The 142,840-nt window shown below is 42.8% G+C and overlaps 3 protein-coding genes across 5 annotated transcripts; all 3 read right to left on the bottom strand.

Moving 5' to 3' along the window:
• Window positions 1-91: 91 nt before the first annotated feature.
• Window positions 92-6,312, bottom strand: chia.1 (chitinase, acidic.1; the record flags this gene model as incomplete). The annotated part of the gene is made up of 11 exons (XM_083971279.1): window positions 92-300; window positions 510-636; window positions 1,315-1,431; window positions 1,536-1,718; window positions 2,011-2,134; window positions 2,792-2,916; window positions 3,609-3,774; window positions 3,868-3,924; window positions 4,668-4,872; window positions 4,969-4,998; window positions 6,279-6,312. 11 exons carry the CDS (start codon window positions 6,310-6,312, stop codon window positions 92-94), a joined length of 1,377 nt encoding a protein of 458 aa, XP_083827405.1.
• A 2,978-nt stretch (window positions 6,313-9,290) lies between these two features.
• cntn2 (contactin 2) lies at window positions 9,291-24,822 on the bottom strand (the record flags this gene model as incomplete). Its single annotated transcript, XM_083971121.1, has 22 exons — window positions 9,291-9,470; window positions 10,261-10,429; window positions 10,754-10,866; window positions 12,352-12,538; window positions 13,372-13,487; window positions 14,556-14,793; window positions 14,961-15,031; window positions 15,286-15,435; window positions 15,677-15,835; window positions 15,944-16,064; window positions 17,576-17,751; window positions 18,000-18,127; window positions 18,452-18,602; window positions 18,741-18,870; window positions 19,535-19,671; window positions 19,772-19,953; window positions 20,101-20,203; window positions 21,226-21,438; window positions 21,558-21,653; window positions 21,768-21,943; window positions 22,442-22,583; window positions 24,765-24,822. 22 exons carry the CDS (start codon window positions 24,820-24,822, stop codon window positions 9,361-9,363), a joined length of 3,126 nt encoding a protein of 1,041 aa, XP_083827247.1. The 3' UTR covers window positions 9,291-9,360.
• Window positions 24,823-62,783: 37,961 nt separating this feature from the next.
• nfasca (neurofascin homolog (chicken) a) lies at window positions 62,784-136,444 on the bottom strand. Of its 3 annotated transcripts, none has more exons than XM_083970984.1 (32): window positions 136,205-136,444; window positions 118,595-118,657; window positions 113,424-113,601; window positions 108,837-108,854; window positions 106,618-106,723; window positions 103,542-103,738; window positions 103,221-103,343; window positions 101,345-101,515; window positions 100,989-101,039; window positions 98,879-98,990; window positions 98,523-98,707; window positions 98,300-98,431; window positions 97,646-97,789; window positions 97,444-97,555; window positions 97,196-97,362; window positions 96,280-96,427; window positions 95,767-95,891; window positions 94,476-94,520; window positions 93,958-94,059; window positions 92,702-92,899; window positions 92,440-92,510; window positions 91,109-91,331; window positions 90,902-91,017; window positions 90,597-90,807; window positions 90,165-90,287; window positions 89,591-89,764; window positions 84,595-84,666; window positions 84,007-84,126; window positions 80,095-80,244; window positions 78,638-78,766; window positions 77,215-77,284; window positions 62,784-67,785 (listed from the first exon to the last, which is right to left on the bottom strand). In XM_083970984.1, exons 3-32 carry the CDS (start codon window positions 113,518-113,520, stop codon window positions 67,503-67,505), a joined length of 3,975 nt encoding a protein of 1,324 aa, XP_083827110.1. In that variant the 5' UTR covers window positions 113,521-113,601; window positions 118,595-118,657; window positions 136,205-136,444; the 3' UTR covers window positions 62,784-67,502. The 3 variants fall into 3 exon arrangements, with proteins under 3 accessions (XP_083827110.1, XP_083827111.1, XP_083827112.1); XM_083970986.1 differs by lacking the exon at window positions 62,784-67,785 and adding an exon at window positions 74,608-75,415; XM_083970985.1 differs by lacking the exon at window positions 84,595-84,666.
• Window positions 136,445-142,840: the final 6,396 nt, after the last annotated feature.

Raw genomic sequence — 142,840 nt, 5'->3', positions numbered from 1 at the left:
TGAGCTAACAGTCTGAGAAGACTTTATTGGCATCATTTATTCTCTTTTACATTCATGGACTCAGTAGTGTTGTAGTTCATGTTTGTGTGGTTCAGGGCCAGTTGCAGCACTTGCAGGAGTCCCAGTAGATGAGGCCAGGCTGGCAGCGGTGCAGGTAGGTGTTCCCCTGGAAGCACTGGAAGTAGGTGGTCTTATCAGCCAAGTTGTCATACAGACCGTCAGGGCGGCCACGGCAGAAGTCAGCAATAGGATCTCTGGTTGTGGTGGGACGCGGGGTGGTGGTGGGTTTTTGGGGGAAGCCTTAAAAGTTAACCAAGAGGACAGAATCAACAGAGGCTAACCAGCAGATGACGACACATGAGCAAAATGTAAAGAAACATTAATACATTTGTTTAGGAAACACAACTTTGAAAGTGAGCAACCAATGACATTTTTCAGGCATCTGAGATTAAACAAAGCCATCAGAGTGATCAGATTAGGCTCTGAGTGAGCTGAGCTCCAGTATTTACCCATGGATGTCCTGAGGTGTTCAATGAGAGGATATGGTCCAAGTGAGCAAAAAGATCCACTGAAGTCATCCATGTCCATGGTCCAAACATGAGCACCTCCCAGACCCAGAAGTGTCATAAACTCGACCTGCAGGTGGATCACATCAGGTACAAAGTTCAGGAGAACAGCAGTAACCTTCACACCTTTATAAGGGACCTACTACTACTATTCGTTCACTTCATTGATTCTATAGAGCCAGTGCTGACTGCAACATCCTGGGGTGATTCCAGGGACGAGCAAGTATGCAAAGTGTAGTCAAGTCCCTATTTGCATTTATTATTATTATCGTTCTTATTATTTTTATTATTATTGTTGTTGTTGTTGTTGTTGTTGTTGTTGTTGTTGTTGTTGTTGTTGTTAAAAATAATGATAATAATGTTCACAAATGACCAAATAAAAAAAAAACACAATTAATACATTATACATCATTCATACATACATTGCCTTTAAAAAATATATTCAGTATTGACAGTAAAACTCAAAGCACAATCAAAAAGTGTTCCTAAATATTTAAACTCCTGCACTGCTTCTTCTGATAGCAAACCTTATAATTGTCTTGGATCAACTGTAGACACTAAGTTGCTGTGGGTGTTTTGTTGTGAGGCCTCTGCCCTAACTGTAACCAACAATGTCAGAGCAGAGACATCTACTCAAGTGCCCAAGCAACATAAAAACAAATCAAAACATAAATTGGTGCCAGTGCCCATTGATAACAAGATATAGAGACAGTAAAACAGACAGAGTCAGTGGTTATGGAGCTCCTACCTTGGAAGAAAAGCTCTGCCTGTCGTCATAGCCCAACCAGGCACTACCATGGGTGGCGTATGGAACCGACTGCTCTGCAATCCATTCGACTGTAGCACTGGGGATGAAGTCACAGATCTGGTGGAATAGAAACACAGAGTTAGATCAGATCAGATTGGTCAGGGCAGAGGATAAAATTACACTTTCATTTATAGCAAATTATTATATGAAGTGTGATCTACCTCATAGTAGGCCCAGAATCCAGCGGTGCGAGTGTAAGGGCCGGCATCTGCAGGGCCATTAGATGGTGCTCCAAGGCCAGAAGCGCCAGTGCTCAGGCGGTAAGTACGGCCATAGGTGGGGAAACCCATCAGCAGCTTCTCAGCTGGAGCTCCAAGAACCCGCCATTGGGCCACAGAGTCGTTCTATCAATAAGGACATGACTGTAAACAGACAACCCTGGATCGCTATATTATATACTGTACTTAAAAGTATTATTTCAAGACTCTTTGCCTGGAGGTCTGAAAGACAAGAAAAAAACTGGTAGACTCTGGAAGGCTGGAGCATGCGTATAACAATGAAAAAATAAAAGCTAACGTTTGTGCAAAGTCCAGCCAAAAAGTTTGACACCTAATCTTTTCTAATTTGACAGTAAATACACAGTGAAATTCACAAATAGGCCGATGTGAAAGAGTGTGTTATTTTTGTGCATCTTACCACACTGTGGTAAATGTGTGAGCCAGTGTCAAAACGGCTCGGGAACAGCGGGCTGTTGTGTGCGGTGGCGTCTTCCCAGTGTCCATGGTAGTCGTAGGTCATGATATTAATGAAGTCCAAGTGGCTGTTGGTTTTCAAAGATTTTCTTATTAGGTCAGCAGTAAAAAAAAAATGTCATCACTTGTGAAGGACATAGTATTTCCAACTGAGCTATCCCTTGAGAAGATACTGACACCTGTATGTGTCGTTCATAATAATTAGAGATGGTTTATTTAAAATAACCAGCACTAATTCAACTGATTCAAGCCACCAATTCGGGGGTGAATTCAATATGCTGCAATCAGGGCGCAGATATATGACTGCCATTATGCAAAACACACTGATTTTTTTTCTTGTTTTAATAATTTGTTCCTGCATCCATTAACATTTTTTATAATTCCATGTGATTTGAATTGTTGCTTTGTATTTTTGTGGTTAGCTACTTGTGATGTAGAGTTACTGCTGACTCTATGGGAATCACAAAGACACTTTGAAATGGATTGTTAAATGGTAAATGGACTTGAACTTATATAGTGCTTTTCTAGTCTCTCGGACCACTCAAAGCGTTTTACACCGTTTGTCACTTTCAACCTTTCACACACATTCATACAGCGGTACAGAAAGCTAACCATTCACACACCCAGTTGGGGGGCAAATCTGTGCCCAATGACACTTCGATATTCAGCCATGCTGCTTTTAGGCTGCCTCAGAGTTCAGCTAATTCCTGTGCAATGAAACTTACGGTGAAATCTTGTTGACCTCATAGGCTCTGCTGATGGTGGGAAGGAGAGCAGCAACGTTGGCTGACAGCAGCAGTGGATACTTCCTGTTCTCTTTTGCATCATCCTCAAAGGCAATGGACAGTTCCTGTAAACGGACACACACATCCACATCTCGTTGTTTATGTCTCTCTCACACTAGTACTACACAGAAATCGAAGAGTTAGTTTATCCATCATTGCCCAATATCCACATTTCTTCCTCCATTTCCATTATTATTTTTTACTACAAACAAGACAGTCTGGAGTCTACATATATTTTCTTCTAGTGAGCATGCTAACCACAAAGTTCCAGTCCTGTCTGCCACTAAGAAGTAGCTGCTCAGTGGATGTATGATTCACTGTAAGTGCAAAGATGTCTGAAGCTCTTACAGTAAGTCTGCTTAGTAGCAAGTAAGCAGATGATGTTTTTCAATGTAACTTGTAACACCACCTTTTGTGTATTAGCATTAGTTAACATGCTCATGGGTCCTTAAATGTTATTATTTAAGAAAGGCAATATTTTTGCCATTTTAACTTCTGATGGAGTGTCTTGCCCATCAGAGGGTAGACTTGCCCTCCAGACCTCCAGACCCCAGGCCAGGATACTATGGGAAACTATTACACCTCCATGAAAACTGAGGTTCTTGAATGAAGGTCTAATTTTAAAAAATATATATACTATATATATATATATATATATATATATATATATATATATATATATATATATATATATATATATATATATATATATATATATATATATATATATATATTGAAAATTGGGAGCTATGCTAACCATGACCAGCAGAGTGAACCTCTCCTTGTCCTCTGGTGGGCTGCCATTGTGTCCTGGATATTCCCAGGCCAGGTTCAACCCATCAAAGTTATGGGTGCGCAGGAATTTGATGGCCGACTTGATGAAGGCTGCACGACTCTCGGGCTTGGCGACCATGGCAATGAATCTGGTGGGATGGAGATAACACAAAACTGTGGTGTCCATTCTGGCAAGACATCAGATTACGTATGTGGCAGATTGGCATAGTGTTTGAATTTACGGGCTGATTCCATTGACGGTGCCTCCGACTGACAGCAGAGTCTTCAGGTCAGGGTTACTAGAGGACAGAACAGGCAGAACATTAGAGTTTCCACACAATGGCATACTGATGAAATCACTATGCTTCACTTTTAGTGCACAGTGACATTCAAAGTGGTCATGTCTCCTTGCTCTAAACCAAAGAACTTAAAAGTCAGTAGATAACTCCAGAAACAGAAAAAATAAACACAAAAAAACAGATCTTTTGTTCTATTTTTGTGAATGCAATACACTTCTGTAGATTCCACTTTGAACATTTTATTTGGTTAATTTATTTTTACATTTTCTACATATTAAATAGTTGCATAACATTACTACATTACTACTGCATGTGACAAAACCTTATCTCATGGTTGTACTTTTAGGGGTACTGGTTTACTGTTTCTTTATATCTCATAATATTATCAATCATTAGTGAAATAATTAATCTATATCCTGAACGTCTTTTTTACTCTGCTTGGTTTAATGCTGACAAGACGTTCTTTACCTGGTAAAATGTCTAAAGTTTATTTTATTACCAGCTAATTAAAGATTACAACCATCAGCTGTGTGTCTGCATGTGCTGGCTGCTTGTTGTTCTTAATGGCCCTGTCCTTTTTATTACACTGCCATATTTAGTTTGTTAATATGTGTCATCAACAATTCCAGCTGCAAGTGGTTCCAGGCTACTACAAAGACTATTTGTCTGGTGATGCTCTAACACTGTGTGGTGTGATGTCCATGTAAAGCTGCTGGCTGCCTGCACTGACTGTGTAAACTCACATTTTCTTGAGGTTGCTGAGTTTCTGGTAGTGCTCCACATCATTCCACTCGATGGCACTCAGCTGGTTGAAGCTGTTGATGGTGGCCAGGGAGTAGATGACGTGGGTGCACAGGAAGGGGTCAATGTTGTCTGCTGTGAATTTGCCCACGCTGGGCCTGTACTGGGCCCAGTTGGTCATGTGGCACACCAATTTGTTTGATGAAGCTGTGGGAGGGAGGAGTTACAGCAGAAATTAGGCTCTGAACTATTTGATCTGAGTTTAATAAAGAGTAGAAGTTGTGACGTGAAGCACATACTTACCCATGTGCAGAGCAAGCAAGACACCCAGAGCTGAGAGACGAGAGAAAACACAGGTGACACACTCATCAAACAGACCTCATGTCCAAGAAAACATAGCTCTGCACAGCCAAATACAAATTCAGGACTGCTCAGGCAATAAAGACCTTGTAGTTTGCATAATTAAAATGTATTTATTTATTTACTCTATATTTCTAGGCAGTTTTCTTTTCTTTTTTTATCTGTTGGTTACACTTGCATTCTTTTGATTTTAGTTTAGTTTATTCCAGTTTCTGGTGCAGGTCCAGATACAAGAATGAATTATGTCAGTTATGAATTTACTGTTTTATTTCTTTCTTTCTTTTAATTGATTCAAGTGAGTGAGTGAGTGAATGATTGAATGAATGAATGAATGAATGAATGAATGAATGAATGAATGAATGAATGAATGAATGAATGAATGACGTTTACCTGTGATGAGTCTCGCCATGGTTCCTTCTTGAGATCCAACCAGTTTACTGCTGCAGTGAGGAGCCTCTGAATGATGAGAAAATGTATTAGATGTATCAAATGCTAGAGAACAGGCAGCCACATCCTACCAACTAACTAACTTTTTTTTTTTTTTTTTAGATAACATTAATAATTTTAAGAAGCCGACTGAATTTGATTAATGTTGATGCAACTTGAACTTTTTCTGCCAAGCAGTTTACGGATTGTTACTACGAATAAGTGCTGCAGTCGCTTTGGGTAAGAGCAACTGTCCAGTCAGTAAATGTAAATGTAATAACCCTCTTCCTCTTCTTAAAGTAAAACATCATCACATGCAACAATCTGCAGCTAAATGTAAATATATATGACTTATCCAGACATGTTGATCTCTTTACCTTTCTTCAAGAGGAACAGAAGCAGAGTCTGACACTCAGCGGAGCTCGGTCAGATTTATATTTGAACCATTAATGACTAATACCAGGTGGCAAAGTGCAGCAGATAAGAGCTTGGCATGGTGGGAGTCAAGCTGACATGCCTAATAACTGCACTTTAACTGAGGATTGGGGGAAAGCCCAGGGCTGCTGGGAAACTGACTATCAGCTCAGTGATAACAGCAATCCCTGAACCTTAATGACAGGGAATAATAATCAGTAATGATAAAATAGTGGAGGTGGCTGGTACAGGCTGGACTTCCGGTTGGAACGATCTGGATTTCGGGTTGGATGAATGTCTGGGCCTTTGGGTCTGGACCCTTGTTGAGGGTCTGGACCACTGGGTCTGAAGCTCTGGTTGGATGAAGTTCTGGACCTCTGGGGCAGACCTTTTGTATGGATGAGGGTCTTCACCTCTGGGCGTGGACCTCTGGTTGAGGATGTTCATCTTGTCCAGATTATTTATTTCTCAATGACCACGATTGTTTTTGTAGAGAAGGCACACATTACTGTAATACAATTCCAATGTGTTTATTTTAAATCATATTTACAAGTAGCTCCCCTCCCTTCTTCTCCCCATCCCCTCCCCTACAATGCTGAAAAGGCCTAAAGGCGACAGAAGCTGCTGCGTCTCAGCCCAAACACATGGAGCACAACTCACTGTCCCCATGTGAAGTGATGACACCTGTCAGTCAGTCCTCCAGTAAACCTGGACACAGTGAACCACAGAGGAAAGCACAAAAACACAAAACCTGGACTTCCACAGCTCTTGAAGAAGATGAAGAAGAAGGAAGATGAAGCTGCATGAAAGACAGTGATGCCATTTACATTTAGGTTCAGGAAGTTTTACAGACTAACACCAGTAATGAAGCCGACAGAAAACCTATACAATCAGTGTTTAGAGCATGATGGGGAAAATACTTCGAGCTTGTAGGTCACTGTAGACGGAGACCAAGACTCCAAACATCAGCACACTGAAGATGTGACAAATCAAAGAACATTTGGCAAAAATAAGAACAATAATAATAATAATAATAATAGTGATAATAATAATTACAGTGTAAACAAAAATGATTTTCCTAAAGTTTGTCTAATTCACCGTTTTTACATTAATGTCAGTTCAGTCATTAACAAAGAGCATGTCTGTGTAAAATCTGACAACATTATAATAAAGCACAACATCGTACAATCAGGCGGTCAGTCATTCAAGCACTCACACAGTGAAACATTAATGCTGAGTTACACAACAAGATTCTGGTTGTAAATAATATTTGACAATAAAAACTGAAATCATAATATCGATAGTAAAAGATGGAACGGTCATGTGTGACAGAATAACCTTGTTCACATATGGTTTCTTTTTTTTATAAACATGTTAGTTTCACTGTTCTCTTGTGTGATACTGTGGATTCAGTCTTGTCTGGGAAGCAGGTGCAGGTCTGCAGGAGTCCCTCCTCAGACTGACCTCAAATCAACCTCATGTGACTCTCACAGTGGTGAAATGTGTTGATCTCATTATTATTGTAATGGTTCAGAACAAATCATTTCTCAGAGATGGAAAAATACTGCATTGACAACACCTGATGGAAACATTTCCCTGCTTGTATAAAAACAGCTCAATATACATACAGACACTCTGTTGCTGACTGGGGGACAAGTTAATGTAACATTTATTGTTACTGGTTAAGGGGAATCTCTGATTACCATATTACAGTATATATATGTATATATAACTACTAGGTCATAGTCTATTATAATTATCAATAATTAGCAGCCACAGACAATTAAGTCGATGTGAGGGTCTAAGGGCAGATGATGTTGTTATGATGCCATGTAAAGCCCTTAGAGACAAACTGTTTGTAAAAACGGGCTATACAAATAAAATTGTCTTGCCTTGCCTTAACGTATGCAGTTTCTTTTTGTATTTTATTTAGGGTAAAGTTTGTTTTTTCTTAGATAAAATAAAACATTTTAAGAAGCTGATTCACTTTGATAGAACTTGTTCACAGATTATTACTAGGTACAAGTGCTGCAGTCACTCTGGAAAAAGGCAATTGTCCAATGAGTAAATGTAAATGGAATATATATGTACATGTGTGTGTGTGTATTTTAGTTTCTATGACATCTAACTCCATATAGAAACTTTAGTATGGGCAGTGTGATGTTAAGAGTGCGATCAGTCTGGACCCTAACTGATCAAAAACACAAGTGGACATATGAACTTACAGTTAAATAATCAACATCACTGACACAGAAGGTGACCAACTAAAGGGCACACCAACATCACAGAGTATCTCAGTGAGCTTCACTGCTCCCCAGTTTTGGTGCTGAACTTTGGCAGTGGATGCAAAGCCACCAGTGAACCATACAGAGATAACACACCTCAAACTGGACCAGGTGGTTTTGTTTAGTGTTTCGTTGGCAGTGACAGAAAACCTGGACGAGAGTCTGAACCCACAGCATCATTTCCCTTTCAACTCATTAATCTATAGGCAACAAAATAATTTACAAACAGTAACAAAAAAAAGACAAATTAAAGCACTTGAAGTCTCCTCTGACCTGATCTGGACCAGACACCATGGGCTCAGACCACTGCAGTGGGTCACAGACAGAGTGGGCCAGATGGAGGTCACATCCTTCCTGTAACCTGCAGTATGTTTTACACAGCTGTGGAGCTGATAGACACTGACAGGTTTACAGTGAGGACGCTGCAGATGCCTGCAGCTACACTGACCACGGCCTCTGCACACCTCCGTCAGAATTATTCAAACAATACACAGGCACAACAATGTAAACACAATGTAACACTCCTTGGTCCACCTCGTCTCACTCCTCCACACTCACACGTACAGACATTCATCAGCAGCAGGGACGCAGCTCTGCGGTTTTGCTATAATTTACAGCCGATGGCTAAAACACGAACAAGCGCACAGATGCTCAGGAGCTGAAACCGTGAAAAGATCTGAAGAGGAGGAGGAGGCTGATTCTGTGTTAACACTGTGAGCAACCACTACACCCCCCCTCCCCCTTGGGTCACTCTCAGTGTAAACAGATAGACCACCACCTCACGGTCATGATGTCAGCGGTGACGCACCTGTGATTTACGAGTATTTTTTACACCTGAAGTCAGTCTGGAGGCGCGTCAGCCACAGATGTGATGGTCCCCACCATAAGGCATGGTTTTATTGACACTGGTACACAAACACACAATCAGGCAGGGCTGCCCTGCCCACCCCGCCCCTCCCCTTCTCTCTTACCCTCCCGCGTCAACCCATCCAGATGTTTTCTTTTTCTTAAAAAAAAACAAAAAAAAAACACCCTCTTTGTTTTAAAAAAATTAAACCCCCTCCTCATCACTCTAATCCCTGCATTGCTACAACCCCCACCACCCCCTCCAACCATCAGAACCCCCCCCCACCCCCCCCCCACCCCTGACCCAGAACCAAGGCTGAGACACAGGGGAGCTTCAGTTTTAGAGTCCAGAGATCAGCTGGGATCACAGGCCTGACGAAGACCAGAGAGTGAGGGAGACCAGGGCCACGAGGAGGTGCTGAGAGGACAGGGTGGAGGAGGAGGGGGCCTCGTTCTGGACCATCATACCAGTTCCTGTAAGACACACACAAAGGTCATGTAAACACCCAGTTACACAAGGTGTAGTGCTGCTGGATCAGTAGACAGGTTCAAACGTTGTGACCACACTCTGATGAACGCTGATGAGAAGTCGTTGCACCTTTTGGTCTTGGTTCACACAGGTGTTTTCTAAATAAAAGACCTCTCTTCAACAAGCGGCTAGTTTAAATCCAGTGCATTTCTTTGCTCTGCACCGAAGGTCTGTCACAGGCTCTGAATGAGCACAGGTGATGGTAACCATGGAAACATTAACAGGAAGTGAACTCAATCTATGCAACTCACATACAGTCCTGTTTGACCTTTACTCCTTTGCTCTATCACCACAGAGCTTTAAATATCAAACTGTCACTCTACCATGTTTGTTGTAGATACCGCTGACATGTTTATGATCAACATAACAGATATTGTCACGTCCGTATCTGTCAGATAACAAACACGGCCTTGAAACAAGTCAGTCTCTGTAGAGGGGTTACTCTGTTTCAAAGCACCAGCTATAACCTATACAGTAACTGAAGAAGTGTTACAATTCACCTCACTACTTCATCACCGATATCCCAACTTAAGCCTACAGAGCTTTACAATCATGTCACAAATTTACTGACCAGACAATTAATTTTGTTAATGAAAGATGTTCCCTGTGTATGAAACCTGACTCTGCTACATCAGCTGTTCATTAGAAACGTCCTGTTTGTTTGTGTTGGTGTTAAAGCAGAAGAAGAAGCTGACTCAGACACAGATGTGTACGTGTGTCTTCTGGCCTTCTCACCTGAGTCCCGGGATACTATGATCTCATGTGCTGGCCCGTCCCCACCGTCTCCCCAGGACCGAATCTCCAATACGACGTAACCGTTGTCTTTTGGCAACGGCAGATTGACAGACGTCTTTGCCTTGTCCAGAACCTTCAGTGCCGTCTGACCCTCATGTTTGTACAGGACCTGATTCATACACAGAGACAATTAAATCATCTACTGAACATATATCATTCAAAGAAGGTGAAATGTTTATGGGTGTATGGAAAATATCTAATGTTTTGTGATGCATGTACTGTGGTGTTGTTGTTTGTGCTTACACAGCACTACTGTTACAGCAGTTATCTGGGGATGATAAGTTGCTTTCGGGTTTATAAATGTGGTCTTTGATTTTGTTCAACAGCAATTTTACAGCTGCTTATATCACACCTGGAGAGGACATTCAACTCTCCAGTAAACTGAAGCCTTAGTACACTTATGCACACACACCTTCAGTCAGGCAGTACTCACTTTGTAGCCCTGCACAGCCGACTCATTGTGCATGGCCTTCACATGGTCCCACCGCACCATTACCAATGAACCATCGGTCTTCCATGACACGTTACCCGGAGGACGATTAGGAGCTGGAACAGAAACACAGACCTGTTTTAAATACGACATCTTTGAAATCAGTAAAAGTTAAATGGACATTTAAGATCAGAGTCGTATTTGTCTGAGGATTATATGAATACTACACATGGTATATAAGCACACACTAGTCTTTCATTCACACATTTCAAACTCTCACTCGTACTATGTTGCACAAAGAGGACAATCCTTAATTAAAACAAGCTCTTCATTAAAACGGTGTGTGTCGACTTTCAACACCCACACGTAAGCTGACTGTCTGGCTAAACATCATACAACAATACAGTAACTAAGATTAGTGATACGTTGGCTGTGTGTTGACAGGTTAATGTGCTAACATGTCTCCAGGCAGAGGAGGAGCCGCTGCTCTCAGACAATGATCGGGTCTAATCCTCCTGCTGAATCCAGACTGAGCCTCGGGCCCAGACGCAGCCTCCTGCTCTGCTACTGTGAAGGGCGGTGTGTCGACTACGTGGGTCATGTAACCTACTGTGTTACTCACAGGAACATGAGGACACGTCCGGCCTGAGGGGGCGAGGCCTGCGTGTCTGAGTGTGTTGTTGGTAACGGCTACGGCAATCGTATACACTCGTAGACATTGCCATTGTTGTGGAAATTTAAGAATACTAAGCAAAACTTTAACTCAAACAGTTCTTCACTTCTTTAAACTAAGGTCGCATTTTAAAATTTGTTAAAACTTGTCAGTCTGTTACTTCAGCATCATCATAAAACTGTTTACAAAATTATACAAAAACATGTTTATAAAAAATATGAGGATGAGGAAAAGTAAGTTGGAGAGTGAAATATTATTTCGACTGCAAAGGGTTAGGTGATTATAAAACTAAGAGAGAGTTCATATTTAGTTTACTGTATTCTGTTTGGCTTTGAATATGGAATGATGGAGTGGTGAATAAGGGGCTCGGCTTCCTCCTGCTCCTTTTCGGGCATATGTTGTTTATTGATTTGAATATTTGTCTTCTTTGTATTTTGGGACACTATAACGCGTGTTATTTATGTTATGTGTCTTTTCTTTTTCTTTTTTCAATATGTTTGAAATAAAGAATAATCAATCAATTAATCATGATCTATGATACTGTCCATCACGAATAAGACAGACAGCTCCCAACATTATCACTCTGAGTGAGTATCACTGTTGGTGAATCACTGCTCTGTTCACAGTTCTGATTAAATAAAGTTTTATTGATTTGAAACAGTAAAATAACTTCATGAACTTCATTCATAAAGAAGACGTCAGTAGGCTAGCTTGTCTCTGTTGCTGCACCACTGTCCATCTATATGTGCTCCATTATTAAATAGATCACTTGAAAGAAAGTGGACTTGAGTGTATTTCATGTTAGAGTTTGATGAAACTGACCACCTGGATCTGTCTCTCTTGTGTACAACTGAACACAAAATACACCAGGATGTTGTCTGTGTGAGAGTGAGTGCTCATGTTGAGTCTGAGTGTTTTGCTGTCGTACGTGGTTTCCTGGTGGTGACGGTGGTGCGTGGTGAGGGAGGCCCGGTGCCGGCGCTGTTGTACGCCAGCACTGCAACATGGTATCGAGTGCTGGGTCGAAGTCCAGACACCCTGGCTGTCGTCTCTAGTCCCGCCGTCCTCACTCGGTCTGCCGCCGCCTCGCGCTCGTGCTGCCGCCAGTACCGGATCTGAGCACAGCACAGGAGGCCAAACACACATTTACAAACCTGAGCTGAGACACATGAGCCTCTAACAAGGCAAGGCAAGGCAATTTTATTTGTATAGCCCGTTTTTACAAACAGTTTGTTTCAAAGGGCTTTACATGGCATCGTAACAACATCCTCTGTCCTTAGACCCTCACATCCACTGAGGAAAAACTCCATGGAAAACCCTTTTAACAGGGAAAAATCGGAGAAACCTCAGGGTGAGCAACAGAGGAGGGATCCCTCACCCAGGACGGGCAGACGTGCAATAGATGTTGTTACAGACAAGAAAACAGTTTACAGTTTATGTCACAGAATGTGCGAAAATAACAGTTTCTTCTTCTTATGCAACATCCATCCTCATCAGAAAGCGAAAATGAGAATGATTTTGCTGATGTCAGCAATAAACCCTGAAAACACGAAGCCTTTGCTATGAGGCTGACAACAGATAAGCTTGAATAAAGATAAACGGGGATGGAAATCTATAAGCTATGCTTCGTCCATCCCCCTTTCAGGCCAGGTGTTGTTGTTTTCTGTGTTGTTGCTGTTTTGGTACGTTGATGTGTGAGTTTGTTTTGTCTGGTTACTGTGGACTGGTGTGAAATAAACACTTATAAAAAAAACAAAAAAACTTGAGTTTGGACTATGGCAAAAATAAAACGACCAGAGGTTTTTTAATAATTCTCAGGAAAAAGTCATGTCTCTTAAACCAAATAAGATCCTCTCAGGCTGTTGTAGGTCGTTGCAGGAAAAGTCAAGAGTTCAATACAAACTCTGATACTACAGGTGATCGATGACATCATGAGTGGTGTGTTCACCTCGTATCCTCTGAGGATGCCGTTGGCGCTGAGCTGCTGGACGGGCTCCCACGAAACCTGGATATCAAAGGCGGTCAGTACTGTGGCGTTGATCCTCGACGGTCCCACTGTTGGCTCTGAGAGGAGGTCAGAGGTCAGAACAGATCATACAGAGACACTGTTTCAGCACGTCAGGAACCGTGGAATCAACTGATGTTCACTGACTCTTCAGTGTTTTTAACTGTTGTTAATTCTGCATGAGTGCGTATGTGTGTGTGCATGCAAGTATGTGTGGGAGAAGGGGGGATATTTTCTTTGTATCTACAGTTTTATGTAAAGCACTTTTCTGTGCATGAAAAGTGCTGTTTAAATAAAGTTTGACTGATTGATTGACTGACTGCTGAAAGCTTATGTCATCCTCTAATGGCTACAAATAGTACTGCAAGTGGAAGCAGCTCATGTCTGTGCATTACAGTTGTCATTTGTCTTCACCTGTGTCACTACAATGACAATAATATTCCATTGTTTTGGTGGGGCAGATACACAAACCAATAGTTTATTTCTTCATTATAATCATATACACCTTTGCCAAAAGTGCATTCATGTCGTATTAAAGTTACATGTAGCACATCAGTGAGCACGAAGCTAGCATGAAGCTAGTGCTAGTTTAGTTTGGACAATACTCATTAGTCCGTGAGGCTCTGATTGGTGCCAGAGGTCCCAGCCGAAGTGGTTCCAAAATAATAAAATAAACGTTTTATTTTATTCAGCAAATTTATAACACCTTCCATAAACAAGCTCATCTGCTGACACCAAACTCTTGTGCTATGTAATTTAAAAATGGTGCAAATAATAGTAAAATCAAACATGAGACAGGTGTTTGTAGGTTCACTGTATAAAATGATGAGTTCACTATAGGGATAAATTATAGGACAATATTTATATAAATATAAAAATGTGTAATGTGGTTTTGGTTTCAAAGGACTGGTTTGCAGAGCTACTTCTGAGGATGTCTTTTCTTTTTGTTGGGCAGCTTAAATCAATAGGGACTTTGACAGACTGTTGTCGACTTTGTTTTTTTTTTGTTTTTATATTCATTGTATTATGTGTCATTAATAAATATGAAATTCTCCAACTTCAACTTCGAGGTGCATTTGCTGTATGGACCTTGGTGAGACTGTGGGGTGCAGGGGTCATTCACTCACCTTCCTCTGCAGAGTGAACCACAGCGATCTGGCTGAAGGGACCTTCTCCTCTGCGGTTGTAAGCTTTGATCTTCACCTCGAAGGGAGTGTACGGCGTCAGGCTCTCGTTGTAATAAACGTAGCGAGACGACTCCACGTGGGGAATCCGCACCACCATCCACTGTGATCCACTGTCTTTCCTCCTAAAGGACAGGACATAGCCAAAGCTGTCCCCGTTCTGGTACTCTCTGGCCATGGGCTGAGGGATCCAGAAAAGAAATGAATGAGAACTTCTACACAGACAAATAGGAGCAAAACCTTCCTAAGCTAATGGTTACTGTAGCTTCATCTCCTGGGACTGAGCTAAATGTCAGCAGTTATTAGCCTGTTAACTATCAAAACACTGACACTGTGTAATCCACTCACCGTCCAGGTGACAATGAGCTCATTGCGGTCTCCTCCTCCTCCTCCAAGTCCACTGGGGGCCACTGTAGGAGCTGACAGCCACACATAGTACAAGACACAAGATGATACATAAAACTGCCTTATAGGTGGAAAATAAATGGTGTTGGTCACCACGTCTGTTCCAGGATGGTCAATTTAGATGAACATGGATTACCTCTTTCTTTACTCCTCTCTCAAATCATCTTCTCTAGCTGCAGTCAAAGGAAACTTAAGACTAATTGTGAAATGTTTTCTAATGACTTCCTGCTGGTTTTCTAGTAGAGTGTGCGATCCCGAGGCCCCTCACCTGCTTGCTGTGTGCGGATGGTGTGTGAGGGCATGCTGGGCTCTCCACTGCCCAGGATGTTGCTGGCGATAACCTGGAATTCATAATCCATCCAGGGCATCAGTCCCATCACACGAGCCGACTCTGCATTCCCCTCGATGTTCACTGGGTCTAAGGCGGTGAGGAGATGGGAGGAGGGGAGACATCCAGATCAAAACTAACCCATGACAATATGGTCTCATTAGGGGGAGTCCAAGGTCACTTTCCCATGTTCAAACGTCTTATTTGAAGTGTAAATACGTAATATACAGAGGTAGAACAAACTGTGCTCTCATATTTTGATAGTTACATAAAAAGGTAGGTACCCTAAGTTTATTGTGGTAAATTAGTCTAACCACACACACACACACACCTGTCATCATCCTCTTCCACTGTGACGACAGCGGTGATCGGCCCATGATGATATATTTGCCGATGGGACTGTGATTATCGTAGCCTCGGCTCCACCTGAGCTCCACTGACGTCTCAGCGACGTTCTTCACCAGTAAACCACCAGGAGGTCCCGGGGGTCCTGGTCACAAGAAAAAGAAAAAAAAAACATTAATCAAACAGAAGTTTTCAAAAGTTTTAATGCACTCTTCCAGCGCAGGCAGCCTGAGGCTTTGTCTCTAATAGTTACCTCGGACCACCAGTTTAGCCGAGGCCGAGGCGCTGTCCACCACAGTCTGAGCCGTGCAGACGTAGACTCCTGCCTGACTCAGCTGAGCGTTCACAATCAGCAGATCACCGATGTTCTCCTTCTGTAACAGATCACAAAGAGGAACCTGACATCAACTGATCAGATCACGGAGCCACAATCACCTCCAGCTGACAGGGACTCACACAGTGTTGATTCAGGTCACAGTAAACATCCTAAGGCACTGTCTAAGTAATGTCTAAACAACAATGTTGCTAAATGCATCTTTTAAAATGGCCTGAGAGAACTTGATATTTGCTTTTTTCTGTTGTACTTTGTAGTTTGGCCTTGGTGTCTCGCACTCTCTCTGTGTTTCCGCAGATCCACCGGAGCTCCATCTCTCTGCAGCCTCGTGCATCGCCCCCCACTCCCGCCCTTTCCCCCCCTGCTGTTAGACCAGCCTGCCCTCCCTTCCCATGAACCAGTCTGTCATCCAGTCCTCCCATTAAGCTGGCCAACCCCCCCCCACCAGAAGCTGCCTTCATCTACTCTTGTTAACATTTCCATGTTTCCCACATTCTGTGTCATAAACTGTAAACTGTTTTCTTGTCTGTAACAACATCTATTGCACGTCTGTCCGTCCTGGGTGAGGGATCCCTCCTCTGTTGCTCACCCTGAGGTTTCTCCAATTTTTCCCTGTTAAAAGGGTTTTCCATGGAGTTTTTCCTCAGTCGATGTGAGGGTCTAAGGACAGAGGATGTTGTTATGATGCCATGTAAAGCCCTTTGAGACATACTGTTTGTAAAAATAGGCTATACAAATAAAATTGCCTTGCCTTTAGGGGCATGTAAATATCAGTATAAATCTGTGACTTCAGCACCATGGACAGAGTCACAGTTTTACCAACACACAGCTGTGGCTGGAGGAGGATGCCAGGTTTATAAGTTGAAGAGTTGAAATATCTATGAATAAACAGCAAAAATAATTTAATTGTTTTGGTAATAAATAATTTCTTATACATTTTACCTTCATATGCTCTAACACAAGAACAAAACCTATAACAAAACTATTATATCCTTACTGTAGCTTTGTGAACATGTACCTGAAGTGACCTCAGCAGCTTTCTTTTGTCCAAGTAAACATTTAAAGCTCAAAGTACCTTGTATTTACAGATTTACTTTTCACTGAAACTATATCTAGCTACCAGCTAAGTCACCATAAAATGATGGTTAGCCCCAATGGACAAGCAGGGTGTAGAAAACACAGGTAAAGATTTACAGAGCCATGAACCCTAGAAACAGTGTCTATATCAGAAAACAGTTACCTGACTGCAGGCGTTTTGAAGTTGAACCTTTGATAGTCTTTTATTATTCTATATTCATGCATATTTTCATCAAACCTGCACTGACTGTCTCAACTAGCAATAACTGTGATGTCTTTGATTCCTCACACCATCCTGCTGCCTCAGATACTTACCGCAACACTAAATGTAGATGAATCCACTGCTGAGAATAGGCACCAACAAAAGCACTCCTCCTCTATTTGTGTGGTGAAGATGTTTACATCTTCATTTCACCAAACACACTGTGGCAGAAACAATGACTCGTCCCAACCAACGTGCATCACTGGACTCACCCCATCCACCCGATGGTACGGCCCGGCAGAGTCCTCAACTTCCAGAAGAACCCCGTTGAGGACCCAGGTGAAGGTCAGGTCCATGGTGGGGTCATGGGAGGCGTGGCACTGCAGCGTCACATTCTCACCCTGATTGATGTCGGCGTTGGAGGGAGCCAGTGTGATCTTAGTGGCATCTGAAAAAACAGAACCGGGTCAGATGAAAATCCAGCAGCTGCCTGTCTTTACTAAATGTCACTGGATAATAAATCAAAGGAGGGACGAAGGGAGAAGAGACACAATCAGGCTGTGTGTGTGTGTGTGTGTGTGTGTGTGTGTGTGTGTGTGTGTGTGTGTGTGTGTGTGTGTGTGTGTGTGTGTGTGTGTGTGTGTGTGTGTGTGTGTGTGTGTGTGTGTGTGTGTGTGTGTGTGTGTGTGTGTTCACCTCTGACAGACACGTGTCCAGTGCTGTTGGCCTTGCCCAGGTAGTTTTCAGCGAAGCAGGTGTATTTGCCTTCATCTGCCCGGCTGATGTTGTAGATCCATAAGACTCCATCTGAGGTCACGGTGACTCTGAGGAGACACAGGTGGGTCAACAGCGCCTCCAGCTGGCTGCATACAGTACTGCTACCAGTCCCATAACAACTGAGGCGATGCAGTCCAATTACAGTTTCACTATAACTTATTTCATTAGGTTTACGGTGACATCTTGTTTTTGGCTCCTGTTTGATTGAAGTGATATCAATATAAAAATCTGCCTCCGTACTATGAAGCAGGTTCCACGGATTCAGGATAACCTTTCATTATGTGGTTTACAGTAACTGAACACTGTCCATCTGGATGACCTGTACAACTTCACTGTGAATGAAAACCAGATTGACTCAGTTACTGCTCTACCTGCTGCTGTTGGTGAGCAGCTCAGTCCCACGGCTCCAGAACAGGCTGGGCTTCGGGGCGGCGCGGGGGCGACACTCGATCTTCACCTGGCCTCCTCTGGCGGCCGGGATTAGCTTCCTCACAGGATTCAGTCTGAAGTCTGGTGCCTGAACTGGAGGAACAGGAAGCAAGATGGAGAGACGATTGGATACGATGAGAGTCAGATGAAAGGAAACTGTGTCAAACTTCAGTTTGCATGAAGGAAAGTTGTCAAAGCGTCAGTCACAGAGACAGTGGAGACTCCTCCTACCTTGGACTCTTAGCTCAGCGCTGGAGTAGATGGTGCCGTGTTTGTTTTCAGCCACGCACTGGTACATCCCAGAATCCTCCAGGGCCAGGTTACTGATCTTCAGACGCACTCCATTCACCTCCACCCGGTCCTGACAGAAGAAAGAGAGAACAAGGCTGGTGAGTGTTTATGCAACTTCGTTACAACAGTCATAGATAAATCAGATGGATGGATGGATGGATGGATGGATGGATGGATGGATGGATGGATGGATGGATGGATGGATGGATGGATGGATGGATGGATGGATGGATGGATGGATGGATGGATAGATGGATAGATAGATAGATAGATAGATAGATAGATAGATAGATAGATAGATAGATAGATAGATAGATAGATAGATAGATAGATAGATAGATAGATAGATAGATAGATAGATAGAGTGATAGATAGAGTGATAGATAGAGTGATAGATAGAGTGATAGAATGCATGACAGATAGATATACAGACACATCAACACTTCCTCTTCTTCTCCATGGACACATTATAATTATTATTATAGCTAATTTCCTTTGTGTCCATACTCCATATAATTCAGTAGAAAGGCAACAGACTCTACCTGTCTTGGGTTTAATGCACTGTTTAATTTAAAAGGGTGGAAGTATGAAAGGTTTACTGACCATTAGTGGAGGAAGAGGAAGCTACAGCTAAGAGTGCAGTGCTGGGATGAGTGTGTTCACATAGCTCAGTGTGTGGAGGTGCTGTGTAGACACTTCAGTGTGACAGTGCTGTGTTTGTGTGTGTGTCTCACCTGCGTGCTGAGTGGCTGTCCGTTGCGTAGCCAGCGTACGGAGGGCCGTGGTTTACCAGCAGCGATACAGCTCCAGTGCAGCTCGGAGCTGATCTCCACCTCCGAGTCACTCATCACCTGTAGCCACTCGGGCTGAGCTGGAGGGCGGAGAAGAACGAACAGCAGGAAACAGTGAAGTGAATATGCACTGACGGACAGAGATGTGAAACCTGATGACAACAAACGTCTGTTCTCCACCTTGCACACTGATGCGTCCCTGGTATGTGTCACTTCCTTCGGAGTTGTAGGCTTCACATTCGTAAACACCCTCATCGTCAAAGGAGAGGAACGGCAGGGTGAGGGTGGGGCTCTCAGCAGAGGAGCCCGCCTTGGACGGCATCAGTCCATCCACCTTCCTCCATCGCAGTTTAGGAATTGGGCTGTTGGAGAAGGAGTGGAGGGAGAGAGGGAGGGAGGGAGGGAGGAGGAGAAGTAGAGGGAGAGGGGAGGAGAGTGGGATAACAGTGTTTTATTTTGCCAGTCTCAACACTTGAAGGAGTCAGGTGATGTCAGAGGTGAGGTCTTACTTTCCATAGGCGAAGCACTCTAACTGAGCAGTGTGTCCTGCCAGGGCATAGGTCTCTGCCGGGAAGCGCACTTTAATGCTCGGAGCCGACTTCCTGGGATTGGCTGAAACAGAATAAATGGGAACCATTCAGATTAAATCACATTCATAAATCTGATCTCTGAACCTGCTGCTGCTTAAACAAGGTTAACAAGAGCAAAGACAACGTAGGTTGTTGTGTTCCAAAAGGAAGGGTGCTCTTGCGCTTCAGCCAGGTAAATCGGTGCTCTCAGACAGGACCAGTAGGTAGGAAGGTGCAATTGGGTCACTTCACGAGGACTAAACCCAGGTAGGTTGTTGTGTGTTTGTTTTTCGTTACATTATGAATGTCTTTTTGCAAAGTTTTGAAAAACAATAATTTCTGAATCAGTGTCTCAATACCAATAATCAATAACCCCAAGGCTGTTAAAGTCGATTATTCTTAAAGGGATAGTTCACCCAAAATTCAAATTTCACTCATTATCTACTCACCCTCATGCCGACTAAGAGCTGTGAGAATTTTCAGAGTCCTCCGTGCCTTCTCTGAGTTACGGGGGGGGTCCGCGCAGCTGTATTTGTCCATATAATGGTTGTGAATGGTGCTCACTTTTCTTCGTCCAAAAAGACACGCCAAAAAACATCCAAATACCTCCATACTGCTCGTCTGTAATGTCCCTCTTGTATTGAAGCCCCGACATGAGAAATTGTTCCGAAAAAAATTAAATAAGTCTATATTTTAAGCTTTGTAGCGGAAGCTCCCAGTGTCTCAGTTCACTGCTCTTCCTGTGTCAGTGCAAATCACGCCGGCGGAACAATTTCTCATGTTGGGGCTTCAATACAAGAGGGACATTACAGACGAGCACTATGGAGGTATTTGGATGTTTTTTGGCGTGTCTTTTTGGACGAAGAAAAGTGAGCACCATTCACAACCATTATATGGACAAATACTGCTGCGCGGACCCCCTCGTAACTCAGAGAAGGCACGGAGGACTCTGAAAATTCTCACAGTTCTTAGTTGACATGAGGGTGAAATTTGAATTTTGGGTGAACTATCCCTTTAACAGTCAGCGTCCCGCAGCCCTGCATGGTGATAGCTTCATCCTCCTACCATCAGGCAGCACCGTGAGCTGGTTGCCTTTGCTGAAGGTGCTCTTGGTGCTGATGTCCAGGCTGATGGTGGTGAAGCAGAAGTAGTTCCCCGTGTCGTTGGGCTCTGCTTTAGCCACGTACAGGTTCCCCGTCACCTGCGACACAAACATACGCCCGTCCGTTCTCTGGATGAAGTTGGGGAACTCATTGAGCAGCCAGCGGTAGGACAGAGCTGCAGAGAAGAGACAAGGACAAATCACACACACATCAGGAATCCAGGTAGAGCAGATGAAAGGTTGTTGTTGACTAGATTTCCCAGCAACAGTATGAATCCTGAAGTAGAGGGGATACCTGGGTAATGTGGAGGCGGCTGGCAGGCCACGAAAGTTCCTAAGCCCTCGTACGCTGTCTGAGGATTTCTGCTGTCTGAGGGGAAGTCGTGGAGATCTGTGGAAAGAGAGGGAGAGGGTTTCTACCACATAATCAGGCAGAAGAAAGAGAAGCAGTAAGACAGAGAGTCCAGAGCTACTTGTAGAGGCTTTAACCCCTCTGCTCTCTTACAGCCAAACTTGAGGTTCGCTGCTCTGCTGATGACGGTCCCGCAGCGGTTGATGGCCAGGCACTGGTACGAGCCTGGGTCACGGTTAGAGTCAGGACTGCTGATCACCAGGTTGCCAGCCACCAGGGTGTAACGGCCGTCCAACACGATTGGGACTTCAGTGCCGTTCACGAGCCACCTGCAAGACAAAGAGCAGGGCACACAAGTGAGACATAATATGATATAATATGATATCATATGTCCCAATATCAAAAGTGAGGTGTCCATATATGTCAACGTCAACTATATTATTATCTTACATATAGATTATCTCAATATATGATGATATAAGGCTACAATATATAAAATACCTATATGAAAATTCATATCATTTGAATCATCATTTGAAAACTGGAGCAATGACTTGCTGGCTTTTTTTCAGTTATTGGGGAACTTACTGAATTGACTGATATTATGAGTTATATGTTTTAGCAATGTAAAGCTGTATTTCAAAAACAAAGAAATAAGGCTTGATGCCTCTTTTCTTATGTAATTTGTCTTTAAGAATTTCAAATGACAGGTGACACTGCGAATCCTGTGTTATTGGTTGTATTATGGGATTGCATGGTTTATGAGCTATTTATTTAAACATAATGATAACAATATTCTTTTGTGCGGATGTGTGTGTGTTACCCACCTGTAGGAGGCAGCTGGACTGGCTCTGGCCTGACAGCTGAGGGTCACCTTGCCTTCACTGAGGCCCTCTGGGTAAATTGTGCCACTTGGCTGTTCTTCAAACACCGGTCCGCTGTCATGACCCGCCACACACACATCTCCCCCTGAAAACAACACACAAATAACACAATAAACCCTGAGCCAAACGTTTCCTGATGGTGAGGACCTTCAGTTTTGTCCTGGGCACTTTCTGACAGCCACAACTTCTAGCCTGTTGTCCTTGGTCCAAGTTTTACGAACAAGTTTAAGAACAGGTTTTTAAAAGAGGAGAGTCTGCTGTCTGCCCAGAAAAAAACTATGGGTCATAAAATTAGTGTAATAACTCATCTATCAGACGATGTAGCCCAAACTTTGTGCAAAATTATATTTTCGACTAAATCCGGGATGAAAGTGGGGTATTTTTTTTTCGCATTGGATAATGCAGGCACACGAATTATACGTCACGTTGCTCACGATTCATCAGCCACTGATATTGGATCCATCATCCGCCAATCAAACGTCTGAGACACACACACACCCAGCTCGGTCTCGCCCCAAACATTGAATATCCCGCCCGCTCGATAACGACCAATCAAATTCATTTTCCTTACTCGGGTAAACTCATGCGGCAACTCGTGACAACTCGTAGAAGGAGGCGCGACAAACAGGACAAACGGACATTTCTGAACATCTTTAAACAATTTGAATTTGCTGTTGATTGTATATATTATATTCTGTGAAGAAGAAAAAAGCAATTAATTACAGCAAATGTGTGGGATTAATGAAAAGTCCTACTTTATAATACAAGCATTTTACACAACTTCAGTAGTTATGTCTTTAGGGCAGACTGAACACTGAGACAGAAAGTAACGAGTGGCTAGAGTTTTTCTTCAAAAGAAGAAAAGACTCGAAGGAAACAAGAGTTTCCATTACTTACTGTATTGACTTTCTTATACAGTATATCAGACAAGATGTTGTTTTTCATACCTTCACATTGTATTCTTCCGTCTTACTCACAACAATATCTTGTTTGATATATAAGAAAGCCAATAAGTATTGCAATTCATAGACATAATGAACCCTATCGAGCTAAGAGTTTCCATTGTTCATCAGTGTGGACACTAACATTGTTATCATTAACAGTTTCCGTGTCTGATCGGGGGAGACGTAGGTCCTGGAGGCTGCTGGTGAATTCACACCTTAAAGATGATCTTTCTACAAACAGAGCTACAGTCCGTGACAGAGTGCAGCCGGAGGTGTGTTTTCAATAATTCACACAGGTAAAGATGCCTTCTGAATGAAATATCCTTCATCATGCAGATGATCTTGGAGCATACTGAGCTCAGCTGAGTTCACTCATGCTGCTTTCAGACGGACACGCTTCTGGCTCCGTTCTGATGTCCCAGAACCTTGGTGTTTTTTGGCGAACCAGCAGCACTCGCGCCAGTTTTAAGCGGAACCAAAGTGGTCATATGTTACTCTGCATTACTCAGGAGGACCTAAACACAACAGTGGCAACATTTTTGCTGTTCTCAGTAATCCTTCTTCAGTTTTGTAAATTAATGTATTATTGAGTGAACCCAGACCTGGCCATCTCTTCCACAAGTTCAAAGATAAGAACTGCTCTGTTTTATAAAGCCTCAAAGGGAAATTCATACAACTTGTTCTTTCTTGTTCTGCTTTCTAGCTTTTCTTGAAATTTTGTATTTGCCCAAACCCCCAACAAACATTTTGTTTCTTTAGCAGACCAGGTTGTCAGTCGCTACCCTTTCCTCCTTACTGACTGACTTCACAGCCTAGACAAGACAATACGACACGCCCACTGTTGATGTCACGGTTCACAGCGAAGAACCAACTATTTTTGGTTCCCTTGAGAACCGACTTTTCAGGTTCCCAACCTGTTATTTTTTTGGTCTGAACGCTAGCCGGTTCAAAATTGGGACCTTTTAAAAGCAAATACACAGAGGGCAAGATGGCATTCTGATTGGTTTATCACGTTATGAGATGAAGCACAAACCTTTAGAAACAGGTGCAGTGAGATGAAAACGCCCTTAATGTATCTGCACCATGTGCTTCAGGCCATGTGCTTTGGATTTTAAAAATCAGCCCCAATGCCATGCTGAGGTGTGGCTCTGATACCAGAAAACACACATTGACATTGTGTGTGTGTGTGTGTGTGTGTGTGTGTGTGTGTGTGTGTGTGTGTGTGTGTGTGTGTGTGTGTGTGTGTGTGTGTGTGTGTGTGTGTGTGTGTGTGTGTGTGTGTGTGTGTGTGTGTGTGTGTGTGTGTGTGTGTGTGAACTTACCAGCAGCTTCCCTCAGAGCCACTGAGCTGAGGAGCAGCAGACACAGCAGGACTTCCATAATCTGGATCTGGATCCAGCCGGATGTGGAGGAGCAGGATCACAAAGACACCTGTTGACCTTGTCTCACAGGAAGAGGAGACTCACAGTTTGGGTCTGTGCAGAAAAACAGAGGGAGATAACATTCATGAGGAACTCTCCCTGCCAAACAAAAAATAAAAGTATTTCATACGTCAGATAATAGAAAAGTACAGAACGGTTCTTCTAAATTACCAATAAAAAATTTTTATTGATTGATTGTTTTTTTTGTGTAACTTTGTGTTACTCAAACTTTATTAATAGATATCAGAATTTGTATTCCACTTACTTTATTTGAGGTTACTTAAGTATGCTTGCAATCTAACTAAATGTCTAGAGCAAATTCAACCATCAAGCACATTAGACGTATTAAAAAAGCTAATAAGTGGACCATGAGTTTCCGATTTTTGGCAAATTGTTTCAAAGGTCAACACTGACATTCAAATTAAATTATCTTTCATTAAAAATAATACATCAAAGGGGCGGCGTTAAGTTCACTTGGTAGAGCTGCCGCCCCAACACGTCAAAACTAAACATGTGGCCATGTTGTAGGGCTACTTTGCATTCAGGCTAGGCTAGTCAGCGCTGTACCTCTTTGTTTTTTGTTTTTTTGAGCATCTGAGCAGGTGCAGGTGAACTGTCTACAGCAGGACTAAAATAGTTTGTTAGCCACACAGCAGGCGGTGAACATCTCCAAATAGAAACTGGCTGTGTCAGTGCTTTTTGAAAAAACAGTGGCCGATTGGAAACTTCTTACTCTTGACTTTCCACAAACAAATTCATCATTGACTTGCTGATTGTTTATAACTAGATGCATTTAAATAAAACTGAGACGAGTTGTTTTTCAAGGGCCTTTCATTTGTCTGTATATCCCTAAGCACATCCATCCATCCTACTTTATCAAATTCAGATTCACTCAGGGTAGGATTACAACCCTCCATGGATCATTAGGCCTAAATGACTTCATTGAGTCAGACACACGCACGCATCACTGTTGGCCTGCACTCTCACACAAACTGCTGAGGGTGAAGGCAAGGCCACAGCATGGGAGAGTGAAACAGGCAGGACGGAGCAACAGGGGAATCAAAAGCACAAGAAAGAATAAAGAAGAGAAGGTGTTGAAGCAGAAGTGACAGACTGACGAGGATGGAGGAGATGAAATGAAACAGAGAGGCAGCCAGACAGAGGCCATGGAATCAGTTTATGGTGTGATGGAGGAGGAGGAAGAAGGCAGAACTCCGAATGACCCCTCACTGTCTGTGTATCAGTCTGGGTATATTCAGCTCAGAGCTCCTCACAGGCAGAAGAAGGTGTGTCACACCAGCCTATTGTTAGTATCAGCTGTTAAATGCTGTGTGTGGACATTTTTCCATGAGCAGGGACACATTTATATGACACTATAACATCACAACCGTTTTTATCTCAGTGCGTAACTCTGGGCTAAATCACATCACAGCAGCCATCGTGTTTTCGTTTGCACAGAGCCATCACTGGGCCATTACAAGAAGTTTCTGGTCTATAATGGAGAAATGTTGAGGATCCTGATGATGATGTGCTGATGAGCCAAAAGATGAAGTATCTCCTAAAGCAAAGTAGAAATTAATAGGATACACTAATTTTACCTGACATTGGCCCTTCAAACTTCATCAGTATAAAGTAAGCATTTTAATTGTTAAATGTTGAGCAAATATTAAAGCTCAAATGCAAATGCCAATGGTGAAATTGTTTCCTATTCCTAAATCCATGGAGTGTGGAATATCTCAGTAACTGCTGGACATGATATAAACTTTGGCAGTAATAATAGTAGTATTATAGTAATATTTTACTCAACCCTAACCCTTCTGGAACAGCGCACCAATAATTCCCATAATTCCCATGGAAAGTTTCCAATTTGGAATATTTCCAAAATTCCCCAGCTGGAAATTTCCCGCCCCTTTACAACCCTAGTGGAGACAGACCACCAGTTGAATCTTAAATCTATCGCAGAGTGTCTTCCTGAATTCTACAATAAATATGACCAACAGAACCCCAGCAGAGCAGACAGAGCCGGTGAATGGTTTTTGTGTCTCCATTTTGCATTGTTAAACATAATGTGTTGCTTCTGGGCCAAAAGTGGGCGTTTAATCCTCTGAAGTGGCTGTGCATTCACAGCTGTGGCACACACTCTGCATCTGTCCTCGGCCACAATGCTTCTCTCTCACCTTCATGCTCCATGAAGGAGTAGGACCGCCCCAGGACACAGAGCTTTTAGGGCTGTGTGGACATCTGCTGATGGGACGCACACTCCCCCCTGAAGGACCACACACGCAAACACACATAATGTGACTTGAATAGAGGTAAAGGGGATGCAAAGGGGTGTTTAGCTCAGTTGGTGGAGCACCCGCCCCATGTGTTGAGGCTGTAGTCCTCACTTCAGGCAACCCCGGTTTGAATCCCGCACCGAGTGGCCCTATCCTGCGTGTCATTTCCCCTCTCTGCCTCCCATTTCCTGTCTCTCTCTTGACTCTCCTGTACATTAAAGGTGCAATATGTAAGAATGTGGCCAAAAACGGTTAATGCAGTCAAATTCAAAACACAGCGATCTCATTTTTTCTCCCAGCCGTAGCGGCAGCTCAGTGGACCAGACTGGAGGCTGAAATGCCACTGACACCACCCTGACTGGGAGAGAGGGCTAGGTGGCGCAACATGTAAACACGTAAATTCAAAACATAAACATGATTTGCAGTCTGCAAAAAAAGATTTTTAATGCGAATACTCTGGCTGTGCTATTGTTGTTGGTGAGTTCATCATGTTATATGAACATTATTCCTGAGTCTCTGTGACATATTAGGAGGATTTTATGGCCAGTTGCTTTAGATTTCTTACATACTGTACCTTTAAAGGCAAAAAAGCCCCAAAAATATACTTTTAAAAAAAGGGGGGGGAGCAAAGGCTGGAGATAGCAGAGAAGTTATAGACGTGTTCTGCAAAGAAACCAGGCACAGTGGGGAGTGTGTGTGTGGGAGGGGGGTTTCAGCATGTCCTGTATCTCCACAGACTGAAACTAAATGGTAAATATAAATTCATTAATTATAAATCTGTTGGTATGAGACTCAAATTGTATATTTAATGATTTATGACATCTTATTCAATCTTTTCATGTAAGAGATTGAACAGTACAATGACAAACTGTTGTGTGTAACAGAAAAATAAAAGTTGATATTAAAGAATCTGACGTCCTCTGATCACATTAATGACTCAATTGGTCATTAAATTGTGATCAGAACAGACAAGCCTGCTGCACAAAGTGAAAATGAAATGTATTTTACTTTATCATTTAGTAAGGTAGTAAGTATCACAATCAGAACAACTCTTGATGCATCCTAGATAAAAACGGAGCAATCAAAGATTCCTTGAGACAGAAGTTACTGACTGCGACTGTGTTATTTTGCCCAGTATCCACCAGTATTTGTCTCCAATGAAGAGACTGGGAGTGGGAACAGTGGTGTGGGTATGTGAGGAGGGCCCAATTGTGCGGCTCTCCTTTCTCTCGCTGCCATGTATGAAACAGCGGAGCAACCAGCAGACCTCCACCAAGGAGCTCCTCCTTCTCTGACACACGACTGCCAGTCAGTGAGATGTTGAGGTGTGTCTTTGGGAGGCACACTGTGTCTAAGTATCTCCTGTTGCCCCTTAGAGAAACAGAAATGAAATGTGACCTTTGTAAAAAGGTGACAGAGTTATTGTTCTGCGGTTTAACTGATCACGTGACCCCACACTGTTGCTCTCTGTCTTTGTGAGAATTCTTTAATGTCGCTGCAAATGTCATTTGGAGCCTGATCTGTGCTGCGTATGTTTCCGTCTTCCATACAGATCTGTACCGGTGTTATATGTCTTTGTTAGAAGTCGCCTCTACACTTCTTCCCCCACCTCTGTTTAAAGTATTACTGTAAAGCCTGGAGACAGAGAGAGAGAGGATTCCTTTGTTGTTGTGTAAAAACTGAGACGAGTCTGGCTGCCACACCGCTCAGAGCTGCTTAACACTGTCCTTTACATCTCAGTCTTTTTCACACATAGTGACTCACAAACACCAGATTTCATGTTGCTCCGTCCGTCTGCGTTTTGTATTTTGTATTTTATAGCTTGGTCTGTGAGTGAGAGGAGTCACATCAGCTGTAACATCAACCACCACCACCACTCCAGTTTAGACTCAGTCCTCCTCATTTCATGCTGCTCTGCGGAGAAGACCAGACTGAGAGATGTACTGTGGAGTGGAGTCGCATGGCACTGAGCCTACCTTGTTCTGGACCTTCTAATCTATTATTGATAGGTGCTGCTGAGTCAAGAGGGGGCTGAGTATCAGCACAGTGCTGCTTGACCTGAGTCTGACCTTCAGCTCTTTCTGACTGATCCAGTTCAGACGGTGGTGAGACCCTGTAGAAATGTCTGTGGGTATCATCACACACCTGAATTTTTAGTTGTGGGTTGTGAGGCTCAGAAGAAAACTCTCAAAAAATGATTTTCTCCTTGACTTCACCTGAGCCAGCGACCAGAAACCTCAGCTTCACCTCTGATCCAGAATTCAACTGTAAGGAGTTCCTCCATCTTACACCTGGAGCAAAGTAGACGACAAGTGTCCTTACTAGTTTCATACTGTCAGTTTTGCTGTCTAGTGCCACCATTGTTTCAAAAGCCAATATAAGTCCAGACAGACAGACAGACAGACAGACAGTAGATTGATCGATTGATAGAATGCATTACAAATATACCAATACCGACATTTAGACCCTCTAACCAACATAATCGTACTCATGTCATGTCGGTTATTTCAGTTATTACTTTCCCTGTGCTGTCCCCTTGGAAATAAATAAATAAAAAATATGCCGTGTAAGTCACGTGACTCCGCCCCCTGTGTTCACTTAAAGCAAAGCCATGAGTGAAGCTGATGCTGCCGACATGGAGGAGACGAGCACAAACACTGAGCCAACCAATCAACTCAAGCAGCTAGACACAAACGAATTTTAGCCATTAAAAAATATCGAACGCGGTGCACTTGGCCAATTAAGTTCATTAAAAACTCTCAAACAAAAAGAACTAGATCCATACATGAATCATAGAAAACAAAATAAGTCTAGACCAACAGGCCAATCAAGCAGCTAATTAGCACCCCAGGCTAAGTCTACACCTCTGTGTTCTGTGTTCACCATGTAACTGCTGCCACTGACCTAAGCAAGAGTTCAGGAAGAAAAACACAATTACTGTGGCTGGAGAATATTTGAGATCACATATTTATGGAGGATATGGGGCAGGATGGTGAGTCCTGAGCCAGGACCTCCAGGACCTAGACCCCGGCCCCGGGGACAGATAAAGATCTGCACCCTCGACCAGCCATTAGTGTCTCCTCCACTAACGAGAGGGGACGGACAGCAGGATGACTTCATGCACACTGTGTCTGACTTCATCACCACACAAACACATCCATTCTCTGTGCGTGCATCTGTGCGCATGTGTGTGTGTTTGATCATTAGGGAACAATAGTGGGCTTATGAGTCCCTCTTTCACTTCTCGCCCTGTTAAACAGAGGACCATTTACATCAAGTGACTGCTGTAACACTCATACACCCACTCTGATCCGTCACATGAGTGCAGACCTGAGCTGACACATGACAACAGGTTCGTCTCTCCCTCAACTCCACCTGTATCTGTAAAGGCCATTATGATCAGAGCTGATCCTCTCCATCACTAGATACTGTAGATTGTACTGAATATATGTTGAATTTACTCTACTACAGAAATGTAATCAGTCACTGTTTTTACCTGCTTCAAGTATGATTTGACCAATTATTTGATAATCAAGCAATAATGTGCTCTTGGAAGAGTTATAATAACAGCCATGTCTGCTTACTTGGCCCCCTTGGGTGAAAGGGATAAAAGTAGGGTCGGCGAGACTGGAAATAGAGTGTTGGTGTGAAGAGACGCAGCATGGCGGCAAGCACTGGTGCATCAACCTTTGTGTGGGGTTCGGCACAAGAAATAATGGGAATGGCTGTTTTGACGGATGGCATTCAGCCCTGGTGTGTGTTGCAGCTCTGGACTTGATCCGGACCGGGTCTACAGCTGTGTTGTGAGTTGGTTTTCGTAGCCTTGTAATTATTCTTTTATATATACATATAGCAGGGGTCTTGCTTTAGAGAGTGTCACCATCTTGCGCCGCCATATTTAAATAAACCAACAAAGAAGGCAGCGTAAGGAAAGAAGGAGAAGGATACAGCAGAGAGAGTGAGTTAGTAGCTAGTCGGCAGAGAATAGTGACAAGTTAAATCTGAAAGTTTGCGAATGGATCATCAACGCACAAGTTTTTTTTGTCCTCTGAGGCCACCGTCACTTTGCTGACGGGAGGGGTGAGCACGAGCAAGCGCTGCAATCTAGAATGTGAACGGTAGACGTCACAGGTTTTTCCCCCATTTTACACACCCCTAACCCTAACCTTTAAGATCAGAAAGCATGTTAAGTAGAGTAAGAAAGTGATCCAGTGCTGACTCTCAGTAGTGATCAGCGTCTCTTCTAACTTCCTGTCCTGGCAGCAGACAGGGTTGATTTATAGCCGACCTCAGGCCACAGAGGGCTGCTGGGTAGGATGAGGTCAGGGTGCACCCTGGACCACAAATCAACAGCTTCTTCAGAGGCCACCATGTTCACTCCTTCCTTCAAGGCTTCATTCATCAAGTGTCCCAGAGAAGAGATCAGTTCAGAGAGTGGCCCAGCACTCTGTCCGACACAAACCCCACTTCCTTGACCGCCTCGTCCTTCCCTCCTTACCTCACATCCACCCAATCAGAAAAAACAACTCTGAAAACAAGAAAACAGAGGACATTTGACAAGAGTGTCTGTGTTTATCAATAAGTCACTGTCTGCGCATTGCTCACCAATGTCAACGTCCATTGGCACAAACCAAAATACCAACCTGATAACCTTAACACTCTCAACAGAGAACGATCACAGAAAAAATGGAGTAAATCACCCACAGCTATCCCTGGAAGTCATCTGTGAACTTCCTCTACCTATGCTGTATCTTCTGGACAAGTACTCTCGGCTCTGATGAGGGTAGGAAAGCGATCCTTGTTAGTTTTCCACTACTCCAGTGGCTACGCACTCCAAGAGACGAGTGGTTCTGAGAGGTGGATAATCATTTCCGATGGTCACCATTGCCCTTCTCTGCTGGTTCGCCTGTATCATCGGCTCCAGGTTCTTGGTTGGGGGAGGCGAAAATGCGAAATCAGGCTTAAAATCGTCTTAAAAGTCCAACTGTGGCATTAGTCGTGCATATCAGGATCTGTTGCAACACATTTGCCCAGGAGATGTTTTAAAGCCATCACAGGAGGTATGACATCAGCAGCAGATGCAGAGGATGAGCATATTTCCTTTGTCAGCTTGGCAATTGGTTCCAGCAGTGATAGCATGTTTTCAACCAGACCTCACTGGCTGATCAATGATCACTTTTTTTTTGCTCAGGATGACTGTGGAGCCTGTTATAGGTGCTGAAGCCTTTTAATGGTTTGGTCAAGTTGTCTCTGCACACTCCGAATAAGATACTGGACGTGTTTGGAGATGCTTGGATTTCCACATTGTGTTTCCCTGTAGCTATAATGTCTGTTTATACCAGCTGAAGTATTTGGGCCACACATCCCAGATTTGGTAATCCTGCATCTTGCATGCTGCAGGCTTAACAAAGTCACCAATGCTCTGCTGTGTGGCTCCTCTTCAAATATGGCATTAAATTAGTTGTGTCGAAGCTTTTCAAAATACTTCGCATTTTATGGTGTCATGTATCGGCCTCCTTATATCAATCTCACGCACTTTGTAAAAGTTCCAACACAGTCTCCGACCACCTGGTTGTAATCACACACTGCCTGTTGTTTGTAGAGGCTGTGAGTTAGAGATCAACATACAGATAGAACATGTCACTCAGTTCAGTTTCATGTCCTGTTGTTGTTTATGGTGGTAAATACGACTTTTGGAGAGTCATCGAGAGACACATTATTCATGATGACAACTTTTGTTAACGTAGCCAAGCCATAAAATATACTGTCATTCACTCTGGTTATCCAAGAGAGAGAGTGAGGCAAGTAAAATGGGACACTTGCCTTTTTTGTCCATTTTTGTTTCACTTTGTTTCTCATTCTTACCGTAATGTAACGTTTGTGCGTGTGTTACTGGAGGATTATAGTTAATATTGAGCAAGTCTAGTCGGTGAGTGTTCTGCTTCAATCTGGCTCAGAGCCTGTGTGTTGTGGCTCACTGCCTGGTTCCCACAGTGTAGGTGGTTATATTTACACAGAGTGGGGTTATTACAGATTTGAGGTCAGACAGTATTGGAGTTCAATCATTCTGTGTGTGATGACACTGACAGACCCAGCTGTGAGAAGCTGTAGGACATGTCCCTTTCACGTTTCAAGACATTGTCTTTTAGGATTTAAGTTCGATTCAGCTTCATCACAGTGTTGAACAGTGTCATTGTACATCAGACATTTTGCTGATATTGTGCATGCCTAATATTAATGTAAAATATGTCTACAACATAATGATACAGACATAAACATACACATAAGCATTTCATATGGGAATCCAGTGTATGTGTATCACATTCACATGCTACTGAAAGAGACCCAGGTGATGGAGATACATTTTCCCCTCAATATCAGCCTTCATTTATGCAGAGATCAGACTATAGAGACAGACTATTTGTGCTGACTGAAGAGGATAAAAATGGATGTTTAAGTTACTTTATCCCCCCAGGACTGAACGTGCACCGTATCTTCACTCGTATTACCCCTACCTTGTGGTAAACTGAGACACAGCAGCAGCTTTTAGAGTCAGCATCCACAAACTGTAGCATGAAAAAGCTTCGATTCCACTGAACCAAATTTATAGGAATGACTGTTGCAGATTAATTTTGTGACTCTGGTATTCATTTCTCTCTATTTGCATTTTAAACCTGACATTTGAAATAAGGCCCCACCAGTACAGCAAGACTACAACAGTGTGGCGAGCCCTTTAAACACAACTGACTGAGTGACAGAATTACGCCACTGGTCGGCCATCCACCATTCAGCACATTATATTAAATTCTATTGTTCTATTACAACTTGGTTGTATTCACATATTAACATAATATTTCCTGAACTGCTGGCGATTTCTTACAAAAGACTGAAAGATCAAACAATATGATGAACTGGGCTGACCTGACGGCTGGCTGCTCTGTGTATTTCCTGCCGGCTTCTTCTGTCTATTTCAGATTAAGGCATGAAATGGTCAAAAAAATGACTTTAACAAGACCAGGTAAAAACCTATTATGTGGCTGCACCGCCAATGGTCAAGTCCTGATTTTATTATTGCAACATCACATAGAAAAGACAGAGCTGTGATTTCAACTGCAGCTGGTTAAAAAGACTGACTCACTCAGGAGTATTGTATGATTGTAAGATAAAGGACATTACAACCACCCTCTCTCCACATCACTGTGGCAGGTCAGAGAAGCAGCTACAGCCGCAAACGTCTCACTGACACTGCCAACACCTCAGCCAAAGACAGAAGCGCTCTACCAGGTGAACAACTGTGACACCTGAGACAATCTTTTTTTTAGTTTACCTCTTGCCATATATACTGTAACCTTAACAATGAGACAGACGGACAACTGGAGACAGTTTGCCTTCAGCTGCGACTGTCACCACAGAGGCATAAAAAAAAGCTGCAGAAATTTCCCTTTACAGACGTGGTCTGGATCAGCTGTCAGCACCAGCTCCATATCTCCACATCCATCTGACTGTCAGAGGTCCAGCAGTCATGACAGGATGCTGAGGCTCATATCTGTCTCTGATGGAAACACTGACCTCTCTGATCTCTCCCCTTATTAGAAGACAAAGAGCTGTTGAGCCAGCTTGGCACGCATTTTCTCTGAGTGAAGAAGGTCTGAGTGAAAGCTTTACTGTTCCCCTTCACCTCAAAGCATGTTTGAAGCATGGATGGAGTCTGCTGGAGGATCAACAGCAGCAATGGTATGGAGACAGAGAGCAGCCGAGGAGCAGATTGTGTGGCTGTAAGACTGAGGAACAAATCTTCTCTTTAACCTCATTATTTTAAGCTCATGACTTAAAGTCACAATACAGTGTATGTGACTTTTTCCTAAACATTGGCTCATGTGGAGAGGTGCCATCAGAGGCTCCTAGGACCCAGACTCAGTGAGCCAGAAAGCATTTCACACATATATTCTCCAAAAGGCGACAGTACTGACTCTCAGCTTGTTAGCATTAGCTGCTGGAGGGAACCACTCATGCTGACTCACAGGTCTGAGAATACTGTGTATTCTGCATTAGCTGAATACACAGTTAAGGTAAAGGTGAGGGCGGGAGGGGTGGGAGGAGCATTTGAGCTTGTGCTCCAGAAATTGCATACAGTATGTGTGTGTGTAAATCCATGAAATAATTAATAATAACAGAAATAACATACAATAATAACATATCCAGTTATGGATGTAAAGCATGTCACTATTAGTCACCAGTTTGTCAATCAGAAAGCACTGACAAGTTTAATTTTGTATTTGCTCTCATGTGTTTATGTTACACACAGCACATATTAAAGACAACATATTGTTATGAAATATAAACTCATCCAAAAATCAGGAAACCAGTATTGATGCTGGGGTCCCTCCTTCACTCACACTCTCTTTGAAATGTCAAATATCATTATCAGCACTGGCCTCGAAATCCAATATTATTCATGATTGCATTATGTCAGAGTTACATCAGAACAGGCTTATGGACTCCATGCCCTTCCCAAACGGGTTTCATCACAAAGTCACTCCTCTCAGCCTCAAGGGAGACGGACATCCCGGAGGAGAGCAGAGGAGGAGCAGGAGCCAGGAGGACGAAGGCCCACCATTATTACCACCATTTGTTATGATGAAATGACTCTGTCCTGAGACAACATCATCATCGAGCTGAGAAACAAGATGACAGACACACACAGCTGAGTTCAGATACCATGTGACTTCAGCTAAGTAAGACTCATTCTCTTATTTGCCTCCAAATGGTCCTTTGGCAGTTCATTACATCACTCCAGTGTTCATTCATTTTTCATTCCATTCATATTTAGTTTAACATAAAAAGATTTTTTTTTTAAAGTTTGTCTCCTCTGACTTCCTGATTGAGACACCCAGGTCAAACCTCGAGCCCCGCCCACCGCCTGCCGGCTCCAGGTGAAAGAGCAGAGAGCATGAAGATGGTCACAGGAGGGAACAACAGAGACTCAGCCAGACCCAGACTCAGAGGAGGAGACTGGTGAGACCACAACCAGACACCAGCAGACGGATCAGAACATTTAGCATGGTCAGCGATTTTTTATTGTTTACATTTTTTTTGCTTGTAACTGACAGTTGCTGACAGTTTTAGTTACTGTGCTAATGTGCTCACAACATTTCAGATTTGCTTGTGGTGTACGGTATGTTAACAACGTAGCATAGATAAGCGTGCATCCTCCTCAACAGTGTCCATTCAGAAATGTTCTGTATCATTAAGCCACCTTTTAATCTTTTAATTTCCTTAGAATGAGTTAATGACCAGAAAGTGGCAACTAAACTTTACTAAAAATATTGAGTTTTCAGTATGTTGGTCCACTGCACTATGCATTACAAATTCCATCAATCGATCCATTGGCTAAGACCGGGGGCAATCCCAGCTTCTTAATGAATAACATGCTAAAATGAATAATCATTTCATTTCAATATTGATTCCAAAAAAAATTAATTTTGATTTTTGCAATAATCGCATTGCCCTGCAAATATGGAACTAAATATAATCATCTATTTGTTTCTTTTATTATTTTATCTCTGTGAAGCACTGTGTAATCTCTGATTTGCAAAGTGCCAGACAAATAAACTTTATCATTATTATCATTAACATAGTAAAATTAATGTTTCTATCATATTCCATTGGTATTGCTAATTAAAGTTTACATAAGTGATAACATCGGGTGATAGGTTCAACAGAGTACTGCACTATAGAAGAGATATCACAGTACGAGAGGAGTCTACATGATCTCACCACCACAGCGCGGCACTGAAGAAGATGTGATGACCCCTTAACTACATCTTTAATAACTCCAAACAGACCCCGGCAGACCCAATGTAGTCATCAGAGGCCGTATAAAAACTGATGGAGAGGCCACAGCACAGATACATTATTATTATTAGTGTCAGTTATCGCCATAATACAGATGCAGTGGGCGCCAAAAGTGGAATAAATTCAAAATCACATCACAGTAACAGACAATACTGACATCCTCGCATGCTGAGCCTCTAATTGGGCTGAAATTCATTACTAGCAATTTATCTTTGGTCCCTCTCATCCAACAGGACCTTAAGGCTGTGAAACATCAGCACCACCACCTACCCCCACCTCAAAGGCCCTGATTCACGGCCCCAGATGAGCCTCAGCATCAACATGATGAGAAACCTGAGCCTCCAGCAGAGTTCACAGGCTCCACGCTGACTCCAGCAGAGTATCCCGAGATGCTCTCAGCAGTAAACACATTAACATGACTCTGTTAGGAACAGAGTTCCACACACACACAATATGCACAAAAAATTGGCTTATTATACAAGAAACACATGTAATTCAATAAACTAACAGTTCTTCATGCTGCAGTGTGTTTTACACAGTGAGTAAAAAAAAAAAACACCCCAGCTGAAATGTAGGCTAGTCTATATAAATATGAATGTGAATTATTAAAGCCGTCGTGAAGTCATGGGCTAAGGTGTGTGTGTGTGTGTGTGTGTGTGTGTGTGTGTGTGTGTGTGTGTGTGTGTGTGTGTGTGTGTGTGTGTGTGTGTGTGTGTGTGTGTGTGTGTGTGTGTGTGTGTGTGTGTCACTTTTTTTTTTTTAAATGTCATAATTTGAATGAAGTTTGGAGTAGCCTACGAAGGGAGACAAGTTGTTTCATAACGGCACCGGACCGTGAGCCCACTGTGGCTCCGTCCGAGCCCACGCTCACGCTACTGCGTCAAAAACACTAGTAAAGCGGGATCCCCATTCAGGGCGCAGGAGCCCGGTGAGCAGGTCTCAACAACACCCCCCGAAAACCCGCATCCTCCCGCCGCGATAGTTATGTAAGGAGGGACGGGAGACCGACACCGAGCCGAGTGAGGTGGTGTAAATATCCATGTCCGCTGAGAGGTGTGGGTTTGTTTACCTTTGCTGAAATGCGGTAGGTAGGTATACGTCTCCTCCGCGGGGCAGTGGCAATGCGGAGCCGCGGAGCGATGCGCAGGAGGCGGGGTGATGCTGCTGGAGCCGTCGGTGAAACCAACGCCGTGATTCAGTTGCTGGTTGAAGCTCTGCCTCTCTCTTCTGTCTCCCTGTGTTTCGTCCTCTCTTCTTCTCCTTCTTCTCCTCCTCTCTGCTGTGTTGTTTAATTCAAGGAGCCTCTCTCTCTCTCTCTCTCTCTCTCTCTCTCTCTCTCTCTCTCTCTCTCTCTCTCTCTCTCTCTCTCTCTCTCTCTCTCTCTCTAATGTCTTCCTCTCCTCCGCCGCATCCCTCCTTTCTTTTCGATTACCTTCTGCTCCCCTCTTACCATTGTCAATGGCAATACAACACAAGCGGTGCACTTCCGGTCTGGATATTACAAAATTAAATGTGTTATTCACAACCAGGTAACTGAACTGTTTTTAAACATTTATTAGGCTATATTTTAATGTTTTTAATCACAACATCAAAAATATGAAGAAGAAGAGTGAGAATACACAATTATCACCGAACTTAATTTAGTATAACGCATGGAGGAAAATGACTCTTTACCCAACCACAAGACCAAAGCAATGTTGAAATTACTAACATATTAATGGAGGGGGGGGGGGGGGGGGGGGGGGGGGGGGGATCAACAACAACATACAACAAAAAACACAATGCTGACATGATCAACTGTGTTGATGATGATGATGATGATGATGATGATGATGATGATGATGATGATGATGATAATATTGTTCATTATGCAGTAGGCCTATAGGATACAAATATAAAACAACTGCTGTGTTGTTATCTTAAAGCACAATAGAGCACCGTGCTTATTATAAAGGGTTAGGGTGACCGCATTATCTCAAAGTCTTCCTTGTTTCAGCAGCATCAAGGTGGTCCTGAAAAATGATACCGAGCAAATGAGTCGAACACTTCTGACACAAGTTGTGGCAACAAACCCAGAGCTAAAAGGAGAGCTGGTGGCCTCAATGTGTGTGTGTGTGTGTGTGTGTGTGTGTGTGTGTGTGTGTGTGTGTGTGTGTGTGTGTGTGTGTGTGTGTGTGTGTGTAGGTGTGTGTGTAGGTGTGTGTAGGTGTGTGTGTGTTGTCACACAACTCCTCTACATACCACCTTAAAGTAATCTTCAATCAACAGCCCAGTCACTGCAATCAGTAATATCACACCAGGAAGCCCCACTCTGCTATCAAGGTAAATGTCAGTATCATGATTACATGGAGTGGAGTCATCCAACCGACACAACCAGATAAAATGAGATGCTGTAATTGGCAAGACTGAAGATCATCTGAACATGTGTTTACATTTAAAAAATAAAATAAAAATGAACCTTTATTTAACCAGGAAAGTCAATTGAGAACCAGTTCTCATTTGCAACCTGGGTCAGAGGCAACAGTAATAACACATATCAAGCATGAAGCAAATTTGCACAAATTTCATATCAAAATATTGTAAAAAAAAAAAAAAAAAAAAAAAAAAAAATGAATGTATAGGCCTAGTATGTACATCCATTCTGACAACTAGTAGCAGGAGTAATGCTCCCGGACAATTGTTTGCAACAAGTTTGTTAAGGATGAGGAGTTTCTGTTGCAACTGGTTCCAGTGAGAAGCTGCTAACTGAAATAAGAAACAGCCAAAGGAAGTGTGGACTCTTGGGATGAGCTAGTTAATGTAGTTACTGGAGTGTAAGTTGCGGTCATTGTTATGGATGTTGAGTAGAGATCAACAGGGATTTTAATTAATAAAATATTAATAATACGTAGATGGCATAATGGGATTAATATTAATTTAAAACAGGGTTTTCAATCATGGTTTTGTAAATAAACTGAGATGAGTAAATCAATCTGCGAGAGTGGCGTAATGGCCAGTTGACATGAGTAGGCTACAGATTGCAGTGTGGGTGCGGATGGCAGATGGCCAGGCTTGTGGAGCCGTTATGTTGCATAAACATGCAGGGAATACAATTTAGTTGCCTAGTTAAATTGCACAACTATTTTTTTTTCTGTGGGAGGAAACAAAGGCAGTCCCATTAGCTGCATGGGTTATGCACCTTGCCAAGTTTGCGCCACAATTTTAACCCATCGAATTAGAATCTTTTATTTTGAAAGCAAAATTGGTGATTTCCGGTTATTTCCCCGCCCCCCACTGCGAGCTTGACACAGCATCTCCGCCGTCAGATGGAGCGGCGGCAGGTTCCTTTTGTTGTGGGCGCTCGGCTGCCGAGGAGAGAAGCAGTGAGGCGGCAGGTGCTGCCTCCCCGCCCCCTCCACACTCCTGCTCCCCGGGGAGGACAGAGAGAGACCCTCCAATTAAACACTGCGGACTGATGACTGATTCACTCATATAGCCTACCCCTAATTTACAGTATACTTTTGACGTATGTTTAATTTAATCAAATTAATTTTTTATTAGGGAAAATTAACTGAGAAAAAAAAAGAAAAGAAGTGATAAATGATATCATGAAGACATTTTAGTGGTCTATATTCATATAACTAACAAAATAAAGTGCAGTTTGAGTGATGTCAGGTACATTTTTTAAGGCCTTGAACTTCTAAAGCATTTACATTTATTATGTTATTTTTATTATTTATATTTCATGAAAAATTAAAATTAAAATGGGAGCTGTCATAAAAATCCTCAAAGACTGAGCTTTTTGTGTATATAAAACTAGCTATGTTTGTTTGTTAGTTTTGCATTATTTAAAAAAAAAAATGTTTTTTTTTAATAAAAAGAAGGCCAAAAATGCAAAGCTTTGTTTTCCCTGTGAGCAACTGTGCAGTAATAATATCAAAAGAGGAAACTGAGAAATTACAAGTTTGACATAGCCTATGTAAAGACCCAGATTTATTGAGATTTTGTTTCTTCATCACTGCAACAGGAATGAGTCAACACTGAACCTGATCATTCACAGGAGAAAAAAATTATTGAAAAAGCTCCTGTGTTGTGACAGTAATGGATTTTTGTGTGAATAATGAGCTCTGATGCAGTTTTATAATTTCATATTTTACCCTCAGGGTCATTAGAGCAGAACAGACAACATACAGTGTCACCAATTAGACAGGCAGGGTCACCTAATGACAATACACAGGAACAGACGGCATGCAGAGCCAGCATCATCAAATCCTGGCTAATTGGTAATTTCTCAAGTCACAGAGCCTTAAGACAGACTGATATGTGCTTAATTAATGAGCAACAGTTCATGCTTTTATTTTGGATGGTAAATGATGAGCCTTCCTGTATCCACAGCTCTGGGCTGATGAGCACTGAAACTAAACAGCTCAGTAATAGAGCTGAACCGAGGAGGAAAGCAATAAAAATGCAGATTTGTTTCAAACTAATTCAGTGTGTCAGCTCAGATAGTCTGAGTTTATGTTGTAGTGGATGCAGTAAACAGGGATCTCACTGTTTTAAATGAGGAAAGGAGAATAAATTAGAAAAAAACTTCACAAAATGACAGGACGTTCCTCTGCTAATTGGTATAGGGGCTCTCTCATTGAATAGTAGGTCTACGTTGAATATTAATACTGAGAAAGTATCAAAGCAAAGAACTACACTTTTTCAGAATTTGACCCTTAAAACCAGTCATTAGCCGTTATGTTACGTTGTGATGTCACAAGTTACTGAACAGTCCCCGCCCTCAGTCCCACCCAGCTGGACCTGCAATCGAGCCTTGCAAGATTTGGTTCCTCTGGATCACTCAGAAAACATTGAGCCAATCACAAAAGAAGCTCAGATCATCCTTTCTTCTGATTGGCTGACACAATCCTGTTGTTAATAGAGCTCCAGAGAAGGATGCTCAGTGGTCCAGTCGTTATAACCCAACTGTGCCGATCTGTACTGTGTGTCATTCTCCCAGTCTCTCTCCACTTTCCTGTCAAATGAAAAAATGTATTTGCAGTTGCCAACATAACATCGTTAAAGGTGTTCATTTGAAGCCTTCATTGTTTTGTTGACCTTTTTGTTGAGTATTTAAAACAACATTTAGAAAGCGACATTGGTCCATGCTTACCATGGATGTCATAAATGTAATATTAATCTTCAGTAATAGTGCACGCAGCAGGGAAGACTAGAACATCAGAGACTGTTGCTGTTTGAAAAAGCTGTCCAGAGAGACAGACCTGTCTCCAAACAGCCTCTGTCGGTGCCAGCTCTTTAAACGAGGAGGGAGATGACATCAAATGCACTGAGTGGCTGCCATGAAAGGTTTCACATTAATTTATTTGGTCTTGTTCCAGGGACTTTGGCCACTTCTCCTTTGACTCTGCTGTTTGATGTGAGTGTCAGATTTCTTCTTATGAGCCAATCAGCTCTCGGCTCAGAGATCTACTGACTCGTCTCACCGTCCCAAATCCTGACGAACCTGCCATCATGAGGTCACACAGCTGCAGCCAGGTCTTCCTAATGACAACCCTTATCCTAACTGAATACAGATTATTTGGTAACACTTTTACTTGAAGGTATCGTCATAAGAGTGACATGACACTGTCATAACCCTACAAAAACCCAATGACTGTGATTAGGTCTCATCAGCCTTGACTACCAGTGTCGAATGGAAAATATATCACAAGTGTTACTGACCTAGTTGTCTGCTATAGCAGCTGCCTTTTGGTTAAAGCAGAGGTGTCAAACTCATTTTAGTTCGGGGGCCAAATTAAGTGTAATTTGATCTCAATTGGGCCAGACTAAATAATAGCATAATATCCTATAAATAATAAGAACTCTAAACTTTTCTCTTTGTTTTAGTGCAAAGAAGCGCATAAGGAACTATCCTATAACAAAACATACTATGACCAACCTGAAATTTATTGAGAAAAATACATGCAATTTCAACCACATAATGCCTCTTCTGTCTTCTACGTAATTTTTACATCTGGTAAATTCATCCCGCGGGCCGGATTGGACCCTCTGGGGGGCCGGTTTTGGCCTCCGGGGCACATGTTTGACACCCCTGGGTTAAAGCATGTATATTCAGAATGGGATACACAGTGTTTTCTGGTTTGATAACATGGACAGAGATTATTTCTGGAAAAAACAACAACAAAAAAAACACCTGGTCCTCAGGGTACAGACCCTGGTCACAGTGTCACAGTCCTGAGATGTGTGTATGTGGCCGTAATAAAGGCAGTGACCATGTTTCCTGTGGCCTCTTCATGCTGTGGCTGTGTTATGTTGCTCTTTCCTACTAACCACTCACAATAAAATCATGCACACTGTACTTTCCCCTTATTGCTTCCTCCTCCTCCTCCTCCTCTGGGTATCTGTGCGCCCCTGACTCTCACCCACCTCACCTGTCTATGTTTTAAGGAACCTTCTCCACACAAACACCACTGTCTGCCCTCTGCGCTCCCTGCAGCCCCATTTGTTTTAATTTGGGATCTGTGTCAAACAGCAGCGTCCACAAATCATCCACCGACTGTCACACGTCATCTTCCCTCTGTGTGTGTGTGTGGTGTCAGGCTTATTAAATGAGGTTTACCAAGAGTGATGTGCCGCAAGAGCAAATGAATTCAATATGTCACCTAATGAAATACCCCAGTGACAAATGTATCAGGCCGACATGATGAAATGAGGCCTTCAGCTTTTCGTCATTGGACAGTGAGAGACAGTAAACCAATGTAACTTGCCTGGTATGTCCTCTGGTTCCCCACTACAGCCTGACATCTACCAGAGACCTCAACTCCATCTGCTCAACTTCATGTTTTCAGTGACAACTATTTTATTTCATTTTTATCGTATTTCAGTATTTAGTTAAAAAAAAGTTTACCTCTAGACATGTTTTAAAATTCTGTTATCATTAATATTCTCATTTTAACTTGTGAAAACCCAAAACGCTAAATCAAAAACTGCATGACACTGTATCTGAAAACTCTGGGCTGAATTTGTTTTAATGTCCTCATAGTTATACTGTAGGCTATCTTTGGTATCATCAAATGTCCTGTATGATATGAATGGATGTCTGAGGAAAACTGAAAAAAAGCTCTGGATGATTTATACAGATATAAATATTTTACTATGTGTCTGAACACAAAAGTATTCCAACTTTATGGACAACTGTATTTGATAGCCAATAACCCTCACTAGTGCACTGTAAATAGCGCCCTCTATGTCAGATAGAAAAGAACCCAACATTTATGCTGCATAATATTAGCTGGTGCTGCCTGTTTGAGGCAGTGTACAATGACAACATAATTGGAGCCATGTTTAATGGACACCTTAAGTTTTCTAACACAAATGTTGCTCCCGTTTGAGACATCATAATGTTATTTTTCAACGTTGTGCAAAACCCTTACATAATTGGTGCTTAGGTGTGAGGCATCTTAATATTATTAATAGTATTATCATTTATAGTTGTGCCAGAGCACAACATAATTGGTGCCCTATGCGACGGGCACTGTACAAATTCCCTACATCAGCATCTGTTATCCCATCTTCACATGAACTATCACCACCATTGACATCTTATATTGATTCTCCCAATCCACCAGTGATCCTGTTTTACAGTATATCAGACTTTGGATGGTGGATGACAGACAAGGCCAGACTCTTCTCTCCCCTAAGGCCGAGTCCATCTGTTGCTCAGACCAGCAAGATCAATACTGCTGATGTTAATGACGCCTAAAAGCCTGCTGAGTAACCTGAGAAGCTTTTTTAGCCCAAAGCCAGAGACCCTGGTGGAGTATCAGTCCTCAAACTGGTCCACTGAAGACGGATTCAGCTGACACAAGAAGGGTCATGGTGAACATCAGTGCTGGCTGAGATTTAGCTCCAGTTTGTTCCTTTCATTAATTTCTTATATTTGAAGTTTGAAAAAAAAAAGCCAACCTGCTTTACCCCAAAGTTCCCCATTTGGGGGACTGGCAGACATACAGAACAATCACAGAGCCTCTACTGCACTAATTATGAAAGAATATAGTCATATTTTACATCAAATTAAACAGCAGAAGCTGGTCTACAACATGTAAAAACCATGTTTATATGACCTAAACACAGCCCAAACACTACTCAAATAAACAACTAAACATCAAACTTCATGAAGCACCTTTGTGTGGACCCAGTCGCCACATTTCTGGCTCCTATACTACTGTACATTAACACATCAGCTACGCTCATCTGAAAGAGCCGACTACAAAGATTGGGACCAGATTGGGACCAAGGGGGCAGTTGTCGGTCTGAGAAGTGAAGCTCACTTCCACGTTCAAAAAACTGCAATCCCCCCGGCTTCCTCTGGGGGCTGGTGTCAGAAGGGAGCATTCCCCATAGACCCCCATGTTAAAATCGCCGATTTTACATCCTCAATAAACATGTTAAAAGCCTGGTGTCAGAACGTTTTTTTTTCTCAATCGATAGTTTCTACCCCCGCACACACTCTGAGGGGGGTGAATTTTTTTTTAACTCTACCGTTTTACTGTTATTAGGTTAAAACTCTGGCCAATTAGGGCGCGGAAACGTTGAGTGACAGGTCCGTGGACAGCTGCTTCGAGGCCAGTGGGCGGGTTCTCGGCCGGCCAATCCAACATGGCGCTGTCCAGGCCGCCATATTTGAGTCACAAAAACGACTCCCCAAAACCAATGGGTGACGTCACAGGCAACGTTAACGCTGACGTTACATAGCAACCGCGGCTAACACAGAAGCTACACAGAAGCACGGCAGAGAGAGAAGCCAAAAACCAGCAAAGTCGAGCAAACACAGACACTGCTTGACCAAAACATGGTTGTAAATTTCCTCTTACCTTTGCTGTTTTGCCGTGAAAAGTTTGTTTTATGGGTGAATCCCATGGTAAATCCCATAGACTATAAGGTAAATCCATTTATTTCCATTTATTTTTTTGAACTTTGACCGGTGTTACATCTAAATCGGTCCGGCCGGGCTTTAGGAGCCGGGGGAACCCTGCATGTCACACATTTCAGGATTCTCCTGATTCTGATTGGCTGCCAGTACTGTCAATCACATCAACATGGGTTCGAATGGTTCGAATGAGCTACTGTATCAATCACTCAAATCAACCAATCTGCTGCAAATGCACCCAAAGAAGCTGCTCTCAGTGCAGCTTTACACAGAGGGACACAGAGCTGGGCCATTTAGTCCAGGTTGATTCTTTTTCAGTTAGTTTATGCAAATTGTGTGAACATAAAGATTAAACAATGGTTTATAGTGGCAGGTGGCTCCAAGCTGTGCCAAAAATGGACATTTTGGAAAGCTCGCCTGAATATTTTGTAGTAAAATCTCAATCATTTTGTACTGCTTCACTTTATCGGAATCAACCACTGCAGAGATAATGTTCATACATTGTACAATCATTTGATAGAGGTTTTGAGCGCAGCATCAGTCTGAAGGACACTCATCTAAAATATGATTTTTTGGGGGGGGCGAATATTAATTTTATACATTTTTTTCTGTGTGCCATCTTCATTTACTCTTCACCAGTAACACATATACCTACTGAAATTTACACATCTCTGCAATTTCTAATTTTTTTCCCTTAAAGTAGGCCTATTCAAATAGACCTTGTGGTTGCAGAGATATACTCATTTTATTATGGATATGCAATTTCGAGAAAAGGCCTAGAAAATAGGCTTGGTTTTTAACACATGAGCCACACATGCTTCTGAAATTAAATGTGATAGTTTCTCCCTTTTCATATTGTCTTAACTTTAGTCAAGAAATTTAGACACAGACATTTGTGTCAGATGTCAACACATTTGTGAGAAACAACATCCTTGTGCTCATTTTCAGATGTTATATTTTATTTGTTAGTCATGTGATACATTTGTGACAAATTCCTCTTCGTACACAAACACTGGAGGGGTTGAAAATGAGGCAGCAGCCACACTGCACCGTGGAGATTTCCTGCAGGCTGACTCAGACTTAGTATGCCCATGATGTTTTATGAATGTATGAGATTAATCTCCTTTCTAATGTAACACCTTTCCAGTCTCTTTTTAAAACAAAAATCTGACAGACTTTAGTCTGGTTCGCACTATAATAGGATTCTTCTTGCTGCCTGTTGATGGCATGTTGCTACGTATCCTGGTACAGTATGTTTAGAAACCTGCCTTGGGACTGCGGCTAAAATTTAGCAGTTGTGCTAAGTCCGGCACATTTACACTGGTACTTAATGCGTCAGTGTTGATGAATGTGCACTGTCCCAATTCAATAAATAAAGAAATGAAAATGAAATGAAATGTTACTGCCAGCAGCCTCCTCTCAGTTGAATAAGATGACATCATCACATCACTTTGGCACTAGGACTTCGGTCCAATGTGTTTTCCAAACACCCTGATATGGTCCTCCTGCTCAGGACCGTCAGCTGCTCATTGCTGTGGGAGAAAGGTCCGCCATAGAACAGAGGTGTGGAAATTCAACACACTTCATCATTGCACCACAACCTCTGATACTGAGCCAGAATCCTAAGGTGAACTGATTACACGGCTGCATGCTCTATCAGGGCTCTCTACAAAGTGAAATCCTCAACTCCCACTGCTGGAGATGGCAACAGAATATTAAGCTCAGTAAATGTTTCCCATTGATACACATCACTGGGAACTCTCACATTTTGTCCACAGGCCTATACTTTTTATATTTTTGACTCTCTTTAATCAAAGAGCTGGATGTTTTCTGAAACAGCTGATACATATAGGACATTTTTATACCCATCACGCCATGGAAGTGCCTCAAATATCAGTCACCTTATGTTGTCTATTGCAGACCATGTGGTGTAGACTTGGTGCAGCAACGACCCTGAATCTTTCAGATCTGTTAACATATGCCGTTTCCACACCTCCACCTTTCCACCCACCTCTCTTTTCTCACTGCTACCTTGCTGTGTTGTAGAAAATGACACACAGCAACATCTACATTAATACAGCTTCTCCAAGCCCCAGAAGCATTCAGCACTTCATCATCATTGGCTTCTCAGCATGCTGTTGATTCACAGCTGTGGTAAAACAAACACAGTGTTTATGACACAGGTTTATCATAGGTGGAAAAGGAGCATTGTCACAAAGACATTTCAGAGCTTCTCTTCCTGCTTATCTGGAAAACGAAGGTAAGACTCTGTAAGATGATTTTCTGACTTTTTGTTCTGAATTTCTTTTATTAAATCCTCTCATTGTACTTGAATGTGAAAATGTATTTCTGTTTTATGTCTCTCTTTATTTTTTGTATGAGAAACTCAGAAGCTAACTTATCTTCCTTTATCTTTTTTTAAAACACATGCAAGCAGAAAAAACACAATCACATTCAGAAAACAACTTCATCAAAGTGACAGCACACGTTCTGCAAATACTCTGTGTGTTTCCAGGAGAGACTAAAATATGATGTACCTTGCTTGGATGGATCTATCCATTAGCTATACACTTTATCTGTATGGGGCTTTGTGTTGCATTTTTCTGTTGCGGTGTGCTGAGGTTCTAGGAACCAGTTAGGCTTCTGCTACCAGGAAACATGAAAACACCAAGACATATGGGTTTTTATTCTGTGAATAGGCCTACATTCATCATATGAGCTGTGGAAATGTCAGGCGCTGGTCTTCTCTATGTGATTCACAATTCAGTTTGCCTGTCAATGTGACAAAAAGAAGCAACACAACAAGAAAAGAAAAAACACCAATATGCTGACACACACGTAACAATAAGTCATTCAACCTTGTGTCTCTTGTCTCTCTGTTATGATCCAAAGGAGCATCTCCATTATGATGACAGGGGTACCAAATTGTCATGTTGTCATGGTGATACATTGGTACAGTACATGACCTGTGTGGATAGATAGCAAAACATCTGAGAATGCATTTTGCACTGAACATGAACAATAACAACAACAACAAAGTGTTTCGAGCCAAGTAAAAATAAAAAATTCCCTGGGCTCTTCACCCATGAAGGCTTCTCATGGTAGAGATCCCGTCACTTCGTCTGACATCATGTTCACAGACTTTTGTTTTTCTTTCTTTTTCATCTTATTGTGTATAAACAACAGGTTCTTCTAAACACCATTCATTTGTTTTATTCTGATTTGTTTTGTTTAAAAAAGTAGACTCACTGCTACTCAGCAGTTTCCAGCCCCTCCCTGGTTAGTCAGGGATCTTGTGCTGTGAGTGAGATGATGGCAGGTTTGTTTGCAGTAGTTGTCCTCTTTTTCTGCCTCTGAAGCTCTTTGTCTGTGCTGAAGATTGGAAAAACACACAAACATGTAATTTTCTCTGCAGGACAGAAAGACCAAACCCCGATGAAAACGTACACACATACAGAGATCACTGCGGTTTTCCTTAGTGCTGTGATCATCTCAAATGAATTAGCATTTAGATGTGCTGCATCCTCTGGTCCAGTTAACGACCCCTCCCACACACACACACACACACACACACACACACACACACACACACACACACACACACACACACACATACACACACACACACACACACACACACACACACACACACACACACACACACACACACACACACACACACACACTCATAGGTGTCCAGCACCCAGCACAGCAGGTGTCAAATCCTCTACTGACCATCACCATCATTGTGCAGGTGCAACTGTAAATAACACTTACATGCATTTTAATTTGCTCTTCTTTCACTGCAGTGAATTTGAATTCAATTGCGAAGTGTCTTCACTTTTTTTTCTTCTTGTTGTCTCCTTTTGAATAAAGCACAGTAAGTGTTCAAGGCTTTCAAGGTTTCAGCTGCAGCTCATTCAAATGTTAAAAGGCGCTGTGGGAACGTGTGTGTGTACACAGTTGTCCATAAAGTTGGAATAATTTTGTCCCACATATAAAGGTTAATTGTAATTTAATTTTCACTGTGACGTTTGGAAGAGATTGATCAATAAAGTTTTTACACGCACATACTATATATACCGTATATATATATATTCCAAATGTGTAGGCAACAGGGTATATACATACAGTACATACACACATATATATAATCATTTTGAATGGGGCAATAGTCAAATCATGAGCCTGAGAGTCAAAATTGAATGGATAGTGACATTTTCAGTGGGAGCCTGGACCAGATCCTCGGCCCTCCCACCATCTGGAGATACAGCCCCACCTGCTTCACAGGTCTCAGTCTCACCACCTGCCTCATTTCTTTGCAATCACACTGATTCATTTTTTTTGCCTTTTTTCATTTTCCAAATGGTTTCTGGGCTTCTGCTCCTCATCTCCACCTCTGACAGTAATGAGATATTCGGCCTCTTCAGATAACAGTTCAATCCACTTTGGCTCAGCCTCCACTCTCTCAAGTAGTTTTCTGGCTTTGCTTTACAATCAGGTTAAGTGGGTATTTGTGTTTCTAAAAAGCAGTGACAGAGCAGAGAGTGTCTCAGTGGTTCACAGTGGAGGCTGCCTGAACAGATTTACTGTATGTGGATGTAATGTGGTGTTAGTGAACACAAACCTAGAGTGAAACTCCTTTTCAACCAACCCCCTCATCAAGGCCGGGTTATGAAGGGCCACGGCTGGCTTTTGTTCTGCCTCTTGCTAGTTCCTGTCAATTGTGGCTAGCGCTGGGTGCAGGTGAGTGGTAAAAACCACCATTTTTACCAAAGGTCCCCTTTTGAGTGAAATTTCTATTGCAGCTTATGCTCAACCAAACAAAAACAGAAGTGCGCTACAAGATGCTGCTCTTGGTCGATAGGCCCACTCATGTCTCCAATTTTTGAATCTGCCACTAAAAATTCACCACCACTAAATTCAACATTATTGTTTTGTTCAGAAACAGGAAGTGAAGGGAAGGAATATAGAGTGATATTGAATGTCTCAAGCCGATATGCAACATGTTTTTCTTGATACATGCTGAAAAATACCAACAAATACTTTTGATTGAGATTCTGTTTCTGTCTGAAATCCTGACAGAGGTCTATTGAGTTTAGGTGAGTTGTGGTGCTGTGTTGTAGGACAGAGGACACCCAGTCTGTCCACACAGCTCATTGTCTTCCTGAACAGTAACCGAGACGGAGACCTATGGGTCAGATCTGGTCCAGGTGCAGATGGTCCGCAGTGTCCCATCCCTCTAATTAATACAGCGGTGTGGCCCTGTCAATCAAATATTCTGATTACATTATGACACTGAATGCAGAAGACCACCCCCCCTCTCCACCGCCCCCCATTCCCAGAACCACACCCATCACATCACATACTAAATAGGTCCCATGGGACGAGCCCCATTAGCCTCCATTATCTGGACAGAGAGAGGATGAGGAACAGTGGCATTGATCTGTCACAGTGGACACATCTTCCAGTCCCTGATCTAATGGCCTGAAAACCAGTGACTCATGCTCCAGTCACATGTCTGTACTTCTGTAATAAGCCCCTCACCTGCCTCAGACAATCTGTACTAGATCCAGAACACAAGACCTTAGTTCACCTGGTCTCTGAAGCTTTTATTTCAATTTTTAGTTGCCTAGTTACAACTGTAATAAGTTTTGTGAACTTACACAGAGCCTTTTAAAAGTCTTATCGACCACGCAGAGTGCTTCATACTAGTGACCACACATTCATACTGTGCTTTTCTGTCGCACACATTCACACACTGTTGATAAATCTTTCAGTTCGGGTTCTTGCCAAGAGCAGCTTTGACTATTGGAAAGGAATTGAACCTCCAACCTAGTGTACGACCTGCTCCACCTGCCGAGTCTGGTGCCTCCTTGGACATCCAGACTGTCACAACTCACTCGTCCTCCAAAAAAACTTCCTCCAAAGACTTGGAGAAAACAAACTTGATTCACAGAATATTTACTAAATTTATTGAATTATTTTATGTTTTCATGTTTCTATATGTGACATCATGTTGTGCTCCCAGTCTCTTTTTTGTTTATTTATTAATATTTTGTTTCTTTATTTACTATCTAAGTTATCAGTATAATCCCTTTGGTAACTAAAGCAATGAACCAAACCAGATAAAGGCTCGGACAAAGTATTAAATGTCTCCTCTAAAGTGCTTCAGGTACTGTACCAAGCTGTGTCCTCAAGGTCACTACAGGTTTATTCAGTCCAATCCTTTTACTCTGAAAGCTCCTTTAAAAAGATCAGGGACCTTCAGTCTTTGTCTAAATCTTGAGTCAGTGCAAAAGAAATAAAATAAAAGTCTCTTCAGTTCAATCCTCAGTGAAAGCATCCTCACATCAGTGTCCAGATGAGATAAGGAGTCCACAGAGAGTGATTTTATCCAGGAATTTACATAACAATTCTACCACACTTCACAGTGCAAACAGCAGCTTTAACACAAAACACATCCACAAATCATGAGCTGTGAACGTAGCACTTAGTTTTGCTTCTAGGCTACAATCAAGTTGACAGAAATCCTCACTTATCCTCTCCACAACCTTCCCCGAGGAAGCATAACACACAGCCAGAACTAAAATGTAATGCTCGTCAGTGAACCCACTAGGATAATCCAGGTAAGTGGGGAAAACTGCCTGACAGAGATAACTTCCCTCCTTGAAATCAAACTATACAAGTTATTTTACCTCTCAGACCTCATAGAGCGTCTGTCACACATCTCCAAACTAGCTGAGAGGGGTTTAGGGGGGAAAAAAACCTCATGGTTGCTTAAAAAGCGCCTGCTCAGAGAAAACACCACACCAGCACAGTGTTGTTTAGTGAATGACTCTATGTCAGTAATTAAACGTGCAGCCAGACTGATGATGAGACTGTGACGTCTCAGGGTTGACGATTGTATTCAGATGATTAGATGATTTATATGTTATGTTAACGTTTTCTCTCTTTCCTGCATCCTGGTGCACATTGGAAAACTTTGGTTTAAATCAGGTAAAAACAGGTTTGTCCTGCCAGCTACCAGTATACCATGACGTGTGCTGTGTATATTCAGTATATTCAGAGTCTCCTGAGGCTGAAAACGTCTGGAAAAGTCCAGTTACAGTCTGGATACACATTGATGCGAAGAAATCTACCAGTGTTATGTTATACCTGACTTCACGTCCTCGGTCTTTGCCTCCAAGGACCTCAGCTCCCATGTGAAACTAGTGAATGACAGACAGAGAGCAGACAGCCAAGCATGTGTGAAGGAGCAGAGAAAATAAGTGAGAGAAGTCATACAGGAAGGAAACTTTATGAAAGTGGAAGACTATCAGCTGGTCCTATCAAGGTCACGATATAGACAGGGTGGTACTGGATTATATTTTCTTCTGTGAAAGGGATGTTTGTCAGTTTAAAACAGACCTGTACAAGACCTGTGAAGTTGCACAGTCAATGGAGTTGGTTGAGTTATGTGAAGAAATGTATCCACGTCTACGTTTTTACTATCACTGATCTCCAGAGGGCCAAGACCACCACAGTCCTCCTTTGTTTAAATCTCCACATTTCTATTTATGTAGAATTTTTTGGACCATCTTCCGTCTGACATCTTATGTCATCATCACCAAAGGAAAAAAAAAAGTATTTACTGTAGATACTATTGCTTAAAGGCAATAGCAGTGGTAAGATACTGATCTAAAATCACCTGCAACTTTCACATATAGGTATCTGAACTTTCCTTCATGATGTCACCAAAGCTGTCCTTTTTAATTGTTTTGATAAGAGGCCTAATAACAGATATACTACACATTTTAATCAACTAGTGTAACATCGGTCCCAAAATATAACTTCCCTGTTCCTCTCTGGCCCACCCCTCATCCCTCCACCACGTTTGGTGTATAATTGTTCAGTAACAGACTCTGGTGGAGGTAACTGTGGTTTGCAGGCTTTAGAAACAGAACTGTAAACAACAACTGATGGTCATAGTCATGGACGTTAATTAACACGCCCCCCTCTGCTCTCCCACGAGGTTCAAACCAAAACCTAACAAGTCGGCCGCTGTAAAGAAACATACCATTTGACTGATTAATAAGATCCCTTAAAGGTTCCTCCCAATTAATAAAAGATGTGGTTGTTATAACCTCCACCTCTACCCCCTGTTATGCCGCTTCTCCTGCAGCTCCTCCATCCTGTCCCGGCCAGACAGCCAGTGCACGTCCAAATTCCCAGCTGGGACTTAGTGTTTGGGCTGAGTGTCTGCTCAGTGAAGCACTACCAGCCATGCAGCACTAAGGACGCTGACGAGGACTGGGGGGACCGCAGAGAGGGGTGGGATGACAGGAGGGAAAAGAGGGAGGGGGGGGGGGGGGGGTTCAGACCCTTTCAGACTCCTTTGTCCTTTACAGACTGTGTAGATGGATAGATACGGCAGTTTGAAGACAATAAAGTGAAGGAGCCGGAGCTACTGTAATCCACATTTAGTGGCAGCAGGAGAGTGTGTGTCAATAAAAACTACAGTGTGTGTGTGTGTGTGTGCTGATGAAGGAACATGTGACCAGTGCAACAGTGTGACTCCCTGATGTAATGTGTAAGTGGTTTGTGGACAACAACAGTGTGCAATGGTTCAGAGCAACACAATACACAATAGCTACTTTAGATACACCTTACCGTGTTTGAGCATTCTTAAATGTATTTATACTGTATGCACAGTCCTTGTTGTTGTTTTTACATGCAAAAAAACCCAGTTGTAAATGAAATTGTACTGTATGTACTCTACACTACAGTGTATAAATATCTGACGTGTCTGAATGGCCAGTGAACACTAATGCATTACACTCCAGATGAATAAAAGTATGCTAAAACTTAATTATTTATAATGTCTTTACTTATTCATCACGCCCCTGGAAACGCCTCCAGGGCCACTGTGGGTCCACTGAGGCTACTTTATGTCCCACTGGATCAGGCCTGTTTGTTTGTTTCAGTCTGGATCGATTTTAGTTTGTATTTACCTTTTAATCTCACCTTAAAACCTCATGAGGACATAAAACATCACAGGAAGTCAAACTGAACTGATGAAAACTGAGCAGCATGGTTTCCTGCAGAGTTTAACAAAACTTATTCTTCCTCCACCACCACATCTTCAAAACATTTGAAAAGAACTTGATAGTTTCTTACGTGGTCTGTTATATGTGAAGAACACTGAAAGTATACATCAAAATATTGCAGGGGCGTCTCAAAGCTGGATATGTCTGTGAACGTAGAAGAGAGCATCGTCCTGGTGGGACAGATGCTGGTGCTGCTAAGTTATGCATCACATCTCTGAACCCTAAAAGCATCACACACTGGTGTCAATATGGAGGTTCAGTGTAAACCAGAAAAGGCGACATAATGATAATGAGGGGTCGTCTCAACAGCTCTTAACAGGATCTGAGTGTAAAAGGGGTCCAAAGGAGGAGACAGTGTGTGTGTGTGTGTGTGTGTGTGTGTGTGTGTGTGTGTGTGTGTGTGTGTGTGTGTGTGTGTGTGTGTGTGTGTGTGTGTGTGTGTGTGTGTGTGTGTGTGTGTGTGTGTGTGTGTGTGTGTGTGTGTGTGTGTGTGTGTGTGTGTGGGCCTGTTGAGGAGGGGAGGGGAGGGGTGTCTCTGTGACATGAGCTAATGGCTCTCCACTGGCATCTGGCTACTGTGTGTACACGCAGCTCATTAAGCAGTCACTGTGTAACCTCGGGGGACGTCCAAAGGGAGGACACGGGGGGAGGAATGGGGTAAGTGAGAGGGAGGGGTGAGGTGTGATGCAGGGTGAGCGTGTGAGGCGTCACTACATCAGCAGCTTCACCTCAGCTCCATGTTGCTCTATGGAGATGTAGATTGACATTGGTTTGCTGCCTTTGCTCCACCTGCACTCTGTGGATGTAATCAATATTCTATAATCAATGAGATTAGTGTCGTGCCTAAGGTCTATGAAAGTCAAGTGCTGTTATGACAAACAGTTTGAATTTAAGTGTGAACAAAAATATATAAAATTTAGAAATTAATTTAATTTATTACCATAACACATGTACATTTTAACTTTTAAGACACTTTAATTAAATGGAATAAAATACCAAAACAAAAGAAGAAAAAGAAAAATTACACATATAATTTGATGTTTTTTAATATACATGTATATAAGTATGTATGTATATACAGTATATATATATATATATATATATATATATATATATATATATATATATATATATATATATATATATATATATATATATATATTTGAAACTTTCATCATCACAGTATACATTTTAAATGGATGAAACTCTTCAATATGGCCAAGTGGAATCATATTTTAAGTATATTTATGTTAAATAGGTGCAAGTAAAGAAGTTACTTAATGGAGAAGTACAAGTTGTGACCATCACTATTTGATAGAAAAATCAACAGTAAATCATTACTAATTATTTCGACTCATCAGTGCTAACTGATTTTTATCACTGTTTCACACGGCACTTGACTAACAAACATTAAAAACAGTTTTATATTTTGTGCCACTTCATCATTGTACTCACTGGGAGCAAATTAATTGGGGTATGAATTTTTAATTATGATAAATAAAGTTAAATGTATGATTTGAAGCGCCTGCTTGTTGAATACCAGGCCCTGGGAGGTGTGTGTCAGTGCATGTTGGTGAGATGTTGGCTGTACTTTTGCTGTATGATTCTATATGATGATTGTATGTTTCTGGGGCAGAGGGAGGATTGTGGCTTGTAAGACATTAGCATGGTGTATGTAGGAGGGGAGAACCGGGACAGATGGTGACTGCCTGGAGAGGACAACAGGAGGAAGGTCTAGAGGATGGCATGATTACATGGAGGTCGAAGTGATGAGAAGACGGTGAGAGAGAGATGGATGAGAGCGAGGGCGGAGGTGCTAACGTCACCCATGATACATTGAGTCTCACCAGGGACGAAACATGTTGACAGATGATGAAGTGGTTTACATTTCAGATGCTCCAAAGGTTTCTGGATTCACATCTCCACCAAATTTCGCTGGTGCCAGATCTTCATCAACGTGTATATTAATGAATATTCAGTAAATATCGAGATGAAATAACAGTTGTTTGCCTACAGGAGTACAGATGGCTCCATCTACTACACACCTGCTACATGTGTCTGCTCTTGGTGGGGCTGATTACAGACAACACGGAGGCGGCCTACTGAAGTGGGGTGGAGCTGTCCACATGATGCTGGAGAAATAACAATGTGGACCTGAATGTCTCCAGAACAAATGAAATGTTAGTAGATGTCTTTGTTCAGCTTATGAATCATGTTCAGGTTGAAGCAACATGAAGCCTCTCAAGCTTTACCACGATGTGTTCAAATGGGTGACAGGCTACTTTATGGTGGGCAATCCTCTGTGAAGGAGAGAGCAGAAAAATGAGCGTCTCGCTCTATCTTTGTCTCACTGAGTGACGACAGTAAGATAATAAACCTCACCATCGTCATCATAAATGATACAAAGCAGCAGGACAAGACACCAAACTACATGTTCTGTCTGGCAAATAAAAACAAATCGAAATGGACAAAGTCGTCACATTGACATTGAAGCTGTAATAATTGATATCCAAATGTCAAATCATGCACTGAGTAACAAATATTCCACATTAAAAGTGTCCGGTGTCTGCACAGTGAATGAAATCGTTAATTAGTAAAGATGAAGCGTCTTTCTCTATTTGTGTTGCCTTTATTTGCCTGTCAAGCTCAACTGAGTGGATGTTTCCATTGTGGCTTCATTTGCTCAACACAAGTGAGTAAATAAAATCATTCAAAACAAAAACTCCTTTTGTACATTCAGCTGCAGCTTAATGCGACACTAATTACAACCTGCTACATCCACAGTCTGCTCTAATGACACTGAGCCGTTTGGATGCTGTTATTATTTATTTTTAACATGTAGCCGAGTGTTGTCATGAGCTTTACTAAAGTAAAGGAGCAGGGTGTGAGTGTGTGTGTACATGCGTCCACCACCTCGCCACCCTCTGTCGTTAGTTTATTTAAAACCAGCAAAGTGTCACATGACATCCATTGTCATCGTCATATAATATCAATCCATGTGTGATCAGGTGCAGGTCTTTAAACCTGGAACATCATTTAGTTCAGGTGGATTATTAGCTGTAGGTTATAAATGGTTTGGAATGACACAGGATCATCAGGTTTGGAAAACAGGCAGAAACATGTTACTTAAATGGGCGACACATTGGTACAGTGGTGAGCACTGTTGCCTCTCAACAAGACGGCTCTGGGTTAGATTTCCTGTGCCTGTGTGGGTTCCAAACACATGAACAATAGGTGGATTGGAGACTCTAAATTGCCCAGAAGTGTGAATGTGAGTGTGTGAGTTTGCTTGGATCCATCCAGCTGGTGGACCGATTCTTTACAGGACATGAGGTGAAATGTGTCTTCATCTTCTGATTTCAACTGAAATGTAACAGAAACGTCTATGTGTGCCTCCGTCCAGGCCTCTGTCACTTTATACCGTCACATAACAACTCCCCCGCCCTTACTCCACCAGCTTTAAATCTGCACAAGTACAGTACAACAAGTTTTCCCGCATGGCCCGTCTCACCTCTCTCCCTCCGTCTGCAACCAGACGTCTAAGCGACATGAATAATTTAGCCCTGACGGATCGAGCCTGTGGCGGTTTAGTGCTTTTTAAGCCACCACACCACCTTTAAATAGCCCCCACCTCAATGACAAATGAACATTAATGGCATTACACGCTGTGCTGCGAGACGTTTTATTTTTCTCCCTGTGACTAATGAACAACACCTGACAAATAACACAGATTGATTGCTTAAAGGCAGCCACATGCATTCATAACCAGGAAGGCGGTAGAGTCTATAATCAGGTTTCCCCCACAGTGGATGAAGTGTCTCACCGGACGAGGAGGGACGGAGATGCGGCGGACTTTAAACAAATGGAGGACCCAACTTAATTGACTGAGAGAAACTAAATACAGATGAATGATCTGCAGAGTGGACGTAGATTAATAGGAACATTTCACTGATTAAAAAACAATCAGAGCTGATGGCAGAAAGAGAGACAGAGGGAGAGGAAGGAGGAATCACACAATCACATCACCGGCTTCAGACACTTCAGACCACAAAGACACAGACGACGCTGGTTGGTTAACAGGGAGCTGAATAAATCATTACAAAGCAGACATAAACATGTTTTATGTTGTCACCATGGTGCTGGTTTTGCAGCATAGCGGAGCATCCATTTCTCCTTACCCACTTAAATCCATCAACATTGAGCGCCGCCACGGAAACTGTTCCCAGGATAGTAAGACTGACTGAAGAGTGATGTGGATTCAGACTGCAGGTCCTGTCTGAGTGCAGCCTTCACTGTCTGAATCACATTATTGATGACTGTGTCTGTGAGAGAATAAAAGTAACTGCGCTGTATGGATTTCTTTTCCAAAGACTTGTTCACTCTGTTTCCTGTCGTTGAGAAGGAGCTGCAGGCTTCATTCACTGTCAATGAGAATTTCAACCCTTTAAGAAACTTCATTCCTACAGTGTCTATAAAAGTGTAAAGGACATCACCCTATAATCTTCCTGTCCACGTAGCGCTGCCGGAGCTCACCTGCACGACACTCCACCACATTTTCCCCCCAGTTGATAAAATAAAATATTCACAGTCCACACAGTCTGGTTGAGTTGCATACATATTTTTGCACAGTGACCCAAAAGCCGAGTGGTCACTCTCCATACCACATGAGCAATGAGTCACTGGTTCACTTTCTGATGGCCATAAAGCTCATTTTGCTACGTTTCATAGCTTCACTACTGTTCACCTAGCTTGCACTGCAGCTTCTCCTCTGAACTGATGTTTCTACTGTGGTTGTTTGAAGTATTCGAAAACTCAGATTGCAGCCAAACACACTCTATTTATTCACAAGGGGAAAGTTTGGCTGACTGTTGTGTTGTCAACGTGATAAAAAGAAAAAGGAACATTGCTAAAGAACATTTCCTCTGCAATATGTTCAATGTGTACGTACTGTACAATGTTTTAATGACTGAACTCATCTCAATAAACTGTATGCAGTGCCACAGTCTCTTACAGTCTACTAGCACATGTGGACGCACATTTCCTCTTGAGCATGTAAATGGCACAATAAATATAAATGTAGCTACAATACCGGTACAACCGTTTAGGGAATAAAGCTAAGATCCATCAGTCACATGATTGTCCCGGACATGGTGGTGAAAAAAGGTTGAATTTATCACAATGAAATAGAGAGGGGTGAGTAATTCTGTTGATCAGCCCGGTGTATGAATCAGGATGTTGAGATAATCAGAGACAGATGCTACTTAAGCAACATATATTCTACACGTAGAGTCTGTGCTGTAAACAGAGCAGGCTGGGGCCTCGTAGTAAATCAGGCGTCTCAGCAGGATTCCTACATGTCATTTGTCTTTTTAGAGATTGTCTGGCTGAGACGTTTGGCTTCCAGACAATGGCCAGTGGAGAAGAAACACTAAATGTGATTTTCACCTCCCCACGGGAAGTCCATTCAATCTGGTGACAATGAAGAGCGTGAGGCTATTGGCTGCGAGTACGTTCCCCAGTTTTGGGAAATGTTCGGTGCATTTGCAAATGATCAGGTCAGGGAATAAATAATATCTTTTAGGACGGGAGGAGGAAGCACTGGCTGTGACCTCTCCTCTCAAACCAATGACTCAGACAAGATTCATATTCAGAGAGGAACTGGGGAGTCGACCTTAGCACTTCACTAGATTAAATTTGAGGTCCCACTGGTTGTGTGTGTGTGTTTGAGTGTGAATATGTGTGAGTCTGGTCCCAGGGCAGGTAGCTGATCTGATTGGGTGACAGGTGTGAGACTCGTGCTGACTGCAGAGCATCTGTCATTGTTTATGCTAACATTTCCCAATGGAGACTCCGCAGCATCTGTGACCACACAGACAGACATGAGACTGTTGAACACACCTTGTATCACAATGTGACAGAAGTCTATATCTATATCTATATCTATATCTATATACGTATATGTACCACAACAAGCAATGGACTGCAGCTTTTCATTCATTCATTTCTGGAGACCAAGAGGACGAATCAAAATCTGTTTCACTTTGACCTTTACTCTGAATTTCATTAATGCAATGAATATGTGTCATTTTATTAAACATCACAGATGTGCCCATTGTCCACAGTCAGCTCAGATCACAGAGTAGTCTGCATTTATTTTATGGACCTTTGACCCCAGTCTCTCATTCAGAGGAAGACGTAATAATTAGCCAACACTTCCTCTGAGACGCCGCGCCACAGCTCCCTTCACTCCGGCCCTATCTGCCATCCATGTATTGAGTTGCTAATGGCTTTTTACCCACTGATGTACGAGATGGCGGGGAATGGCCGAGACATTAATATTTACCGACCTCGAGGAGTTTCAAGGCAGAATGGATCAGAGCATCTTCAATAAAACATGTCACCACCAAAGCGACCGCTCTGCTGAGCATCGTCTCCACCTCTGTCATACCCACACAACTAGATTTACAGCCAGACTGTGATGTATTAATCTTTGAGCTGGTTTTATATGCGTTGTCTATGTAAAATGAGCCGAGCGGTGGTGGTAGGTTAATGGGAATGGTGTAATCCACTTTATCCCAGGGTCCAGGGGATAAATCAATAGGCCATAAAGTTGTGGTTTGGTTATATAGTGGGCTAAAACATGACTGTAAAAATGACCAGTGTGTAAAAGCTTTTACCTGCGCACCTCTGCGTACCTGTCGTCATGCAGGTTCACAGAAAATACATGGAGGGGTTACAGTATAGCGGGTCTGCAGGTACTTGGCACCAGACAGATGGAAGTGCTCACTATTATCTAAATGTGATGCACAGATACTTCTCATCCAGTAGGACATGGAGGCATTATCATTGATTGATTTGTCCTGGAGATGATGTATAATGTAACAGGATCTGGTTTAGAGAGGGGCTGAGACACATGCAGCAGACCAGCAAGTAGTATTTATGAGATCATCCACCGTGCTTTAATAAAGCCCAGAGTTATACTGCTTCATGCAGTCGAATTACAAGTTAAGACTGTGCCTTCACACGTCTTTTCCGGGACGTGCTGTAATCATAATGTCTGTCCTGGGATTCTCTAGAAGTTCCTACCCCCTCCTTTTACCAGGAACTCCTGCAGTGGAAACGCAGCTTATCATACTCTCTCATTTCTATCATTATCCCTATCAATTGAACCCTACTAACCCCAATACAAACCTAAACCCACGCCTTTGACTAACTGAACCAAAAATCTAAGCCTGAGTGAACCCTGAGTTTAGACCTGAGCTTAACTCAACCCTAAGTCTAAACCTAACCAAACCCTAAACCCAAGCCTGAGCCAAATCTCCACAATGGGGAAAGAGGAAACATCATCTCCAAAAGCTTGAAGCCTGGGACATTATTATAAATATTAGATGTCTATAGCGAAATGTAATTGATTAAGAAATTGTTGTAAAAGATGATACATATATGAAGAGTTAACAAGCTAATTAATTAACTATTAACAAATCGTTTAAATTAGTCATTTTTAATGTAAAGTGGTGCCTTTAAGGACAACAGCCCTGCAACACAATCAGCTGTTCACATACAGTACTATAATGACGTTAACCAAGACAGGAACTGAGTTCTGCTGTTTAAATCATCTCCGTTCCTCAAGGTCGGAGAGAAAACATAGTTTGGTTTGTGAGTGTGTGTGTGTTTTCTTCTTCTTTGAAACCACAATAAAATGTTGAATGTTGAGTCCGTCTGGGAGAAAACAGTGAAGAGATGAAGAGAGACGAGCAGCCAGGAGGTAGAGAAAAGGAGATAGCTTTACTATAAAGAAGGCGTCGCTAGCAGAAGTTGCAACATCTCATCATACACGCATACATGGTGAATATATTTATGCCACTTTCTGTTGAGTAGATGTACCTTACAAAAGCTGTTATTCTGCATGTTGAAGCGAGACTTTGCTGCTCTGATACACATGATAAAAACAAGATGCTAATATGAGAATTCATTGAAAAAAAAAAAAAGCCGTACAGCATGTGATCAATCATTTAAAAAATGTGCACCAGTAAAATTCTAGGCTTTGCAGCATTTTGAAAATAATAACAATAATAAAAAAAATAACACACACAAAGCTGTAAAACTGCACATTGAGATTTTCCCCGTGAAAGGTGAGCGGAGACGATACAGACAGTAAAAACAGACGCTCGGCTCTGAGCACCTCCAATCAACGTGCACAAACAAAAGGACGAGAAAAATAGCACTGTGTATCAGCAAATATGCATAATCCTCTTTTTCTTTGTTACATTACAACATTTTTCCACTCTGATACACCCGGGGGACAAAAAGAAGGCCATGAGGCAGGAGGAGGAGGAGAAGGAGGAGGAAGGTGCAGGTTTCCAGACCAGACTTTGAAAAAACTCTTCCAATGAGTCCAGAAAAAAAGATCTCTGAGTGCTCTAACTTCCTGTTTTCTTCCACTTCAGCACCACACTCCTCTCTATCAAGATGCTCAGATTAACATCCCTCTGTGCTCATGCCGAGGTCAGAGTGAACACACTGTGATTCACAGATAACACCCGAGGACACGTCCTTGGTGATGCTGCTGCTGAATTTGTCAGGTGTTTTGAGGTTTTTCATCGTCCGACACCCTCGCTCAGGCTACCCAGCCGCCTGAGCAAAGGTGTGTTGACGTGAACACACTGTAGGACAATGGCATCAGAGAAACAAAAACACACAACTAAAAAAAAAACTCAAGAGGATATTGCTTTGAGGTTTTTGCAGCGAGACGGACGGACGGGAACGTGAGCCTCTGGGAGACAGAAGACAAATAGAAAGGTTACATTTTTTGGAGAATCAGAATCAGTCGCTGTTTGTGGAAGGGGTCAGAACTGTTTTCAAAATGGCTGCCTGTCAACCGAGACGTATGCTGTGCTCCACTTAGGAGGGGCCTCTTTGCAGATTGAAAATGTCATAATAGCTTCACACTGCATGAGAAAGATGATCCAAAAAATGATGCAAAGATTAAGTGCATGGAGAGTATTCATGGGGTGGGGGGGGGACTACCTAGTGGTTTGATGCCATCTTGGCAGAGCAGTCTGACCAGTGCTACCTACTGGTCTAGAACCAAAGAGTCACAGGAAAGGTTCAAGTTATGGGAAGATTGTTAAGGCCCAGTAGAGTTTGAACTTTGTGGCTGTCATCTTTGAAATACAGTAGGCTATGCAATCGTCAAGTTGATGCTAACCTTGAAGGAGCCGTCTGTAAGCTTCCTCTGCTGCAAAAAATGGTCTCCTGCCAAGAACTTCAGCCACCGTTGTCTCTATAATACAAGAGGTTATAACACATCCTCTTAGCAGCTTCTTAATAATCAGAGAGTGACAATTAGCTAGCTGTTAGCATGCTAACTTCAGTAGAAACAAGATATGATAGAAACAATAGTTTACACCGGTATTTGTTTACACCTCTGGAGACTGGTGAATAAACAGCTGTGAATGCTAATATTAGCAACAGCTAAACTTACACACAGCACCTTTAATTCAGGATTCAGAGATGTGGAGGGAACAGCAGACTGGACGGTGGACATGCACACATTTCTGTATATAGTAGGCTACACAAGGCTCCTGTGTTGGTGGACATGTTCACACGTGCACTGGTGTGTCTTTGTGTGAATTAAATCTAGGCTGCACACACACATGAGCAGGTGGCTAAAGTGACATCACATGGACTTTCTCACACACTAATACTAATCTCAGTTTGTGACTTTTAGGCCGTATGAAGCATGACATTCTCAACCTGTATCCCTCTGAGGTGACACCTTAATGGGACACAGCTATGCACCAATATGCACGTTGGGTGAAAGGCATCATGGGAAGAAAGAGTAGACACAGTCTCAGGAAGAACAGTGTAAGGGAGGGGGGTTTATGTTCCAATACCTCAGTGGATGCATGTGTTTTTAGGCTTACTAGCAGTCTGAGTGTGACAAATGCTACAAACGGGAAACTGCAGGACTTATTTACATCAATATAACATATTCCTCTTTCACAATATAGAATCCAAACCATCATTAAGAAAGTGACTGCAGCCACTACCATATATTACAATGTCAAAGCAAAGGGCAACACAGAGTGAAGGATGATTCTCGTAACTTCAGAGTGCAAATGTTAGTCAAAGCTACATCACAGAGGTGCGTGACAGGACGCATCTGCTTTGTGGGTGCTAATTTCTAAATCTTTGTTTTCCTCAATAAAGCCTTTTTTTTAGAGGGGGGAGGAATCAACTATGACGTATTTACAAAGATAAGAGACCTACATGTACAGAATATATGTCAAATAAATAATAATAAGCAACGATATTAATTTTCTGTGTGGTGGAAATGTTACGTTACATAAATCTGAAGAACAACACGGAGCAACAGTAACACAACATGAGCATGAGAAGAGCAGCACAACGGACAGAGAGACATGGGAGACAGGTGTTTGCTTTTTGTTTTGTTCACAGCAGTCAATCCAGCTGCTACAGAAACATCTGGAACATAGTGCTTATTTGATCGCCTCTCGTGGTGAGCGGTATCAGATTTGTTTATTTTGGCCATTTCCTGGTGTGAAACAACAGAACGTGTATTTAATAATCATTAAATAAAGAACTAATCAATATATTAATACTATCCACATAATGTAATAAATAGAAATATAAAATAAATATTTAAAATACAATGTGTCACTAACTGCAGTTAATATCTATGTGATTTAGCATTGGAGGATTTAATAAGTAGCTACAGTCCAACTGACCAATGAGCGCATCACTGACTGTCAGTCCATCAGTCTACAACTACATGACACACATGACAGGTGAAATACTGAGCGCACACTCGTCTTCGAACTTCTTCTGCCACTCAATCATTTTTCTTTTTTCTTTCTCCCTCTGCAAAAACTAAAAAAAAATAAGCTTCATCTCAAAGCTGGCTGTGAATTTAATGTCTATATTTTCATGCTGTAAATATTGTCTTTTCTTTTTTAAAGTATTCTACACGGCCCTAATGCAGTCTTTTTTTTCCCTTTTTGTTTTGTAATGCTCCATAAATCGATTGTGTTTATATAAAAAAAAAAAAACAAGAAAGGGATGAGGAGCAGATCCCTCTGCTAGCTCACAGCTAACGTCTGTAACACCAGCTGTTTGGGACAAATAAGACCAGTCCAGTGGCTGTATTTGTGTGCATAACACAAAGCAGGAAATTAGGCCTTGAACGCACCTCAAGGATCCCAGCTTGTCATGCTGCATTCATGTCCCAGATGAGAGAGAGACCGTAGCACAACACACCTCAGCCCACAAGAGCTAGCAGCTAACTGGGAGCTCTGATGTTAGTAAATACATGTAGGTTCAGGTGTAGAAAAATATCTTAACTTTTAAACCTTTTTTTTTTTTCTTCAATCATAATCAGTCATAACTGTTTTAGTTTGGTTTGGTATAAAACACTTGACTTTCCCACATGACATGAATGCAGCATTAGCCTGCATGTTACCCAGGATTCAGTGGGTCAGTGTTGATCTGCTGCTGTTTCACAAGCAAAACTAACTTTTCCTCTCCGCTGCCTCAGACCATGAGGGAATCCACTCACAGCCGATTGTAGCAGAGTCTGCTGCTTGGCGGTGGGCGTTGGCCGTTCTCATGGCAGCCATTTTGAACGTCTGCACTACAACATTGGATTAGAGGTAACATGTCTACCACATTGTACAAGGCAAAGTGAGTGAAAGCGTGAGTTAAGCCCGCAGGTGGTTTTTAAAAAGAAAAAAAGAAAGAAAAAGGAAGTGAACATGAACTTGTACTAACCAGATGAAACCAATGAAGGTACCGAGGAGGTGACAGTGCATAGTTTTGCAGGGCACTAAAATGTGTGCCAGGACTGTACACAGCATTCATTAGGATTCAATGACTCGTCTACCAGCTGTGGAGAAACTAAAATCTTTCACTGCGTAAATATCAATATGATAAACATATCTGCCAGCATCCTGTTGAGATCGATGGTTAGAAGCTGATATGTTACAGTATGGGGCAAGTGTGTGTGTGTGTGTGTGTGTGTGTGTGTGTGTGTGTGTGTGTGTGTGTGCGTGCGTATATGTGTGTGTATTATCAAGGAGGAGAGCAGTGAGACTGAAAACGTTAGGAGCAGAAAGGAACCAAAGGAAAGAAATCTCTAAACGACGCTTTTGATGCCTCCTGATGCTGAACGCCGCCCAGAAGGCACACTCCGAGTCTGTGCGAGTGACGGGCCGAGCAGAGCAGAGGAAAAACAAGCCCTGTGCCCACTAGTGTCCAAACGTCCCTCAGACGGGGCCGTCCTCTCAGAGCTGGAAACGTAAAGTAAAGGCTTGTGGTCTGGTTCCACTCCGTGCTCCTCCACTTCCTGCAGAGGAAAGTCTGTACAGTCTCCACACAGACCCTAATGCACTTCCTGTTTACCGTGTTCCATATAGTACTATATTCATGTGTGTGTGTTTGTGTCTGGTGTGTGGGACTTGTGGTGCGTCGTATAGCGCCCTTCCGATCAAAGGGAAAGTGGGGGGTGGTTGCCTCCGAGCCCCCCGTGTGCTGCTGGGGGGGACACGCCGGGGAGCAGGTAGTTGACGGGCGAGGTGGCCTCGGAGCTCTCGTTGCCCTCGGTCTCGTCCTTGTCCTTCTTCACCGTGTACTGGCCGATGAAGGAGCCGTCCTCGTTGAACTGCCCGTCCCCTCCCTCGCCGTAGTCCACCAGGCTGTCGTCGCTTTCCTTCACGTTGCCGTCCATCGAGGTCTGGCTGCCCGGCAGAGACTTGTTGTCCTCGTCGCTGCTGCAGAGGCAGATGAAGAGGAGGGTCAGAGGTCAGGAGAGGAGCAGCGTGTTGTTAACAGAGTTAGAGTTCAGGACCAAGCCGTGGGCTCAGGTTAGGGGAAGGTTAAAGGGACTGCAGCTAAAGACATGACATGAATCCTCTGTGTCAGCTTCTCTATGGACAAGTCTGAAGAGACTGAACGTTCAGGTAATCTCATGACTCATTTCTTTTTTTCTTAAAGGACTGTTTGAATATTTTCAACTCTATAATCTATATATCGTTGATAAATTAATTCAATTATTATCAAAATGTTAAGTGTTTCTAACTTTGCCTGTCTTTACCACTCAGCCAATCACTGACTCCAGTCAGTTAGTTAGTAAGGTAGCCTACACACACAGACGAGAGACAACATTGGAAAAATAAGTGGGATACACGAGGGAAAGGAGGTGTTAAAGCTGTTTGGTGATTGTAGAATATTTGAGACTGCTCAGATGTGAAGTGGGAAGAATAAGAAGAAGGGAAACTCAAGCTACACTTTTAATCTTGTTTTTTATCAAATTAAGCAGTAAAACTTTAAGCTGTATCTAAATTTTTCAGAGGATCCCTGTTCCTGTTGTGTTGTAATTACAGTTCTTATCATCCTTGTAATGATCAGTCTTGGACATCAGACCTGGTGTTTTTAAGATAGAAAGACTGAGATTGTTTGACTTATAGGTGGATTGTTCTCTGGTCAACGACAGACTTTTGTTCCACATATTTTATTTTCAAATTGTACTCGTGGGACGTGACCTCCGGTCTCTGGGTGTCTCAGCCCCGGTCTGCAAACAAATCAGCAGTGAAAACAGTCGATGCACAATTAACATTTCCCTAAAAGAAATTTGGCAAAGCAGCTAAATAATCCAGCAGCATGTTGTAAGAGACAGGCGGAGGGGGGGAGAGGGTGGGGGGGGATTAAAGGACAAACTATCCTGAATACATTTGCATACACATGCTGAGTTGTGTCCATATTCTGACTTGAGATCTGAGCCAGAAAACTCTCAAGGTGGAGTTGAGCTTGGTCTCAGTTCAGAGCATGGCTGCATGTCACCTGACTCTGGTTTCAGGGGGGGAAGAAGTTCATGCACAGGGGACAAAGAGCTCTAGACTAGCATGAGCTTCCTCGTGTCAGACCAAGCCGGCAGCATCACAGAGGACAATGCGTTTGACGGATGCAAGACTGAGATATTTATCTGCGTAGTATCTCTTCTCCTTCTCTGCTCATGTCAGTGCATTTAAATCTCAAGGTGACCGTACATCCTATAGTCAGTGGCCCTGGAGATGGCACACTCTGTACTGCAGCTGCTCAGACTCATCATGCTCCATGCTGAACCACACGCAGTCCGTAAAACCACACACTTTAGTAATCAGAAGTTCAGAAAAAGGACCAAGACGGATGCAGCAAATCCAGCGCTGACGCAACCGAAGGTTCAGTGTTTATTTCATCTGTATCTGCTGCTTCACAGCAGGAGACAGTGAGGCGAGCTTCAGAGACACACGCTGACATGTGATGAAAAGATGTTTGACTATGTGTGAAGTGTGTATGAGCTGAGTGGGAAGTGGATGAACGTGGGAGAGAGAGAGATGGTGATCCTGAGAGACGATTCACTGTGTGTGATGAGGCCAGTGAATCGGATTTAAAACTAAAAGATAACAGTGGTTTTCAACGGGTGGATGCCCTTCAGTGATGATGAAAAGGAGAGTTCATCAACGCATTTCTTTTGTTTATTATTTGGTCACCTGAATGTCCTCGGAGGTTTTCACTTCCTTTCTTCTTTTCTAACAAATATGAACAGACTTTACTGTCAAGTTATGTTGTTTCTAGTTGTCTGTTTTTTTGTTTGGTTACTTATTCTACAAGGTGAGAGGAAAAAACACTGTCCTGTCCTTTCACTGTCAGGTTTGTTGGGGCAAAGCTCCTCAGTGTGCCGTTATACAAGAGATTAACACTGTCATACATGTAGTTGTTGAGACAGAGCAGAAACCAGAGTCCTACTGTATGAGCTGTGGGTTCAGCTGCTGCAGTCAGAGACGCACTATTATTCAACCAGCTTCAACATGTCCTCTGAATGAAACAGGGCAGAGGCAGGGAGGATTCAATGATCTGATTAGCTGATGTTTTAGAGTTGATGAGCAGAGGTGGAAGAAGTAAGCTAGAGGACCTGAACCTGACACAGATGAACACCACTCTACTTGATGTTGTGTTTGTTACTGGATTACAATGCGCTGCAGATGAGCAGTAGAAAAACAGCAGGATTAGAGGGACTGTGATGATGATGGTGATACGGGAGACGCTTCACCGTTCATACCTTTCCAGAGACTGTTTACTGTAACCAGTGAGGAAAACAAATCCAAAAAAACAGAGACAGAGACACAGACATGAGGCGGAGGTGGGTAGAACAGAAAAACAGTCATGAGACAGACAGACAGGCATGCAAACAAACAGACAGTAAAGAGGACGTCTGACAGTGTCGATGCAGGGACATGACGAACAGTTCCATTTCACACACCATAATCCTAATGACATGAAACACGTGAAGTAGCCATTTGATCAGTTACAACAGTGAAGTCACCAGCTGCTGCTGAGACACTGTAGCTGTGTCCAAACCCAGGGGACGCATCCTTCAGAGGCTACATCTGCAGAAGACCAACTGAGTGAAATGTGTACTTTTATTCCTAGAAATAAAAGTAAAAAACAGCACGTACATCCTAATAGCCCAATGTTGGGTGGGTGCTGGACCAAAACAAAACGTGACATGAGGGTAAAGAAAAGTCTGCAACATCAAAAGAGCTCCAATGCAAAAATAAATTTATTAAAGCTACATGACGTTTTGAGTACCACAGGCTCTTCTTCAGATGTTAGAACAACATCTAACATCTGAAGTAGCTTTAATAAATGTATTTTTGCATTGGAGCTCCTTTGGTGTTGCAGACTTTTCTTTACCCTTTTATTCCTAGACAATGACGGTGGATTCTTAATGACCCAACCTACCCCAAGAGTCCAAGAGTCATCCCAGCGGGCCGCCGACATTATTACAGTAAATGTGTATACTGTATATGTGACATAGCGGGACTAAAATCACAATTATCTGTGACCTACCATAAAATATCTACAACAATAGTTGCCGTTGATATCTTGTTGAATTTAAGCTGTTTCGATAACTAACTAAAATCCAGTGTCTGCTAAATGCATTATTTACATTAACCTAACCTAATGCTGACATTAGTTTTGACTAAAACCTAACATCTGCTAAATGCCACAGTGTCTCCACAATGTAAAATCCTAATGTCAATAAACGTTGATTTTTTTTTGAGTTTCAAGTTGTGTTGATAACTTATCAAAATCTAACATCTGTCCAACGTTGAGCCAAAGTTGGGGTTTGACATAAGCCTAGTTTTCAAGTCCAACTAAAACCTAATGTCTGTCCATGTCCAATGTCTTCCTGATGGTGCATGGATGTTGACTGCCAGCTGGGACTGTATGGCAGTAATGAAAATAATGTCGGCAAACAACGGCAACAGAGAGTCAGAGGATTTCAGTGTTAGAGGTGAGTACTGGCTTTCTGCTGAAAGTGCAACACAAGATCTTTAAAATTGAAGTGATTGTGTGAAAAGAACTCAACACTTTGTCGCACAGCGGGAATCCTCCATAAACCAGACCGTTCTGGTTTTGGCTTGTATTTCCTCTGAAGGATGTGGCCCTTTGGATGGGGACACAGCTTGTGTGTCATCATGTGTTTGATGGAGCAGGAACCAGGAGCAGTCAGACAGTCAAACAGGTTATAACAGCCCGGGGTCCTCATGACTGGACCAGCACCACTGTTATTACACAGGAGGACAATGGTCACACAGCTACAGGAAGAAGCTGGGTTGTGAACTGCGAATGACACTTTAGGTCTTAAATTCGCCTTTGTTTTGTCTTCCTTGTAAACCTGTGAACGTCTGAGTGCTTGTGCTTCTTGACCCATCGGACCTCGTCAAAGCAGCGGCGCCTCATTCTCAGAACTCAGCTCTTAACCTGGTTTTACAACGCTGATAGCAAACTATGGAGATAAAGCTGTTACCCAGGTTACAATAAAATCCCATGCAGAGAAGAGGACGTTTGAATCTTGTTCTGAAACTAAACCAAAACTATAAAAGATCCTGCTGAGAAAAAAAGACACAACAAGCTGGAGAAAACTGGAGGTGCTTGTACTCTGAAGGGCCGTTCAGAGACTTGAGGAAACAACTTGTTTGTCTGGATGTTTGAAGTGTTTGTTCTGTCTCTTGTCCTCTAAATGTTCTCCAGTTGTTTGTTGCTTGAATCAGTTCCTTCGGGGTGTCAAAGTGTCCTACACCGCTCCCCACCCACCCCTCCTCTACTGCACTACAACCCAAATTGATTTCCCTCGCCAACTCTGTCCCCGTGCAGCTGCCAGCAGAGGCTTTTTAAATGTCAGACGACGGAGGGAAAACAATGCAATTAACCTCCAGGACGGTGAAGAACATGTTGGTGCCTGAGCAACAAGGGGAAGGTGTGAGACCTCCCACACTGTTGCTGCAATGACGGGTCGAGGCGTTTTATATTTTATATTTAAGAATGTTTTCATATTTAAGAGTTTGAAACTATGTCTTTGGGTAACAAACTCAACACAGTCACATTATAATCAGACCAGTGGAGCTGAGGCATTACTGCTCTCAGCTCATGAAGAGCAGCTTCGGGGCTTTGCAGTAAAACTCAGGTGGCCGTGAACTGAGTTAAAGCAATACTTACCTTTCTGGAACTTTTGCACATTTCTTTGTCTAAGTTAAAATGCTATTAATAATCTGATGATACATTAAAATGTAAGAGAAACCCAACAGGATTAAAAACTCATCATTTTTTCATTCTCATATAATTCTGAGAAAAGTCTGACCAATAATATTATTCGGTCCGATTAATAAGATTTGACGAGCGACCGAACCTACTTAATATGTAATCACTTTGTGCACCCCTCTCCTCCTCTCCCCCCTCCCGACCAGGAAGAACGCTTATTGACAGAGCAGTAGCAGGACATGAGCAGAGGAGACTAGAGTCACAACACACACTAGAAAGAAGGTTTTTGGAAATAAATAGTTTTTTTAAAAGACCAATAACTGCAGCCGCAGCTGGTCGCGGAGTTTAATGTCTGATATTGTAACGTTGATAGTGATCAGCCCCGAGTGATACGTAAACACAGGAAGTCAAAAGCATCCAGTGCTAACGGCTAGGCTACTGTTAGCTCCCTTAGCTCTGTGAGTTCTCAGCAGTCCGGACCCGGTTGAACTCCGGACCGGCGCGGCTCGACTCGGCTCGGTCTGGATTTATTTTCGCCCTGAACCAGCGCATCAGGTGGCGCTGGTCCGGCCGCCAGCCCGGCTCGTTGAGAACTGTAATCTGTAACAATCACTTCCCCTGCGTCTCCAGTAGCAGTAGGCTAACAACAGTTTATTATAAAACTCATCAGTCATCATCACTGAGTCCGTTTATACGGTTTAAAACTCCGGTGTTGTGTTTGTTTGTGTTGTTCCCGTTTCACTCGCGTTCCTGTTCTGTTTACCGTTGCCATGCCAACGCATGCAGCAGGGAGGGAGGGGGCTCGTGGAGATGCGGGAGGAGGGAGAGGTGGGTGGGACTTGTGAGGGAGGTGGAGCTGTTGATTTTCAAATGTTTGTGCTGTGCTGAGTGAAATGCCAGATCGGTAAGTATTGCTTTAAACCACAGGTCTGAAGAATAATGTGACTCTTTATTTGTGACTGAACCAGAGGGGGATTTTATATTTGGTCCTGAATCTTTACAAAGACGTGAAAATACTCTGCAGCTTATTTCCCTCCACTGTGAATTAATGAGTAATCAAGTCAGATGAACAGTGTACGAACCGTACAAAAATTAATGTTTTACCCACAGGACTGCTCTGGGATTCAATTATTATAGACTACGGTGTGTCTAAAATTATTTACCTCACCAGAAAAATACTCTGGATATGATAAAAAAGCTCTTTACTAGTTTTAAGTCTTACATGTAGCTGACTATGACTACAAGCAGGACGAAAATATGGAACAAATATAAAAATAAATCTAAACCTGACTGAATCAGGTGTAGTGTACAGTGGCCCTGAGAGCTCAACATTCTTCAATCTAGAAAAACACGTGCAAACTGTTTTCATCTGCAAGCTACAGTAGCTGTTGTCAAGGCTGATATCTATCTTCTCATATGTCACCGTCCCAGACTGGTGAACTGGTGGCTCACACCGGTTTAGACTGTGATCACAGTGTGTGTGTCCTCACTGTTGCCTAACCAATGTGTTCATTGTGTTTAATAAACCTCACTGTTATTTGAATGAAATGTATTTGGTGAAACTAGTCACACTGAGTAAGACCTGGCAATCTGGTTTCACGAGTCTTCTCATGTGGAGATCAGGTTTTGATACAGAGACAGTTTGACACCCCTGAGGAGCTGAAGCCCAGCACTCAGCTACTTCCTGTTCATTTCTCCGTCAATCACACCTCATAGCTATGATGCTATGATGATGTCACCTGTCTATCAAAGCTTTAAAAGCTGAAGCAGGCCGGCTACACTGATATTACTGATATGATGAATGAAAACCGTTCATTCTCTATACACTGACAGCCAAACTATGCAGATTGGCCGTTTGATCCCCGACCCCCCACCACACACACACAAGCTACACCTCCAACCCCCCACCCACCCCCCCCTCTTCTCCCCAGCTCAGGGGAAACTTCTGCTCCATCTGACATGCGCAGGCTAAGCAGAGGTGCCGTGCCGAAACCAAAGTACCTGTGTTCGTTCTCATTCCTGTCAGGGACAGATGACCCATTTCAGCGTGGGGGAGAGAGAGGAGCGAGATGTGAAGAAACAGGGGAGACAGCAGGAGAGAGAGAGAGAGAGGAAGAGGAAGGAGGACAGAGAAGCGCCACATGATACATGCATGGACATCCTGACATGCACAAACACACAAACACACACATATACACACAGACACGCACACACACACACACACACACACACACACACACATAGAGCTGAGTGAAGGTGATGGATTAGCACCAGAGTCTGGCTCAGTGACCTTGAAAGTGAGAGGTGGCCCGGGTGTTAACGTTAGACTCATTATTGATTAACAAACAAAAGCAGATCTCACACACTGGAGACGGATCAATCACAGTGTTAAGCACAAACAGCAAAGCACCACATGTGTGACAATCTATCTGCTGAATCCTGATGCCCTCAGAGGCTCAAAGTTCTCGTTCACACTTGTGGCAGAAGCATTTTCAGCAATGCATGACCGTGAGATAAAATATGTACTATATAGATAAATGTCAATATGTACTATATACTGTATGTATAACAAAGACGGGATCCTGTCACTGTATGTGTATAATATGCAGACATTTACAGTAGCTACTGCTGTCTTTTCATCAGTAGGATCCAGGGTTAGCAACAGAAGAGCTTCACTGTCACTCTCACACACAGTTAGAACAGCTACAGATTTAGGAAGCAGGTTAAACGCCATGTGTTTTTAGTCAGAGTGGACAAAGAGAGAAAATGACTCATTCTCCAAAAAAAAAAGAATGAGGTCACAGACGTCAGTGGGACCTGGAAGGAGCAAAAAACATCACCCATCAACTACAGTATCTGCAGCATACACAGACAGTTCACCCTGACAGTACAGACAGAATACGCTCTCGTAGTTTTCTATATAAAAGGCTCCTGCACTCTACAGGATCAGATCAGATCTACAGAGGTGGCATGTGAACACTTACATATGAAAACAGTTTTGATGTTTAGGGCTGTGTTTGGATTGTCCACTTGTTCACTCACTATATCATGTGTGCTATGTGAAAGAGTACATTTTAAAACAGCAGTTTGAGCGGTCCAGATAAGTGTTTTAGCTCTAAATCAGAAACTGTCCATCTGCGTCCAGACTATTGCACCTGAATACCCACACGTGTGTGAGCCGATGCGACTGCGGTCGTCTAAGTCATCATTCACAAAGGTTTTTCCAAAATTCAGTTTTTGGTGCTCCAGAGTTGTAAAACTCTTGAGTTGTGTGGACAGGAGTTTTAATTGCAATTTGCAGAAATTAAAGCAGATATCAGTGGAATGTTTTTGTTAATATAAGTCCTAAATAGTCCTATTTTCCGTCAGCAATCACTTACATGAAGTATTTCAGCCTAAACACGAGTCTCTCCGTCACTCTGCTCTGCTGTAACCCGAGGAGAAAATTTTCCTTGTGGGATACAAGTGTTATCCAATGAGGAGAGAGAACGGCATGAAGGGCTGTGTGTGCAGCCAAGGGATGCGCGTGAATGTGGTGACGTAGCACGAGGACCAATTGATGCCTGACAAGGGCGGGGGCTGCTAACTCATGGTGCGTTCAAAGAAACTCGTACTTTGTGTTTTTCCTTCCTGTGAAGTCATACCAGTTCGATCTGGTACGAGTTCACGGGTCGGAAGTTACGAGTGGCCGTTATAGGGAACTTTCACAGACAACAGGATGGTAAAAACACGAGCTACGGGTTACCTGCAACGCTACCAAGTCGTAGTTGTGACTTGAAGCTGTAACTTACGGTTTCAAAAGCCTGCCTTGAACGCAGCATTAGCCGAAACGGCCGTGAAGCTGATATCTGCTTTAATGTTACTTTAAAAAAATATTTTTTTATTACCGTACAACAGACTTTTTAAATTATATATTAACATTATTTTTAACAAAATTGCACAGTTTGGTGAATGAGTTATCAGTCCTCTTGCAATACCTTTGTGGCCCACAGGTGGGGGAACCACAGTTGATACATTACAACACTTTCATGAGACAGGCCGCAATACATGATGGCCTCATGTAATGTAAATCTTCTCTACACAATTTATGGTGCATTATAGGTTCAATACATTTTACAGTTGAAAAATGGAGCGGCGCTAGAGAGCAGGTAATTTACTACAGAGTGAGTGAGTAGATGCTCTGAACAGAGCCTCGGTGTGACCAGGTATCAAACGTTGAGCCGACCGCCGGTGAAAAGCTTCCTGCTGACTGAAGCTAACAGTCATCATTACTGTGTTAACTGGCAGGTGTGTCAAAGACGACACCCGTGACTTCTCTTGGGTTCAGTCCATTAATTCGGTTGAGCCATATTAGTTGTGGGAGGACGACCTGCTCTCCATGAGAGATTAAAACCAGGAGGACTAACAACTGTCTCATCTGATTCTGCATGAACAAACAGTCTCATAAACGCTGCGATGGACAAGAGGACGCTGGGAAATGACCCTAAACCATTTACCGCTCAATCCCTCGACAAATTAACGCTTTGAAATGAGCTGCGCATCATTTGAGAAACACAGATGATGTCGGTGGTGCGGCTGTGACACTGGCGGTGAGCAGCTCGTATGATTATACTTACTGGTAGTCAAAGGATCCGTCCTGGTCTTTCTGGTCCACAAGGTCTAAAGGGAGATCTTTTTTGTCACGCACTGAAGAGACAAGAACAAGCAGCTCAGTTTTCTGCTGATGTCATGACACAGAAAACCACACATGACTTTTCATTAATCCATCTGTGTAACACTGTGTCCCAGCTCCATACTTCTCCCCTGACACTGTGTCATGTCAATACTGTGTGTACAAGACATGCATTGCATTGAGATGACATGATACTCAGCAGCTGCCAGTTTATAACTACAAATAGTGTTAATTAAAGATTTGTGTTACTATTACCACAGTAGTCCATGTAAATAAATGTAAATAAACTGCAGTATGCATTTGGAACACAGTGAACTTGTCTTAGTACAGTTGTATAACACCAGGTTGTTGCTGTCAAAAGAACCGTTAATATTGATTAAAGAAAACAACAATAGGAATAAAAGATTAATCAATCAATTAATTAATTAATTAATTAATTAATTACACTCTTTGATGACTCCTGACACTAGACTGGATGTGGACACTTCTATCTACAGTACCTACCTGTGTCTGGTCTGTTACTTTACATCAAAATGACAGAAGGTCGTTCATTTTGATCTGGTATGTGCTGCTGATACTTTAATAACATCTGTTCCAGTGGAGGAGAGACTGATAAAAAGTTAGTTTACAACACTCAGCATCCCCAGCACACTAGCTCGCTGCATCTATTTGGTCAAATTTCACCCAAATCTTTGATGAGGTGGACAGAACAAATTCTTTCTCTCTCTCTCCACTTTCCGTCTGAACGTACAGTAACTAAGAACTCGCTGCAAAGCTGTTGATTTAGGTGACAGCAGCGACCTCTCTGTCCAACAGGGACTCATGACTTGTAGAGACAAGAACATTATACTGCTCTGCTCTCAGTGTGGACAAACTACCTCAACAGTAAACTCAAGACCTTAGACATGCCAGTTTAAGATTAATGAATTAATCAGACACAAAACATGTAAACAATCAGATTAATTTTCAAATCCAAGAATCAGACGTGGTTGATCACAGGGTGTTAGCTGTTAGCTCCAGTTCAGCACCGCCACCTACCGAGACTCTTTGTGAGCCAAGTCACACAGCTTCCACCTACACATCATAGAAACTGCAAAACATTAACACGACTCTAACTTAAACGATCACAGACTGTAGATCAGAGCCAAAGCATGAAACATGTCTTCTCAGTGACAGACTCCAACAGCTGCCAGGACGTGAGCAGTCTCAATAACTTCCCGTTACCTACCTCAGAGTCTGAACATTTTGAATACATCTAACAACATGAATCCACTCACTTTTAACTTGTGCAGCTACTTTTTGAACAGTTGATTTGCAGCAGTAAGATTATTTAGTCCTGATCACAGTGACACAGCAAACAGCCTTACCTGGGTATTTGCCGCCGCGACTCCTCTTGATGAAGCAGACGATGAGGAGGATGAGTATGATGAGGGCGATGGCACACATCAAGCCGATGAACCAGCCCTGAGTGGCGATGTCTACCTGGTCTATGTAGGCTGGACAGGGACGGACACACACACACACAAACAAGCACAGGGCAGGGCAGAGGAAGAGAGAGAGAGAGGAGTAGAAACAATGTGAGTGTTACAGTCAGAGCTAACACACCAGACAGGTGCTGGTTCCCATTCTATGCGCACACACACACACATACAGAATTAGTGCCTTGTTATATCCAGGACAATGCTCATCCATAACAATGAGGTTTTTCTTCTCCATCACAGAGAGGTGAGAGGTAAAGGGGGAGCGAATTAGAGTTTGTGGAGGAAAAACGATGTTGATGTTACATTCAATTCACCTGGATTCACCAGGTTTCAGTACATCCTGAAATAACACAACTCCTCTGACAGCTGCCAGAAATGTTACACACATCAGTGCTGGAACTCCACAAAATGAAGACATTAATATTTACAGACAATTTCTTCTTTCTTAAAGGAGTTTTGCGTTTATATAAAACAAGAGGTTGTAATACGTCCTCTGAGCAACAGCAGTGATTCACTGTAGGGCCCAGGGCTAGATGTTCAGCATGCTAACTTTCCACCACAGCTGTTGATGAATAAAAGGAATAAAGGAAGTTTGATGATGAATTCACAGTATAACTATTAGCCACTATTTACCGGTACTTACCTTTAGAACAAAACTGGTACTGTAATTAAATAGCGGCTAATGTCTTACCATACTTACGTGGTAAATGCTAAACTTACACTAGTTCCTTTAAGAATCACTATCATATCAAGGTAAACACCCATTAGTGACTACCTTTGCTCTGAAGCTTTGGTAAGACAATCATCCTTTCATATGTAATTATAAATATATCTAATAAAAAGTGTTTTTTTTTAGCTGGTATCAGCTCATTTCAATGTTGTAGCTTGTCCCTGCACATTAGCCGAACATTACCAGTCTGCTTTGCTTTGGTTTCATGCTACAGGTCTTTGCAGCCAAGTTGGCAACACCAGAAACTAATGACAGGAAACATCTTGAAAACCTTCAGCAGCAAACAAACCACCCGAATCACCAGAATGTAGACGCCATTGTCAATTGTGAACAACCTGTGAGCATGGCTTTGTCAGAAGAGATCTCTTTTTTTACAAACTCATGCTCATGAAGTGCAGAGGCAGCTGGTAGAGATAAACCACGGTGTCGTGTGATGGCGTCCAGACTGAGGAGGTGAAGCATCTCATCCTGACTGGATGGCCGTTGCCTTTTCGAAGGAACATGCATGAACCATAAAGACTCACCCAGCTTTGACTGAGCCGCCGCAGACACTACCAGTGAGTGACAGACTCAGCCCCGCCGGCTGGAGCCACCTAGCCTGGTGTGGTCTCACCTGCTTTGGTCTCAAAGGTGACGGGTTTGCTGCTGACGCTGTTGAGCTCATGGGAGTAAACTCTCAGATGGTACTTGGCACCTGCGATAAGATCCGCCACAGCAATGGGGGGCTGTTGATTCACTGGCACAACTTTCACCGTCTTGTCGCCTTGGAGACACAAGAAAGGGGGCCAATCACACTCCAGAGGGGTGTGTTTGTTTGTGTGTGTGTGTGTGTTTGAGTGTGAGCGTGGCCTTCGTTCCACAGTCGAGCCTGTGCTTAGACTTGCAAAGGTCACAGCATCACAATGCTTTGCAGGGCGACTGATAGCAGGGTTACTGAAGTGAATTGAGACTGATAACAATGCAGTGCACATCCCCATCACAAAGACTCACTGACTGGTGTACACAGATTTTGATACATCTGTGAAGCTTGACTTTATTTCTTTGTATTTTCGAGACCACATTTTCTCTATGTCTCTGTCTCGCACTGCGCTGCCAAAGGGCCGCTCTGCGTCACGTTTGGACGCGATGGTGGAACTAAACCTGACCGCTGCAGAAGTTACGTCCTCTGGTCTCATCAGGGGCTGAGGGCGGCAAAGCATTGTTGGTCTCAATCATTCACAGGCCAACACAGCGACGACAACAACAACCTGCGTCTTTCCAGTAAAAAAAAAAGACGCATCGGCCGAGCTTGATGACATGAGCGTGACTCGGGGGGTGGCGGTAAGAAGAAGTAGGCAGCGCGAGGTGGTGACGTCATGCACCATGCTACACATCAACCACTGATCTCATCCAGCGGTGCTCATTCCAAAGCCATGCCGTTTATTTCCTGCCGCTAAACCAGCCAAACAAAACAACATCCGCTGCGGAAACAGGAGAAGACATGCCAGAGCCTTTTACTCAGTTAGTCAGTGAGTGCGAAGACAAAGTCCAAGCCGGTTATTAGGTATAAGAAGTACAACATAGAGAATTTTATGGTTTAATACAAGAAACATTGCAATAAACTTAAATTACTGAGACTCCTAGAAATCCTTCGACTGTTCAGACTTGGTGTGGTCTTTGTTTGGTCCTGTCTCATTACTTCTACTCAGCATTGTCTTTGCACAAGGCTCAGGGACGCGATGGGTCGGGACCTCTGTATCTGTGTATTCTTTTGTTTTCATCGTTAGTAAAATAACTTGAAATTATTCAGAGATTAATTTGTTCATGATCCTACAAGAGATGGGTGCACGTTGTTGGCATGATTGGCAGGTGGACAATACAGCCAAAGCATCATAGTCAATATAATAATTCAATATTATATTTAATATTATATTGAAGAGTCCATCTCCTTATGTTTCAATGATTCAAAGATTTTTATTGTCAATTCTCTCAATGTCTAGGACACACAGAAGAATCACAAAGTTGTTTCTCTCTGACCTAAAATAAATATCACAGATGTAAATTAAAATATAAACTAGTATAAAATAGAATATAATATATGTAAAATCACCTATGTAGAGGCAGGGTTCAGCAACCTGACAGCCTAGTGGAAAAAAGCTTGTTTGACAGTCTTGTGGAGACTTGTTGGACTTATTGAGACTTTGTGGAGAATCACTTCATGTTTCAAGAAAAATCTATTTCCCGGTGAGCAAATTGATTTCTCCAGATTTATGTACGTGGTGAACACGGTCACTTCTCAAAGAACTGCCACAAGTGAAAGAGCCGCATGATCAATTCAGTATAATGTAGATTTTTCCCAGCAGTCATGTCCACTGTTTTTCTAACTCTCTCCATTCTTCTCCTCTCAGTGACACTCACCACTGTCTGATGTTTGACAGGACCAGTCGGTTCATCTGTCAGTTTGATGACAGCTTAAAGGCAAAGTATGACATGACTGTTGTGCTGTGGAAATGTCCTTTATCTGGAATTTATCAGACAACCTGAAGTGAATTAAATATAGATGTAATGGTAAGACGGAGGAGCCTCACTAAAATATATTGGTGTCATTATAGAAAAATTGAAATGAAGGTATAAAGGCCTGTTTCAAGTAGCAGCTTGGTTAGAGATAATTAATGCTGGGGCAATATAGGTGATATGAAGATAATGTTACTCCAATAAGTGTGTGAAAACTGGATAATAGTCTGATCATTTGAGAAAGTTAGGAGCCAAATCTGAGATGCTGTTCCCCCAGTTTTTATTTTGAAGCATCAATAATTTGAAAACAGGCTGGAATATTAATAACGTATGTGTCTGTGTGTTCAAATTGTAGCACTCATGCCCACACACTGACAGCTATTCCCATTGTCTTCCCTTCTGATGAGATTTCTTGCTTTTCCATGACATCTGGTCCCACTTTCCTCATGTGCATCACAGAGGAGGAATGACGGGATGATGGTGGTGGGGGGGTGAGAAAGGGGCAGGGGCTCCGTGTCTTTCCCCAAGAGTCAAAGCTTTCAGACCCGACCTTGAACAACGGGGGGTGGGTGGAGACCATTAGATCAGTCTCATCGCACCCCTCCGCTCTCCCCCCCTCCATCCATCCACTTACATTCAGACATCATTAAGAATTTAAACCAATGTCCAAGTACATTAAAAAGACATCCTGCCTCCTCTCTGTCCTCGATCACAGGTCAGACTGTTCAGTTAAGCTGAGTTAGTGGAAAGGGTCAGAGACTCTGCGAGCAACGGGCTCAGGGAAAGGAGGGACGATGTGTTTTAGCGGAGTGCTTCACACTCAATTCAAAAAACCAAAAGCAAGTGAACATGGAAGTAAGTGTGGGCGGCGTAAAAGAAGTGAGACATTCAGAAAGCGAGAGGGGGGAGAGAAGCCCCTCCACACACAGTGCCGGTCAGACAAGAGCCATTCAAAGCCAAGCAGAGAAACCATCGTGATGGTGGACGACACAGGCGACATCATCATGATCAACATTTCCCAACATAATGACCAAAGAAGGACAGAGAGAGAGAGAGAGAGAGAGAGAGAGAGTGAGTGAGAGAGAGAGAGAGAGAGAGAGAGAGAGAGAGAGAGAGAGAGAGAGTGGTGTGTTGTACCTTCAACCTTTCAGTGCTAATTTAACGAGCACATCAACAGAGCAGCTGCTGCTGTAGGAGGAGGTGATCTTTCCTTTCTTTCTTCTTCTGCTTCAGCCCTGAGAATAATTTTTCTTTTCTATTTCTTTACTTGTCTTGTTCTTGCAGGTTTCCTACTAGAGCTCCGCAGAGAGGAACAAGGACATGAACCTCCCACTGAGGTCTAACTAAAGTCTGCTAATTATCTGAAAATCAAACTTGACCATGGCAAACTGAGGTGGCTCCACTGTGTTAATTATTTAGACCCGACGACGATTTTCTGACGACCATCATCGTTGTCCTGCCACAGTGCTCCAGGATTAATTATTTTGAGTTGTTTTTCAAATGATGACCTCATGGTGAGTGAATTTGAATAAGCCACAGGCGAAACCAGCTCTCAATAAATAACATAATGAAGTCATCATCGTGTGCAATGGTCAAGATTTATTTAGATGTTCGTGCAACCAACTAGCAACTGATTGCAAATGTGTTGGCTGTGCATGTTCTTTCTCTTAGTTTAGGAGGTTAACCATCCCTCAGATCCTGCTGCTGAAAGGACTGAATCTCAGTCCAGATGCAGGGAAAACATAACTACTCTAACTCAACTACTCTCTTTACAATCTCAGGTCTGTAAAGCTGCTGATTTGCAGTCAGGAGCAACACTGCTATGGAGACAGTGTTGATGGACAGTAACTCTGAGGGGAGACAATCTCAGGTCTGTTCATTTCATCATCTATTCTGCCTGCTCTCCTCTGTCTGCTGCTACTGCTGCTTCACCACTCTGGTCGGATTTTCTCTCACTCCTCATTTAGGTCAGATCAAGCTCTGTTTTTTGTTTTTTTTGGTAGCTCAGACTGGGCTCGGTCTGGTTTCTTACTGTCCAGTGTGAACTCTAGCACAAACTCGCTGCTGCGGGCTGGGAAGTTGTGTCTCCAGTTGATGTTAGTGAAGTTACTGTTTGGCTCTGCCGTCACATCCCAGATATCCCGTGGGGACACTACACAAGGAGGGTAGAGGGTTAAAGGTCAGAGGCAAAGGGCCACACACAGGGATTGATCAGGATTGATCATCGCTCATTACAGTCCGCTCAAAACCAGAAGTAAAATTTGGAGGAAAGCTTTTTTTTTTTTTTTACTTCTGGTTTCAAGTGAACAATGTTATGAATCGTAACCAGACTCATGACTACAGAGCGTAAAGGACAAGAGCATTACAGTAGAATATTACAGAACATAACAGTTGATTATAACTATGTTTAGATTCTCACTTCCTGACCAGGAGGAAGCTGCTGGCTGCATCCCGATACTCTGAAGTAATTCCCCACTTTTAGTACAGCAGGTACAGCACAGTCTATCAAGATGCAGCCCTGATGAAGTTTCCTGTTTCGTCAGGTGGTGGAAGGCTATCGAGTTTTACCGACCAAACACTACAAAGACAATAGGAAGCAAAACGGGGCGACAGCACGTACCCAACACGTTCTGATCTGTGAGCCTGGGGGTGACGGGCGTGGGAGGCTTGAGGGGAGTGGTCGCCTCAGTAACTGTGGTGGTGGTGGTAGGAGAAGGAGTAGTAGTTGTGGTTGTTGTACTAGTAGTAGTAGGAGGAGGAAGAGTAGTAGTAGTAGTAGTAGTAGTAGTAGTAGAAGTTGTAGTTGGAGGAGTGGAGGTAGTTGAGGTACTAATGGTTGTAGGAGCGAAGGTAGTAGGAGGAAGAGTAGCGAGAGGAGGAGGAGTAGGAGTAAGAGGTGAGGCCACAGGGGCGTTGGTAACCTCGACTACAAAGGAGGAGGGGGAGAGAGCAGAGGTTTAGACAAGGCAACAAGATCATCAAACATACAGCAGACACACACACACACACACACACACACACACACACACAGACACACTCCAACAGGCCCAAACACACAAGATCCTGCAGCTCTCATCACCACACACACCTCACACCTGACACATCTCATCATCAGTCAGTGTGTTCAGTTCACTCGAGTGTTTTTTTTTACACCCGACCTCCGCCAAGATCCACACTCACTCACTTCATCGCCACCGTCACTAAGCAGAAAACATTAAGCTGCCGCTGCCACCGAGGGGACAGACGCTGACATTACACATCTGTCACACTGTCCCTGCAAAGAGGGATCCAGATGTAGAAGACCCCAGACTGGTTACCTAATGTTATACACAGTGTGTTGCATCACAAAGGCTCCGCTCAGTCGGCTCTGGAGGAAGCACAGGAAACTGACTGGACTCTGAAAGTATGAGAGAGCGACCCCTTATGGCATCATCAAGAGGTACCTTGGTGGTGGTGATGATGATGTCACCAAAGGTTCGTTTGGCTTCAAGTTAGAAACCATAGCAGTGTCTCAAATCAAAGGGTTTCAGCCCTCAGATGCTGCATGTAAAGACCGGCCTGAGCTTTCTGCGTCCCAACGTATCCCAAGATTCATTGCGCACCTGGAGATGTGTGATAGCATAAAATGGACTCTGCAAATAAAACAGCAGCTGAGGACAAATCCAACTGTCTCGTTTGGGCCTATGCAGTCTTCAACGGGCCACGCCTTTGTAAACCAGGTCCTCCACAGGACGTGGCGCCGTGAGTTAGGATACACTGCGAAGCTTTATTACAAAAACTTGGTGGTTTAAACTGTGGAGTCAAAGAACAATGAGGATCCAGTATTTTTCCAACATGACCCACAACTAAGAACTAAATGTCACAAACTGTGCAGCTTCCCACACAACTTTATGAACATGTGGACCTAATTTATCTGCTCCTTTAAGTTCTGTCCATGTTTGGTACTGGGCTAAGGGACCTCGTGTGTTCCAGTTGACAGATGATATCCCACTAGATAACATGCCCCATTTCATCCAATGTCAGTCATTGATGTCTAATACTCGTCTCGTCCTCTTTCAGGGTGTCCAATAAACCACTGGTTCTCAGAGTGAGATCCCCTCAAGGGTTCTTTGGGTGGTCTGCAGCAAAAAGGGGAATAAATTACTTTGACTCTAACTCCATCCAAGTAAAAATCTAATCACACTGGGTCTGTGGTTGAATCACCAGGTCTTGTTTTAAGCATGGAGGTCTTATTTTCCACCATGTTCTTTTTAGACGACATTTAACTGAGAAGTTTTTAGACAAACAAAAACTTTGTCCTCGATATTGTCTCTGTTTTTTGACCTCAGGACCGTCCTCAGGTCAGGAACCTGTACTTTCTTTTCCACAAACGTCCACTGCAAATGCTCTTCAGTCTTACTGTACCTGAGAGTTGAGGTCATCCCCAGCCAGTGAAGGATCCCACTACTGATGCCCCGGCCCAAACATTTCCCTCATACAGCCCCCACCCCCTCCCCCAGGGCAGCATGCTTGTATCACCAGGCTGAAGGCAAAGCATGCGCTCAGACCACGGTGCAGGGAACAAATAAAAAGGAGAGGGATGATGGAGCCATTAAAGCCCAGTGAGGTCTGCCACATCCGCCCAAAGACTCAAGCAAATTACCTGTAACTCCCGGTATGAACGACTTACTGAGTGAACAAGTGATGGGTAAAGATGGCGGAGTGACATGACTGAAAAAGCTCAGAAGCAACGTGATGGAGGCAGTGAATGAGCAGGCAGAGCACCGTCTGTTTGTCCTCATCAGGCCGTACCATTCAGCAGTTCATCAGCTCATCTCCTCCATCACACAAACACTCGCCGCAGCGTCGGCACGACAGCTTGGCCGGTTAGTCGCTACACAAGACAGACTTGTGTCTCATAACAGACAGGAAGTGAGTTTGTGAGAGTGTATCATCAGGGACTGGTGCCGAAATCAATGGTTAAAGGTAAAGAGAAAGGAAAAGTATCTAAAACACAGTAAATGTCCTGCTGCAGTCAGAGTCAACTGATCATGTGCTGGATATTTTCTAATGAATAAAAAAAAACTGACCAAGCTGAGGCCAAACTTACTTGCCGACCACTGATTTAAAATGTGAGATGTGTAATGTCTTATACTATGTCTTATGTCTTATTATCTACAGTGGCTGAAAGGTTTACTCAATCCCTGACAACACACATGAACAGACAAACAGCAGTTCAACACAAAGAGGAGAGATGGATGGATGAGGAGAAGCAGACGAATGGATGAAAAAAGGAAGGGAAAAAAGGAAAAACAGTGTAGATGGCAACAGCAGTTTCAGTTCAGCAGCAGGAGCACAGTCACAGCTTCAGACCTGTTGTCTGGTTGATGTAATGATGTGGGCTCATTAAGACTGTAATGGGGATTTACTGATTGACTCTATACATTTCAAGTACTGAATGTTTTGATATTAACATCAAATAAATAAATACATACATACAGCTGAATAATAAATCATGAATTATATGAATTAGGTCATAATCTGTAACGTATCTGTAATTGCTCGCTCAAGATAACTGTTTTTAACTCTTGTTTTTAACCTTTTTCTTTTTTTTGGTTGCTGTTGTAGCATTTTGAGATTTTTTGGTAAATATAAAGTGTGTTACAAATAAAACGTATTATTATTATTAGATGTAATAATCTAATGTAAGAGCTGAAAATAAAGGAAACTAGGAAATAAATAAATAGATAAATGTGGAATTATACAATACAAATAGGTATTTATTTATTAACTAATTTATAAATCTGCCATTATAGAACGCTACTTATTTATTTATTGTCCTACTTACATATTCATACTCATGTTTATTCATATTTATTTAATAGCTAGCAAAATGATTTATCTATTCATGTATTTTTAATATTGATTGAAATAGCAGCAAGGGACATGTGCTGCACCAGCTGAGCTTTTGACTGTATCAAACAGTTTTCATCAGAGAGTAGGGCTCCCTCAGCTGTTCCCTGACATTGTTTAATAAAATATAATATCGACAACAAACTAATGAAATTCAGTCCACTGATGCAGTACTTTGAGAAATGGCTGAAAGCTACAGAAAAAGACAGTAAGCTGACATTGAGTTGATGTCAGAGATCATTGTAACTGGATTCTGTCATGATTGTTGTGGTGTTTACACTAATATTCAGTTAGTGATAACAGGATCTGGATCTGAATCCTTTTTTTAGTGTCAGTGTGAAGTTGGTGATTGAGCCACAGCTCTGCAAAACTGTATGAAAGTTGAATATCAATATTCATATTTACATACTCAGGTCTTGTTCACACTGCATCTAAAGTGAGACTGTAAAATACAACAACAGGAGGAATATCCATGTTTTCTTGGGGTTAAAACAGATTCAGCAGCTCCCTCTGCTGGCTGCCAGTAGAGGCTGCAGGGCTGTGTAAATGAAGGTGAACTGTGCTGCTGCTTTGCGTTTAGATGGACACATACAGAGGCAGAGGATGGGGGAGAAGGGCAGACACGCTGAGTTTCTCATTCCCATTTACCTAGATCTGTGGTGTTACTAAAGATTTCTGCCAACAGAGAGAAGAAGAGAGACAGGAGAGAAGGGGGGCGGGTGAGAGGGACACAGGAGGACAAGAGGAACTGGACCATCAGTTCAAGACTCTGTATCTCAACACTGAAGGGATCATTCGTTCTGTGTTTAGTACACTATCAAACCATGCGGGATAAAATTGCTCAAGACAATTTAAAGGTCCGACTCCTGGTCAATGAGTCAGAAATTAAACTGTTGAACTCTTGGATTACATGTTTGTACAAGTTTACTTTACCTTTAGTGCAAGGCCCAATATTGTGTATGTATGCATTTACTATTTTCATAAAGCCAGTATAGCAGCCATCAATAAAATGACTCACAAATATCTTGTTTTTCCTTTTTTTTTCTCATTGTCTTCAGTTTCATCAAGCATCATTCAGAAAGAAATAGTTCATTTGGTGGATTAACCCACATGTGTTGCTTTGGTGAGTATTTCCAGACTGTGTGTGTGTGTGTGTGTGTGTGTGTGTGTGTGTGTGTGTGTGTGTGTGTGTGTGTGTGTGTGTGTGTGTGTGTGTGTGTGTGTGTGTGTGTGTGTGTGTGTGTGTGTGTGTGTGTGTGTGTGTGTGTGTAAAATGAGTCAGAATAAACCACAGTGTGTTTGCTGTTGATGGTGGTGAAGGAGCTTGTTTGAGACTCACTGATGTGTTTAATAGTTTGTGGGGCTCTGAGGCACAGAAGAGACAGCAGGCAGTAGTCAGGAGTCCATTCAGAGGTAATCATGGTTTGTAGAAAATGCTGCAGTGTACTGCATGGTACACTGCAGACACTCAGCTGTCAGTTTATTAGGAACACCAACATAGCTAAAACTGCTGCAGCCTAATGCATTAAACACATCTGTGTTTCTTTTATACATCTATCTACATACTACATACATACATCTACAGAAGCACAAAGCCTCTCTCTAGTCATACAGTCACTCCATGACAAGCAGATGAAACCATATTGTCAGTCACTACATATTCTGTTTTATGGAAACGTCCTGGACATGAGATTTTCGGGGTAACAGGTGTAGCGAACACTCACCCTCGTTGGTGAAATGTGGCGACTCCTCAGCAAAGACCTCTCCTCCTCCCACCTGTGTGAGCGCCGACAGGGAGAACTTGTATCGCACGGATCGGTTCGGCAGGCGAAGGGTGAAATCTGTCACATTAGGAGGAAACGTCTCCACCTGTTGTTGACCCATCCTGGAGCCATTGACTACACACACACACACACACACACACACACAACACACACGTTTGCTGTCAGAAATACGGTATTTCCCCAAACATAACGTTATGTTTTACGTTATTATGTTTTATATTAGGTTAATATAATCATATCTACTACATTATTATAATGTAATAATATATTTGAATCATCACCACAATATACAAACAATACATATTTCTGTCATAATATCACAGTTTTATTCTTACATCAAATATAAGATATATCAGTATTACTTTGACAATAATCTCAAACTGTATAAGGTGAAAATCAGCATCCTAACCTCCAATAAATAGTTACACAAAAGTTAAAGATGCTGCTTGTGTGAATGTGCAGATGTTTGTCTAATATGAATACGTGGGATTTGACCGTTCAGGGGGCAGCTCACCTGTTTGATATATGAGCCTGTATCCGATCAGGATGCCGTTGGGCTCCAGAGGTTTGTCCCACTCCAGGTAGAGGTTGTCGAAACTTCTTCGGTTGATCCTGAAAAACCTTGGCGCATCGGGAACTACATAAACACACACACACACACACACACACACACACACACACACACACACACACACACACACACACACACACACACACACACACATGTCACTGACTGGACATTGACATCCTCTCCAGTTGTTCCAAAATATTTCTCAAGATGCAAAGTCAATATTTTTTTATTCCCCATCAGGACATTTTTGTCTCAATGACACATTTTTACTTTACATGAGTGTCCTGTTGACAACATTACGGTTCAACATTACAGAGAACTTGTGTATCCCATTATACTCCGCCCAGCTTTTACACTCCTTCCCTCCGTCCTCACCTCCCTCCTTGGTGGTGAACTCCCACGTGTTGCTGGGCGGACCCTCAAAGCGGCTGTTGGCCGCAACCATAAACATCTTGTATTTGGAGTAGGGCACCAGGTCACTGAGAATGGCGGACGGCTCGGCCAAGGTGCTGTAGAAACCTTTGGTCTTCTTCTCCTTGCTGACCAACAGACCTGGGACCAAACTGGACTCACGCCAGTAGTACAGCTGGATGGGAGGAGAAGAAAAAAAGGAGTTGATTGGGAAGTGGAGGAGATTAAAGAAGAGAGAGCAGAGTAGAGGAGAAGCACACGAGACCCACTTTGTACTCTTTGAACTCTCCCTGGACGGAGGCGGGGTCCACAGCTTTCCAGTGGATGGTCGCTTTGATGCTTTCGACGTTTGTCGCCCGCAGGTCAGTGGGAGCGTCGGTGGGATCTGAACTCATGGAAAGAGACAGAGAGGATGTGAGAAGTCAGAAAGCTTTCACATCTTTCAGAAACACACGACCTGGTGTGAATCCACTCACTGTCTTCTCCTGAGAACCCGACGACCAGATTCGACTCGGGTCCTGATCCAAACTCATTCCTGGCCTGGATCTTGATCTCATAGGGCACATAGGTGTCTGTGTCACGGACGGTGTATTTGGACTCCAGCGTCGTCACGTTACTCCACTCTTCCCCCGCGTCCTTCCGTCTCCACCACACGTTGTAGTGCAGGTTTGGGCCATTTCTCTCCAGGTCAAGCAGAGGCTGAAGGGCAAAGACAAGACACTCACTGTGAGCTCACATTAACTGACCCAGAGAAGGTGATCCTTCATTCTGATTCTCCGTACATGTCCTCAAATGAAGATATACAGTTAGAAAGACTTTATAGGAATGGAGATACCACATTTTTTTTCACATTGCATCTTATCTACTGGATACTTTTCTGAATGAAGAGTAAATAATATCTTACATCAGAGGTAATTAAACAGCATCATTACAAAATAAACTTCTAATGTCATATTGAATATACAATTTGCGGTCTCATTAAAAGTTTTATTTATTTTTTGATCATAAATTTGTTTTAGAGGTACGAAATTATTCGTGTCTGAACCTGGCAAAATTTTAAGATACACAAGAGGCAAATTTTAGAGTACTGGTTTGATTGTTTTTCATAAATATATTATTCCACATATGATTTTTCTAATTACAGTAAAGAGAAGTGGAATAAGATTGATATATTGTAAAGGATTCATACCTTTTAGTAGTTGTAAGAACAGTGTTTATGTCAAGGGGATATCTAACATGGCTCCATTTTGTAAAGATAATGGTAATAGACTGCACTTTCCGAGACTTGTCGGTTACTGACTACAAATGTTTTGCAATGGAAGCTACATTCAACCTTTTCACACACATTCATAGCGCTTTATTACCACACACACATTCAGACAGGAATCAAACTGCTACCGGCAACCTGCTTTATGTTGTCTGGTAAGATGCCTTCTCTTGCAGATCCTTCCATTTCTATAGTGGTTATGTACAGCAACGTGAAGCACAGAGGAGATTTCTACAGATCTACTTCTCGATAAATAGTGGCACCGTAACTGCTCTGTATCATAACTTCAGGTGTGGGAGTGTGTGGCTGAGTATCATGACACAGTGGCTCCAGATCTCTTTAATCTCAATAGATTATTTGAAGAAGTGAGAAGTAACACTGGCTACATGACTCAACCATGTTATAATGATTGTGATACTCATTTACACTTTGTTCAGAGATCTTTTCTAGTAAAATCTTTATCTCAGTGATTATATTCAGGCTATGGAATTTATTTATTTATTTTATCTGGTAACAGAATCATGCCCTTCCTCATCTTACCTCCCAGGTGATCTCCATGTTGTCCTTCTTGGAGCCCCACCCCCGCAGACCTCTGGGAATGGCATCTGGGGCTATTTAAACAAAACAAAATCCACTGACATCAAACGCCAACTCCCGACAACAACAAGTCCACAGGAGCAGATTTAAGACCTGGAGCTTTCTGACTTGAATCTGCCACAAGCAGCAGGTCCAGTATAGGTAAATTCACTACAGATGGACTGCATCCGCACGGCTTCAGGCAAGTATTTGTGGTGCTCCTCACCTGCTCCGCTTGTCTTGTATCGTGGTGACGGGCGGCTGGGCTCACTCTGGCCCACTGAGTTGATGGCGATGACCCTGAACTGGTAGTTTACAAAGGGGGCGAGCTGCAGCACGACAGAGTTGAGGTCTCCTGGGTAAGAGGACAGGTTCTGCCACCTGCCTGGTTCCCATCGGTCCTCTTCAAACTGGACCAGAAACTCTGTAGAGACACACATCAGGCTTCAAAACAGTGGCCCTCACCTTGTGTTTATCTTAGCTTATGGCTAAATAAACATGCCAAGACTTACAGAAAAGCCATTTGTGCCCATTATCGAAACCCAACAGGAATTTTGAACTTACATTTTGAATTTTGACAGTGTTTTTGTGTTAAAGTCATTGTACTTCAGGCTTGTGCTGATCGGCAATCCAATCACCATCGCCGGCTGAGAGGACGATGGACAATATTTTTTTTCTTACCGCTGTTAGCAATCACATACAGTACACACGCACACTGCTACAGCTGTGCGGCGCCACGTCCATTCAGATAGCGGTTAGATCTCCCAATTTTGAACTCTATTTATACATACAAAGCGCAGCCAAACACCAGGCTAAAGAGAGAGGAACAGCAGAGCGCTCCTCTGACAGATCGTCTGTTCAAGCTGCAGGTGAGCTGGCCTTTTCTTTTGTTTTTTTCCTCACACAGATGTCCTTGTAAATTTGTCGTCTTGTCATTTTTGTCTTTTATGGGGTCCATCATGGGGGTCAATGGGGTCATCACAAGTTATACACTGTGTTATATAATGTACCTATCATGCTGTTCTATTTATCTGTGTGCTTTATATATAAATAAATGTGTTTAGCATTTTTTTTAATGAAAGTAAATCATTTTGACCTGGTCATCTTAAAAACAACTCACAAGCTGAAAAAGTGTGGGCACCCCTGTCCTGGAGAATTAATCAGATTGACATCATATGTCTCTAAATCTAGGCTCATCTTAAGACCTTTGTAATATTATTGTTAAATTTTACATTGTTTTATAATGTCCATACTTAACCAAACTTTACGTGTGTGATAAGAGTCCTGGCCCCAGAATTATTATACTGTAAATATAACATTGATTAAAAATGTATCTCATGTCTCTTCCTAATTCAGCATCAATAGGCCATACCTGCTACCACTTCGCCTGTTTACAGCCTTCACTCACATACTGCGCCTACATGATGAACCTTCATAGGGCATCATATACGGCAAGGGCATTGTTTGTGTGTGCATGCTGACCTTTGATGGGGCTCCTGTGGTCATTTCCAGGGATCCAGGTGAGGCGGACGCTGCGGGCAGCTGGGTCCGACAAGTCCAAATCCATGGGAGGGTCTGGCCGGTCTGCAGAGAGACGGGGATTGACCTGACCTTAGACAGGGTATACGCTTAAAGGCATACACACACATGCATGCATTTGTGTGTGCATTCTGCAAAAACTCTTGTCAGTCATGCTGCACAGTGTCATTTAATTAACATAACATACACGACACATACGTTATATTAGACATTTTCAGATTTAACATGAGATGAAATGATTTGACAGGATGAATTTGGGGGCATGCACACAGAAATCCAATTTTCCACACATGGAGAAAAATAATCACTGGCACGTACTGTAATAAAATAAAATCCATTGAAAACATAAAATGTATAATATAAAAGAGGCACAAGTTAAGACAGAAAAAAATGAGACCATAAGAAGAGAAAATAAACAGAGGAGGAGAGAGAAAAAGATTTCCACCCATGATATGTGTTACCTGGAGGGAAGGCACTAGAGATTGAGGGGTTGAGGGAGGCTTCCTCTGTGGGACGTGGTCAAGGACCGGGAAGTGGGTATAAAGGTTAGAGTCTGCAGGTTAGTCCACTAGTCAACAGCAAGGGAGCACAAATGTTAACATGTCATTTAGATCACACTGTCACTTCATCATGCAGCCATCGTTGTCACAGCTAAGACGTGTGAGTCACAGATGTAAAGACCAGCACTTTCCTTTATGAATTCTTTAGGTGGACAGTGACACAGGCGTGAGAAACTCTCAGGCTGTGTTACTATCTCTTAACGGAAATGAGAAGTTTGATTAACAGCAGAGTCCGAAGAATTATCTTTTTGATTTAGATTTTTTTTTTTTTTTTTTACCTCTGTGACTCACTGTCATCAGTGCAAAAGTACCACATGATCACACAGGGTGTTCAGACTGAGTCTACAGTACAACTTCATTATGACACTTTCCCACACACAGCACTACAGCTAAAGTTAAGATAGGTGAGTAAACAAGAGTAACAACAATGAAACATGCTTGATTTCCACCTGAAGGCACAGAGTTGAAAAACAGTGTCAAGCGAAAAGAGAAAAAAACTTTCTCCAGCAGAAAAACTCTCTAAACATCTTGACATGGAAACACATGCAGAATGCTCACTGAGGAAGTGACTCTTTTTCCTTGGAAGTTCACTTAAATCTAGTCTTTTTTCCCCATTATACTTAAAATGGGAATATTATTATTATTATCTGTAAGACAATTCTGGCTTCAGAACATGTTAAATTCTACATACAAATTATTTTGTAGATTCAGTCTTAATCTGTTTGGAGGCAGGCCCCTCAACAATGTGGGCTTGTATTTCATTGTACTGTACCACAGTCTAGTTTAGGATAATAATAAAGATAATAACTCAAGTGTTTTTTGTGCAACTGGTGGATTTAGATGTTTATCTCAAGACTTACATTTGTTACACCTCATTTCTATTGATCTTTATGTTCATATCTTGATTCGTCCATCTAACAGCCTACCTACCTATTTACTGTATCCATGAACACTGATAGTAATACTGTACAGTAGGTGGGGCCACTGAGGCCCTGATGGACTAGAATGGTAATCATATCTGCTTCATAATGAAGTCATGTTTGCAGTATGTGAGTGTGTAGATCATTGTTGAGGATAATATTAGAACACAGAGGGACTGATGCCACAACATTAAACATTATTTTTAGGTCTGAAGTCTCAGGACTACTCTGAGCGGTTGTAATGGGAAGAAGCGCCTCTGCTCTGTCTGTACCTAACACAGTGAGGCGGGCTGAGGCTGAGTCCTGGTCTATTTCAGATGTAGCAGTGCAGGTGTATGTTCCCTCATCACCCTCGTTCACATTGGGGATGGTGAGCGACCCCTCGTCCTTCTTCAACCTGGGGGATAAAAGAGGAGACAGAGGAGTGGATGTTACAGTAGCAGCATCCTCCAGACTTTCCAGTTTAATGTCTACAATAAATGATTGAGTTAAGGAGTTAATAACTGTTTTTACCTCAGCTTAGAAACAACAGAAACATCAACAGACTCAGATATTTGTTGTGGAAGAAAACCAGTTTGTGTTCTTCTAGAGTCCAGATTGTAGAAACAGAAACAGATTTTCTGTTTCCACTTTGTCATTATGGAGGATTGAGTGCAATGACAAACCAGAGACCTCTGACTCTTAAATGTTGATTGTCTTAAATTATTTACAGAGAAAACTAGAGGAGTAGAAAAAATTGTTTTTTTTTACATTAACTAGTAGTCTGGATAAGTTCAGGCTATTACCTCCATCCCAGATGGAGAGGCTTGTCGTCCTTGGTCCAGACCACGGAGACGGGCAGGCTGGGATCAGACTTCACCTTACAAGCAAAACGAGCCACGGTTCCCCTGACGATCGTCTGGTGCTCGGGGACTTCAACTATACGAATTGGCTCTGAGGTAGGGGAGTTGGTGAGGATGAGGATGAAGATGAAGATGAACACACACACACACACACACGCACACTATATTAACTCACACATTTTGATGCACAGAGGAAACTCACAGATGTTGACTGTAAATGACAGGGAGGATTTGGACTGTACATTTATTATAAAAGCTTGGTGATGTGAAGCTGCCGCCAGGTGAGGAAACTTCAAATCACATCCGTATGGAGGACACAACAGGTTCTGCACATTTTCTAGGACTTTTCCAGGATGAACAAGCTCATATATCCACTGTAATTGTTCCAGTCTGTTGTAGACTGATTCTAAACAAGTGCGGTCTATACTTATATATGAAATCATTTCTTATGCACTTGATTTATTATGAAATTATGATAAATTGATCACAATATGACTTTTGAAGTTAGAAGCTTGGAAGAGCAAGTGTATGTGAATGTACAATATAAGTATTATAACACATGCAAGTCCATCACAGTCGGGTTCATCACTTTTTTTGTGTGTTTTTTGTGTTGTCAGTAACCGCAGCTCATGTGTTGACAATCCCTTTAATAAAAGGCACTGAGGGTCTGTTCAGGCTGTTTGGCACATGGGAAGGAAACTGTTTAATGTCAAGGAGTAGACAAATATTTAAACAGTGATCAGCCTGCAGGAGCTGATCATTGCACGTCAACTGTTTGTGAATTCACATTGCTTGGTTAAAGAGTGACTGAAACTGTAGCGATCATGATGATGAGTAGAGCAGTCATGTGATGTCTTACCTTTGACCTCCAGGCGGACCTCTTTGCTGGCTCTGCCGAGGATGTTTTGGGCCAAGCACGTGTAGGTTCCCTCGTCCTCCGCTCGGGCTCTTTTGATCTCCAGGGTGCCGTTGATGTACACGCGGTAGTGACCGCCGTCCAGCCCGCTGCCCAGTCCGTTCTTAAACCTGCACACAGAGAAAAACACACAGACATGAGAACAGGAACAAACTTATGAACTAGATGATTCACATGGAGACGTCACTCACCAGCGGAGCTCAGGCAGAGGAGAACCAAAGAACGGGCAATCCAGGAATGTGCGGTTGTTTTGGACGACTTTGATCAGATGGGTTTTAGGGCCCAGCATCCTCGGAGCCATGTCTACAGGGCGGAGGGACAGAGGATTACACCTTCACCTCTTCATCGGATCACAGGATTTTTCACATACATATGCTGATGTCTGTGTCTCACCAAGAACGCTGACGAAAGCGTTGGCCAGCAGATAGCCGTGCTGGTTGGAGGCGTTGCACTGGTACACAGCGCTGCCTCCCATCTGCACCGAATGGAAGATGATGGTGTCACCCAACACCTGTCTGCTGAGGTTAGGCGGGGCACCTGTGGTGGGGGTGGGATTATTAGTTTATTATAGATCCCCATTAGCCACTGCCTCAGCAGCGACTCTTCTTCCTGGGGTCGACAGTCACAATACTCAATCTGAACACATATACATATAAATATACACATACTTGCATACATGTTCAAATATTTAACAAAGACAATAATCCTGAACCAAGCAAGCCAATTGGGTCACACGTTAATAAAGCAACAACAACCACAAACAACACACCAAACTAAACTTGGAAGAAAAGAAGAAAAAATAAAAATAAAATACACAAAAGGAAATAAATAAAGCAAACATATCATAACATAGAGGAATAGAGGGACAGTTAAGGGTGTTAGAGAAGGAGTGATGGAGCTGAAGGACAGCTGTGAGCCACTGAGGCTACTCACACCTAAAAAATGTATTATTATTATTGTTACCCCTGCAATTAGAGGAATACAGGAAAGTCAGAGACTACTGTATCAGTGTATGAAACTGTCACCAGTCCAGACAGATCCACCTACTTTCTAGAGGCTGTCCGTTGAGCAGCCACTGGATGTTGGGTTTAGGGTTTCCATTTGCCCGACAAACCAGGCGCCCGTTCTCGTCCGGGGCCAGGACCAGGTCTGTGGGTTTGTCCAGCCAGTAAGGAGCGGCTGTGGAACAAAGGAGGGGGGGGGAGGTCAGCGCACAGGTTCACTCACAGCTTCATGTGTCTTTACCAACACAGAGTCGGGACCTCCTCACCTTTCACCTGGACAGTGATGGAGTGGCGTATGCTGCCTACATGATTGTTAGCCAGGCACACGTACTCCCCAGCATCCTCCTCCGACACACTGACGATCTTCAGCGTCTTGTTGAAGTTCTCGAACTTGACCTTTTGCGCAGGCAGGTCCCCGCCCTTCTTAAACCACTTTATGGTAGGCGTCGGTCTGGAGGTGGGACAGAAAACTTAGATGAAGTGAACAGATCTGTCCCTCTTATCTCAGTGGTGTGTGTATGTGTGTGTGCTGAGACAGGAAGTCAGTAAAGCATCCCAGTGAGGTTGTATTTGCGCATATGTGTGTGTGTGTGTGTGAGAGAGAGAGAGAGAGAGAGCTTACATTCCAGCAGCGATACACTCCAGCAGCAGCTTCTCGTCTCTTAGCACCATCTTTGAGCTCTCTGTGCCTGACGGCGAGAGAAAGGTCGGCATGGTCTCGGCTATTTTTCGGCCTGCAAACAAGGAGTGAGGGTGGGGAATGGGAGGGGGTCAGTATACACAAATACATTCAATCTAATCCAGCAGCACATTAGTTTATCTTTGTACCACTCACTTCCTAAACGTCTACTCTGTGTGGGCGCTGTCACATACAAACCTAACACTATTATTCTGGTCGTTTCCCTGTGGCTGTGCTCCATCTGCTCTGATCTCGGGCTCTCTCTTTCTCTCTGGAGTCTGTAGTGAGTCCAAAACGTCCAGTAAACCTGTCTAACACTCTCTGGCTTCTCTCACAGGAAGTCATTAAGAGATGCAGAAACAACAGCAGGGTCATTGATCCTGCTTTATGTTTGCCAGAGGAGCAGAGATGGAGAGACCGGCCATTAAAAGCATAAATAAAGCAGCTGGTACGACATGCCCAGACTCTCTGCTGTAATGAGATTATTTCAACATCAGACTCAAGTTTGTGTGGGGTCATGGAGTTGATGCATTAGGCTTCAACCCCATGTTAAGTTTCCCACAGGGCTCGGCCGCAGAGTTAAGCCTCAGTAGCAACAGAGAACCTTTGGACCAGACCCTTGCTTTTTTTTTTATAAACCACAAAGATCACACAATGATGAAGGAAGGGTAACACAGAGCTACAAGCACATTTACTGAAAGAGCACAGTGTTAGTTTAGCTACAGCTGGTTTTGAAGAAAGAAAGGAGAACATGAACATTCGAGCAGGACATTTCCTGTCTGTGGACACCGAATCCAGTCAGCGGTGAGCTGCAGCCTGCAGAGAAATGTGTGGGATTAAATTAGCATTAGCCTCCTTTGTGATGCAGATCTGTGTGGGATTAAAGCATCTGTTAGAGGTTAGCTTCTCCGGAGGCTGGCAAACAGACAGCAGTGGGTGAGGATCTGTGGTTGTTAGTGAGAAGAAGACAAAACGAACGAGGAAGAAACACTGTGAGGTAACACAGTCACTACAGTGGGTTGCTACAGCGACGCAGTGAGCGCCGTAGAAACGTGGCAGACAGCCTGCCGGTGACGCTGAGAGGGGCTCAGGATGCCGTGGAGCCTTCAACCCCCTCCCATCCACAAAAAAAGGACAGAGCTGTGGTCTTTGCTTGTGTGTGCTGAGAGGAGATTAGTAGCAAAGCGAGCGCGTGTGCCGGTGTGTGTGTGTGTGTGTGTGTGTGTGTGTGTGCCTGAGTGGCGGTGTGTGAGTGTCTCGACAGCTGTCCCCATCACTTCCCCACACTCCCAGAAATGGCAAAACCTTATTTCCATACATATTTGACTATTAATGATCGCAGCATGAATCCAGACTGAATATTCATCATGTGACCTAATCCTCCTCAGCAGGATCCCCAGTCCCTGTGGGCCTCGCGCCTGGTCTGTGACAGGGCGCATCCTTACCCCCTAGGGACGTATCCCATCGACCACTGCTGCATATGCTGCCACTTTAGCTGATCTGTCCCCTGCAGCTATGGGCTCATACAATTCTCTATTTGCCGTAAACCCGAACTGAGGCTAATCTTCGTGTTAATTAAAATACGTTTATTCATTCCGTGTGATCGTTTAACACTGACCGAGGTGGAATAAACAGATTAAACCTGATGAACATGTATATTTCCTCTGTGTGTGTGTGTGTGTGTGTGGACGTCAGGGTCAGAGAGAAACTAATTTGCCATTCATTCGAATTCAAATGGTCCTATTGATGACTGCTTTGTTGTGATATCACAAAGTTACATACACAGTTTTCTGAATCCAGGTTGTGTGCATTTCTCTGTGGACTGCGTCTTTGACACTTTTTCAAGGTATTAATATAGAACCTAGACCTGCTTTATAATCACACCACAAATGGACATCTACCTTTATACTGAAAGACAACCATTCTCACAGATTGTGTGTCGTAAATCAGTGTCCGACATCAGTCTGAAGTCAGCAGCTTCACTGAGCCAGCAGGTTAGTGTTTCTAAGCAGATGCACAGGAAGTAGAGCTGTCCTAACAGGAAGTGACTCACCACCACCAAAGGGGTCAGAGGCATTGTAAGATGTGTCATTATATGACTCCTCTGAAAAAAAGAAATCAGTCCACACACAGATCAATACACAGAGCATAATGGTGGTGTTGAAGTTACATGAGCAGATTTCACATTATATCAAGAAAACCACAACATTTCTGAGGCTACCTGAGAGATCTCATGTAGCTCATCATGTGTCATGTCATTAACTTTCCTCTAGATGGAGAAGTGGACCACAGAGTTCATATGTGGTTACTGAAGTGAAATGTTCAATATTTAATAAACAAATTAAAATATTGGTTATTTCAGGGCATAGAAATAAGTTTGTGTGTGTTTTTGTGAGTGGTTCTACTCACTGGTCTGGACTTTGAGTGTGAAGGGGTTCTTCTGCTGGATGGTGTGTGTGAAGAGGAAGCGAGCGTTGCAGCTATAGTCTATCTGAGAATCTTGGCCAATGACGTTGGAGAAGTACAGGTCTCCATTCAAACCCATGGAAACTCTCTTATCCTGACGGATAGGAATCATAACTGGAAGACAGGAGGGAGGAGGAGAGAGGAGGAGGAGGGGTGGACAATTGCATTAATTAGCAGATGTACACGTTCTTACCGTACTGATTATCTATGATTCCAACCACAAACACAGTGATGATGAACTGTATCTGAGCGGGCTGACTGAACTCTCACATCAGAAGTGTGAAAGGCTTAGATATAATAATACCATATGGAAGTAAATGGCCCTTTAATGCCAACCACTAACTTGTAGATTGTGTAGATTCTCATATACAGCTGCTACTGTAGCTCATGTGTCCTCCTACAGTGACTACAGGCTGTAGTGTTAATGTGCACTTAAATCCATACAGACGTCCAGACAGACCCTCACACACTCTGTCACTGCACAAACCGACGTGAGCCTTATGGTCGTCAAGACAGCGCCCCAGGACCAATCAGCAGCCGGCCAGCAGTGCTCATCATGCGTTGGCGTGTTACACTGTCTGGGCTATATGACAAGCTAATGTGGTGTGTGGTTGATCTGAGCGTATAAGACTGTGTGTGTGTCACACAGGCTGTTCACAGAGTGGGGAAATGATGCATAAGGACCATGTTGATATTCTCTGCCGACAGCTGATGAGGGCGAAGTCTGTGCTCCAATGAAAACAGATCCAGTTTTTTATCAGCCTGATTTAACTTTAGTGTCTTTTACAGTTTCTCTCTGTGGCTGTAAAATGGCGTCTGGCCGGACATGAGGTCTGCCCTGCAGATCTATGCAGCACGCACACACACACATTTGAAAACACACACACACACACACTGGCTCAGCAGTACTGCAGCACACAGCCTTCATTGGAAAACAACACAGTGTGAAGGAGGGAGGTGAAGAAAAGATGCCAGGGTGGCTGAAGAAGTCATTGATTGATTTGATGCCGAAATAAATGACTTGACAATATGATAAGTAAAAAAACAAAACAGAAAATGAAACAAGAGACACGAAAATCATGTATTCACACATTTAAGATCAATAAAAAATGACATATTCTAAGATGCAGTCTCTTATCATGTATAAATTATTAACAAGAATCTATAAATAGACCATGCAGTCTATTTAGCCAGGAAGGTGGAGACAGACTGAGAGGAAATTATCTGACAGACTTCTGCACTAAAATACAACAATGGAGACAATTCGTCAGCATCTGGACTGTCTGTGGCTGATGTTGACTGACTTTTGTTGACATAGCAGTGCAGCTGATCAGTTTTCATCAAACTCATCAAATACACAATCCAACAACTCCAAGACGCTCTTGTGGACAAGTTGTGACCTGCACATTCACCACGTTATGAGATAATAATGGAGCGTTACGAGACGGCGTTGTTTTCGAGGTTGTCTGTCTCGTAACGTTCTGTTATTATCTCATAGCGTGGTGAATGTGCAGGTCACAACTTGTCCACAAGAGCGTCTTGGAGTTGTTGGATTGTGTATTTGATGAGACTGATGAGGGAAACCAAGAAATCCCATGAGCCTCCATAGCGTAGCTCTGAGCAGCTCGCGGCTCTGCTCTGCCGTTCTAAAAGTAGCTCGCACTGACAATTAAAGGTAACAAACCTACTCCTAAAACTAGAGGGATTATGGCAATGGGCCAATGTGCCAAAATGTTGAACTATCCCTTTAAGTATATAACAGTCACTAGAAGAAGAGAAATAAAGCATTTGTGTGTCTGTGTGTGTTAACAATGCTCACAGCTGTTCATCCAGAAGGTGAACGGGGGAGGAAGGCCTGGTGGGGGGTTGCAGGGTAGAACCAGCGGGGAGCCTTCAGTCACCACCACGGGCTCCAGCACCTCCTTCGGCCACAGAGGAGCCTCTGGAGGACGGAGAGGAGGGAACGGCTGATCAGTATTGAGCTGGTCATTATTGTTCTTCACAGCTGATTGGTCAGGTTGATAACAAGTGAGAAACAGACTTTTCCTGCGAGACTTTTCTTTGTTTTTCCTCTGTCAGTGTACAATGTTTGCAGAGATCTTCTGTGTTGTGTAACGTGTGTGTGTGTGTGTGTTCTTACTTGAGACTCGAAGGAGGATTTTGTTGGACAGAGCGACTCCAAAGTCATTGGTGGCAAAGCATTGGTATTCTCCTTCATAGTCCTCCGGTCGTCCTCCACTACGGAAACCGATCTCCAGGGTTCCCGACCGTTTCCGCATCGTCACCCTGGGATCTTTCCCGATGTTGAAAAACTTGCCGTTCCTTCGCCATGAAAACCTGATACAGAGAAGAAAGAGCCAAAGAAGGGTGAGGATTAGTCTTCATCTGCAGTCATTGTGCTGAGCTCTCGGGGGCTCACTGGTGGTGTTTATTTAAAAACCATTCATTCTGTTTGTTTATAGCATTTCAAATCGAATTTGTTTGCCTGTATTTGCTTTAACAATATCCCATCATGTTGTGTATCTCCCTGTTTTCTGACCTCGTCTTGTTTTCAGAGTCATGTCGTACTCCTATCTCTCACTGCTCTGCTCCTCTGCGCTTCTCTCATTTCACATTAAAAGCCTCACAGCAGCTAATTCCTGAAGGGATTTTAATTCCAAACATCTGCAGGCAAAAGCTTTATCTAAGGTAAAGTGGTTGAAATGAATTCGTGTAGAAGCCATAATCACCTACTGTACTTGTGCTGTCTACCTTTAACTACCATCCAATCTAATCAATTCGGCCTTATGGGAAGTGAAGTTTTTACCAAAAGAAAAAAAATCGAAGAGGACCTGGAAACAATATGTTTCTGGCTCTGACTGTCAGCAGCACAGAGGGATAAAACACAAACACAAAGCACAGAACACAATACATATGGGTTTATCATGATGGAAACAATGAATGTGAGAAAAACTGTGTGGGAGGAACCACCCACTGGGCCATCAGAGTGTTAATATGAACTCTTAATTGTTTCAGCAAGTGGAAAACCTGCTCCTTTGCTTGTCATGTGGTTGTCATCTTCCCTTCCCCTACTGGCACATGACATGACAGCAAAGCAAAAATCCTGCACACCAAAACACTCGGCATGTTACAGTGCTGCAGCTTAATCCCGTTCCATGTGGCGCTCCCTGATTAGTGGAAAACACTCACTGTCTTACATAACACGCCTCTATTTTTAGTGCCGAGAGTGGATTCACGGAAGATGCTTCCTGTCACTTTTAGGCCAGTTCCCGTGGATCTGGTTCAGGGGCTCAGCTCTGATCCTGAACAAAAGGGCCTCTGTTGCAGCACTGTAGACCAGGGTCTGCGTTGTGGTGTGTGTGTCGTAGTGACAGGCTGATTGTGAGTGAATAAGTGAACGATCCCTTTCGCTGAATGTTTCATGAGCATGAATAGTCAACCGAGTGCATTACTGGAGCACAATGCCCGTCCTGGGAAGAAGAGAGCCAGGATGTGTGCATGGGAGAGTGACTGTGAGTGCCTTGTTGTGTGGTTGTATGTCTGTGTGTGTGTGCAGGAATCTGGGTGAGCGTGCATGTGTATGTATATGTGTATGTGTGTGTGTGCGGTGTGTGTGCGTCTTACGTAAAGCCAATCTGTCTCCAAATAAACAATGTACCACTGTCCTGAGCTGGTCATACCCCCACTGACGTAACCACTGGAGACCAAGTGTGTGTGTGTGTGTGTGTGTGTGTGTGTGTGTGTGTGTGTGTGTGTGTGTAGGCCCTTTCCTGAGTGTAAATTGTGTGAATATTTCAGTGTGTATAATTGATGTACATCCATGAGGGTCTGTGTGTGAATACAGTTTTGTGTGGAGAACAAAAGAAAGGAGGAAGATGAGGAAGACAGAAGATCAGTCCACCAGCTTATTTAAGTGAATGACTCGGTTTAGTTTCACTGACAGTGACAATGCAGATGTTTGGATTGGAAAAAGCCACATTAACCACATCTGACAATGACAGATGTGAAACTACTGTCTGCAGTAATCAGCTCCATTTAAACACAATTTTAAAAAAATGTTTCATTATAAAATGTTCTATGTAATTTTGGTCTTTTATTACTAATTTAATGCGTTTCTTTAAGCATGTAGAAGGCTGTGTGTTTGTGAAAGGTGCAGAGGGAGAAAGAGAGAGAGAGAGAGAGAGAGAGAGAGAGAGAGAGAGAGAGAGAGAGAGAGAGAGAGAGAGAGAGAGAGAGAGAGAGAGAGAGCAGTCAAAAGCACAGCAGACCACTTGTCAGGCTGAGGCTGTGAAGGGGAGGTGGACAAGTGTCACACTGAGTTTATAGGTTTGTTAGAGGGCAGCAGAGCAGCAGCTTTGGGGCAACACACCGTCCCTCTTAACGGGTAGGAAGTGCGGGGGTGGTGGGGGGGGGGGTGGTGGTGACAGAGGACGAGGAGAGGGTGACTCAGACGAAAATGTGTTACTGTACTGTGGTTGAGGGAAAGACGGACAGAGGAGGGCAGAGTGGCAGGACAGCACATCTGAATGGCACTGTCACTCTTCATAACTGTCACTGTGGGAGAGGAGGCGGGGGGACGGGCGGGCAAGGACACAGTGAGGGCTGACAGAGCGGGGGGTGGGGTGGGGGGACAGAGGGCAGCAGAGGACGGATATAAACACAGAGGTAGACAACAGGAGCTGAGTGTGGAAGGAGCGAGGGAGACGTGTTGTCTCATGATTCGTGCCTGGACGCCTGCTCCCTCAGCTGTGCTGCATTTCCTTGATTAAACTCCAGCTGCGTCTGATTGGTGCCGACCGTCTGCGGCCCGTCGGTCGATCACATCGGTCTCACGCTGCTCTGAATCAACCGCGACCGTCTTCGAAATTTCTGATTCACTTTCAAGCATTTCCACTTTTTTAGTTCAACCACTTCCACTAAAGGTGCACACAGTTTGTACACAGTTAACAGTTAACACCGGAGGCTGCATTACAGAAAATGTACGATCCAGCATTTTATCAAAGGTTTAAAACGGTTTCAGCATCAGTTCGGACATTTAGGGACATTGAGGGTAACTCGTTTATCCACATTATACGTATATTATACATAACATCATTTACCTAGCTACCCATGATGGTATCTATTATCTTTTTTCCTTAAAACTCAAATAATGAACAGGCGACAGATATGTGCATTGTGAGGGAATGTGTGCAAGTGCGTGTGTGCGTGTTGCTTACAAAGGCTGTGGGTTGCCCTTGGCCTCACACTCGATGATGATGTTATCTCTGGGGTCGACAATGTAGTCCTTCACTGACTGCTTGACGATGGTGGGGGGCTGCTTCACTGTGGGGGTTACAGAGATGAGGTTATGTACAGATAATGAACACACACACACACACACACACACACACAGATACACACACATATAGACACACACACAGTGCCGTTTCAATGCTCTACTTTCAGTAGCTCAGTGTAGAGATTAAAGATCATAAACTGATAAAAGTGAAGAAGATTCACCAGAGGAAAGACAGAAAGAGGAGTCATCAAGCTGAGTGCTGAACTGATTAAACTGGTTATCAAACTCTTGTTAAATATCATTTGGTCGACACATTCTATTAGCTTTACTGCTGACACGTGCAGGTGGTGTTGTACGGGGACATTGGAGACAATCCCTGCTGACACAGGGGGAAGGTGGGCTAACACCCTGGGCAGGTCTTTGGTGTGTCACAGGGCTGACATATACGTAGAGACAAACGACCTCACCTCACACACAAACATTCACAACTGGCTCAGGAAAGTATTCACCGAGGCATGAACACGGTCACAATTAGATCAAAAGGACCATGACAAAGAAAATAAATCAATGTTTTGTGCTAACAGCTAATTCCTCTCTACAGTTCTTGGGCAGATTGAAAATACACACATACAAGAGAAACACAAAACATCCTACACATTTGCATTTAGACCAGAACCAGCTGCTAAAAATTATTTAAAAAATGTAATTTTCAGCCATATTTGCTTCATATCCTGGAATTTCCTCTGAATTTCCTTTGTGTCAGGATGGAAAGCTGAAGCTGCTGTTATTCTGTATTTACAGTACACATAGTATTCAACCTTATTCTCAAATCAGCTATTCTATCCATTATATTCTCTCTCATTCAAGTCAAGTATGTTTTGAAAAAGGAGGAATTAGTGCATCTGTTGGGGACTATTTTTGATGTATCCATATCTGGTACTGTTTTGTGTATTTGGCTCAGCAGCATGTGTGTGTGTGGGAATGCGTCTTAATAAACAACCGTGTGTGTGTGTGATGAAGGAACATATGTGTGTCTCTCTGATGTGTTGTTTGGAAACAGTGGATCTCTGAGGCTTAGAGGCATCAGGCTGTGATACTGATATTTTTATTATTGATTTTAGAATATAATACATCTTAATAAAATATTTTCAGCGTAACAAATTAACCTTATATGAACCTGCTCTGGATCCAGATGAAAGAAACAATTGCATCGCAGCATCCTGACTGTTCACTCCATCCATACCCCCTCAGCTCTGCAGACACACCACACAGACCACATCCCCCCTGCCCTTTTCTACCCCATTGAGCACAGACACACACACACACACACACACACACACGCACACAACGCAAGATAACGGGTGCTTCACAGGATCGGCCGCCCGACACATTAAAGCAGGAACTCTGGACTGTGAGAGGGAGCTCCGGCTCAGCTCAGAGGACAGAGATGAAAGAACAGTTTCCTTCTGCCACTGAAGCTCTTCCAGCTAATCTTATCCACCACTGAAATAGCACTGCATTATACATATCCCTTATGTTGCTATGGCAACCATAAGAATGTTTTTATAGCATGCTTGTTTGTGATAAAAGCTTGCCACAAGAGCTGTCGTATGGAGAATCATCTTTTGATTGCACGTCCTTACCAGGGCTTACATCCTTTAGACTTACATTACATTTCGTGGAAGTGTAGCCTACATTTCAAAATTACCCAGATTACAAAATGTGTGATCCCTACAGCAAACTGGTGGGGTGACATGTGTCCAGCAGAGTGAGCTGCATAAACAAGGTTTAAATAAATGAAACAGAAGGAAACCTCTATTTTCTTTATTATTACCATTATTATGATTATTTCTCTATATTTTTATACTGGTTGACTGCGGAGCCAGCACTGGTCTGGTTTACTGAGAGAAGAAACCTACGAGCTGATAACAGGTCCAGGTCCAGTTTGACCCAGAACCTCTACATGTCACACATTTGATGTTACATTTGTGTGTTTATCAGTGACAGCTACAGTACATCGCGTTGACTAAGAACGTGAAGAGCAGGTGAGTCGAGGGAGAAGAACCATTAATGTTGTGTCACTGCAGCATCAAAATCTAAGAGCTGTAAAAATGAGACAGAAACATCAGGAGTGACATGTTGAGCGGAAACACTTACGGTCTGCCAGGACCTTTGCTGTTAATCCAACGTAAAGCCAAAGAGAGACAAAGAGACACATGGACAAATGATGATGTGATTGTTAATCATATTAAATACATAAAAAACATTTATAAGTCATATAAAGTTTTCATGTTTTAGCTAAAGTGGTTCCCAACTGGTGGGGTCCATTTTTTCAGAGGGTTGCTAACAGATGGGGAAAACACATTCATCTGAAATGTAGCTCATGTCTAGAGCAGAGCTACTCTTCCATCCTCCTGTTAAAGTGTGTTCATCTTACTATGAAGCAGCAACAGTAACTACTGTAAAAATGCTGCTTTTGAGTTTTGATCACATTGTGTTTCATAGAGATTTAAGCCCCAGTTGTATTGAGGTTATTATTTCAGTGCTCATGTTGGGATGGGGTCAACACGGAGGTCAAGATCGTCTCCTTATAGTGACAGTCAGAATTGATGGTCTAAGTTTAGTAGACTTTGACTTGATTTGTAAAAAGTGAATCTGGAGTCAGATGCCGGACCAGCTGAGAACCACTGTTTATGTCTGCATTAGTTGTTTTAAGTGAAAGAGTGAACTTTGATCTACAGAACGAAGCAACAACTCACCTGTAAGGAGTTCATCGTCAGCAAGGGAGAGAAAGACAACACACAGGTTAGTTTTTATTTGTGTAAAATGTTTCTTCTGTGCATGATTCATGTGTTTATGTGACAGTGCAGTGTAGTAACTGTGGTGTAGCTTGTTATCATGGTGCCAGTGTCCAATCCCTCTTTAATGCATCTTCAGTATGATTAGACATGCTTCTGTTTGGTTGTGTCAGTGTGGACAAAAAGAGATCTGGCAAGGACGTATGTGAGATGACACATCTACAGCACATATGTAAAGTGTTAGCGTGTTCTTTGTGTGTGCTGTCCTGTATCCTGAATACGTAACACATGTATGTGAATGTAAAGTGTGTCACCGCCAGTATAAATTAGGCACTGCGACACTGCAGCCTCATGTTCTATGTATATGGGAACACGACTGATACACAGACCATCTTATCATCTTCATCTTCATCATAATAATTATCGTGTTTATATTTGTATGCACTAAAACAAGAAGACATTAAAAATTACCATTAACTTAAGTCACACACATCCAAATCCGTCAAAGATAATCACGGTATGATTTTTATTGTGTATTGCTCAGCCTTAACATTCACAAAGCTTGACCTTGTGTTTGTCTGTGTAGCAGTTACAGATTAGCCTTGATGTAAGATGTGTACACACTCCGACATCCAAGTCAGCTACAAGACCTATTCACTGAATTTAAATAGCATTTATCATATGCCCTGCAGACATTATAATGTAGAGTTGAGGTGTGTGAATGAGTGTGTGCGCGTGTTCTGTGGGGATGTGTGGATAGCTCTCATCAATAAAGGTCAGGAGAGCAGTTTGCTGTGAAGCAGATTAGACATAAAGAAAAGAGGGGGATGGGTTTTCTCCTCCTGAACGAACCATCAGCTTCGGAGCATGTGGAGCCGTTCTCAGCTCTGACACGGGACTTCAGGAGGGGGGGTTGGGCTAATATGTCATATAGCATAAAGCTGTGATACAAAAATGTGATCATGTGAAGAATGGGTCATTGTTGGCTGTGTGATGTTCACTTCATACCCAGTTGTCCAATTAAAAATCCTTCATTAAAATGGTTCTTTGAACTGAGAACTGCTGGAAATGAATTAAACATCTTTGATGCACAAACATATTTTGTCTGGTTGTGATTGCAATTTTAAAGCTTGTTGACCAGAAAAGAAAAATCCATATCCGCAATGACGGAAGTATGTTATTCCAATCAATTTCAGAGGGTTAGGGTTAGGGATAGGGAAGGGGATTGTACTAATATTTTTTTTAATATAATTTTTAATGTAATTTATTATTATTACTTATTACTATACTATATACAAATATGTAGCTTTTTTATGTTTTTCCTCACTTCTTGTGTGCATTGATCTACAAATGCTTCATGGTTAAGGGTATCACAAAAAGGTTACTACAAAATAACTACAGTATTTCTTAAGTATTACTATGATATTACTACAGTATCATTCAATATTATATGAGAACTCACTACTTATCTGTAAACTCTGTCCTCATTTTTTCAACTACACCTAGTACACCCCCGTAAAATTTATTGACTGTATCCTGCAGGCTGTGACACTATGAAGGTGACTAACAAAATATAATCATTGATAATAATGATACTAAAAATATAACACAGTAACAATGCAAAGTGCCTCACTAAAGTATTAAATAAACAAAAAAAGGACCTATTCAGGTTCTGTGAGCAACCAGCAGGACACTATCAGCTGATCCAAGATCCCCTCCTCCTACAATGTCAGTAAACTATTGATGTACGAGAGGTCTGGGTGGAGTGGAGTCTTAAAGTCAACAATAAGATTTTTAAATCAATATATGTATATGATATACAAGATACAATATGATCAGAAAGCTAAGGCAGGAGAGCCATACACACACACACACACACTGTTATAGTTGGTAATTATTGACTGGTGTATTGATTAATCAGCTGATTTTGAAGCTTCTTTTAGAGACACGACAAAGAGACCGAGCCAAAGAGGAGAGAACTGATCTGAAATGTGAGTCCTTGTGTCCTGTGTGTGTCCTCTTGAACTATGAGCTGAGCTTTCAAGAAGTGACCGATTGATTTTCATGAAACTTTCTCAGGAATAAATAAAATCCAATCAGATGATCATGGTGGGTGTGGAGACCCCATCAGGAAGAGGTCACTGGGTTATAAGGGTATAACACAAAAGGTCTGTTAGGAAAAGTGTGTGTGTGTGTGTGTGCGTGTGTGTGTGTCAGATCAATAGAGTATCAGAAGTGCAGGGGTGAAAGGTCGAGCTTATAAAAATGAGGCAGAGAGACAGAGGACAGAGCAGCTGCAAGTGTGTGTGCTCGCGTTTGTGTGTGAGAGCCAGGTGTCCTTGCTCTCTCTGTCTCAATTCTTTTTTTTTTTTTACAATGCAGAAACATTCATCTTTGCCGTGTCTGTGTGTATATCTGCTGCCCAGAGATATGGACCAGTCTGTTCTGATGGGTAAATGTGACTAATGTGATCAGCTCCAGCTGCACACTCATGGTCTCAGCTCGAAAACTCATTAAAGCTTCAACTGCTCTGAAACCTGCATCATCTTTTAACTGTGTGATAACAAGTTTAAAACTAGCTTAAGACTGAGTTAAGATTTAATTATTTTTGTTTACTTGATTTTTGTTTCCTGAAATCAGTAACTAGGTCTTGAAGCAACAGCAGCAATATTGCAGAGCTTGTTCATGATTCTAAGTTTAAAGGAGTTCAAAGTTAAAAGGTTAAAAGTACATCGAAATTTAACAGATCTCAAATGTGGACTTTTCCAATGATGATGGTGACCGCCAACAAGTTCAAATACTTCATCCAGCCTCCACCTCCTCCACCATGTTGCCCTCCATTTAACAGAACAGCTGTAGTAAATGGTGAGTGTGTGTGTGTGTGAAATGTGCTAAAATAAAAACAATCTGCACAATAACCAAACTTCAGTCATGTGCAGATTAAATGATATGATTGTGACCGGGCTGTGGTTTGAGTTTTTTTTTTTTAAGATTTAAAGAATAAGACTTCTTTCACCATGTGGTCTTGTCAAAATAAAGGTCAGGACCAATGTTGGAAAACATGTACAGAGATGATTATGTACTGTAACATACAGCAGTGTACATGCTGATGGTTTTACAGTCGGGCCAAGGACCTTTGTTATCCATCAGAGGCTTCTGTCTCCACCATGTTTCCTGTCTGTACCTCACAGAAACAATCTAATGGACTTTAAAAGCACGTTTCACTTGTCATAAATTCTATAATTGTCTGGCCTTTTGCTGAAAGGCAAGAAGCATCAGCTTTTAACTTGATGAGGCAGACTGGAGCAGCCTCTGTGTCAGCGGCAGACAGTTGAATGAGTTTGTGCGAATGTGAGCTAAAACACGGATACAGGCTGAGCTCAAATTCAGACACTTCATCCTTCTGAGACCGAGTGTGTCACAGCAGCAGTGTGACTGCCTGATGCGTTTTGAAGGCTCTCTCATAGGACAACGTGTGCAGCCTTTATTTCAGCTCTGCTTTCTCTGTGCAGGGCTCCAGACGGCCCCTAAATGGGGGCAACCAGTACATTGTAGTTTTTGTTTTGTTTTGTTTTGTAACACTTTTGGAAGGGACGACTCGGAGAATCTGCAATCTGTCATTACAAGTGGCAGGGCAATGTGTGTGAGGATCATGAATGGAAAGGAAATGTGAATATTTGGTTTGCAAGTTGATTTTACGGTGTGCGCCCATAAATTTTCTGCTTGTGCCCCTACATTTTTAAGTTAGGGGCCACTGTGCTCCTTGTAAAAAAAAAAAAAGCCCTGCTGCGGCTAACAGACCACACCGTCATAGATCTGAAGGATGCTGCCCATGGACGGTGACACAGCACCAGCCTGACGCCACATGGAAATCTAATAATTAGCCTCCTGCATGTGCTGTAACATACTGAGTTAGTTTGTGTGGGTTGATTGACAGCTGACTCACAGTCTTGTGGGACTTCGATGGGTGTCGCTTTGTGCCACAGCAGCAGCAGCAGTAATGACACGAGAGTCAGGGCCGCATGCCCGCCCTGCCCCAACATCTCTCCCCCTTCGATTAGCTCGCCTCTCCCCTCGCCTCTCCCGATTGGCTAGACGGTTCTCCTGACAGCTGCGCCGACGACCTGTGAGCGCAGAAGCGGAGACAGATGGTTAGGATGGACACACAGCACAGTGCACCATACAGTATACACAACGTGTACAGTAGAAAGCGTCTGTGTGCGTGTTGAGTGTGTAGCTGTGTATAAGTGTTCTGGCACGAGAGAGTGTGTTGACTATGGCCTACATTCACAGCTGAGTCCCTGTGGCTCCCCAGAGAGAGCAGCCTGGAAACAAAGCCAGAGAAGCTCTGATTCTTAAAGTGGATCACGCTCCAGTCACAGGAAAACACAGACCGTCAGAAATGTGGAGCACAAACTGGGATGGAGAATTTCCAGTTCACCAGTCTGTAATCCCTCCTGTGCCTTTGGTTCAGGGCAAAATCTAAAAGACCCCCTGGCTCACAGGTGTTATCTTTGTGTAGATTAAATAACTGGAAATATCTTTTAACGAAATGATGGTCCTGTTTCTCTCCCCTCTCTCTCTTTTCCCCCTTTCAACAGGAATCAGCTCCTCTGATTCAGCTGAGCAGCGACCGTCGTCCCGGCTGCTCTGCTGACTGTTCGTTTTTAGAAAAGCTGACGCAATAAGATTTAAAGAGCTGTAACACTGGACAAAAATATACAATAAAGTAGAATAAAATACAAACACTAAGCACATCAACTGATACACACGTTTTTAACACTGTGAAACTTTTCAAATCTCAAGACTTGATCTGTCTCTGCACTGTCCCACCTGATGAATCCACTTATGGACTTTCTAATGCTGAGAGGTCAAAATGAAAGGAACTGTTTTCCAAATGTTTTGTTTGATCCAACAAACAGAAAAAAAACACTATCTATGATTTGTTGTTATTCCCATTAACATTATGATATTTTACATCTCAGCTGTGTTTTGGTAGGTCACACCTGTGACACAGTTACTATGTCATTTCAGAGCTAAATGTTTTCTGTTATTGAGAAAATGAAGAACTGATCCCAGGTCACTGCTCTGAGGTTTTTCGTTCATTCCCCTGCATTCACATCCAGGGTGGTTAAAACTACACAACCAACCACCTGAGTAAAAGCTCCCTTCCTGCACATGACCGATCTTTGATCACATCTGAATTGTTTGGCAGCAAAAATGAAGGCTACAGTACGTTCAGTTGGTCGACTCTCTCTTGAGAGAGAGCGTGTAAATGCTTGAGCTACAAGCCAAGAGTTTTCTAATTTACCCCCCACCTTCTCCACATGACAGCAACCACACCAGCACCACCTGCCCACTGTTAATCCTCTACTTTTTTTTTCTTCTGTCACACTGTGATTTGAGCACTTGTATCATTTGCACTCTCTAAGGTATTGCTGAGTTGTCTTTTAAACATCCTGCCATAAATAGAATAATCTGTCTTTAACCTACTGCTAATTTTTATTTACTGATTCTTCTATTTTCTGACCGTCATCATGAAAAAACAATAACCAACAAATAAACCAAACTCAACACGCCTTTGAAAACATATAATCAATAAACTTTCTTCTGATCATTATTACCAGATGCTCTGCTGTGTAATGACTGTGACTGTGTGATAACGACACAAAATGTTTCTCTCATACTGAAACACAACAGGAATGGGTCATAAACGCAGTTTAGTTTGATGTTGTCTCTTTAACTAAAGCGGTGCAACAACACAACAGCGGGGACACAACAGCTTTTTGGCCCGAGGGCAGTTGTCATCACCCAAAAACCTGCAAACACCTACCACACACACACATTATGCACAAACCATCTGGTGGCACGTCGATCCCACTGTATTCAACTAAACAGCTAATCTGCCCCTGGGGAGCCGCGGCCCCCACATGGGCCGGAATGAGGAGCCAATCACACACACACACACGCACACAACAACATGAATGGATGCAGATCAAGAGGGAGGTACAGTACATAGTTACACATGGATGAAGACACACCCCGACACACCCTCATCTCACTCACACACACACATTTCTCTGCATCCCAGCTGTTGCGAAACCTGACCGGTATCACCCTATCGCTGTTAATTACTGACTTCTTGTAACACACACACACACACACACACACACACACACACACACACACACACACACACACACACACACACACACACACACACACACACACACACACACCAGAGCCACTCAAGAAGAACAGTTGAAAAAAAATAAGAAGAGGAGCACACCAATCAGTCCGATGTAAGCCTTTAGAGAGAAACCTGATTTAAATTGCAGATCTACACCCCGCAGAAAAAAAACATAGAAAGAGAGAGAGAGAGAGAGAGAGAGAGAGAGAGAGAGAGAGAGAGAGAGAGAGAGAGAGAGAGAGAGAAAGAGGGAGACAGAGAGAGATGAGCAGTGAAAGCTCTGAAATAGGTCAACAGCTTCTCTCCACATGTGGAGGCCTCGACACCCTGCAGTACGAGAGCTCTTAGTGAGGCACCGAGACACTGTTTATTATACAGTGTAGATAAAGCTAAACCAGGGCTCAGACTGTGAATACTGTGGACTCGGCTCAGTTTAGGGGAGGGTTTCACAGCTACAGCGGCTCAAGGAAGCTGATTTCAGGCAGCCTGCCGGAGATTTGAAGGAATTGTGGGAGTTATGTGAACACTGAGGAGAGAGACATGTTGTGAAATGGGGTCAAGGTCTGTAGATTTATTGATTATGATAGAAGCTCTGAGGTCCATTCCTGCTCCAGGTGGTTTAGATACAGGCCAGCCTCGCTTCTTTCTTATTTAACTCATTCATTGTTTAGGCAGCGACCGGCAACCACCTCGCCAACAGCACCAGAGCATAAATAAATGATGTCAAACTAGGTGAGAAGTGACAAACTCTGAGTCAGTCGTCCTCTGCTGTGCACAGGACAAAACGAGGACTGGTGGTCGTGTCAGTTGTCCTCTAACCCTGTGTTAGTCAGCTGCGGGGTTGTTTCACATTTTTTAGTTGCCCTGACTTTGTTTTGCTGCTCATGTTGGGACACAAGGTGACCTAGGTTAGAGTTAGCTAAGGTTCACAACCTCAGGCTCGTATTAGCATCACACACTTATAGAAAGATACAAATGTTAACCTACTTGTAGAAACTGCAGGGAATTTACATATATTTGCTAAATTAAACATTTTTTTCTTCACTGTAGATGACTTATTTCAATAAGAGGAACTAACATTAATGGCATTAACAAGACTACAGACATTTTAAAGTCTGTTGGGGTAAATTACATTTTTTGGTCTTGTCTGGCCGACTGCAGAATAAATCAATTAATCTTTAAACCCTGTTTCTTATCTCAGCCCTGACAGGTTTCATATTTCTGAGGAGAGGCCACTTAAAATTCCTCCTCCTCTGTGAGCAGTGAAGAAAAAGCCACGATTAGTATGATTGAAGCTCGATTATTACAGCTGCAAACTCGACTCAACCAATCAGCTGCCGAGGGTTTTCATTTCGGATTATTTCATCGATTCAAAGGCTTGAAAGGAACAAACCACGAACAATAACTGGATCTCCAGTTTCATTAGAAAAATAAAAGGATCTGCTCTCTGACTGTAGACCACTTTTACTGCAGACACAAGACGCACTGGAAATGTGGAGTTCCTGTGTGAACAACAGCAGGGATGTGTCTTTTATTTACTATTACGCCTTTTGCCTTTTTTCTTTAACCTTCTGCAATTACATGAAGTTCATTGTTGTGCTTCCTCTTTGTCCCTCCAGAAAGAGCATTCATATTCAGTTATGCCCATCCCCACATGTATGTGAGTGTGTCTGAATGTGTGCTCACTGCTCACACACACACACTCACACACACACACTCACGCAGCATTAGTACCAGCTGCGAGTGTTTCATTGTTCCCAGCACAGGGAGATTCCATTAGAGTCTCTCTGGATGTTGCTGAGTGCTGCTGCACGTCAGGGACAAAACACAGAGGATACAGTGATGAGGAGGTGAAGTCATGTTGGCTTACATGTACATTTTCACTCTGTGTTTTATTGTGTAGTGTGTGTGTGTGTGTGTGTGTGTGTGTGTGTGTGTGTGTGTGTGTGTGTGTGTGTGTGTGTGTGTGTGTGTGTGTGTGTGTGTGTGTGTGTGTGTGTGTGTGTGTGTGTAAACACGCCCCATAAATGTCCATGCCTGTTAACACAACAAGTTTGTCCCTTTGTGTGTATCACAAAAGTACTGAACCTCTCAAAGTAAGAAGAGAACGAGTCAATTATAAATTCTTATTTGTAACTTTAGCAACACAAATGTGGGTTTTTGCTGTGAATATTTTCATTTTTCATATATATAATGAAGGCTCCTTTTTCTCTTTGCTGTAGGAATCCACATAATTGTATGAGCTTGGTTTAGCTACAGTAACAGTTGTTTTCTTAAAAGTTTAAAAGAAACATGGCATTTCTCCACTCCAATCGTCTGTTTTTTTTCTTACTTGGTTTGCCACTTCTTAACATGACGCCTCTTATAAATGATGTATAATAAAGCATTTTATTATTTATTTACTGTTTATTAGTAACTACTAACTACTATCTGAGCAATTTCATTACAAAATACATCTAGGAGGGCAACAGGGCAAATCCTAAAAATAAACGCTGGACTTTTTTATTATCTCTCTGATGAGTCAGTGGCAGAGCTGGAGGCACCAACACTTAAACTGCCCCCCACACACACACACACGACCCATCTGACCTCCACACATATACCCCAAATGCAGCATCACCAATCCTCCCAAAAATAGCCTTCCACCCATCACATGCAATTACCCTCAGCGCTCCACCTCAGAAATGGCACTGCCGTCGCGAGCGCTGCACACACACATAAATACTGCAGCAACTGTATGCATCCACCAAAAAAAAAAAAAAAAAAGGTGGTGCATATTTATGGAAGAAAAGAAAAATCTTTTGTTCCAAACTGATTTTTTTAGTCTCAGACACATTTCGATAACGTCATTGTCACTGTTCATGACTTGGCAGTAGTTGCGTTGGAGCATTGATGTACAGTACATTATGTACATTAGGCCGACTTACTTTGCTGATGTGGACACTTGTCTTCTGTCTGTCCACCCACTCTGTCCTGACCACTGAGCAGACCTGGTGAGACACCAACAGAGGAAATCATCAATATTAATACATACAGGTACATACAGTGCAACTGAGTTCAGGCAGAAAGCATCACACCACAGCCTCCGCTATTATACACAGTAATGTATGTGAGATGTGTGTGTGTGTGTGTGTGTGTGTGTGTGTGTGTGTGTGTGTGTGTGTGTGTGTGTGTGTGTGTGTGTGTGTGTGTGTGTGTGTGTGTGTGTGTGTGTGTGTGTGTGTGTGTGTGTGTGTGTGTGTGTGTGTGTGTGTGTGTGTGTGTGTGTGAGAGAGGTTGTAGGTCACAGAGACAGAACACGGTAAGAACGGCTTCAGAGAGACAATGCGGTGAAAGACATCTGGAGACTCTAGTCAGATGTGCTGACTGCTCATTAGTCTTTGTTAGCCTGAGCACAGGAAGAAGATACGGTCGACAACAGCACACACACACACGCCTCAGGACTGTCTGCATAAGTGTTATTTCTCCACTCGTGTGTTTGTGCTTTCAAAGAGCTCGTCTGTGCGCCAGCCGCTGCCCTCAGGATCACAGGATGCTCTTTCCCTCTTTCTTTTTGTCCTTCTTGCCTGTGCTGCTACTGCTGCTGCTGCTGCTGCTGCTGCTGCTGAACACAATCTCTCCCCCACATGCACACACACAAACAGAACAACACACGCAAACACACAGACTGCCTTGAGGACTGTGGAAAAGCCTCTATGGAAAAAGAAAACACAGGAATACCAACACAGTTTGTGCAACAGTGAGGAAAAAAGAAAAAGCTTCAGTCAGTACAATGAAACCGATCACAGTGCAAACTACAAACACACACAGGTGCAATGATGTGATACTGAACTTCTGGAGCTGTCGGTTACATGTTATACAAGCCTGTTCTTAAAGAGATTTGGTCTTTACTCAGGTATGAAGTTAAACATTCAAAGTCCTTAAACCCACATTCACTCATCACAGCATCAAGAAGAACAACACTTACAATGAAAGCTGTAACATCATAAAGCTACAGTGTACAGTTTCTTACTGAAAATATCCTCCGAAGCTTAATTGAATGTGGAGAGGTGCTGTCAGGGCCTTTTACAGCTGTGCACTGCAGACAGATGTTCTCCGAATGTGTCCATTATAGACAATCAGAGGATGCCAGTTATTGCTGACTCACAGGTAAAAAGCTGTGGATTCCCAGCCATTACCTGTGACAGTGAACACACCACAAGACGTATACAGTAGACGCGAGGGAGCGAGCAGATGGAGGTTTGATTTCCAGAACTTTACTCCATCTGATGACTGCAGCGTTCACCCAGTGTGTGTTACAGCTGTACAGTACGCCCCACTCTGAGTACAGTATGGTACATCTTGAACATCTGGGGGAAGAACTGTTTAACTGGGTTAAGTGCTTTGCCAACGGGTATGGTAGCAGTTTGGCCTACTTGAGGGGAGTGTGTGTGAGTAAGAGACTCTGCTGCTTACATCTCTATCAGCAGCACGGTCTCAACTCTGAACCTGACCCTGCGTCACCCTCACAACACAGTCTACAAACCCAAACAGATCAAATTCATAGTGACAAGTAATGTACGATGCTGTAATGTGCTGCCATATACTGTGCTGTACAACTACTGTATCTAAAAATGATGTTTTGTCTCACTGGTTCAAGGCCACTGTTTTGTTAGAGAGATGACAGAGTAAAGCATTCAGCCTTTTCCTAAGAGTTCTGGTTGACTTTTTCCATTTTGTAGCATAATTTTATCATTTTAGAAGTCGATTACATTCCCTTGACATTTTCTATCATGTTGTCTACATTGTGTTTGTTCGTTGCCTTTTAATGGATGACCAGCTACACCTCCTGTGGACCGAGCACCTCCATCAGGCCTCTCACAGTCTCTACACTCACCAACTTCAACTTGTGGCATTATCATTCATTTAACATTTTAACATGTAGTAATGAAGTCTCAGCCGAGGATGAACTCAATTATGTGAAGAAAAGCTTTGGCTGTAAAACAGTGACTCCCAGTGAATGTGGTGAACCAAGGCTGGAAGTGCTCTACAACATTTGGTCTTAATACGTTTACAGCACATTAAGTCCGTTCTGTAAATCATCCTCAGGTCTCAGCAGATTAGATTTCTCTCAAATGAGCCTGTGGAAGATGAGATCATCTTACCACAATCTGATCTTCTCAAGTGTTAATTGCGATGCCATTTTCAAAACAAATGCTAATGTGACATTTGTAGTTGCATTTTATCGTATTAGATTTTTTGTAACTGTAAGTCTATTAGTTTGTATATTTCCTTTATTAGATAGTTATAATAAAAAAAGTATAGCTCACACACACTAGAGTCACACCCACATCTGACTCTAGTGTTATTTAAAATGAATCAACAGAAGATGTTAAGCTGTATCTGAATAAAACATCTAAACAGACTGTAAATAATAAACTGAAGTGAATAAAAGTGAATAAAAAATGACTGATGTTGATCAAACATTTCCCAATGCAGCTCTCTGACCTGCTTTCAAAAGCCTCGTGGGGCTGGAAGGAGCGTGTGTGACAAAGTGTGTGTGTGTGTGTGTGTGTGTGTGTGTGTGTGTGTGTGTGTGTGTGTGTGTGTGTGTGTGCATTGGCTGGTTGGTGTGGCCACTTTGATGTCCAGTCTATCACCTGCTATTCCCTGCTGATCTATAACATATCCCGCACTCAACAACTCACTAATGACTGTCCCTGAGGTGTGTGTGTGAGTGTGTGTGTGTTGCCCAGTTATAACTCATGTTGTAGGGACAACATCAAGTCCCTATAAAGTAAATAATTAAATGTTAAGATGAACACATGTTGTAAGGTTAGGAAAAGGTCAGTGACGTCCTCTGAAACGATGAAGACAAGACTGTGTGTAAATTGTGTATTACAGTATAGTGTGTATATTACTTCCATCCCTATACAACTTCAACCTCCTTTTCACCCTGCAGCTATGACCTTTGAACCCAGTGCATTACATTACACACACACACACACACACACACACACACACACACACACACACACACACACACACACACACACACACACACACACACACACACACACACACACAATAAAAGGCTCATGCACACACAAGAAGGTCACGGGTCACATGCTAAATAGGTTGTGTGTGTGTGTGTGTGTGTGTGTGTGTGTGTGTGGGGGGGGGGGTGTCGGTGAAGTCTTTCTATGACAGTGACATCATTTCCTCGGTATAAATGGTCTTTAAAGGGGTTGCCGTGACAACCACTCTCAGGAGCTGATGGGATAATTGGGAGAAGTGTGGGAGGTGTGGGGTTCATGTTTGTGTGAAACGACATAATGAGTCGTGTTTGTGTGAATCCAGTTTGAGTGCTCGGCACAGAATCATTCTGACTGTGGTGTTCACTGTTATTTGTTTTATTTGTACCAGATGGTTTAATTGTTTTTGACGATTTAACCCTAAAAACAACAGATTTTGTTCTTTATTATCCACTTTTTCTTTTAAAAATATTCTTTAAAAAAAGCTCTTCACTGACAACCATTCATTTCATGTCATTTCTGAAAACCCAACCCAGGCAGAAACATTCAAACTCTCTCATGCTGGATAATTTATAACAGTGACTATGACAACAACATTATCTCTGTGTGGTGTCCCAGCTGGAGGCATGAACTCTGACTTGTATCGTGATGCGTTTATGTGCTGGTGAGGGGCTCTGAAATCGGAGACAAGAGCGCAAATGAGGGCAAATCCAATCACACACACTAAAATACACAATTAGTAAACATGTCCCCTAACAGTCACTGTAGCTCAACATCATAATGGCTGGCTGGGGATCAGTGATACAAAGCAGCAACGACCCAATAAGGAAAGATGCCATAGAGAAATATGTCAGTTGCTCAGTTTAGTTTAGTTTATTTCATTTCTTTTCCTTTTCTTTAATTTCTCTCATTTAGTTTCTTTTTTATTCTGTTCCATTTCATATCTCTTGTTGGTTCTGTTCGATTTTTTTTTTTCATTTCAGCTTTTCCACCATGAGAACTGATCAACACTAAATTATTTTGTCCTGTTTTAGAATCTCTTGGCATAATAATGTTAGCCAACAAAAAGTTAGCGTAATTTGTCGCAATATCACTAAATAATTGGCTCATATATTGTAGGTCAGAGTCTAACCTGTAGTACAGGTGGTGAGCAGCAGCAGAGTTTAGATCACAGTCGGTGTTGTGGACGGTTCCTGGGCTCTTTCACTGAACACGTACAAGCGTTACGTGTGAATTTAACCCTTCCATCCTCGACAAAGCCCCGCTCAATTAACCCCCGGCCCCCTACGGTGGACAAGCAGGGACAAAAACAAAGCAGTGTCAGATTGCAAAGGCCGTCCTCTGCACCGAGCACATCCTCCAGGGAAGGTGGAAGATGGAGAGAAGAAGGATGGAGGACAGAGAGGGTGCAGGGTGAACGCATGGTTGCCAGGCGATACGAGTGTGTATGTGGATGTCATGCTTGGCAGGAGCTGAGGCTCGATGTTGCAGAATGACCTACTTTGAATCCAAAGAGAGAGGGAAAGGAGAGAGTGGGAGAGGAGAGGAAACGGAGTAGGGATGAAGAGGGAAGATGAGGCAGGTTCACAGGTTTCTGAATAACAGACAGAAAAGAAAAGAGCAGGAAAAGAAGACAAGGATGAACAGGTAGAGAGACAGAGAGAGAGAGAGACGTCCCTAAGGGTCAAGCAAGAGAGAGAAGAAAAAAGATCTAGCAGTGTGTGTGTGTGTGTGTGTGTGTGTGTGTGTGTGTGTGTGTGTGTGTGTGTGTGTGTGTGTGTGTTTCCAGCCCTGAGGGGAAGTGCCCCTGCAGCTCGACTCGAGATAAATCAATCCCAGAGCTCCTGGACTGATGTGAGCTGAAACACTTCCTGTGTCCGCACAACCTCTTTTATGAGGCTTCTTAATAAATGATGACTGCCACCTGCAGCGACAGAGCTACAAACACACACAACACACACACACGTGCACACATGTGCACCTGCAGCGATACCTGTTAAGATGTGTCATTAGTGCAGTTTCACTGACTCAAGCAGCTACACATGATGTTCTTTGTTGATTCACTAGTTATAGCCCTGCTGCTACCAATGTCCTATTACCAACTGTTTACTGATGATACTACTATCACCACACTCTGAGCCTTAAGTTATACTGGCTTTACTCATTTTATAATAAAATTATCTCACATCTTCTTTTGTGGTGTCCACCTTTACTTTCAAAATATAATCATAATCGGAGTCAGAAATGGCTGCACGTATCCAGCACATAAAGGGTTAAATATTTCCTATAATAGAAATTGGGCGTCCACTGTACACAACAACAAGCAGAGCAGACAGCAGAACCACACATCAAAACAAGCCATCCCATCCCCAGTCCTCTGATGCTCCTCCACCACTATGAACCACTGAGTTCATACAGTCTGAACAGGAAATACAAGAGGCAGAGGTGGTGGTGGTGGTGGACCCCAATCAGTTCGTTACCCCCCGTCAGTTTCTACCCATCACATCCACACAGACAGGGTGGAGGGGGGGAGGCCAGTGGGAGGGAGGGGAGGCAAAGCTACAGATCAAGACAGAGAGATAAGAGCGGAGCAGAGAGAGGCAGACACTGTGGTGTAAGGGAGGAGAGGAAGAAATGAAATGAAAGATCTTCTTTTTTTTTTCCCCGGAGCTAATTTTAGGATTCCTTTTAAAAGGTTGATAATAATAGATTTTCAATGAGGAAAGAAAAAGAAAATAAGACCTGGGAGAATATAAGATGCCAGATGTTGTAACATTGTTTGTCCACCTAACACAAAGTCTCTCACCAGTCCTGTGTTGTATAAAACAAAACCAGTGTTTTCATCAGCAGACAGCCGGCGACAGACACACATGTGATGTCTTCATCTGAGCCCAGTGACCGTCCGTCCGTCCCCGCTCAGCCTCCTCTATCTTTGTACTTTCGCCCATATCTGATGAACTGGTGTATTGAACAGAGTCGTTTGTGTATTCATGTCACACCTCTTTATTAACACATCAAAAGCAGGGAGAAAAAAAAGAAAAAATCTAAATCACCAAAACCTGTGTGCTGCTGACAGTTTTCTTGTTTGGTTTATTTTTACCTGCCTTAACAAAGAACACCCCCCACCCTCCTCCTCCTCCTCCGTTCTTCATCTGAAATATTGAAGACCTCCCACTGGCAGCCAATCACACTAAAGACGTCCCCTCTCACCTTCGTCATGACATCATGAATTCATGACATACAAAGAGACCATTTAGTGATCCCTCCAGGCACACTCTTCTCAGTCAGAAACCACACCCACCCACGGGGAGCTGGCACCCGCCCAAATGTGTTCCACACTAGAAATGGTTTTTCAGTATAATACAGAATTTGATAAAAGAAAAAGAAAAAATGGGGGCAATGTTTAAATCTACCAGTCCACATCAACACATGGCTTAACCATTTATTGATATCATGATGCAGTCACAGTTGTAGGTCTGTGTAATTTCAGTGGGATCATATCATCACAGTGATTAATGATTAAAGTATTTGGCCTGGAGTCCACATACGGCAGCGTGAGGAGCAGTGAGCGGGGCAGAGAGGGGCAGCAGAGAGGGCAGCAGAGAGGGGCAGCAGAGAGGGGCAGCAGAGAGGGGCAGCAGAGAGGGCAGCAGAGAGGGCAGCAGAGAGGGCAGCAGAGAGGGGCAGCAGAGAGGGGCAGCAGAGAGGGCAGCAGAGAGGGGCAGCAGAGCGGGGCAGCAGAGAGGGCAGCAGAGAGGGGCAGCAGAGAGGGGCAGCAGAGAGGGCAGCCGCCTCCTGGAGGTTAGATCAATGTTAGGTCACTCACTGGGCCAGGCTCATTAAGGCTCAACGCTGTCGGTCAGTGAGGCACAAGTTCACAAGTTCAAAGTTTAGTTTATACAGATGAAAATGAACCTCTTTTTGGGTTCTGTTTTTTTTTTTTTTTTTTTTACTAAATTCACACTACCACAAAAGAAGTACTTCACTTTTTTCCCATTGTTCAGTTTTTTTTTTTTTTTTGTTCTTTTTCAATAGAGCCTCCCGCTGCAGTCCACCACCCGCCCCAAATCATCACCACTCCCAGCTTAATGAGTTATTGTACCGCTGGAAAATCATAGACATGAGTTACATTTAACACTCAAAAGAACAATGTTGAGATTGAAATAATAAAAAACAAAGGTGCAGGGCACTTTTCATAAAAACATGGTTTTCTTTTCATCTGTTTTCACTTGTTTGTTCATAAAACTGCCTCAAGCCTAAAACAGACTTCAACAGCTGTGAGTGATTCATTCAGTTTGGCGTTCACAAAAAATATGAACTTATTCAATGAAAGCCATACTGGACATCCACGCACATCTCTCATTGTCTGTCAGTGTAACGACTAATTGTTACTGCCTAGTAAAATAAATGTGTAAATTAGTGTCTGGAGGGCAGGTTACACACACGTCTGCAGCTTAAGTGATAGAGCAGGTGGACTCAGCGTCTGTGTGTGTGTGTGTGTGTGTGTGTGTGTGTGTGTGTGTGTGTGTGTGTGTGTGTGTGTGTGTGTGTGTGTGTGTGTGTGTGTGTGCTGCCTCAGACGTGAAGGGGAACAAACACAGAGAGAGGTGTTTGTTTTTTCAAGAATAAGATTATTGTGAGTTTAACGTCAGGAAATGAGCTGTCAACATCAGGCCCTCCCTTCTACAGCAATACAAGACCGTGTGTGTGTGTGTGTGTGTGTGTGTGTGTGTGTGTGTGTGTGTGTGTGTGTGTGTGTGTGTGTGTGTGTGTGTGTGTGTGTGTGTGTGTGTGTGTGTGTGTGTGTGTGTGTGTGTGCAGAGGTAATGTTCCTTTGTGCCAGCCAAAATAAATGAAAGGGTGCAGTCTAGCCCTCTCTCTCTCTCTTTACATCTATCTTCTCTCCTCTATGTCTCTCGCCCCCCACAGCCTCTCACACTCCCCATCTTGTTTTAAATTACCTCTCCCTCCTTCCTCCTTTATCCCACTCCTCCTCTTTATTCTCATCTCTCTCTGCTCTCTTTTGTTATCTTTGTTGTATTTGGCCGTTGTTTCTCTCCCAAAGCAAAACTTGGTCACTCTGTCTCTTTTCATTTCTCTCTATCTGTGTTATCACCCCGTCTTACTGATTTATTTCCATCACATCCTTTTTACTTTTGATTTTCCAACCATCCATCTATGAATCCATCCTTCCCTCCATCCCTCCATATATCTTTCCATCCCTCCATCCATCCATCTTTCCATCCATCCATCCATCCATCCATGCCTCTGGTGAGGTCGGATCAGCATGCACCTCATTAGTACATCTGGATCTCACTTTGCGCTCCTCCACCCATCCATATCTCCAGTAACCCACCACCCACACCCCCCAGCCCAACTCCCCCTTTCCTCTGTCCCTCCTTTATTTTTTTCTCCTTCTATCCTCCACCTCTATTGGTCCTCGTCCAATGAGAAAACTCCCCAGTCACCAGGGCTCCTTAGCAACAGACCCACAAGGGGAAGGAGGGATGGAAGTCGGGGGGGAGGGAGGGAGGTGGGGTTGGTGAAGGGGGAGTCCAACCTCCCAACCTCAGCGGGAGTGTGAGGCTGGAGGTGTGCTCGCCATTATCAAAGCCTTATCTGAGGAGTGTGTGCGTCTGTGTGTGTGTGTGAGGAGGAACATTCAAACCTGAAAGGGATGGAGAAAACACACAATCATCCTGTGTGTGTGCATGGAACAAAAGCTGAATGCACAGGACAAAATGTCGTACTGTATATAAAATCCAGAAGGCAACATTTCAAAGTGTGGCCTTCAGCTGAATGTGTATGTTTAAGAGTGTGTGTGTGTGTGTTATTGTGGGTGTTCCCTCAACAATAACACCCGTCTGCCGTCGCCTGGCTGACTCTCTCCATTTCTACTTTAAATTCTAATGAACTAAAAAAGAAAACAGCCTCATAATCAAAGTCAGAGGGGGGGGGGGGGGGGGGGGCTGAAAAACACACAGACTGCGACGTAAGCTCCCGAGTGACTAATTGAGACAGTGAATGAATAAACATGAACGTTCAGCGTGGTTGTTGTCAGGGACAGTCAGACACTCTTGTAAATACGTCCGTAGATTACAAATTACCTTCAAGTCTGATCAGAGGAGTTGACAGTAAAAAACTTGTCACTACAGAGAAAATTAAACCTAATAAACTCTTGTTGTCTCTTTTTCCATGTAAGTCACAATCAGTGCATTTCAGTATAGTAATTTACACACATGAGACAAGAGTCCAGAATTACTAGCATTCAAGTCAAAATTCAAAGAGGCTTTATTCTACGGTGGCCCTGAGAGCTCAAACACACTGCAGCGGAAGAAAACACGGGCAAATAACAGACCTAAAACAGAGTGCAGGGTTTCCACTGGAAGAATGCTTTTAACTACAAAAGTGTCAATTAGGCATTGACCAACGTGTCTCAACAAGTTCACCACCTTTTTACTGATGTGTGTGTTTCATGCCACCTGACATGACCATAGTCATATACAGCGCTCTAAAAACACAAGGCAGTATCAACATGGGGGGAAGCACTTCATGGAACCATGTCTGACTGCATCGTCAATATCGATTACAAATATATTTTCCAATTCTTTCCATGAGACAAATTTGGCTTTGATGGACTACGAGTGTTGGATTGGAGTTGCTGATGGTCAGTCAGTAAGAAACAGCTCTATCAATATGTATTTATACACACATATAAAAAGTCTATATCATATTTGTTTTTCTCTCTTTTTATTCTAGGAAAGCTGTCTCAGGTATCTGGATGCTACAGTGCAATATCAACACATAGTGACAGGCATCGCAATGAATATGTAACATGTCTACAATATGAGCAGAAATATAGAACTGTAGATTGTGTATGGGCTAGACATATATGTCATATGAAATTATTACAGTTAACAGGTTTCATACATAATTTTTTCCTATGAATTTTTATTTTACTTACCAATATATTCCATTTATGGATATTCAGTACATATATTACATTTGTATAGGGGAGGGTAGTGTAGCTCTTATGTGACGAACGGTCACTTAAAAAAAAACAAGACAACTGAAACATCTCACACACACATGCATACATTCATGTGTGTGATTCCTCAGAGGACTGCTGAGGTTATGTGTGGGGCTTTCATTAAAATGTCATGAGGAGGCTTCTTGCAGGACGCGCCTCTCATATCGGCACTGTAAATAAAACCTCGGACACTTCTTCCCTCTGAGCCCTCTCTTGTGTCTCCTGATGTTCCTCACTTTCTTTTTTGTTCTAAGGTATCGTCTCTGTCTTTGTTATGTTGTGTTGCTTTTGTCAGCGTTAGGCACTGCGGCGTCACACTGGACCTCAAGGCCTTTAGATGTGCTGCAGCCAACTTACACCACGGTCCTGTAGGTATATATTTACAGACTGCACATGAAAAGAGAGAGCAGAAGAAAAAGACTGTGTGTGTGTGTGTGTGTGTGTGTGTGTGTGTGTGTGTGTGTGTGTGTGTGTGTGTGTGTGTGTGTGTGTGTGTGTGTGTGTGTGTGTGTGTGTGTGTGTGTGTGTGTGTGTGTGTGTGTGTGTGTGTGTGTGTGTGTGTTGTTCTGTAAGAATGACTACCAGGCCTAATTTGCCATCATGGTCCCATCTGCCTTGAGGTTACCACTGTGATTAAAGTCTTTCTGCCACTGGCTGGTCTGGTTTCTCTCTCTCGCTCTCTCTCACACACACACACACACACACACACACACACACACACACACACACACACACACACACACACACACACACACACAGAGTTGTCTATTCCAATTTTTCAGCTATAATTATACAACTTACAAATTTCCTAATTTCATTTTCCGTCTCTCCTCCTCTCTTTAACGTAGTCTGTAAAATGACATCATGTCCATCCATTATCAACTCTGTGTGTGTGTGTGTGTGTGTGTCCGTGTGTGTGTGTCCACCTCCCTCCCTATTCATTCATTATGTAGGATGATATTACATCTGTCTCTTCCTATAGGAAACACAGCTGCTCTGAGCTCAGTCTCATATAGTTTCACCCAACAGATAAATGAATTTATCATCTGGTGGTAAAAGACAGAACATCAGCACCACGTGTCCTCTTTGTTCCTCTCAGCTCATCACGTCCTGCTGCCGTCCTCCTCACACAACAACCACTCTCTGTCAGCCTGTGTGTGTGTCTGTGTGGATTTGTGTGAGCAAATGCACAAGTGAATATGGTGAGAGCCCACCCCTCTTCCCCCCGGGGACATGTCAGTGTGAAAGTGTGTGTGCAGTGATCACTGCACTCACTCACTACTAAAAAGGTGTGATGAAGTGTGTCTCTGTCTGTCTGTCTGTCTGTCTGTGTGTGTCTTTATAAGAGTGTGAGCACCGGCTGGCTGTACGGTGCTGCTGAGAAACCCAATTAACACTTTGGAGCTTTCTATCAGGTACCAAACACACACACAAACACACACAGAATAAATAAGATAAAACAACCACATTTATAGTTATGAGACCAAACAGGGAGGATCAGAAACACTGATGGTGAACTAACTCTTATCTGCTTCATGACATCAAAGCAACAGGAACACGTCTGTTTAGACAAACTGCACGTGCATCGGTGAGATGTCAATCAAACATCTGTGTTACGATCCTACCACTAGATACAGACTCATGGCAACACTTACACTGAAAAATCAGCAGTGATGGCAGGAACTGCTTTCGAGAAACAGAGAAGTTCTTTTTCCCTGACGACACTTAAACATATCTAACATATATGATACATAACTTTAAACCGGAGTAAAAAATGTAAAGAGGGGATTTTTCACGTCTCACTGATGATTACCGTATGCTGAAAACCAGCTTCTTGCAAAGCTGTCTGTTCTGAAGGCAGACTTTAATTTTGATTATGTTAATGACTATTTTTTTGTTTGTTTTGAGAGCTAAGGGCAGAACAGGATCAACATCTTGTTCCTGAGCTTTCAAACCCTTCTATAGCTTTTAAAGGCCTGAAAACGACAGAGACACAAGCTCTCACAGTACTGTACTGTATGTCATTACAGTGGAAGCTATAGGCCGCTCACAGCACAAACACAAAAGAATAAATTGTCATAATGTAGTATTTTATTTGAATGATATTACTGCATTACACATATTTACATAATCTGCTCTGTTGTCTGTGATATTTGCTCCGTAGCACCACAAAGACGAGGAGACACTGAAAACACGGACAGATGATGGTGTATCATCCTCCTGACCCGTGTCGTGTGTGTTGTGAGAGGGAAACTGCTCCTGCAGCGGCTTCGCTCACAAATTAAAGGAACATTTCACGAGTGAGTGGAGCAGCGGCCTGTGTCAAGCTGAGCCCCCGGTCTTGGCCAATCACCAGAATCACCAAGTGGAAAAATACAAGAGGACGAGTCGCCTCTAAAACAGCCTGCTCAGACGCACAACCACAACCACACACACACAAATGCAATAGTGATCTCCATGCTCCTTACTGTCACTGAGCTTCAGTCTGGTTATCTACCTTTCTACGTCTGTGCTCACCTGTCAGTGTGTCTGCAGTCATGCAACCATCACAGCTCTCGCTGACCACTCAGGCCTGTGTGTGTGTGTGTGTATTCAGCCGGAGTGACCTGATGCACACCTGCCGTGTCCTGAGCCGACAGCTGAGATCATCTTCATGCTGCTGCCTTTGATCACTCACATGAACATCACACCTTCCTTTTTCGTGAATTCATCCATATAAAAATATTTATTCATCATGTGTGATCCTCCACCTCCGAAGAAAGCTCCTCAGATACCGAAATAAAATCAAACTGAGATCTAAAGAGACTTTTCAGGACACTGTGTGTTGACTTCATACAGGTTTCTACAGGTTAAATAAATCTAGTGATCCTGACCCGTCACTGAGTGGTTGGTCCCAGGATAAAGTTCAGGCAGCCTTTTGCTGTATTTCTGCCTCCCCATTTCCTGTCTCTCCACTATTCAATAAAGGTAAAAATGCCCCCAAAAATATTCTTTATAAAAGTAGAAGATTTTAATCGTGTACCTCTCATATTTTATGTTTGTAAAGGCAATCCCGACCTGGAGCCTCGAAACAAACCTGCCTTCAAGAGGCTGTTTAGGTCTGACTCATCCTCATGTATTATTCCACATAGTTACTGTGATGATTGGCCTGATGTATGCAGGTAGACATGAGCAAGTTGTCTTTCAACCAGGGAGACAAAGGGATCTGATCACAGCAGCTAAAGAATAAACCACAAAGCAGACGCCTTCAGATGGACTGAAGAAACCGATCAAAAATCTATGTAACACTCTACCTGAGACTGATTAATTAAAAATGACACAAAATCCATGCGACTATGTGAACATACAACATAAAAAACACACAAAAGAATCTTACAAAATAAGCCAAGACAAGTAAAACCAGCATCATGGAGCTACAGTTTTTCCTTTATCATTGTTTGATTTCAGTCATTCTGTAAACTTTGTTAACTGTTTCATACTATTCTTATTTACTAATCACAATGTTAAAAAGTAAAAGTCACTTTGTTTTATTTTTGGCTACAAATATGTTTGTGTTCCTCAGACAACTTGGCTCTTTCACCATCTCTCTTAACATCACATCTGTTTCTGTTTCTGCTGCTTCCTCTCTGATGTCTTTAGTCCGGATCTGTGTAGGCTACATCCTCCACTCTCCTCAAACTCTTCCACTGAATAAGGATGTTCCCTCTGAAGATACTGTGAGACCTCGACGTGTATACACACACACACACACACACACACACAAACAGATGGATGTCTGTGCAGTAATGTAGGTTAAGTACCTGCCTCATGGGCACAACATCTGTATTTCCACCTGGAATCAGAGGAGTCTGCGTTTTGACCTCACTAATCTAAACCTGATAAATAATTACTGTAACCATGACAACTGTAACAAAATATATATTTCTATTTCTATTTTCTATTTCTGCCCCAACTGTAATCTTTCCCGACCCCTCACTAAGTTGTACCTAAACCTGACCAAACTCTGACTGCTTCACAGCATTGACTGTATGTTTATTACCGTTACCGTGACGATGAAGGTGTGATACAGTATGTCACCATGGGCCATATGACCCCAGTGGCTTCATAAGGATGGAGGGAACACGATCCTGATCATGAAATCACAGCAACTATCGTTTCTGACTGTAACTGAGACTCTCCTCCTGTTTTCAGTTTGTTTTGATGCTGATCACAGGGAATAAAACCGTACTGAGATCAACAAATGTGATCGTTTTTACATAAGTGAGAATATTTCCACTCAGACCTGTGATCCAAAGCCTCTCCTGCTGCTGATGAGAGATGGAGCCTCAGCTTCTCTGGTTCCTGCTTCACACAGAATATTTCATGACAGGAAGTCAGTTTTCTGCTGCATGCAATGTTTTTTTTTTCTACTTATTTAGATATTCTGCTGATGACGGCTTATTCAGTGCTATCTGGCTACACACGCGCGCGCGCGCACGCACGCACGCACGCACGCACACACACACGCACACACACACACACACACACACACACACACACACACACACACACACACACACACACACAGCCAACAGATTAACTGGACATGGCAGAAGAGGAGTCATCTAGAGCTAAATCTCTATGATTACATAAAATCTAAGAGTCCCAGCAGCAGCAGCGAAGAGGACTGATGAAGAAAATGCTTTTTTATAATCAGCCAGTGTTTCCTGAGTTTTTGACTTTATTTAACATAGATTTTGTTTGTGTTTCACTCATCTTGGGTGCAGGATAAAGACAAACACATAGAGGAGGCTGCTGCTGACTGACACTGAACCAGCAGCAGCTGAGATGATGGCGGAGGCTGATGATCGGTATCTGACTCGTGGCCTCCAGCTCTGTTCTTTCTAGAAAGAATAAAGAGCCGTGTAACGTGGGCAGATCACAAAGTGACAATTTGTTCTGATCTTCTCCCCTTGGCCATGAAGAGAGAGAGAGAGAGAGAAGGGGGGAGAGGGGGAGGAGAGAACGGGGGTGGGGATGGTTAGTGTGAGACCTCCTGACCAAATATTTGCAGTGAAAGGCCGTCATCGTCCATTAGTCTCTCTCTCCCTATCTCTCTCTCTCTCTCTCTCTCTCTCTCTCTCTCTCTCTCTCTCTCTCTCTCTCTCTCTCCCTATCTCTCTCTCTCTCTCTCTCTCTCTCTCTTGTTTTCTGGCTGCATTAACCTTTTATTCACAATGATGCTCCAGAACAAAGACGGACTGTATTTGTGTATTTGTGTATATGAGAATTTGTGTGTGTGTGGTGTGTGCGTGTGCGTGCATTCAGTGCCCTGGCACTCCCACTACTGCCCACCCTCTTGCATTGCAGAACAAAACACTTACACACACAAATATGCATACACACACACACACACACGCACACCTGCTCATGACGGAAAACACTTGAAATGAATCCCACACAAATCACAGACACACACACGCAAACACACAACATCCGTGAGAGAGCTGTGTGGTAGAGATGTGTGTGTCTGTATGTGTGGGTGCGATTCTTCCTACATGGTGCACAGTGCACACACACAGCGTGTTGCTCAGACAGTGCTGTCACCACAGCAAGTTACACACACACAGACACACACACACACACACACACACACGCCACCTGATTACCCCGAGGTAAAGAGGTTGTCCTGGTGAACAGCAGCCGAACGTTTCTCCTCCAATAAACAGATCAAACCACCGTCCTTATCGATGCAACTCTGACCTCAGAAAAGGTCAAAGGAGAAAACGTCTCTCATGGCGTCTTAGTGCTGCTAACACCGAGTCCAGTGAAGTGACGGGTCTTTTCTGATTAGACACGTTCTGAAGGTTCTTTGTTGAAAATCTTTACAGAATAATGAACACATATTTACTCATGGCAACATTGATCCATCTTGGATTGATCGTCTGATTGGTTCCTACTGGGAGGAGAACAGTTCATTCTCAGTCTTATCAGCCTCTCAAAGCACTTTACACCACATTAAGCCACACATTCATACAGTGTTTCTACCACACACACTCTTATACTGATGGAACAGCTATCAGGGGCGATGTGGGGTTCGATACCTCGTCCACTGGGCACTTTGTCGTCCAGACTGGAGGAGCTGGACTGAACCACCTGCCTTGTGGTTAGTGGTTAGTGGATGACTCACTCCTCAGACATAATGAATAACATTCAAGGTAGTGGATCCCAGAGCTCATTTTTGAAAGTAAGATTTCAACTTGTGAGTTTAGTTTCAGCCACATGTTCGCAGCACTGAGATCAGATCGATATCAGATCAAGCAAACATCTATGTACCAATCAGGAAAAAGATTAGGACACAGCTGGTTTTACCAACTTTAAATATCTGAAAGTTACGATCCACTGTGTTCAACCACATGTAGAGAGAACACGCTCATGTCTGAATCAAATGTCAATAAAGCTACAGTCAATGAAATCATCTGAAACACGGGAGGGTCACTCAAGCAACACTGTAACACCAAAACAATCTCTGTCAAAGCAATCCACCTGAAAACACACACAACCATTCAGCAAAGTAAAAGCAAGGACAGGTACAATGTAAAGCAGCTGCAGCAAAGGCAACAAGGTTTCAGTTTCATCAGGAGACTATGGGCAATGTCAACGTCATTTCTTCCAAAGGTCTCAGTTTGTGTTTGTGTCCACATACAACACAACGTTTTCACAGAAGAAGAAAAACAAAACAGGTGCAACAGAGTTTCTGAAAATCTCTGATTTATGGGCTAAAAACTCTGAAGTTGTGTGAAAGACAAGAGTAAACGTAACCAACGCCATGTGTTGTAAACTACAACCTAGTAGTGCAGAGTGGGTGTGGCTTCAGTAAACTCCAGACTCAAGCTCACTCGCCAGCAGCCACACATTTAGCCACTGTGCTAATCAAACTAGTAGTTTCTTAGCATTTATCCTCATCCATGAGCAATGCTGTATCAATCAGTATCGCTCAATAGTTGTTCAATGGAGTTGACCAGTATGAGATGTCCAACGACTGGTTAGAGACAATTAACTGCAAGTGTAACCAGCCCCCGAGTCGCTGTGGTGAGAGCTGGAGAGGCTGACAGCCGCCACATCACATCATGTCCAACAGGATGGGACAGACAGACTGAACTCAACTGAACTCAACTGAACAGTCTGAGGACAAGGCACAGGACTAACTACACAACTACACTTTGAAAAAAGTGTAAAACAAGTATAAATGTAAAAACTAAGAGAGAAAGAGACAAAAAAAGAAGCAAGAAGCTTAAAGAGAGTTCACTGAGGTAACATGAATGCACCTTGAGCAAGACAGTTTGATCCATGTGTAGCCTACACATCTCCACAAAATCAGTAAAAGTCAAACACAGCACATCACATCTGCTCAATCTGCACTGTGACTCACACTCTCATGTGTCCTTGGTCTAAAACAACAGACAACTCCAAACAGGAACTAAAAGTGTAAATGTATAAATGTGTGTCAGTACCTCGGTCAGTGCAGCTCCTGCCTCCCGGTGTACAGCCGTGCTGGGCGACTCTGCTCTATCTCCATCATCAGTTCCTTCAGCATCCAGAGAAAAGCAAAGAGCAAACACAAAGACTGAGCCACTGTCAGTCAGATCCAGGTCACACACACACACACACACAGACAGCAGCGCACGTCACGACAAATGTAGAAAACACTACAGTGTGTCCATCTCTGTCTCTTCAGTCTGTTCTCTCTCTCCTCACTCTCTCTGTCTGTGTGTGTGTTCGCCTGCCGCTCTCACACCGCTCACTCTCTCTCTCTCTCTCTCGCTCTCTCTCTCTCTCACACACACACACACACCGATTCTCCATCTGTCACCACCCCCTCTCCTTCACCCCTCCCACCTCATACATTATTAATGAGCCTCAGGCATATACACACACACACACACACACACACATAGGCTCCACTGCTGTCAAACACACTCACGCACACACACTACAAGCGATACGGTCTCACACACAAATACAGCTTAAACACATTTTGTGTGTGTGCGTGTATACAGCGTAGTCAGAGGCTTGTTTTCATTTTTTAAGTTCTTTCACACTAAACTTTGACTAAAACTAACTCTGACCAAAACAACACGTTGGATCAAACGTTGTCTTGTTATTTTGTACTGTGAAAAATATTTCAAATAACATCTGTGAACTACTGACCCTGTGTGGCTGTGATATGATTAGTGATTGTTTGGCTACTTAGGTTAAATTAAATTAAATTACGATGGCAACTTCAATCACAACTTCCTGTGTTGGCTCCTGTTTTAGAGCAGTGAAGAAGAATCGTCATCTGGGAAAAGGAACCGAATGAAAACTGGACAGTAAATCAACAGAAACCAAATAATTCATAGTTAAAACCAACAGGATGCAGCAGAAAAGGTTGATGGCAGTCCATAATTCACCTGATCAAACAGCATCCACTACTACAAACAAAGTGTCGCTCCTACAGATGATTGGTCAAATTGACACAAATTGACACTAAACTAAACTATTCAAAAATAATTTAATGTCACCCATTTTCATGAACTATGTCAACTCTACTGTGATATCATTTTCCCTTATCATTAATATTTGATCTTATGGGACAAATGATTTTTAGCAATTTAATTCAAGGTACTAATACATGCAGTGACTCAATTTACAGAAGTTTCTGAGAAATAATGGTGGCATTTCATTTTCACCCATCATGTTTGTCCTTCAACTTTTCTGTCTGATTGATGTGAAATACATATGATACATGATGATGATTATGACAACGACGACATAGACTCTGCTGACAACTGATATCAATTTATGTCAGTGTTGAGCACCTCTACATTAGTCATTTGCTGTTTAACCCACACCAACTCCTGGTTAGAGTTGGTGTTTTTAACATTTCCTTATTTGGACCTATACCTGGACAGACGGGCTGCAGGTGCAGAAGATAAGCAACAGAAACTGAATCAATGATGATTTTAAAAATGATCAAACACTTAGATTTTGTCCTATGTTTCACTACGCGGTCCATCTTGTTTTCCTTGGTTTCCTGTGTTAGAGACTGGGACTTTCTCAGGACCCAGATCTCAGTGAGTCGCACTGATGAAGTAAAAATTAGCATTTCCTCCACAGTCTCCTCACATGTACACACACATATAACCCATAAAAGCCTCAACACACACGTCAGCCATGCATGAACACATTCACATGCAGTACACACGCAGGTCACAGAGACAGGGCTGATCATGCATGAATGCAGAGACCGAATTCCCTCTCTCTCTCTCTCTCTCTCTCTCTCTCTCTCTCTCACACACACACATACATACATATATACATACACACACTCATAAACACACAGAGAACTGTCCATGCATGTTGTGCACAGAAATCCCCCCCCTAGCTGGAGGCTATCTGAGTTTTCTCATGGACGAGACGTGGCTGCAAGGAAGGTCAGTTCATGTGTGTGTGTGTGTGTTGGATAATATGATAGTAAATACACACCATATCAATGAAACCCTCCATCGTGCTAAAAACCGTTCATTTGTCTCCCTACAGTCAGATAAAGAGATGAGTATCAGACATCAAACTGATGTTCAAGCCGAGCCTGAGTTCTTCAGGATCTTAGAAGCTGCGGTGAATCCAGCTGCTGATCAGGACGGAGCTGCAGTCAGGACCTTGCTGTGTCCCCAGGGCTGATATGAACCAGTTTCCCCAGTTTTCTCCCAGTTTGAATCATGCAGTAGAGCTTGATCACATGTAATCCCCTTTCCTGCCTGACTCATCTCGATTAGATTTAAGTCAAGAATCACCTCCTCGTTGTCGTCCGTCGCCTCCTCCATTCACTTTCATATTAGACCCTGTGTATCCAGAGTCATATCTCAGAACCATTAATGTCAAACTCGTAACATGATTACTGTGTGAAGTCTTGAATAATGGATAGAAAGTGTTTTTTATGAGATCTAGGACCTTTGACCATGTAAATCTTAACAGTTTGTAGTGTACTTGCATCCAGGTAAATGTTGTAGCAGTCGTTTTAAAAACATCCCAAGATGTTGTGTTTTTTTTTATCATGTCTCATTTTCCTTCACTTGCACTCTGGGTGTATATTACAGTAGCTGTCGTGTCAACCGAGCACGTTTCACTGATGTTAATCAAGTTCCAGTTCAGGTTATCTGACATGAGATCGTGTACCCGGGACTGGTCTAGTCCTGCAGTAGATTCAGAGTTGTTTGCCTCTTCCTGCACTGTATGTTGTATGTCTGTGTGTACGTATCTTGTTTTTGCTTTGGTTTGGTGCAAAATAAATTGAAACAAAAAAAAAAAAAATACACAGTTTATAGGGTTATTGTAAAGAAAATTACTATATTACAGTGTTATATGCTCCAGATTCTTTTTTTTCTTTTTTTTTACAATAAATAATGTTTCTGGAATGATGCTGCTACTGAAGAGCAGTTCAAAACTCGAAAAGTGAAATCAGGGATTGGATGCAGAAGCGAGACAGACTGGAAAACTAAAACTGCCTAAGACTGATGATAAAACAAACACCAGTAACTGACAGGTGAAGATGGAGGGTGTGTGTATCAATTCAGTATAAGTTAGTTAATATTAGAGATGGACTTAATGAGAAACAAAATGCAGAGGCAGATAGAGAGGGTCAGGAAGGAGGATTTAAAGACCCCCCCTCTTCTTCCCAGTAGACTGTAAACTGACCTGAGGCCTGATGAGACAGAGAAAGACGCAGATTTTCATTTTTATCTATCCGTGTGTGTGTGTGTGTGTGTGTCTAGGCTTGACCTCCCGTTATTGGCTCCCTTCTCTCTGCAGCCACACCCCCCAAACAATCAATACCGCCCCCTCCCCTCCCCACCTCCCCTCACTCACTGCCGCGAGCTGTGACATGCAAATGACCCCTGCATATCATTAAAACATATGCCATGACAACAATAGGATAACCTCAACACCCCCCTTACATCCCCTTAAGACGTGCGCCAAGACGTAGCAATCACTCACACACACACACACGCGCTGCACCAACAAAAAGCTAAGACAACAACATTAAATCGTGCCCAGATGGACTCAGTCAGTTGACCTCTGCTCAGATCTCAACAGACAACCAAACAGACAAACACACCACAAGACAAGTGCACTTGTGCCCCACAACACACACACATGCGCACGCACGCACGCACGCACGCACGCACACACACACACACACACACACACACACACAGAGCTCTCAGACAAGAATATTACAGACTGGATTGGCTCCAAGATGAGAACTGCTCTTTTTTTTAAAGTTATTTTTATGGGCATTTGTTGCTTTTATTCTGTCAGCCACAGGAAAGTCAGGGGAGAGAGATGGAGAGAGATGGACAGAGAGACAGAGAGAGAGAGAGGACAAACACAGGCCATTGTGGTTTGGACTCGTCCTTCATGCTACACAGGCTGCCCAGGAACTGACCTTATACTCTTTGGATTTTTTTAAGGTTTGAACTCTCAGGGCTTTGATTTTATTTACAGGAAATCTATTCATTCCAAGTACAGTGGAGACCTGACCTGGACTGGAGCTGTAAGTCTGAAGTGAATCCTCACATGGCCGCAAAACTGGAACAATGAACTCGGGGGCGGGGGGGCTATAGAGGTTTTTATTTCCTCACCAGATGTGCCTTTGATTATTAGGATGTTTAACAGAAAAAGTAAAAATGCGTTCTGTTGTGTAACAATACGTTTCTATATTAGAGGTCACGGTTATACTTTGGTATAATGTTGGAAAATACAGAGAGTGAATGAGGAAGTAAGGTAAGAGGGAACGGAGAAAGTGAAGGAGAAAAGAAAGAAGATGTGAAGATAACTTTGTAGCTAGACAATAACTAGACTGGTTGCCAGGGGGAGTTAATTAACTCTGACCCCGACTCACACTCATACACCAAGTGCACACACACACACGCGCACACACACACACACACACATACACATACAGAGTACAGCCATGTCCTGTGGTTATTGAACCAGGCGTGGGAGGGGCACATCTGACCCTGAGAGTTTGGTTTTATAATCAAATGACAACAAAATAGAGCACACACACACACACACACACACACACACACACACACACACACACACAGTGTAACACATTGCTGTATGACTGTGTTAAAACTGTCTGCAGGGACACGTGTCATATAGACGGGGAAATAGTCATTAGTCACTAGACTGGGGAAAACTGAGGTCACAGTGTGTTTAATTATTGTGTGTCCTCTGTCGGCGCACAACCAACAGAGAACAACAACACTACTTTCAAACTCAAATGTCACCCGTCAAACACACACACAGTCTTTGTTAGGAGTGTATGGGCGTCCAAATGACGACTGTGTTTTTTTTTTCTTCTTTCCTCACACATATATTAAATTCCAAATCTGTGTGTGTGTGTGTGTGTCCTGGCCTGATCCATATCAAGCGTATACAGTGCGTGGGCTCGTGTCAATGCAGCTTTGTGCAGTGGACAGAGGATTCAAGAACAACATGGAGGAGGAGGAACAGACTACATCTATTGTCCAGTCTCTCTCTCTCAAATAACAACAGTAAATCCTCCTGAGCTCTGCTCTGATGTGAGAGGTGGGAGCCTGACGACAGGACAAGCCTCTCTCTGGGTGAAACTCTAGATCAGACAGAATCCATCCGTCCATACTCAGCTATTTCCGCTCATTTTATTGACAGGTCAGGCCCGTTGCATAACAGCCGAATGTCTTAGCTCAGCATGTTGTATCGATGAGTTCACGTCATGACAGCCAGTACTGTACTGTTGTACTCTACTTCATTATCACAGCTTCTTTACCTTATAACAATACTTATATCAATACTGTATACATGTGTATAAGAGGAGTATACTAAGTATATACAGTAGCTGTATAAAGTGTGTGTGTGTATATGTATAAATATCATGTTTATTCTGTGTGACAAAAATAATGATTCGAAATGTGAAGAAAAAAAACATCACACTGCGATTATATGGGCAGATATTGAGATTTCAGAGTGAAGGGTCATTTTTGCTTAATTTTCACTTGAATGAATATAAAACTGATGATGTGATTTTTATAGGGTCTTGTATTCCAACAAACCCATTCTTTAACATGTTGAGGATATGATTTGTTGGCCAGGGCATCTCTCTAGCAACACAACACTTATGATGCCAACAATGTACAGCCATGTTGTTGTGACATACAGTACAGTACATTACCTTTATCAAAAAAAAAAAAATCACAGCTCCTGTGATTTGCATATTGCACTTTTCCATATTGCTAATCTGATCACATTGCTGTGATCAATCACACATACATACAGGTAATACTCAGAAAATTAGAATATCGTGAAAAAGTTCATTCACTTCCCCATGATTGCGAACTGTACTGAACCAGACAGAGAGCTTTTAAAGGCTCAGGAACCCTTTGCAGGTGTTTTGGATTAATTGGCTGACAATTTGAGCTACAACATTGAACTTTTTCACGATATTCAAATTTTTTGAGATTCTGATTTTGGGGTTTTCATAAGCTGTAAGCCATAATAATCAAAATTCTAACAAATAAAAGCTTGAAATATCTTGCAATGCCTGTTATGAGTCTAAATAATATATTCATTTCACCTTTTAAGTTGAATTACTTAAATGAATGAACGTTTTCACGATATTCTAATTTTCTGAGTATTACCTGTATATGAAGTTAAACGTTTCTTCCTAAAACAATAATTTTATGTAAAAAGATGATGGCAATAATGTCCCTGCCACGCTCAGCTATGTTCACTGGTTTGGAGACATCATGTCCTGTCTCAGCCCCAAGAAGATCCACTATTCAGTCTATAACTCAAATATGAAGTTCCTGAAGTTGTGGCAAACTTTCTCAGAAAATTTCCCAAATCTCCAGTCAGTAATATAGATCAGTCAGTCAGTGATGACTCACAGAGGAAGGGATGTGATATTTGATGCAAATAACAGGAAGAAAAGTATCTGGGTCAAAAACCGGAGTTTACTTATCTATATTTATGTCATAAAATCTGGCGTCCTTCAGTTTGAGATAAAACATGCCACCACAGCACAGACATTTAAAACACAGACATCTGAGACGCACACACAC

The sequence above is a fragment of the Trachurus trachurus genome (assembly GCF_905171665.1).
Source record: "Trachurus trachurus genome assembly, chromosome: 5".
Classification (NCBI taxonomy): Eukaryota; Metazoa; Chordata; class Actinopteri; order Carangiformes; family Carangidae; genus Trachurus; species Trachurus trachurus.
Note: the sequence above shows the minus strand (reverse complement) of the source record. Positions and strands in the feature narration are given on the sequence as shown.

What these genes read in the sequence shown, in the direction of transcription:
- nfasca (XM_083970984.1), bottom strand. Translation starts at nt 113,520, where the DNA reads ATGTTGGGGCAGGGCGGGCATGCGGCCCTGACTCTCGTGTCATTACTG. An exon ending in CCACAGGAGCCCCATCAAAG is followed by an intron (nt 92,900 to 93,957) that starts GTCAGCATGCAC and finishes GTGTCTCTACAG; the next exon opens with AGTTTCTGGTCCAGTTTGAA. An exon ending in GCTAGAGTTCACACTGGACA is followed by an intron (nt 80,245 to 84,006) that starts GTAAGAAACCAG and finishes TGTGTCTCCAAG; the next exon opens with GCGACAAGACGGTGAAAGTT.